A 137,034-nucleotide genomic window follows, 5' to 3' on the forward strand; every position below is an offset into this window, starting at 1 on the left:
TGTTGCTCCACTTCAGTCTTCTTTCTTCTCTTATGCGTCTGCGCTGCTTACTGCAGGACCACATGACTCTTCTTCCCGTCTGTCGCGCGTGCATCCACTTTCTCTGCTATTCCACAGGCTGTCAACTTATTGAGCGGCTGCATGTCATAAAAATACATTGTATCGGCCACAGTAAAGCACTGGTGAGGACCTGCTATATTGACCCCTAATAAAATGTCTAAATTACTAAAAATAAATGGATGCATGCATATATTCATGTATACTAATATATAGAGATGTATCTATACATATATACATGTATATTTGACTGGATATATACATGTACATGGTTGTATCAACTATACAAGTAGTACTGTGTCCCTATATATCCAGCATAGGAGAAGTAGTACTGTCTCCCCATAAAAACCGAATTGGAATAGTAGTACTGTGTCCCCATATATATGGGATTGGAGTAGTAGTACTGTATCTCCATGTATACTGGATTGGAGTAGTACTGTGCCCGTATTTATACAGGATTGAAGTAGTAGTACTGTGTCCATACATATACCGGACTGGAGTAGTAGCACTGTTTCCCCGTAAATACCGGATTGGAGTACAAGTACTGTATCCCCATATATACCGGATTGGAGTAGTAGTACTGTGTCCCTATAGATACCGGATTGGAGAAGTAGTGCTGTGTCCCCATGTCTGCCTCCACCTAGACAACGAACAAGTCCTCCCCCTAGACAAGAAGCATGTCCTTCCCCCCTTGGCAAAGAGCATGTCCCCCTCCCCCTAGACAACCAGCATGTCCTCTCTGTCTTGGCAAAAGAGCATATCCACCTCCCTCTAGAAAATTAGCATGTCCTCTCCCCTTGGACAACGAGCATGTCCCCCCACCTTGGCAAAGAACATCTCCCCCTCCCCCCAGACAATGGGCATGTTCTCTCCCTCTTGGCAAAGAGCATGTCCACCTCCCCTAGAAAATAAGGCCTTTTTTATGTGTGTGTGTTCGTTTTTTTTGCCTTCCAGGACCGTGCCTGCTGTGGACTACTTCTGATTTGAAAGATTACATTGATGACCAGCATTGTTTTTACAAATAAAACGAGGGTCCGCATTTTAAAAATAAAATAAAATTTACTATTAAAAGTGTGTTTTTCTTTGCAACACTCTTTATAGTTTCCATAGTAGTGGTGCTCTCTAGTTACTCATTACCAACGTCTGGAGTCAGTGTTTGCCATCTTTTTTTTTTTGGCAGATTTACACTAACGCCAATACCATTACCCCATCAGCCACCACCACCAAGGGTGCCGGGAAGAGCAGGGTACAAACCAATACCTGACCGTCTATACATGGTCAGGTAGTAGGGTGGCTGCAGACTGTTATTGTTGCGCTGGAATAGCCAAGGGGGAGGACAAGGGGTAGGAAATGCTCGTTTTCTAGGGGAGGCACATATATATACAAATATATATGCTAGGCATAGGATGGAATAAAAACCGTTTCTTTCTAATCTTTGTTTTTTCACTAAAAGATTGCGCTGCTGTGTTTTCGTTTCATATATGTATATATATGATGAAGAAAAATGACAGCACTCCAAAGTTGTGAAGCAAAGTACCGGTTTATTCCAACATGTGCCAAACAGCTAAGTTTCATCTCCTTTCTTCATCCTGCATTGAGAGGGACCCATTGGGGCAGATTTACTTACCCGGTCCATTCGCGATCCAGCGGCGCGTTCTCTGCGCTGGATTCAGGTCCGAGCGGGATTCATTAAGGCAGTTCCTCCGCCGTCTACCAGCTGCTGCGCTGAAAAGCATCGGAACGCTCTGGAGTTCACTGAGGTAAGTGCAAGCTCCGCGACAGATTTTTTGTTTTCCGAATCCGTCGGGTTAACATTCAGCCACGCCTCCGATTTCCGTCGCGTGCATGCTAGCTCCGATGCGCCACAATCCGTTCGCGTGTGCCAAAATCCCTGGGCAATTCAGGGAGAATCGGCGCAAATCGGAAATATTCGGGTAACACGTCGAGAAACCGCGAATCGGGCCCTTAGTAAATGACCCCCATTGTCTTTGTCCTCGGACGTGCACCCAACCTATATCCTTTATTCAGAGTGCTGCTACAACCTAATATATATATACGTCCCAAACAAACACATATATACACACATATATCTATACACCATACATATATATATATACACATACATACACATATACAGTATAATATATATATATATATATATATATATATATATATATATCTTCCCTACTGAAAAGACTGTTAGAATTTGTATTGTGGCTAGAAATAAGCAGCTAAGTAACTTTAAGAATGAAGGTCTGTCCATCCAAAAACTGTCTCACATGAGGACCGCCCCAGGAAAGGAAGACCAAGAGTCACCTCTGCTGCGGAGGATAAGTTCATCCGAGTCACCAGCCTCAGAAATCGGAGGTCAACAGCTGCTCAGATTACAGACCAGGTCAATGCTACACAGAGTTTTAGCAGCAGACACATCTCTACAACAACGGTTAAGAGGAGACTGTGTGCAGCAGTGTTCATCGTAAAATAGCTGCTAGAAAACCACTGCTAAGGACAGGCAACAAGCACAAGAGACTTGTTTGGGCTAAATATCACAAGGAATGGACATTAGACCAGTGGAAATCTGTGCTTTGGTCTAATGAGTCTAAATTTGAGATCTTTGGTCCCAACCACTATGTCTTTGTGCGCCACAGAAAAGGTGAACAAACGAACTGTATGTGCCTGGTTCCAATCGTGAAGCATGGAGGAGGTGGTGTGGTGGTGTGGGGTGCTTTGCTAGTGAAACTGTTGGGGATTTATTTAAAATTGAAGGTATACTGAACCAGCATGGTTACCACTGCATCTTGTAGCCACATGCTTTTCCATCCAGTTTGCGTTTAGTTGCATTTATTTTTCAACAGGACAATGACCCCAAATACAGCTCCATCTGTGGATGGGCTTTTAGACCAAGAAGTAGAGTTAATGGGTGCTACGCCAGATGACCTGACCTCCACAGTCACCAGACCTAAACCCAAGTGTGGGGTGAGGGCCTAAAAATGCTAACCATTTCTGGGAACACCTTGGAAGACCATTTCATGTGACTACCTCTTTAAGCAAGAGTGTGCAAAGCAGTAATCAAAGCAAAAGATGGCTACTAGAACATAAGACATATTTTCAATCTTTTTTTACACCTCTTTATTAAGTATGTAATTCCACATGTGTTAATTCATAGTTTTAATGCCTTCAGTAGGAATTTACAATTTTTATAGTCATGAAAATTTAGAAAAGTCTCTGAATGAGAAAGTGTGGCCAAACTTTTGGTCTGTACTGTATATATATATATATATATACACAAATATGTATACATATTTATACATATACACACTATATACATATGTGTGCACAATGTTCAGGGTTGGCTGTCTTGCGCACTCCCACCATGTGATTTGCGTAGCCGCGCACAAAGATGGCATCCTCTGCTCCCTCCCACTTATGGAACCCTTGGACGATGTAGGACATTAGTGGGCCCCTCGATCAGGTCTCGGGTGCATGTTTTTAGCACCCGCTCTTGGGACAGAAAGGAATATTAGTTAATAGTGATGTATTGAAGGTTAGTTAGGGAAAAGAAGCTGAAGTTGGACAACCCCTTTAAAGGTGCACCAAAAAAGTGGTGCACTCTGTCGGAGCAGTGCAGAGAGTGCCATGAAGAACGGGCGCCAAAAATCCTGAATCAGGCACCCTCTGCACAATGCACAGGCAAACTGAACAAAGTGCAATTTGCACTGTTTTTAGTAAATGTTCCATTGTGTCTATTTTCAAATCAAAACTCAGAGCAGATAACATCAATTGACATAATTCTCACAATCTCTTACTCTTCCCTATATCTTTTGTAGTTTCAGCTTTGAACACAGCAAGTTTTCCTATTTGTGCCTGCATAGTGTTTTCCTTCCTGTTGCTCTACAACTTTTTATTGCCACATTCTGTTTTACAACCATACATACTGTTGACCTTTAACCTATGTTCTTTTTATTTTTCACCTTTCAACTGAAATCTGAGTGCCTACCATGTACAGCAAGGCATATTTTACATTATTCAGCAAAGATAACTGAACATATGTTTCTGAGCATAACAACTCCAGGGGAACTAATAATTGCTGATAGTATATTATCCTACACTCGTATGATGCTTTATCCCTCCCTAAAGTGACTCGGTATAATAAGTCATCAATTACAGCTACATTCTGCATTCCTTCTTCACATTATCTCATATGAATGCCTTAAAGGGACAGAAGGCAATGATTCAAAATGACGTACATTTAATAGTACAGTGGCAAATACTTATATACATCTAAAATTGTTAATAATAATTTGTTTTGATATCACAATATTGCATCATGGATAATCTTATTTCTAGTCTGGCTTGTTCAACTTGTTACTTTGCACAATTCTAGATTTTTAAGGTAACCCCTCCATTATTTCTAGTCCTATACACTGGTTCAGACAGATAGATCTATTCTTTTAAATGTTTAAATACAGTCATAATAAAATAAAAATGAGGCTGGTGGGGTAAACAGAGGAGAGGGAAAGATCTCCCTACGCCAACATCTTAGGACTGTACCTTTACACATAGGCCCACATTTATCAAATCAAAGTGCATGCTGTACTATGTGCAGTGTGCCTGTGGAGTGTGCAGGATGCGCCAGATTCAGGATTCGTGGGGCACGGACTTCATGCATCTGGTGCATCCTGCACTGATCCAACTTTCTTTTGTTGCTCCTTTAACATATTGGGGCAGATTTATCAAGTGTCTGAAAGTCAGAATATTTCTAGTCGCCCATGGCAACCAATTGCAGCTCAGCTTTCATTTTACCAGTGCTCATGAATATTTAAAAGGAGAGCTGTGATTGGTTGCCATGGGTAACTAGAAATATTCTGACTTTCAGACAGCTTGATAAATCTGCCCCATGGTGTGCAATACAATTCTGTCGGACACTGCATGATAAATGTGGCGCACAGTCCAACTGTGCATCAGAGCGCCCCCTTTCAGGGCAGAATTTTGTGTTGCGTCAGGTACAGTGCAAATGTGTCACAGACACTCAATAAATACATGTGCAAGCAGTTTTCACTGAAAAAAACACACAAAGGCTTTAATAAATGTGGACCATTGTATAATGACAACTAAACTTAGTTCAGATCTTTTTCACTCCAAACATTGGTATAGCATCTCCATATGGGATGATGCCCAGAATCCTTTGTGCAAAATGTGTCACAAGCAGGCCCTGTTTGCTGCCCTTTCAGCTGGTGGACATCATGGGGGGAGAGGTGCTGCACCTCCTGCCGATATCCATATAAAATGAGAGCCACAATTCCAGCAGTAATGGGACCTGCTCTTTATTTTGGCACAATGGGCCTAATGGGGGATCTGAGCTAGCTGCAGTTTGTGTGGCTATCTCACGATCCCCAAATACAGCTGTGTGCATAAAGCATAAGTTTTGCTCATTATACCAATTGTGACAGCCATACTGTAAATGTTGGATAGGCCCTAAGTTATAGGGAAATATAAAGCTTTATTTCTATACATTTAATTTTTTAAAATATGTTTATAAGAGCCCCAGTTCCCGGGGAAATGATCCTTTATGGGGCAAATTTTTTGATCATCCTGCTCATGTTATCATTACTAGAACAGGACAAAAATCATCACTGCAGACTAAGGAAATGTGACACCCCCTATCAAAAGACAGTGGGCAGTTGTAAAGAGTTAAAGGGGTTGCCCTCTTTAGCAAATAATTGATATGGTTGGTGTAAGGAAAAGTTATACAATTTTTCAATGTACTTTCTATATCCATTCCTCACAGTTTTTCTAGATCTATGGGTCCATTCACACGCGGTAGAGCAAGCTCTATCTTTTTGCGGTGTGCGGCCCGGAACGGTGCCACACATGTGTGGCACTGTATCTGCGCCGCGCCGCTATTGCCGTCTATGGGGACGTACATGCGGCTGCAAATTTGTGGCCGCATGTACGTCCCAGCAGACGGCCAGGTGAATGAGCCCTATGCTCGCTGTCTTTCTATAGAAAGCTCCTGTGTTTACTTACAGTGAATATAATCTGTCCCTTGTCATGTGATGGACATGCATGTGCATGAGCAGTTATTATCACAGGGAGTAGTAAGAGCCGTGCACCTGCTTGCCCATCACGAGACCATTGACTGATTTCTATCCACTGAAAGTAGACATAGAAGCTTTCTATAGTAAGGCAGCAAGCAGAGATCTAGAAAACTGTGAAGAATTGATACAGAAAGTACACTGGAAAATTTTATAACTTTTCCTTACACAAATCATATCAATTATTATACTAAAAGTGGACAACTCCTTTAACATATGGTTAACTATAAACTATAATCCTATAATCTTGATTAACTACATTGTCTTATCAGTGCTAAGGTGCAACTTTGCAAGATCAGTGAAAAGCTCAGATAAAACTTGTATAGATAACAAAAAAGGTTTAATAGATAAAATGCATGTTTTTCCACCTAACTTAAGCAGCTACTGTAAGACTTACCTTGGTGAACCATCACTTATACAGTGGGTTGCAAAAGTATTCCAACACCTTGAACTGTTCCTCATTTTGAAATTATACAGCCACAATATTATATTGATATTTTATGTGACAGAGCAACACATCGGGGCTTATTTACTAAGGGTGCCGTAGATCGCACTTTTGTCGGATTTTAGAAATTTTCGGGATTTGCGCTGCTGTGACAGGTATTTAACTGGGGATTGTGTCGCATGCAATCGGATTGTGGCGCAATTGTGCTGGCTTTCATGTGACAGAAATCAGGGGGCAAGCCATGGGACAATCAGACTGATTCGAACTGAGTGCGGGATTTAATATTCAAATTGTGTCGCACTTACATACACCAGGAAGAAGAAGGTGAACTCTGGCGGACTTGAGCGGGGAAGCGACACATGCATGATATCGGGTTCACGATCTTAGTGAATTGCAAAACACTGTGCATTGACATTGGACAATACACTTCGGGTGAACTCCGTCGGCCGGGTAAGTAAATGTGCCCTGCAGTATTTCTGCAGTGTAAAATTATTATACTTGCTTTTATAACTTTTATTTTAATGGCGAAAAATCTCTGTCAAGGTCGTTACAGTTTGAGAATTCAGCTTTCAGGTTATTGTGATGTATTTCCCCATTTTAAATACACCCTGCATGTGACCCTACTCTATGAATAGAACAGGGCTCAGGAATGAAAGACCACTATGCATGTATATGGCCCAATTTGGTAAAATTTACAATGAAGGGGCAACTATAGAGTCTCTGAGATGGAATCAAACGGGAATATCTCAATTGAAAAATCTCTGTCAAGGTCGTTAAAGTTTGAGAATTCAGCTTTCAGGTTATTGTGATGTATTTCCCCATTTTAAATACACCCTGCATGTGACCCTACTCTATGAATAGAACAGGGCTCAGGAATGGAAGACCACCATGCATGTATATGGCCCAATTTGGTAAAATTTACAATGAGGGGGCAACTATGGACTCTCTGAGATGGAATCAAATGGGAATTTCTCAATGCAAAAATATTTATTTGGACGCTAACTTTGCTTCCATAAATATCCTGTACAGTGAATGCCACAAAATTGAAACCTGTAATTCTTCTTATATACACCATTTCAATGCCGAATGTTTTGCCCTGGTTATGTTGGAGACAAATACGGCTTTTTAAAGTAATTCTTGTAAAGAACCATCCTTATAAGACGCTGTATTAGGTGCTAGGACAGGGATAGGTGAGTGTGCCAGGCAGACACACAGCACCGAGAGACGGCAGCTCGGGAGAATCGGAGTGCTGGAGGTGGAAAGCACAGCTTTACTTTTTTTTAAAATGCCCAGACCACCTCTAGAGCTTTTATCAAAATCATTCAACCCCTTAAATGTGGCAAAGTGAGTGCTTATAAATTAGGTGCTGTTGTGAATGATACAATTTTTTGTAAAAAAACATAGAAGTATATGAGTACAGGGGCAGAATACATATGGAATGAACACCTTTTAGTTTTTAATTTGCAAAAAATGTAGCCTAATACTTTTAAATGCACAAATATCAATATAAACATTTACATTTGTGAATGTAATGAGGAAACCTCAAGGATGTATGAATATTTTTGCAACCTACTGCAGGTTGGGGATCTGCATCTATAGCAACTTTTGGGATTTCTATCCACTGGATAGAAACTCTGGCTGCCTTTCCTGTTGCAGGTTGAACTGTCCCTTAATGAACTTTTATCTTGCATTGTGACAGTCTCCTACACCTCAGAAAGATGCCTGAGCTGACTAGAAAGTGTTTTTCTGTTATTGCATACCTGTGTATGATCAATGGCTTGTTTTTGAGTCTGAATCTGCTCTGTTTGCCTTGACCTATTGCCTGAATTATTGACAACATACAAATTATGTCTGTCCGACCTTTCTTCTGGATTATGACTCTGACTGTTACCTTAGTGTTTTGTACTGGCATCTCTCAATCACCTTAGGTAAAAAAAGTTAAAGGGCTTTGCCCATGAAGGAAAGTCCTCAAATGTTAATCTCCCAGTGATGTTTACACAATAATGTTTAACCCCATACATTACAATTTTTTAGTTTTATTTCTGTTTTAGCTCCTATTACTCAGTAATGGTCATTTTAATATTCCAAAAAGTGGAGGGAATTCTCTAAGCAGATGCTTCATGATTCCTCTTTGCTGTGAGGGAACAGGGTTTACCTAGACTTTTATTTTAAAGACAAAAAATGAGCAGCACTCCAGACGTCCAATGTGGAAAAATGTGGTCCTTTTTATTTCATGTGTAGCAGTAGAGACGTTTCGGCTTGTATTGATCTTTTTCAAGCCAAACAATCACTGTACAGAGCGGGTATATATACAAAATACAACGTTCTTGTGACTATAAAAATCCCACCCACCACTTTTATTTATCTACTGAGCAATATACAAGTATTTAACACACAGAAAAAGAGAGATGAGACATCAGAGTCATGAGATGGATATAAAACACAATGATATAATAAGCTCTGCTACCTTACTTAATCTATAAAACACACAGTTAGCTCTGTTTTTCTTGTAGGTAGCATGTAGAGTAAGTCTCTGCACACTGCTGCTTGTTGAGAGGAAGTGCCTGTGTCTTTGCTGGTGTTGTAATGCGGGGAGAGGGGCAGGAAGCAGAGAGCACTGGAGACTGAAAACATGAGAAGCTATTCATGAGAAGTCATCCGACCATAGTCAGAAGATTTACGGTCATATCCAGGGACAACCAAAATTGTTAAAACCAAGACTGATAGACAGGTTAGCATTATATCTGAGAAATGCTGTATTCTTTTGTTACTAACAGTGAATTAAATAATTTGTTGTTTTGTTATCCTGAGTATATTTAAGAATATTGTCTTTGTGGGACTACCTTCATGGTGAAAACTGATAGGGTCTCCTTTGAAAACATTCTTTTAGGTATCCAGTACCAACTCCAGCAGCGTGGCATGCGCGGCCCTGCTTCCTAGGGTGTGATGGCACTGCCTTCAGTAAATTTAAAGGGCCAGCGCGCCGTTAATTGGCGCTGGCCATTTTCACAAAATTACTTAAGCCTGCCTCTGCCTACACTCCCTGCCGGATCTTTGTCCATATACCTTAGAGAAAGCTCCCCTGCAAAGTTCCTGCATTCCTGTGTGTTCCTGCTAGTGAGTTCCCGTGTCCCATGTTCCTGCGTTCCTGTTCCCGTGTTTCTGCGTTTCAGTTCCCGTGCTCCTGTGTGTTCCTGCATTTCTGTTCCCATGTTCCTGTTCCCGTGCTCCTGTGTGTTCCTGTCTGTTCCTGTGTTCCCGTTCCCATCTGCCTGGACCTCCCATTGCTGACCACGGATTGGACTTGACCTTGCATCTCTGCTGCCTGCCCTTATCCTGTGCCTGAACCTGACCACGAACTTCCGCTAAGGTACCTAGACCTCAGCTACCACCGCAGGCTAGTCGCACCTGTGGAACAACTCCTCACAAGCCATAATGTCATTTGTGGCAAACTAAAAATATAACACACAACAAAATTCAAGTATAAGCTTTAATGGGCGGGGACACTCTAAGACACTACATAATTCCTCTGTGAGATGAGCTGAGTGCTGACAATCGGCTTAGATTTTCATAGTCCAGGTTTATCTACACTTTTATTTAGCTTTTGAACATTCTACTAGTATCTGCTACAAATAAAGATAGATGATGAGATCCATGAGATGGATATGACACACAATGACATGCCAGCTCTGATATATCTCAGCTACAACACACACAGTCAGCTCTGCTATGACTCCTTCCCCTGCTATAAAGATCTAATTTTATCTGTAGCTTGTCGAGTAAGTCTTTTCATGATGCTTCTTGCCATCAGGAAATGTCTGTGAGTATCTGTGTGTGAGCTCTTCGGCACAGCGGCTGAGTGAGTAGCACTTCTGCCTTGCAGCACTGGTGTCCTGGGTTCGAATCCCACCCAGGTCAACATCTGCAAAGAGTTTGTATGTTCTCTCCGTGTTTGCGTGGGTTTTCTCCAGGTATTCCGGTTTCCTCCCACACTCCAAAACATATTGTTAGGTTGTTTAAATTGTGAGCCCCATGGGGAGAGGGACCAATTTGACATGCTTTGTGCAGCGCTGCGTAATCTGTGCACTGTATAAAAAAAGGAATTATTATAATCCGGGAGAGAGGGGCTGGAGGCAGAGAGACACTGCATCGTGCAGATAAGAGAAGCTACTCATAAGAAGAATCTGGCATGCCCGACCCTAGACAGAAAATTTACGGTCGGATGTCAGGGCAACCAAAATTGTATACACCAGGACAGATAGAGACAGGTTGGAATTATAACAGTGAATTATAGAATGTGTTATTTTGTTATGAGTATCTTTAAGAATCTTGTCTTTGTGGGAATACCGCTTTAATGACATGAATACAGAAAGTTTGTGCACTAGGAGGACCTCCTTCACTCTTTTATCACTGCATTTATAGTTTGCATTCCTTATACACACATTAATCTTTACATTTTTTCACTTACTGTATGTATGTTGTTTCAATGGACAGCACACATCTGCATATATTTCTATGGGCTCATACACTTGGTGGTTTCCAAAGCCCTGTGTATGAGCCGACTGCCCGAGATGCCCATTATGAAGCAGTTGCTATTTCTGCCCTAGTTTATGGAGCTCACCTGCTGATGTCACATGGGCCACAAACAAGAGTACTTTCTGTTGTTGGTGGCTTGTGATATTAACATGTTCATGGGCATGAGGCTGAAGTTTCAATTTATAAAGTTATCCCCATAATCATATTTTAACGGAACATCTTTTAAAATGGATTCAATTAAATCCTGCATGCTTTCCAACGGAATTTAAAAAAATTGAAAAAAAAAATTGTTTCTATGTTATCTTTATGGATAAACGAAATTGTCAATGTCTTACATTGTGAATGGGAGTTACAAAAATCGGTTAGCTGAGTCAACTACTGTGTTTTTGTAACTTCAGGACTTAAATAAACAGAGTAGTGCACTGCGATATACTGTTTCTATAATTCTTATTCGCCTCCTTTGTGGTAGCTATGGAAATCGTATTGAACTGCTACATTTGTCTATTTTCATAACTCTGACCATGGGAATACCCCTTTACACCCAGAACTGATCTATCGCATAATAAATATGTTTATTGATTTCAAAATACGCTCCATATTGTTAGAGCTTTCTACATTGGTGTTTATTACAATTAATGTATGTTTCTGTTGGCAAAACCAAAGAATGCACTTTGCGAGGTATTTTTGAATTTTGGCGCAGGGTGGCATTTATATTGGTTATAACTTTGGAACTCTTTAACATATCCAGGTGATTTTGAGATTGTTTTCTCGAGACACATTGGGGTTCATTTACTAAGGGCCCGATTTGCTTTTTCCCGATGTGTTACCCGAATATTTCCGATTTGCGCTGATTTTCCCTGTATTGCCCCGGGATTTCGGCGCACGCGATCGGATTGTGGCGCATCGGTGCCGGCATGCAGGCGACGGAAATGGGGGGGCGTGGCCGAGCGAAAACCTGACGGATTCGGAAAAACCGCCGCATTTAAAACAATAAAAGTGTCACTTGGGACGCGCTTACCTTCACATGGTCCGGCTCGGTGAATTTCAGGGCATTCGGATGCAGCAGCGCTACCTGGTGGACGCGGAGGAACTACCTTGATGAATCCCGGCCGGACCCGAATCCACCGCAGAGAACGCGCCGCTGGATCGCGAACGGACCGGGTAAGTAAATCTGCCCCATTGTACTTCAGGATAGTGGTAAAATTTAAGTGATAGGTTTTGCGTTTAGAATAAAATGAAAATTTGGCAAAATTTCGGAAAAAATCTTCATTTTCAAAGTTTGAAATGTTTTACGTTCCAGACAGGCAGTTAAACTACCCCAAAAGCTAGATAACTAACATTTCCGGAATATCTGCTTTATGTGAGAATGATATTTTATCCGTCCTCTCCGTTTTCTAGGATGTTGGGATGTTATGAGGCTTAGAACTTAGAACTGCGATTTTTAAAGTTTTTGTAAAAATCGCCAAAACTCACATTTTGAGGGACAACTTAGGTTTCAAGGGACTTTGAAAGGCCTAAATAATACTAAAACCCCATAATTTACCCCACTATGTAAACTACACTCCTCACTGTATATAAAACAACTTCTATTAAGTGTATTAACTCTTTAAGTTTTTCAAAAGTGCGATTTTGAAACTTTTGACTGTTTTTGGAAAATACATTGATTTAGGCCAAAAATTACACTTTCATAATGACTAAAATGATGAAATGCTCTGCAAAGTTTGATGCCCAATTTCTCCCCATATGTGGTGGTAACCTGCTGTATGGACACACGGCCGGGCATAGGATGAAAGCAGCGCCATTCAGAGCAGATTTGTATTGTCAAAATGTACAGGCTATAAAACTTTAATTTTTTTTGGCAATGCGAACATATAAGGGCTTATTATTAGGGAGGTGAGGAGGTGTACAGCTAATTCATTTTAGGGGTCTATAGCTTATTCATGAGATTTTATTAACTATTTCAAGGGGAATACAAACAAAATTATCCATTTTAATTTATAGCACTTTTTTTTCCCCGCTCGCCATAACATAAAAATAATATTTTATCTTTATTCTCTGGTTCACTAAGATTACGGCGATACCTCATATAAATAGTTTTTCTTATCTTTGTTCAATTTTACTGAGTAAAACCAATATTGGAGAAAATCTCATTGTTTTTACTGTTTTCGCCAACTTTTTAGGGGCATTAATTTTGTATTTTTCTGTTGACAGGTCTAGTTGAAGGCTTAATTTTTGCAAAAAGAATTGTCCTTTTCAGTCGTATCATATAAGGGCACGTAACTTTTTTTGATCACTTTTTAGATAATTTTTGATTGAGGGTATTTGAATAAAGATTGTATATTATGGGAAGTTTTTTGTGTGTTTTTTTTACCTCGTTCACCGAGCGGGTTCAATATCGTTTTAGATTTATTGTACAGATTGATACGGACGCGCGATACCAAATATGTACTTTTTTGTGTGTTTTTTGTGTTTCATATACTTTATTTGTGTTTTATAAATAATTGGGCTGATTATGGGACTTTTATTTTATTTAATTATTAAAAAAATATTTTTACGCTTTGAACAAGCGTTTATCTGATGTCTTGTTCAAGCCCTTACAATGCGAAATACACATGTATTGCAGTGTACAGTGTACACATGCTCAGTTACATACAGCTGGGTCCTGCCAGGAGGCGGCAGCCTCGGGGCACTCGCCGGACCCCAGGGCATGCTTGACCGGGGAGTGTAACGGGTTAAACACCCAGGATCGGAGTTTTTCCTATCCCAGGTGTTAGTGCCGGGTCTGTGCTGTGCTGTCACATGCTGTATAATAAATGTCCCAATGCTGCATTGCTACCTGCCATTATTTTCAGAAAACAAACTGTGGAAGGAGAACTATGTTCTAAGCATATATTTTTGTCACTTTGGTCAAATCAGGCAGGCAAGGGTAATGAAAAATTCCAAAAACTAGAATTGTACAAAGGACTTCTACTGTGTTAGTTTTACAAAGATAATAAACATACAAATGCTTTGTACTTGCTACACATTAAGATTCTGTTTGTGGAACTACCTTTTCCTAAGACCCATTTGATAACGCCCTACTATGTTGTGTGTACATCCTTGTCAGTGTGTGGTCTCCATACAAAACAATACCGTTCACATCAAACAATAGGAATCAGCATGTTGATATTATGGTTGTTGTACAAAAACAAAATCCCTTGGAGTAGTTCACTTTCCCTCATGATGGTGATATATTGTTATACAAAGATTTATGTGCAGTATATATTTAGCCTTTTAGTATGTTGAAACATAACATTATTTCCGGGATTTAAATATTCCACTTTTGTGATTCATTTGTTATTGGGTTCAGACATTGGAATAAAACATGGTTAAGATAAGGGTTATTGGGATAAGACATAGTTTTTTGATGAGCCTGAAGAAGTTTTTAAATGGAGGGAGAAAATATGAAGTAATCATGGTGATATCCCTCCAGGTCCCATCATTTTAGGGTATTATTTGAAGATTGTGATATCTGGATACATGTGTCTATAGTAGCGAACGGTAATATACTCAGATAAGAGATTGGCTGGTATGGCAGCATGCATAATGATAATAATTCCTTTATTTATATAGCACACACAAAGTTTGCCAGATCAGTCCATGCCCCCATGGGACTCACAATCTAATCAACCTACCAGTATGTTTTGGAGTGTGGGAGGAAACCGAAGGACCCGGAGGAAATTCATGCAAACATGGAGAGAACATACAAACTCTTTGCAAATGTTGACCTGGATGGGTCTTGAACCCAGGACCCCAGCACTTCAAGGCTGTAGTGCTAACCACTGAGCCACCATGCTGTCCATATATTCTTGTATTGTGTTGAGGTTTTCACCCCCTCTTTCTCTCACCCTTAACACTTCCCCTTATCATTGGGGGTTTTTTTTATCGCTGACCATCGCCCTGCCAGGACCTTATTCTTATATATTAAAGAATAATATCATAAGGTCCTGGCAGGGTTGTTCATGGACAGTTAGAGATCACATGACCCTCCATCTGCAGACATTTTATGGTCAGGAATATCTGGCTGATGAGATAAAAGACAGGAGGCCTCACTATGTCATGAAAGTAGTGCAGAACTTTCAATAGATGTATATTGCTAAATTACCTGATTTCCTGCCCCACACACACATTACAAATACACGAAGGTAAAAAGACCAACCCCTGTATGAACCATTGTCCAGATATTGTTGCTGTGGAAGAAGCCCATTTAACAGTCGAAACAAAAGATACATTTAAACAGGTATGGTTTAGACGGAAATATCATTCATGTAATTTTTCATATTCATGTGGGGTTATGTTCATATTTCATAAGGATTTTGATTATAGGGAGATTGTGACCAAGGTTGATATGGAAGGTAGGTTTGTTTTGGTGTTGTGTACTATCCAAAGGGTGAAGTGAGTTATTGCAAATATTTACAGTTAACCACCATATTCATCACAAATACTTATATATTTATACACTTTTAATTAAAAGTCGCTGAAGCATCATTAAAGGGGAATTCTTATAAAGACAAGATTATCAAATATACTCAGGATAACAAAATAACACATTCTCTAATTCACTATTATTTACAAAAATCCTATAACAGAAAAATCCTATTTTTCTAAATCACATTTGCTTTTTTCTTGATGTTGTTTACAAACAATTTTAGAGTTCAATATTTTCAGAAAATGATATTGGGCACCAAGGAAGTGTCAGATCAAAGTAAAAGTATTTTATACATCCCCATTGACTTCTAGGGCTTACGGAACTGAAATACGGGAGAAAATAGGACATGCTCTATATTTTTATACGGCTAGTATACGGTGCGGTACGCTACAGTGTCAAAAACGGCAATATAAATGGTTGGACGTATTGTCCATTGAAATGAATGTGGCTGTATGTAACCCATAAAAAAAACGGTACGGATCCCCCATCATAAATATACATTGGGTGGTCATGAAGGGGAGTATGGAGAGGGCTCACAGATCGAGCCCTCTCCATATTTGGCAGGTGTCATCTGTATTACACAGCTGTCACCTGCTGGTAACTGCCGCAGTTGGTTATGGCTGTCACGGGTGGACCCGTGCCTCTCGCTCCCCACAGGCGCCGCGCCAGCGCGTCTCACCTCCCCCCGCTCCCGAGTCCTGGCCTCGCTCCATGTGCGCGTGGCCCCGTGCCTTAGGGCGCGTGCGTGGCAGCTTTAGAACATTTAAAGGGCCAGCGCGTCATTGACTGGTCATTTCCCATGTAGGCTATTTATATCTGCCTCTCCCATCTAACCCTGCCGGATCCATGTGCCTCACAGTCTGAGAGAAAGCTCTGTTAGGAATTGCCTGCGTTCCAGTGTCTCCTGCGTTCCTGACTCCCTCCGAGTTCCCGTGTACCAGTGTTCCACCGTGCTGCTGTCCTGTGTGCTGTGTTCCCGCACCCCTCTGCTTGGACCTCCTGTTGCTGACCCCGGATTGGACTCTGACGTTGCATCTCTGCCGCCTGCCCTGACCTTGTGCTTGGACTGTGACCTCGAGTTTGACTGCTGTTTCTGTACCTCAACCTTGGCCGCCACTGCAGACAAGTCACGCCTGAGGAACGACCTGGTGGTACCACGCCGCAGCTTGTCTAACCCGCCTTGCAGCGGGCTCTGGTGAAAACCCGGGTACCACTTAGACTCCGGTCCCAGGTAGTGGCTAGAGTCATCGTCTGCAGTGGTTTAGAGGATCCACACTCCGTAGCCTGACAATGGCACTGATTGTGTCAGTTAACCTTTTAGGTGCCGCATACATATGCTCAGCTGGGAGCCGCCATCTTCAATGTTCCCAAAGCTGTCATTAATGCAATATTACAGACTGTCTGAGACAGAATGTAATATAGAAACAGTAAATCTACTATATAATGAAATACAGTTGTATTGCAGTATATTGTATAAGTGATAAGACCCTCTAGGGTTCAAGTACCTTATGGGGGCTGAAAAATAGTTGAAAAAAATTCAAATCACCCTCATTTGCCTAGAACACATATAAAAAGAAATAAATAAGTCAAATCATACATATGATAGATATCGTTGTGTCTCAAAATGTCTGATCTATTAAAATATATAATCAATTATTACCGTCGATTAACCCATTTATAGAAAATAGCGCATATATGCTTGAATTGACACTTTTTTGCCATTTTGCCTCCAAATAAAATTTTTATAGAAAGTAATAAAAAAGTTTTACAGTTCCCGAAAACAATAACACCTTACACAGCTCCGAGCACTGAGGTATGTAAAAGTTCTGGGTGTCAGTATGACAACACAAGGCAATACAATGTTTATTAATTTTTTTATACGTATTAAGACATTGCTTAACTGTATAAATTTGGTATCTCTGCAATTGTACTGATCCATATGATCAGCAAAGGTGTCATTTAGAACGCACATTGAAAGCCGTAAAAATAAAGCCCATCAGAATATGGAGCAACTGTGGGTTTTTTTCCAATTCCACCACATTTGGAATTTCCCAGTATATGGCACAGAATATTCAATGGTGCCACTAGTAAGCACCATTCTCGCATATAACAAGCCCACATATAGCTTTGTAAACAAAAAAGTTAAGGCCAAATTTGGTATGGAGTGAAAAAGAATGAGGTATCCAGATGGTTGCATCATTGTCATCATGCTTTTAAAAATAATTATGAGTTTTTTTTAACAGCTCACTTACAAATGTGCCTCACATGGAAAAGGTGCAATATCAGGCCACTGGTGAGAGGCAAACTAGACCTGTTCTATAATTGCCACTTAGCAATGGTTTGCAAACTTCCAAAAAACAATTGCAACTGCAGATAGCTGCCGCACAGGTCTAGTTATTTACTAAGCCTCAAATATTTTGAAAGTCCAAACCAGTTGCTTTTTTGCAGTTTCTTCAGCTTACAACCAAACTTATCTTTTATTACTGAATCTAGATGGCAGAAAACAGCTATGAATAGTACAGACCTATTGAGGCACATTTACTTACCCGGTCCAGTCGCGATCCCGCGGTGCGTTGTCCGACGCTGATTCGGGTCTGCCGGGATTCACTAAGGTCCGTGTGCCCGATATCCAGCAGGTGTCGCTGCTACGCTGAGGTCCGACAGAGTTCTTTTTTTTCTGAATCCGTCGGATTGTCTGGCGGGCATGCCCCCCGATTTCTGGCGCGTGAAAGCCGGCGCCGATGTGACACAATCCGATCGTGTACGTCAAAATCCCGGGGGAATTCGGCGCAAATTGGAAACATTGGGGAAACCGGACGAAAGTGAGGCGTTCAGACCCTTAGTATATGAGCCCCATTGTGTAATGGGTCACAATGGAACAAAAAGAGAAAGGGTTCCCTGGTAATGGTTCCATTCCACATCCTTTCCCCCATTGCCTGAATTCTTCCCCAGAACTGCTGGAAGTGGGGGCAATTCCATGCTATAGGTCAGTCTGTAGAGAGTGGCATTTCGGATAGGTCACTAGAAGGTTAGGAAAGGAAAGAGATGGCGGGATTCTCTGTAGAATCCTAAAATGTGAATCCCTCTAACCCAGGTTTACTACCACTTTATAGAGAATCTACATTTTAGCAGCTGAATGGGTTCTAAATTGACAAAGAAAGTACGTGAAGAAGTATTTCCTTTTCTCATTTGAAAGATGGCTGCACACAAACCTCCTTGGTTCGTGGAGGACCAGCACATGATTCTCATAGCAAAAAACAACTTGCAGTGTTGCACACTTAGCCCTTAGGAGCTACCCACAGTTCGAGACCGGTCCAAAAGGGTCCCACATAAAAATCACTAAAAGAGGAAATAAATAGTTTTTTTACTTAACCGGAGCTCCAAATTATTTTCTATAAGTCTTTTTTGCTGGAATGTTTGATCTTCTCTTGCCGATGAACAGCACGGCACCACTGATTCTCCTGATGGCCTATTTTTCTCTGAAGGATCTGTGGAGCTGTGCTGTTCACCGGCAAGAGAAGATCGAACATTCCAGCAGAAAAGCACATGGTTCTGATTCCACATGCAGTTGGCCTAATATTGGATCCTGTGATTGTCTCTACAGAGGCTGCATACAGCTTGATCTTGCATCCTGACAAAATGCTGACACCGTATACAAACTTTCCCCAGATAAGAAAGCTTTTGAAGAGACAAACATTTAAAACATACTCCTGCACAAAAGCCATTATAGCAGCAGTTGATCCAGATCGGAGCAATTGACTCAGATCTTGAGCCAAACATGTCCTGAAACAAGAGAAATTGACAGCAGATAAGTAAAACTGCATGTGGATACAAGTGTTACATTGAATCCTGCAGATTGTTTGGGAACAAATGTTAACAGTTGGAAAGTTAATGAAACTTTGTAATAATTATACACAATGTGCTGTAATTCTGACCATGTCAAATAAACAAAAGACCAACTACAGGGCTACACAAAAAGGGGCAGCAGACTCCAACTTTACGTTTCCTTTTAGGTAAATGTCCAATTGTTTTTTACAGCAACTGAACAACAAATACATCAACTCTAAACATAGAAACAAATGAATAGCTGAAATGAACATCTTCAAATTTGTTCTAGGTATTAAGTTAAGGTTAAAAAAATTTCTCTTGACATTAGCTTGAAAATTTTAATCCATGTAAGTTTTTTATCCGCTAACTTTGCAGATCATTGGGGTAGCTGGGAGGAATGAGGGTTGTAACATTATATAATATATTTCTAAAACTGGTGGCAAAACAGCGATCTGAAAGTGTGGTTTATTAAGCATAAACAGTACCCACGAGGTGTTTCTGATTTTCACTTCATGCACTCCAAAAGCCACAACTTTTTTATTTTTACATTTACAGTAATGTTTTTGTTATTTCTAGTGCTACCTTTTAATATGGAAAGGAGGAAGAAGATTTGAAATTTAAAATGTGCTGTTTCTGTTGTATGGAATTTCTATTTTTATATTTTGGTAGATCGGGCATTGTGTGAAGTTGGGATAACTTACATGTTTTTGATCTTGAAGGTAGGCTGTTATAGTGATGGCTGTTCTAAAGTCATGGGAGATATTTATCTGCTCTAGCAATGATTGCAGGTTATAACGGCGGGTGTGATCAGCATGGCTAGCTCTCACCATAAAGGTTTATTGTCTGAAACCTGTACATGTACAGCATTTTGCATTAAAAAATGGTTAGGCCTGTGTAAAATTTAAGGAATTTGGGTAATTGCACTAAAAATGTCCAAGGGGTCGTCCACTTGACCTCATGTTTTTTGTAATGTGTGTAAGTGTGGAGGGGCAGGATATTAGGTAATTTACCGACAAACATCTCAGGGTTTTTTAAAATTTTGTTTAATTATTTTATTCAATTTTGAGTTCCTTCTGGAGATCTCAACCATCTCTATGATTATTCAGCATACGTGTTCTCTCATTTGGCAGATACTGAGAGCAGAGTTCATGTCACACCCCAATCATGAAGACCGGTCATGACTTTTACATATTGTTCAAGGCTTTTGAGTCCACATCGTTTCCTAACTGTATTGGTGTGCTTTATGGCAAGCACATTTAAGTGAAAAAGCCACCTCACAGTCCAAAAATTGTAAATACAAGCAATATGTTTTGATGCTACTGTTGGCTTTGGCCGACAGAAATTCAGGAAGCTCTGCAGATCCTGCTGTCTTTAGGGCTTCCTGAATGAGTGATCAGCTTTGCTCAAGCCAGCAAGCCCTTCCTCAGCCCTGATCACTGCCCGGCTCTTCATGTTCTCCCTTTCTTTTTGTAATTATCGTTCATGAAGTGCTTGGACTTTCTGACCATGTGCTGGAGCCATTCCCTTGTTGGCATTTGGATGACTAGATATGCGTTTACAACTATTACTTGGCTTGTTCCAGGTGGTATGTAGAGTTGCCTTTGGCATTCTGTGTAGCGAAAATAGGGTTTTCCACACTTGAATCCGAACAGTGTAAAGTTGTTGATTCAAGCCTTCAGAACTTTGTTAGGATTCATGATGGTGAATCTGATGGTGGAGATCTTGATGAAACTTTGCCTACCATATCCATCCCTCTGGACAATACCCATCATGGTAGACCAAGACCAGTCACGTTGTACATTTGTGAACAGTTTGCAACCTACTTTATGTCTCTTGAGGGTGTGCTTCCAGGCCAAGTGGATGTGCCATACAGCTGTTTATACATGGTGGCTCAGTGGTTAGTACTACAGCCTTGCAGCGCTGGGGTACTGGGTTCAAGTCTCATCCAGGTCAACATCTGCAAAGAGTATGTATGTTCTCTCCATGTTTGTGTGGGTTTCCTCCCACACTCCAAAAGCATACTGGTAGGTTGATTAGATTGTGAACATCATGGAGACAGGGATTGATCTGGCAAGCTCTATGTAGCGCTGAGTAATCTGTGTGCACTATATAAATAAAGGAATTATTATGGTCTAGTATTTAGCAACATTATTCCCCTTGAAATTGGTTAGTGTTGCGACTCGCAAAATAATGAGGTCCCTTGACTCGGGTTGGAAACTTACATAACTTTACTGAATTAATTATAACAAGATGAATTAATTATAACAAATTCTTCATATTTTTAATATCTCAAAAAATTGTTCATTAAAAGTAATGGGTTAAAATGATCTCTATTGTGTAAACATGACTAGGTGGTTAAAATTTGAGAAATTTCTTCCAAGGGCCAATCACTTTAACGGCATTCACTAAGACAATAAGATGGGCCAAAGGCAGAGGGAGCGGGAGGGCTAAGGTCTTGCCTATAGCGGGGTTTGGATCTCTGATGCTTATTTTGTCTAATGACTTGAGCCAATGGCTCCATTGCCAGATTAAAAATTAGTGGGAAAAGGGCCCCCCTTGACCTACACCATTGGCAATATTAAGGCACCCTGCCATTGATATAAGCTTTTGGGCTTGTTTACAGGAAAATCACTGATCTTATAAATTCATTTGAAAATCCAAATTTACACATTGAAATTTTGATGAAGTCCAAATCCTGGATACCTATAAAAGATTTAATAGTCGTCTAGTGGCATCTGGTATTATTTTGCCCCTATTAAACTTATTAAAGATGTTCCTTAAATACGGTGCCAGGATGTCTTTAAACTCCTGATAATATTCATTATTCCTTTGGGCCTAGAGCTTTCTTAGGTTTTAATCTATGTGTTACCGATTTTACTTCATATAAGGAAATATCAGCGGCTAAAAAAAAAAAAAAAATCCCAGACCTGATCTCCTTCTATATTCAGCCCACTGAATTTACATACGCAACTTAACACTAGCGCTGTGTTTACAAACGCAGCTCTAGTGTACAGGGGCGGGCCTTGATCCGATCCCATATACGTTTCTATGGAAACGCATGTGATCAGTAACCAGAACCCCGTGTCTTGCAATAAAACAAAACACCGGGTTCTGATTGCTTATCGCTCCAAAAATGATTATTTCATTTCTTTTACCCCAGAAACTGGCATCGAAGCAGTGTCCCGCATAAATTAAATAGTATTTACACTAAAAGAACATAAATACACAACACATTCTATCTGTACATATATATACATACAACTTACTACATATACATACATACTGTACATATACATACCACTTACTACATTAACATTCCACATTAATACACATTTCTAATCTATATATAAATCAGCCATATATATGAAATAAACCACTACTCCTCTAATCAATCATGACTTACCATTCTTCTTCAGAGGATCTTGCTGGTACATCAACAGGTGGTAGATGGAGGGGGTCACATGCATCACACGCAGCATCACACACAGCATCGCATACAGCAGGCAGCAGTATACACAGCATCACACACAGCATCACATACAGCAGGCAGCAACATACACAGCATCATATACAGCAGCATACAAAGCATCATACACACAGCATCATATACACAGAATATGCATGCACCATACACACAGCAGCATATACACAGCATATACACAGCATACACACAAAACATCATACACAGCAGGCAGCAGCATCTACATAGCATATACATGCAGCATACCTGTAGCTTACATTCAGCAACATCCACAGCAACATACACACACAGAATATGCATGCAACATACACACAGCAGCATATACATAGCATTATACACAGCATACATACAAAACATCATACACAGCAGGCAGCAGCATCCACACAGCATATACATGCAGAATACCTGTAGCTTACACTCAGCAACATGCACAGCAGCATGCACACAACATACACCCAGCAACATGCACAGCAGCATGCACACAACATACACCCAGCAACATGCACAGCAGCATGCACCCAGCATACACGCAGCAACATACCTGTAGCTTACACACAGCAGACAGCAGCACACATAGCTGCTGATGAAGTTCAGGAGCTCTGTCGGAGCTTCTGCAGCAGGAGCAGAGAGCTCAGCGGAGGATCCTTTCTGGCTGTCCGAGGCAGTGGTGGAGCAGCAGCAGCAAAGTGATAACACTCCAGCTGACTGCTGCTCTGCCGGTCAGAGAAGCCTCCGCACAGGCCTCTCCTTCATCAGCCCACCGGGAGCCTGTCTGCCCCTCCTCCTGCCGCTGCTGTTCAGGGACGCAGGCGGCATGACATCATCAAACGCCGCCTGCGTCCTCCATAGATCAGCGCTGCAGTGAGGATGGTGATATGAATCGTGGCAGCGGCAGGTCCATACTGCTTGTGGGTGATTCGGGCGAATGCCCAAATCACCAACAGCTGTTTTGCCGCCTTCCTCAGGGCTCCGCATCTGCTGCCTGAGGCGAGATTTTCATCCTGCCTCATGGCAGATGCGGCCCTGATGAGGTAGCTATGAGGTTATTATGAGGTAGTATGAGTAGTAGCTGAGGTGTGTGTTAAGAGGTTCAGTAGTAACTGTGGTTTGTATTATTAGGTTCTGCAGCTGCTAAGGTGTGTATTATGATGTTTTGCGGCAGCTCTGGTATGTATTACACTTCAACAGCAGCTGTAGTGCTTATTTTAATGTTCTAAAGCAGCTGCAGTGCCTACTTTAATACATACACAGCGGCAGCTGTGGTATGTATTACACTGTTCAGCAGCAGGTGCAGTGCTTATTTTAATGTTCTGCAACAGCTAAGCTGTGTATTATGTAGCTAGGTAGTAGCTGAAGTGTGTATTATGAGGTTCGACGGCAGCTTAGGTATGCATTATTATTTTCTTCAGCAAATGAGGTTTGTATTATGGGGATCGATAGAAGATGTGTATTGTGATGTTCTGTACCAGCTGAAGTGTGTTTTATGAGGTTCAGTAATAGCTGAACAATTAATAGAATGTGTGAACTATGATGTTCTGCAGCATGTGTGGTGTGTATTAAGATGTTCTGCAATAGCAAAGGTGTGTATCAGGAGGTTCTGCAGCAGCTGAGGTGTGTTTTATGAGGCTCGGTAGTATCTGATGTGTGTACTTTGATGTTCTACAACAACTGTGGGGTGTATTATGATGTTCTGCAGTAGCAAAAGTGTGTATTATGAGGTTCTCTAGCAGCTGAGGTATGTATTATGAGCTGAGATGTATATTATGATTTGCTGCAGCTGAGGTGTGTATTATGATGTTTTGCAGCAGCTGAGGTCTGTATTTATTGTTCTACAGTAGATGATGTGTGTATTATGAGGTTTGGAAGTATCTAAGATATGTAGTATGATGCTCTACAGCATCTGTATGTATTGTGATGTTCAGCAGCAGCTGTACTAGTATTATGAGTTTCTGCAGTAAATTGTTGTGATTTTATTAAGTCAATTTATGGGTAATACTATTATCTGGGATCTGAGAAGCCCTATTTTTTCAGGGGGGCAACATTTAGTTCATAAAGATCTAGCTCTCCCTGCATGTCACTCACCCTCTATCCCTGCCTGTCTCTCACTTACTCTCCCTTCCTGTTTCTCTGTCTTTCACTCACTTACTCTTCCGGTCTGTCAATGTTACTCTCCCTGTCTGTCTCTCACGCACACTCACTGGTTGTCTCTCTGTCACTCACTCTCCCTGCCTGTCTCTAATTCACTCTCCCTGTCTCTGTCACTCACACTCCCTATCTGTCTGTCACTAACACTCCCTGTCTGTTTGTCTCTCTGTCACTCACTCTTCCTGTCTGTCTCTCTGTCACTCACTCACTCTCCCTGTCTGTCTCTCTGTTACTTACTTTCCCTGTCTGTCTCTTACTCATACTCCCTGTCTCTCTGTCACTCACACTCCCTGTCTGTCTCTGTCACTCACTCTCCCTGCCTGTTTCTGTCAATGACTCTCCCTGCCTGTTTCTCTGTCACTCACACTCCCCGTATGTCTCTCTGTTACTTACTCTCCCTGTCTCTGTCACTCACATTTCCTGTCTTTCTCTCTGTCACTCACTCTCACACTCTCAATAACCCTGTCTGGTGGTTAATAAGTGGATTTTGGAAAGCACGGGGTGGAAATTTTGCCTCAAAACCTACTCTGTGACACTCCCCGGGTTACAGAGAGCAGCTGTGCAAAATTGTGAATGCGACGGTGCAAATTCCTTTAGTGGACATACATACATACCCAAACACAAACTCAGCTTTACATCATATTAGATATACAGGTGGTCCCCTACTTAAGGACACCCGACTTACAGACAACCCATAGTTACAGACGGACCCCTCTGCCCACTGTGACCTCTGGTGAAGCTCTCTGGATGCTTTACTATAGTCCCAGACTGCAATGATCAGCTGTAAGATGCCTGTAATGAAGCTTTATTGATAATTCTTGGTCCAATTACACCAAAATTTTGAAACTCCAATTGTCACTGGGGCAAAAGAAAAAAAATTGTCTAGAACTTCCATTATAAAATATACAGTTTCGACTTACATACAAATTCAACTTAAGAACAAACCTCCAGACCCTATCTTGTATGTAACCCGGGGACTGCCTGTACTATATATTGGGCCCATTAAAGGGAAATCTATATATACTATGCCCCATTTCAGAAAGATATATATATATATATATATATATATATATATATATACATATATACTCTTCCCTGATACAGATACTGTATATACTGTCCCATGTGACAAAATTGTCTATACTGTGTATATAATTGTCTATTTTCTATAGGGAGCTGGGAAGAGTCATAGTTCATGGGGGAGAAAGGGTGGCTGGGGGTGACATTGGGGAATAAGAAAAAAAGGAATACGGACAGGGAAAACCATATAAAGTGCATGTACACAAGTGCCAGATGCCTCACAAACAAAATGGAGGACCTGGAACTCTTGATGTTGGAGCACAAATATGATATAGTGGAAATCAGCGAGACATGGCTGGACAGTAGCTATGACTGGGCGGTTACTATAGATGGTTATAGTCTTTTTAGAAATTATCGTATAAATAAAAAAGGGGGAGAGGTTTGTTTACATTTGAAATCTTGCCTAAAGCCTGTCCTGTGGGATGACATCAGTAACGCAAATGTGGAGGGAGGGGAGGGAAAAAGAATAATAAAATATTACTAGGGGTTTGTTATAAGGCTCCAAATATAATGGAGGCAGCTGAGGAAATGCTGATAAGTCAAATGGATGTGGCTTCAAAGCAAGGTGAAGTACTTTTCATGGGGGACTTCTATTACCCAGATATTGACTGGGCGGCATAAACCTGAAGGTCCTTCAAAGGTAGCAGCTTTTTGTCGACAACAAAACCCTGTTGCAACTAGTCCTGGAGCTAATGAGAGGGGGGCACTGCTGGACCTTATCCTAACTGACAGACTTGACAGTGTACCAAAATTACATGTTGGGCAGGACCTGGGTAATAATATAATATCATTGATTTTGTATTACGCTTTACTAAGAGTGTTAGTGGAGAGGCAACCAACACTCAGGAGGGCAAATTTTCAGCAACCAAAGGAAGATCTTATAGGCATAAACTGTGAAAATGTTCTAAAAGACAAAAGCCCCCTCCCCAAAAAAATAAATCCTGTAAAAAGCAGATAAAGGCCACAAAAATAGAGACGGAGAGAAATATTGCCAGGGAGAGCAAAAAATAATTAAAAATTATCTTTCCAGTATATAAATGATAAGAAACGGAGAACATGGGCCCTCTGAGGAATAACATGGGGGTCATGGCCTTACAACCACTAGGATAGATAAATGACCTGGGACAGATGGCATACACCCCTGGGGTCTGCATGAACTATGTACTGTGATAGACAGACCGTTATTTTTAATATTTGAAGATTCCCTGAGGACTGAGTAAATGTGGTCCCAATATACAAAAAAGGATCAAAAACCGATCCTGGAAACTACAGACCAGTGAGTCTAACTTCTATTGTGGGGAAATATTTGAGGGTTTTGTTAGAGATGCTATCCTGGAGTATCTCACTGTACATAACCTTATAACCCAGTATCAGCATGGGTTTATGGGAGATTGGTCCTGTCTAGAGATCAGCGAACACACTCGTCCGAGTTTGATGCTCGTTCGAGCATTAGCGCACTTGAAACTGCTCGTTGCTCGGACGAGTATTTCGCCAGCTCGAGAAAATTGCATCTCCTGCCGTTGTGATTTTTGGCGGCCAGAAACAGAGCCAATCACAAGCCAGGAGACTCTGCACTCCACCCAGCACGACGTGGTACCCTTACAGGTCGATAGCCGTGGTTGGCTGGCCTGATCAGGTGACCCTGGAATAGACTAGCCCCTGCCCGCGCTTCTCTGTCTGGATGCCGTTAGGGAGAGAGCTGCTGCTGGTCAGGGAAAGCGTTAGGGTGTTCTATTAGAATAGTGTTAGGCAGGAGTGATTCTACAAGAACCCAACAGCCCTTCTTAGGGCTACAATAACGTTATATATTTTTATTTGCTTGTGGCTGGGCTTGCTGGCACTAGTAGTGCAGCTAGTACCATATTGTGAGGAATTTGCAGGGAGACTTGCGACCGTTGTGTTTAGCTCTTAGTGACACACATATCCATCTCAAACACCTAAGTGGGACAATTTATTAGGGGTTTGATTTGGATTAGGCACAGTCTGCTGATTTATTTTTTTTTACGTTTATTTTTTTTTTATAACTCAAAGTAATCTGGCAAAGCAGTGTGCTTTCAGTGTAGGCTAGAAAATAGCCATAGGAGAACCCCAACGGCTTACTTAGGCCTACAATAGCGTTATATTTTACTTTTTTTTTGTTTGCTTGTGGCTGGGCTTGCTGGCACTAGTAGTGCAGCTAGTACCATATTGTGAGTAATTTGCAGGGAGACTTGCGACCATTGTGTTTAGCTCTTAGTGACACACATATCCACCTCAAACACCGAAGTGGGACAATTTATTAGGGGTTTGATTTGAATTAGGCACTGTCTGCTGATTTATTTATTTTTTACGTTTATCCAGTTGTGTGCTGTCAGTGTAGATTAGAAACTAGCCATAGCAATAGGATAGCATCGTTTTGTTTAAAAAAAAAAAACACAAAAAAACAAAAAACAAAAAAAAATTACAGTTTACAATTTAATTTTGAAAATGTTTAACCCGAGGGCTAGGGGTAGAGGACGAGGGCATGGACGTGGGCGTCCAACTACTGCAGGGGTCAGAGGCCGTGGTCCTGGGTGGGGTGAGACACCACCTGCTGATGAGGGAGCAGGGGAACACCGCAGAGCTACACTCCCTAGGTTCATCATGTCTCAAGTTACTGGGAGTCGTGGTAGAGCACTGTTGAGGCCAGAACAGTGCGAAGAGGTGATGTCGTGGATTGCGGACAATTCTTCTAGCCATTTGTCCACCAGTCAGTCTTCCACGCAGTCACCGAAATCAGCACTCCTCCAGCTCCTCCACCTCAGCCTCCTTACCCCCAGTCTGCCCCCTCCCAGGAAAATTTGGCATTTGAACCGGCACACTCTGAGGAACTGTTTTCTGGACCCTTCCCAGAGTCACAAACCACTTGTCCGGTTTCTGCTGAGCTATTTTCCGATGCCCAGGTTTTCCACCGGTCGCAGTCTGTGGGTGATGATGACATTATTGACGTAGTGGAAGAAGTGTGTAAAGAGGTGTCGGACAATGAGGAGACACGGTTGTCAGACAGTGGTGAAGTTGTTGTCAGGGCAGGAAGTCCGAGGGGGGAGCAGACTGAGGGATCGGAGGATGATGAGGTGACAGCTGAACACAGTGCTTCTGAGACGGAGGCGAGTCCTATACCAGAACAGGTTGGAAGAGGTAGTGGTGGGGCCAGACGGAGAGGCAGGGCCAGAGCTGGTGCATCAGCGCCAAATGTTTCACGTAGTCAAGCTCCCGTGGCGAGGGCTAGATTTTCAGAAGTCTGGACGTTCTTTAAAGAAACACCGGATGACCGACGGACTGTGGTGTGAATCTGTGCCAAACCAGGATCAGCAGGGGTTCCACCACTACTAGTTTAAATACCACCAGTATGCGCAGGCATATGAATGCTAAACATCCCACTCAATGGCACCAAGCCCGTTTACCTACGGCCGGGCACACCACTGCTCCTTCCCCTGTGTCATCTGCTAGTCAGCCCCCTGCCCAGGACCCCGGCCCAAACACCTCCCGTGCGAAAACCCCATCTTCGCCTCCACGATCCTCCACAGCATCCAACAGCGTTCAGCTCTCCATACCCCAGACGCTGGAGCGCACAAGGAAGTATAGTGCAACCCACCCACACACCCAAACCCTCAACGTCCACATCTCAAACTGCTTAGCCTGGAGATGCTGCCCTATAGGCTGGTAGAGACCGAGGCCTTTCGAAACCTCATGGCGGCGGCCGCCCCTCGGTATTTGGTCCCCAGCCGCCACTACTTTTCACAATGTGCCATGCCAGCCCTGCACAAGCACGTGTCAGACAACATCATCCGTGCCCTTACCAACACCGTTTCTGACAAAGTCCACCTGACCACGGACACGTGGACGAGTGCTGCCGGGCAGGGCCACTATATATCTCTGACGGCAGAAAGATGGGGAGGGAGTACGTAGCTGACCATACCATCATCCTAAATGATCACACAGCTCCCTACAACTACTGGGTTTCAAAGCTGGACATGTGGCACGAACTGGCGCTGTACGCCTTGGAGGTTCTTGCCTGCCCTGCCGCTAGCGTGTTGTCCGAGCGGGTTTTCAGTGCAGCTGGTGGCATCATCACCGATAAGCGTACACGCCTGTCGACTGACAGTGCTGACAGGCTGACGCTTATCAAGATGAATAAAGCCTGGTTTTCTCAGGATTTCCATTCTCCACCAGGTGAAGGAAGCTCAACCTGAATAATTTATGCACTCCTCCTCCTCATTTTCCTCCTGCTCCTCCTCTTTGTACACTAAAGCAGAGGAAACTGGCTATTTTTTGCCAGGGCCAACTGGCTCTAGCTATAGTACTCTATGTATTTAATTTTTCTGGAGGGCCACCTACCCGGTCCTCTGTTTTAAACAATTTTTGGGAGTGCCACATACAGGCACTCAATCTATTTAATTTTTCTGGAGGACCACCTACCTGCTCCTCTGGTTTGAAAACTTTTTTGGACTGCCACAAACAGGCACTATCCAAATTAAATTGTCTCAATAGCTGCCTCCATACATCGTCCCCTTAGCAAACGAGCTGTGTCAGGCAGAATTTTGGGTTGTTTTCATGGCTTCCACATCAAACTTGTTAACTTTGTCACCACCCTGCTGTGTTATCCACAAAATATACTGGCAAACTTTTATAATTTACCGATATTATTTCAGCGCTTCTTGCGCATCTGTTTACATTCCCCTCACCCGCCATAACCCAAACTTATAAGAACAAGACTACACTTGATCTTATACAAAAGATTCTTAGAAGTGCTGTTTGGGGAGTAGCCGAGAGACAGGGACTTGGATAGGCGAAAGCTCGCCTGGCAGCGGAGAGCCAGCTCCATCCCAAGATCCAACTAACATAGTTTTAACTGCAGCACCTTTAATCTACTACTAGTTCACTGCCTCCATACATCGTCCCCTTATCAAACGAGCTGTGTCAGGCATAATTTTGGGTTGTTTTCATGGCTTCCACATCAAACTTGTTAACTTTGTCGCCACCCTGCTGTGATATCCACAAAATATACTGGCAAACTTTTATCATTTACCGATATTATTTCAGCGCTTCTTGCGCATCTGTTTACATTCCCTCACCCGCCATAACCCAAACTTATAAGAACAAGACTACACTTGATCTTATACAAAAGATTCTTAGAAGTGCTGTTTGGGGTGTAGCCGAGAGACAGGGGCTTGGATAGGCAAAAGCTCGCCTGGCAGCGGAGAGCCAGCTCCATCCCAAGATCCAACTAACATAGTTTTAACTGCAGCACCTTTAATCTACTACTACTTCACTGCCTCCATACATCGTCCCCTTATCAAACGAGCTGTGTCAGGCATAATTTTGGGTTGTTTTCATGGCTTCCACATCAAACTTGTTAACTTTGTCGCCACCCTGCTGTGATATCCACAAAATATACTGGCAAACTTTTATCATTTACCGATATTATTTCAGCGCCTCTTGCGCATCTGTTTACATTCCCTCACCCGCCATAACCCAAACTTATAAGAACACTACTACACTTGATCTTATACAAAAGGTTCTTACAAGTGCTGTTTGGGGTGTAGCCGAGAGACAGGGGCTTGGATAGGCAAAAGCTCGCCTGGCAGCGGAGCGCCAGCTCCATCCCAAGAACCAACTAACATAGTTTTAACTGCAGCACCTTTAATCTACTACTACTTCACTGCCTCCATACATCGTCCCCTTATCAAACGAGCTGTGTCAGGCCGAATTTTCAGGTGTTTCACCAGATACATAGTGGAACTCGGCACATCTGTCGCCGCCATGCTGGAGACCTGATGTTGCAATCATAGCAGCGCAATATGGATGCCCCATAATGTCGCTCTTAATCATGGAACCATTTCCAAAAAATAATTAAAAATAGAACCACTATGCTATTCCATTATTCCTAGGTGAAATATTCAAACGACCCGGCCTGCTTTGAAAATTATAATTCTTTCAAAGTAAACGCTTCTGGCCCCCAGGCCCATTTTGGGTGGGGAGGAGCCAAGAGACAGGGGCTTGGACAGGCGAAAGCTCGTCTGGCAGCGGACCGCCAGCTCCATCCCAAGATTAGGCAGCCTCAGAGGCATCCATGCATGCTGCCCCTGCTGTTTCCTGTCCATTTTGCCTCCACGATCCTCCACAGCGTCCACCAATGTCTCCATGCGCAACTTTCAACTCTCTATACCCCAGACGCTGGAGCACGAGAGGATATGCAGCACATCATCCCCTTATCAAACGAGCTGTGTCAGGCAGAATTTTCAGGTGTTTCACCAGATACATAGTGGAACTCGGCCGATCTGTCGCCGCCATGCTGGAGACCTGAAGTTGCAATCATAGCAATATGGATGCCCCATACTGTCGCTCTTAATCATGGAAGTCGTCTCCATGGCTGCCTCCACATGTCGTCCCCTTATCAAAAGAGCTGTGTCAGGCTCATTTTTCGGGTGTTTCACCAAATACATTATGGAACTTGGTCACTATGTCGCCACCATGCTGTGTTATCGACTAAATATACCGTCAACCTTTTGTTCACATAGGAAATCATTTCAGCGCTTCTTGCTCACCTCCTTTGGTTCCTCTCTGCCACCCATTGGTTTAAAGCCCGAGTCCATTTAGGGTATGTCGCCATGACACTCTCTAGCCTGCCGCTGCCGCTGCCACTGCCACTGCATGCCGTCCCCTATAGTGTCAGGGTCAATTATTGGATGTTTTAGATGCTATCTAGCTTCATTCTGTCACTCTGTCATGGCCATGCTGTTGCCCATAATTTTGGCATAATGGTGCGATTAAGCAGCCTCAGAGGCATCCATGCATGCTGCCCCTGCTGTTTCCTGTCCATTTCCGTGGTGTTTCCATAATTTTCTGAGGTTCCCAGGTGTTTGGCCAAGCTTCCCTGTGCAGAGCCTTGGTCCCCTTGAAAAATGCTCGAGTCTCCCATTGACTTCAATGGGGCTCGTTATTCGAGACGAGCACTCGAGCATCGGGAAAAGTTCGTCTCGAATAACGAGCACCCAAGCATTTTAGTGCTCGCTCATCTCTAGTCCTGTCAGACTAATCTGATTGGCTTCTATGAGGAAATAAGTTCGAGACTGGATCTGGGGGATGCAGTGGATGTTGTATATCTGGACTTTTCTAAGTTATTTGATACAGTGCCACATAAAAGGTTGGTACATAAAATGAGGCTGCTATGAGACTATGGGAAATCCGTTTATTTGCTTAAGCAATTGGCTTAGTGATAGAAAACAGAGGGTTGTCATTAATGGCACATTCTCAGATTGGGTTGACGTTACTAGTGGAGTGCCATAGGGGTCAGTATTGGGGCCACTACATATTTTTATTAATGACCTTGTAGTGGGTTTACACAGTCAAGTTTCAATATTTGCAGATTATACTAAGCTGTGTAAAGTAATAAATGCTAAGGTCGATAGTTTAGCATTACAGACAGATTTGTTGAAGCTTGAGCAGTGGGCAGAGTAATTATTGAGGTTTAATATAGATAAATGTAAAGTTATGCACTTGGGCCATGGAAACAAAAAGTATAATTATGTTCTAAACAGTCAATTACTTGGTAAAACTGGAGCACTAAATATGGAGCTGATTGCTATTTGTTCTGTTTGTGATTGGAGCAGGGGGGCAGGTGTGGCCCCCAGCATTGCAGTCAGGGATTGGCTGAATTACATTTCCTGGACGTTGAAAGAAACTGAGTGGCAGAGATCAGAGGGGGCTTGTAAAGAGTATCTAAGGTAACAAAGGATTGGTGAGGTGAGTGTCAGTATTCAGAAACTTTTCCTCTCTCATTGCAAATCTGCAACAGAGAATTGATTTAAATTGTATTTATATCTAATTACAATTTATATTATATAATTTATAATAATGTCTTTCTGTGCAGAAACACTGTGTGCTAAGTACATTGCAGATACATTGCTTTTCTTGCTTTTAATTGCTTTACTATTCCTGAAAATTTCTTATTTGATTTTGAATTTCCTGAGATGCTAAATTAATGTGATTCCTGCCAGTGGCATATACCCTATGCTTTACTGCTGCACAGGTATGAATGTGAGTATCTTTTGGTAGTAGTTCTGTTGTATTGTCTTTGATCAGATCACTGCTCTGTTAGCGGTAGCAGACGCTGCCTCTGAATGGCTATTATTGTGCTTGTGTTATTGGAGTATATGTATGTTAGAAGAAATCCAGTTGGTAGCAGTATACTTTGTACTTCACTCCCTCCCACTCCTATGATGTTAGCTTTTCATCTGGCAGACATCAGATCAGATATTTTTTTCTTCCAAGGGTAATCCTGCTTTTACCAGTGCAGACTGCTCAAATAATGCTCTTCTTCTATGTGCTACTATCCTGTACATAGAAAAATCTATAATGATGTTGATACTTTTGTATATCAGATGCATCTACTTATAAACATTGACATTTGGCTAAATCTCTTTGAAGAACATGAGTCAGTCATAAGGAAACAGCTATATAGTTGTCACTGTGTATAGCAGAGCCTGGATGACCTCAATGGTCAATCATAGCAGAGTTTTCCAGGAAAACTGAATTATTGCCTTCACACTTGTGTTGGTAGAAGGTAATTTTGACTGGACAGTGAGATATAGTAAGACTAAATGTAAACTGTAGTGCATTCCTGCAGTACACAGTACGCATAGCGCTGCACAGGAAATGCCTCTTAAAGGGGTTTGTCCTTGAAAGAAAGTTCTCAAATTTTAATCCCCTTACTTTACAGTTTTACTCAGTTTTTTTTCTGTTTTAGCTCCTATAACTCAGTGATTTTCAGTGTAAAATTCCAGAGTGTGGGTGGGGATTCTCTAAGCAGATACTTCATTATTCTGCTGTGAGGTGCTGTTTACTGGGTATGTGCTTAGATTATCAGGGTTCAAGGTTTATCTGCACTTTTATTTAGCTTCTGAACATTCTACTAGTATCTGACACATAGAAAAAGAGAGATGAGATGGATATAACACATATTAACACAATTAACTCTGCTGCCTTACCTATGACACACTTACAGAGTCAGCTCTGCTATATGCCTCCCTCCCCCTCCCTTGGATAAAGACCTAATCTTTTCTGTAGTTAGTAGAGTAAGTCTCTGCACACTACTGATTGCAGGCAGGAAGTAACTTTGTCTGAGCTGGTCTTGTAATGCAGGGGGGAGGGGCAGCAGGCAGAGAGCACTGCAATGCTCTGTTCATGAGTGGAATCTGACCATAGTCAGAAAATTTACAGTCGGATCCAGGGGCAACCACATTATCAACCTTTCTAGAGAAAGGTTGGAATTATATTTGCGAAATGCTGTACTTTTGTTAATAACAGTGAATTAGAGAATGTGTTATTTTGTGCTAATGTCTAGCACCATCTTGATACTCTTCCAGGTGTTGGAAGTAAACCGGCACATGAGTTTTCCAAAAAGTGGTAACCACACTGCGGTTTGGCAATGTGAAGCTTGCAGTTGTATACCAGGTGCAGGATAAAACAATTTGTCATATAGTCCTCTTATGGTGCCTTTGCATCACATGTTATCTACTTAATTCTATTGCTGTTTTGTATGACAAGAATTAGATGTTTACAAATGTCTTTCTGCCCTACAGTTCACACTGGCGGAGAAGACATAATGAATTCCCTCCATTGTGTGTATGACCGGTTACCTTTAAGTCAGAGGTCACTTGCTGATTGACCAGTAGTGGACATGAGATTGCAGGTTAATCGGCAATTGCTAATGGGCTTCTTAGCTCGCTCATGCCTTGGTTTGCAAGACAATTTAGCTCCTGATATTCATAACAAAATGCAGAAGTTTGTGGCTGATTAAGTGTATTTTCTTATTTTTCAGTAGTTGCCAGGAAAAAAGCTAACATGGCACCTGCAGTCGGGGGACCTGTGGGTTACACCCCACCTGAAGGAGGCTGGGGGTGGGCTGTGGTGGTTGGAGCTTTTGTGTCCATTGGTTTCTCTTACGCCTTTGCAAAATCCATCACAGTGTTCTTTAAAGATATAGAAGTGATATTTGGAGCAACAAGTAGTCAGGTCTCCTGGATTTCTTCTATTTTGTTGGCGGTGATGTATGCTGGAGGTAAGCCTTTATTAATAGCTGTGCTGTGAAAATATGTTTTTGTCTCTTCCTTTAAAGCTGTTTATTCTGGCCTATGTGAGGCCATGTTATAGTCTCTGATTGAATTTCACATTGTAATTGGAGACCTTCTGATTCCATAGGATATTGTAGAGCTCTCTATTGAGTTACATATATTATTTGATCTCTCTCATAGGATACCTGGTGGAGCACAATACATCCACGCCCATACAAGTCACTGCAGAGACTCAAATATGCATAAATATGCATAAAGCCATGGCCCGGATAAATGGTTCAGACTATTCTGCTGTTTATATGGATGTGCAATCCGTTATGAAAGCTTCAACTTCATGTTAAGCAAGCACAACTCTGCAGTATTTAGGGGCTGGTATTCATTATAAAATGAAAAAAAAAATGATAAATTTTGTTCTGAAAGGGTTAAAATATAAAACAATGTATGAATATGAATATATTCAGGACATGGACATGTAAAAATCAACTTAAATTTTTATGTTAAAAAAAATGCTCTGACTTAAATCCCCCTCCTCTCTTCTCCCTCTGCCTGCTTTAATATTGCAGAAGCACAGAGTATGTACTACCTGTGCTACCGCAGGGATACAGTAGACTGAGAAGGAGAGTGAAAAATAGGAAAATAAGAGCCAGAGCCCCAGAGATTGGAGAGGCTCTGGTAATGCCTTCACTGATGGATTCTCTGTGTTGCTCTACCCAGTATACACGGAGGAGCAGGGGACATGCACAGTGCACATACAGGATGTGTATGGTGACAGCCTGGCAGCTTCCATCACATGGAGGAGCAGGGAACATGCACAGTACATACAGGGTGTATATGGTGAAAGCCTGCTAGCTTCCATCACATGGAGGAGCAGGGGACATGTAATAAGTGGTAGAAATTGTTAGTACACCAGACTGCAGATGACAAGGTGGGGGAAGTGAGCAGCATAAGTGTCACGGGTGGTCCCGCGATCCATATCGCGGATCGCGGGGTCACCCGTGCCTGTCGCTCCCCGCCTGCGTGCCGCAAGCGCAACTTACGAGTCCCGGCTCCAGTCCTGGCCTCTTCAGTTCCGGCTGCCGCTGCTCTTCCGTCCTCGGCCGTGCGCGCATCCCCGGCTCCGGCCATTGGCACTGGCCATTTCAGGTAAACTATTTATTACTGCCTCTTCCTGTGATCCCTGCCGGATCTTTGTGCCCTGTGCCCTGGAGAAAGCTTTGTTTATGCTGTGTGCTCTTTATGTGATTTTTCCGTTGTGACCCTGGTTCTGCTTTTGACTTCGCTCCTTTGCCGCCTGCCTTGACCTATTGCTACGTCTCTGACTCCGATCCTCTGCTACCCGTCCTGACCTCCTGCCTGTCCCCGACTACGAGATTGCCTGCCGTTTCCGTCCCCCGACCTTGGCTGCCATTGCGGACAAGTCACGCCTGTGGAACGACCTGGTAGTACCACACCGCAGCAAGACCAACCTGCTTTGCAGCGGGCTCTGGTGAAAACCGGGTATCACTTAGACTCCGGTCCCAGGTTGTGGCTTGTGTCATCGTCCACAGTGGTCCAGAGGATACACAACCTCGAACCCTGACAATAAGGACAGGAGACAGAGAAACTTCTGTAGATTCACAGACTGGGATGGAGGGATTAATAGGGAACAGGGAGATCTTGTACCTTACTATACTGTGCAGGAGACATCTGCATACACATCCAGCTCTGCTGCAGTCACTGTTACATGACCTCATCCTCTGTGAGCAGGGAACAGCAGCTCCTCCCCACCTCCCAGGAATCCATAGTTTGTTTACACTTTGTTTCTCTGAGGATACCAGGGCTTGCTCAGAGTGGGATAACAAGGAAACTGCTGCATATAGGTAACAAAGATAATAGGAAAAGCTGTTTTGCATCCCAAGAGCTATTGATTTGTGGAAAACAAAAAAACCTTTACAGTTACTCTTTAACTGCTTCAAAATCTCTAATCTACCACTTAGGCCCCTTCCACACTTGCGTTGCATTTCACGTCAGAGTTTGATCAGGGTTTGGTCAGTGAAAAACGCACATTTTGCATCAGAGTGCAATTAGTTTTCAGTCAGAGTTTGTTCAGTGTCTCAGTTTTTCACGCACGTTTTTGATGCAATTTCAATGCGTTTTTCACGCGCAGAAAATGCGTGTGAAATGGACTCATGACTGAGCTCTATCTTTTCTATGGCAATTGCTGCGTGAAAAACGCATTGCACTTGCATTGCACTTGTGTCTTAGAGTGTCTTAGTGTCTTAGAGTGCAATGCATTTTTTATGCATCTCCATAGACTTGTATGGTGCGTTTTTCACGCGCGTGACTTGCAAAAGTGGAGCATGTCGAGATTTAAACACGCGTTAAAAAAAACGTGCGTGTGTGCGTAAAAAAAAAATGCAAGTCTGAAAAGACCCATTGGTTACAATAGGTCAGAGTGCAAAGCAAGTTCTGCGCGTCAAAAGCATGAGCAGAAAACGCGCGTGAAAAACGCAAGTGTGAAAGGGGCCTTACTTTCTAAGCACCACTACCTGGCGTAACCTCTTACCCTCTTAAATATATATTGGTTGATGACCTAGGCTGACATTGCATTGCTACAGCTGGGTAGTGTTCTTGTTAAATGTAGACTGGGACTATGCCAAGTCATGTTAAGGCCAGTCTGGTTGTCAGTATAAATGTGATAGCCCTTCACTTGCATTGTTCAAAGTCAAAGTTAGAGAGGGTAGTGCGTAAAATCATAGCACTAAGCCCCAGCAATACATATTTTCTATGTTCTAAAGTTGTCTTAAATAAATCTGAAGCAAACTTATACATTTTTATAGGTCCCATAAGCAGTGTGCTGGTGAATAAATATGGGAGCAGACCCATCATGATAGCTGGGGGTCTTCTTGCAGGCACTGGCTTAATTGGAGCCTCATTCTGTAATACTGTCAGCCAGCTGTATTTCTGTATTGGAGTTATTGGAGGTAAGTTTTTTTCTCCTTTTTATACTTTAAAAGAAAGATACTGTCTGCATACTTATAAAAAAATACAAAGGTCTGGTCTGTCCAGTAGCATAACTAGAGGGAGGGCCGATTCTAGCCTTTTTGCTGCCTGAGGCTAAAATTTAAATGCTACCCCCCCCCCTATACCCCGAACCCCTGCTATTCTTGGCCCCATGAATTTACAGACAAAGAAAAGTAGCTACATCCTGATCGGAAATGCTGAGAACATTCCCACACAGCGCCACCACATCACTGACAATACACATGGTGATGCTGTCTCACACTCCAATATCAGACGGTGACACAGATATTAGTGGTGTCTGGTACCTTAAAAGATATGAGCTGCTCCATCAGAAAAAGAGCAACTTTTCCCGGCCATGGTTTATCACTGCTGATACCGCCATTAGACGTCTTCAGGTCCATGCGGTCAATCTGCATACTGTGCCCTTAAAAATACCAGTCACTTTTAATATAATGTCAACTGGATAAGAATGTCCCACACGTGTGTTTTGAGCTTTAACATTAGTAATAATTATTAACAATGTAAAGCATGTTACTTCTTATAAAATTAATCTGTGTTTGCAATGTCTAGTTTTATAAATATATTGCGTCCTCTTGTTATTTTACCCCCCTTTATTAGTAAATTATTTTATTCTGCTCCCTAAAAAAGAATGGCTGCACCATTATACAAGCTCTTCTAACTCTTGTGTCACCCCCTCATCCTCATAGACTGTAAGCTCTTGTGTTCCACCCCTCATCCTCATAGCCTGTAAGCTCTTGTGTCACCCCCTCATCCTCATAGACTGTAAGCTCTTGTGTCCCCCCCTCATCCTCATAGACTGTAAGCTCTTGTGTCACCCACTCATCCTCATAGACTGTAAGCTCTTGTGTTACCCCCTCATCCTCATAGACTGTAAGCTCTTGTATCACCCCCTCATCCTCATAGACTGTAAGCTCTTGTGTTACCCCCTCATCCTCATAGACTGTAAGCTCTTGTGTTACCCCCTCATCCTCATAGACTTTAAGCTCTTGGGTCACCCCCTCATCCTCATAGACTGTAAGCTCTTGTGTCCCCCCTCATCCTCATAGACTGTAAGCTCTTGTGTCACCCTTCATCCTCATAGACTGTAAGCTTTTGTAAGCAGAGCCCTCACTGTTATTGTTCCATACTAATATTTGTACTATGTAATATAGTATTTTATTTGAATATGTCCACTATGAGTTGCAAAGCGCTACAGAATTTGAGAGCCCTATGTAAATAAATATTAATATTAATTTAAGTACAAGTCTCTACTAATTTGTATCCACACCCCTAATGTATTATACAGCCCCCTCTAGTTTATCCAACAGTGTTAATAAACCATCCCATAAAAATGTATACAGTACCCCATATACAGGCCCTATCAGTGTCGTAACTAAAGTCTTCTGGGCCCCGGGACAAATTTTCTAACAGGACCCCTTCCCTCTGTAGCCGTGCCCACCATTAATGCAACATAAAAACAAAAACTACCATCTATACTATAAGAAACAGAAATAATATATTTTCCGTAACAGGAGCAAATATTACCTATGTACAATGATCAGTATCACCTCATGGACTGTAAGATCTTCTGTTCCTTTCATTCTAATAGACTGTTAGCTCTTGTGTAATATTAAGGGAATTGACAATTTACCAGTGATAACGCTGTGTGAGGCACAAATAATACAGCTACAGCATGACTATTTCTATAAAATGACTTAATATTATATATGAGGCACAAATATAACAGCAGTATATCCAGAGACCAGTATACCCCAATACTGGAACACGAAAGCGGCTCCGAGCAGAGAATATAACTAAATCCACTGACCGCTGACGTCTTCATGGTCTTTCTTCTTTTCAGTCAGATCTACCAGGCTTCTTCCTGCCACATCTAATCTCTGTGGACTGTGCAAAACAGACATGATTAGCCCTAATGATGCCCCCTACAAAATAATCATGCCATATTAGTTTACCCAAGTTGCATACATTCAGTGCACCCACAGCCCTCTTGTTACTTTAGTGCCTACCTACCTTTTAAGCTAATGCAGAAACCCTGACTTTTGCTCATTATGCCCCTTTTCATTATGCCCCCCCCCCCCCAGCTCATTTATCATTCCCTCATTATGCCCCCAGGTCACTTGTCCTTCCCTCATTATGCCCCCTGGTCATTTATTCTTCCCTCATTATGTCCGCTGGTCATTATGGCCCTCTTGTCAAACATCCTTCTCTCATTATGCCCCTTGGTCATTATGCCCCCCAGTCATTTATCCTTCCCTCATTTTACCACTGCTCATTATAAGTATGTGCAAGTTTAAAAAATAAAAAATAAAACCTTCACACTGAGATCACTTACTTCCTGCATAGTGGCAGAACAGGGAACGTATTACTCCCCGCTCTGCCATGGACAATGGCAAAGGGGCCCGGAGCTGCACGGCAGCTAGTTAGCTGCAGGAGCACACAAACCCGGATCTATGTATCTGACTCCAGGGGCCCACAGCTGTTGTGGAAGCATGACAGCCATGGGCCCCTCCCTTCCAACGGGCCCAGTCGTTACCCCCCTGGGCCCTATGGTTTAAGTATATACAGCCCGGATTGTTTAATTAAGTACAACCCCCCTCAAGTAGAAATAGCTCACCTAGTTTGAATATATATACATAGCCCTGCATAGTTTTAGTATCTAGATCTTTAGTCTATATATACTGCCCCTGTCACATATAAATAACTATTTCTCCCATTACATATAAATATACAGTACATAGCCCCATCACATATACATATATATTGCCTCATCGCATATACGAGATATTGCCACATTACATATATATTTTCCCATCACATATACAGTGTATTGCCCTATGACATATATATTTCCCCATCACAAGTATATTGCCCCATCACATATACAGTATATTGCCCTATCACATATATACTTCCCCATCACAAATATATTGCCCCATCACATATACAGTATATTGCCACATTAAATACTGTATGTATTTCCCCCATCACATATATATTGCCGCCTACCCCGAGGTAAAAAATGTGGCCAGCAATAAAATTAAAAAATAAATACTTACCTTTCGGTCTCCCCCGCTGCTGCCATCTGCTCTATTCCAAGCCCTTCTATGGGCAATGTCTTCAGTGCAGACTCGCAGCAGGATAACATCATCTTGCCGGCATGTGTGATACAGAGCAAGGCAGACTGGGCTGGCTTTTGGCCTGATATAATCCAGTTACGGAAAAGGCTTATATTTAAGAGGCTGGTTGCAGAAATACCATGCTGACAGGGCTCTTTTTGACTCAGCTGAGTAAAAAGGGACTTTTAGCCTTTCGGGGTTGTAGGCGATTGTGGTGCCAGAATTGTGAGCCACTCTCACTTCCTGTGTGTCCCTGAACCCATGTGTTTAGGGGTTGTCTGTGAAAAACAATAACTAACTGACCTTGTCTACACCTATGGTGTACATCACAGTAGCGTTAAGGGTTTATACCTCCTATACAAATCCAAGACCATAAGGAATCTCGTTTTGGGTTGAGATTATTCTCCATAATGCTGAAAATCAGTGTACCCAGAACCTTTAGGCTACATTCACGCTGCTGTATCTGGGGCATATATACGAGCGACGTATATACGGCATATATACGTCCCCCATAGCCACTGCTCACCCCTATGGTGAGGGGCAGGAGTGAGAAGTGCTCACCCCTCTTCATCTCCCCTGTGCCAGCTCTTCAGATGTGGTGTCGTAGTAATATAAGTTTAACACTACCATGGGCCTGCACTGTAAAGTCTAGGGCTTTTAAACAATCTAATGTTTAAAGGGAACCTGTCACCGCATTTTTCACAAATCCAGCTAATTGCAGGTTTCCATAGAGCACTTGTGACTAACTGACACCTTTCTTTTAGTTAAAAATTGTTCCCCTCATATATTCAACTTTATAATTTTACCAGGAGCCAAGTATGTATATAGCGAGTCGAGGTGGACGTGGCTTCCTCAGGCTGAATCCAGCAACTCCTCCCCATGTTTTCTCTTCATTCAGCAGTAATGTTATGTGACCAGGGTAACATTGCAGGTCCTTTAGCCTCTTAACATTAGAAACTGTACATCAAGCATATATTTTATTAAATCTCAGCATATCATATCACATGAAATGACAGCAGCCTGCATGGATAGATATAGAAGTCCATGCAGGCATGTTGTGATTTTTTATGTGGTCAGATATGTGCATGGAGTACAGTTTGCTAATGTTAAGAGGCTAAAGGACCTGTGATGATATTACCCTGGTCACATGACATTATATCACACCCCTTGACTCTCTCTATGGATCCCTATATACCAGTAAGTTTATAACTCTGATTTTATGGGGATCAGAGGAAAACTATTTTTAGCTGAAAAAAGTGTGCCTCCCACTAACTGTATTTGTGAATAATGTGGTGACAGGCTCCCTTAAATGCATACAAATCATGATTTATCTAATGGACTATTTTCTGTCTGGGATTATTTTTTCAAAAAGTCCTAAAAAAGTATCAAATTGCATAAAAAGTCCCATCATATACTGGAGTAACTATGAGACTTTTAAAAAATAAGTATTAAATCTGGTTTTGAGCAGCATTGCAGTAGATCTATGTTTACGCCAGATTAATATAATGTCAGAAATAGCTCTGTGAGACTTTTTATCAGGGAAGAGTCCCAACAAAACTCAACACAAATTTTTGAGACTTTTTTTCACAAAAAAGCCAAGCAAAGCCAATGATAAATAACCCCCATGTCTCCATGTAGGCCAACCTCATAGGAAAAGATAACAGAGAGTATTGGCACACAGGAGATGCTACAGAATAGTGAGCTAATGTGTGTCATCAGCACTTACAGTAAATCTGGTGTCCAACACATGACACCTTTGTCTCTTATTTCTGCTACTTGCTGCCATTTCAGTTTCTTCCATCAAATTGTTAGCATCTTCTTAACAGAAACTTAATACTGTTCTGCTGCTCCCATAAAGATCACTATCAACCAACAGTAGCCAATATAGTAACAATGCCCCTAAGTAGCCACTATAGTCACTGTGCCCCCAAAAGTAGCCAATATAGTCACAGTACCCCACAGCAGCTAATATAGTTAGTGCCCCCACAGTAGCCAATAGTCACATTGTCACACAGTGCCCCCAAGTTGCAGTGTCCCCCCAACACAGTGGACCTGAGCCACAATGTCCATTTCCCTAATAGAAAAATTTCCACCATAGGTTAAAAAATACCATTTCTTTTCACACCATCTGGGTTGTGGCGAAGGTGACCTATAATGATGTGTTAGTCAGCACTGGATTCAGCTCTAGCATACAGCCAGTGTGATGGTGACCAGGGGATCAGAGAGCTGAAAGCTCCTATGCTCCAATGCAAATTTGTGGTAATATTGGGATACTGGGGCCACCCTTTCTTACCTTTGACTGGAATCCCACTATACTCCCCCTGATGGTGGCCTGGGCATCGCTGTTATACATCATTGTGTAGGGTGCATTGGGTCAAATGCAAAATGACACAATGACCCTGCAGCATAATGGCTGAAATAAACAACAAAATGGTTAATATCAATTTGTATAAAGTCATAGCAATGTTACTAGTGTCATTAACCTCTTCTCAGTCTTAAGTTTTCTTTTTTTTCTCTGCAGGATTTGGTTTGGCTTTTAACTTGAATCCAGCACTAACCATGATTGGCAGATATTTCTTTAAGAGGAGACCTATAGCTAATGGAATCGCCATGGCAGGAAGCCCTGTATTTTTGTCTACACTCGCTCCCCTGAATCAGTATTTTTATAGCATCTTTGGATGGAGAGGAAGTTTCCTTATCTTGGGTGGTCTTCTGCTGAATTGTTGTGTTGCAGGTTCCTTAATGCGTCCCATTGGACCAAAACCTGAGGACTTGAAAAAGAAAGTGGGCAAGGAGGTTTTAGAAGTAGCAGGATGTGCTCCAAAAGCAGATGGGGATGCTAACAAAGATTTAAGTGACGGCAAAGCAAGAACTAAGCCACCTTTCATTGAGACAATCAACAAATTTTTGGACTTTTCACTTTTTACTCATAGGGGATTTTTGATTTACCTTTCTGGCCACACCATTATGTTCTTTGGACTTTTTACACCTTTAGTCTTCCTCAGCAATTATGCAAAAAGCAAACATATTTCCAAAGAGAGTGCAGCCTTCTTGCTTTCTATCCTTGCTTTTGTAGATATGATTGCAAGACCGTCCATGGGGATGGTAGCAAATACTAAGTGGGTGAGACCAAAGGTGCAGTATTTCTTTGCTGTTGCTGTGCTTTTTAATGGTGTTTGCCACCTTTTGGCTCCTCTATCATCAGATTATGTTGGTTTTGCTGTATACGCTGCTTTCTTCGGATTTGCGTATGGTTGGCTTAGCTCTGTCCTCTTTGAAACTTTGATGGACTTGGTTGGTGCACAAAGATTTTCAAGTGCTGTCGGATTGGTGACTATTGTTGAATGTTGCCCTGTGCTCCTTGGACCACCTCTTTTAGGTAAGAATAATCAGAAAAAAATTTCAACTGAGCAATTTTATTGCAATTTTAGAATAGAATAGAATAGAATGCTTTATTGTCCCCATAGGGGAAATTGACTTTGTCACAACGACAACAACAACACCTCCATTCATGATCACAGTTATACATATACAAACAAATAAAATACAGCATACATATACAAGTAGATAATAAAAAGTTTTAAAAAACAGTAAAAAGGAAAGCACCATGGTTACGGATATTAATTACTTGCCCATGTTAACTAATGCAATTGCCCTAGGTATAAAGGAGTTTTTAAAACGATTCGTTCTACATTTAATATGCAGAAACCGTTCACTAAATGTGCTACGTTGACCCATCAGTATATTATGTAATGGGTTTTTCTCATTACATACAATGGACTTAAATTTGGAGAACATACGTACACACAAGACTGACTCCCAATCCTCTGTCTTAGTGCCAACAATTGAGTTCACCTTCCTAACCAATTTCTTAAATTTGTTTAAGTCAGTCGTGCGGGCATTGTTTCCCCAACATACCACCGCATAAAATAAAACACTTCCAATTACAGACTGGTAAAAGGACAACAACATCCTACGATCCACATCAAAAGACCTAAGTGATCTTAAAAAGTACAGTCTCCCAGACGCCTTTTTATACAATTTCTCTGAATTTATATGCCACAATAACTTATCATCCAGATAGACGCCCAAATACTTATAGTTGGTGACGCGTTCCACTGCGACACCCCTAATCTTTGTAGGCTCACCATCAGTATCGCGTTCTTTTCGGAAACTGATTACCATTTCCTTGGTCTTTGATAAGTTCAATTCTAAGCCATTTGTGTTGCACCACTCCGAGAACAAGTCAATGGTTGACCAATATTCAGACAAATCTCCCTCTTTTATGCACCCTATTATCGCAGTGTCATCCGAATACTTCTGCAAGAAACACTGACTTCTATTTTTTTGAAAGTCTGCAGTGTAGATGGTGAATAGAAACGGGGCAAGAACAGTCCCCCGTGGGGCTCCAATGTTACTCACAACCACATCCGACACCGTGTTTCCAATTTTCACCTTCTGCGGTCTTAATGTCAGATAATTAAAGATCCACTGAATTAGGCCAGAACCAATTTTACCCAATTTCTGACATAGAGGTTTCGGCATAATCCTATTAAAAGCACTCCCAAAGTCAAAGAACATTATCCTGATCTCAGACCCCGGCTCGTCCAGATGCATGTATACCCTGTGGAGCAGATAAAGAATCGCATCCTCCACACCCAGACGTGGTTGGTATGCGAATTGTAGAGGGAGTATGCGAATTGTAGAGGGGAGCGAAGCGACGTGCAGCCGGAACACCTGCGCACCGGAAGAAACGGGGTGTTTATTATTTTTTGTTGAAAGACAGCAATACAACAATTATCCACCCAGACAAAGCCCATCTTCCTCCTCACACAAAGGCATGCTTTAACAGCAAGTACCTAAAGAAATCATGACACCGCAGCTTCCAGAAATTGACCAGTCATCTGACAGAGCTGTTTCAAGTTCCCCTTTATTTTATTTATAAGTGTCATCAGAAGATTAGCAGAATGCAAATTATGCCTAAATATATCAGATGCCAAACCAAGCAAATCAGGAAACATCATAAAATATGCCACTTGCAGTCCATGAATATGTCTCTTGATGTCTATGAACTCAGCTCATCTCTTTTGGACTTCTATGAGTAGTCAGAGAACAAAGATAGTTGAGAAGCATTGACTGTGAGATCAGAATGATCAAGTGCCAGCTGCAAAATAGTATCATATTCCTTAAAATGTAAGACTTTAGCCAGGATAGGACAAGCTGGGTGTCCCAGAAGTATTGGGTATGAGGAGAAACAATGACCCCTTTCCATTGTATACAGAGGGGACAGGACCTCTTTGCCAAACTTCTGAAGGAGCCATTCCTCTATATACACTGTTGGATAATGCCCCCCCCTTCCCCACTTTTTACAGGAAACCTAACAGCCTAGCATTTTTCAGCCTGGTCAACTTCTCCTCAAGTTTTCAAATGGTTGCCTCAAAAAGTGGTCTAGCCACTCTGCAATCTCCCTCTGCTTTTTAGTAGGTGCTGTTGCCATTTTATAAGTCCAGCATGCGGGCGGACATGTTATTGTTTCTGCCTCTACATGGGATGGAGTGGAGTGAAGAGAAGAGATGTCAGAGGACATTCCGATCCCCAGGAGGACAGGCTGCATTGAGTTTAGCAGCAGGAGAAAACCAGGTTGACTTATGGGACCCCTGCAACATGCCTCCTACAGAATGCTCTGCTAGGCCATGCCCCCCATTTCAGTTCAGCTTAAGTTTCAGTGTCAGTTCTATTGTTTGCCCTTACAACAGACTTTATAATTTTACCCCTACTCTTTTAGATGGGAGTAAACATTGTTAACAAATTGGATTGCAACTGGCAAAATGCAGTGCCTTCCATCCATTCCTGATAGTAAATTGTAATGACTACAAGCAGAAACCTTGAGACCTTTGAATATACAATAAATATCTAGTTCATTTTAAAATTTGTAATGTTTTGTGTATGTTAGAACTACTAGCGACACATAATGGGACACATATTGACTGTGACAGTTAATGGACCAATTTAACTACACCACATTTATCAAAGTCTATGAAGCCAAATAATAAATCTGGTGGATTTTGTCTGTTCATCTGACTTTGCACCTCCTATGCTTTGTTCATACCAAAATAGTGTCCTAGTGAGTACTGTTAATAGATTTTTCCCAAGATCATGACTGACATGATGGTATTTTCTGTCTGTGTACACAGAAAAATCCTTGTAAGTCTACTTCTGCCTGCATGCTGCGGGAAGCAATGAGCAGTTGCATTGTGCCACTATGTGTAAAAGTATGCCGTTTCCAAAAAATGTATTGAAAGCAGACAACTTTTTTAATGAAGATTGAGTTTAGTCAGTCAGTCTTGTTAAGCCTTTATCCTATATTGTTTTTCTAGGTAAACTAAATGATATGTATGGAGACTACAAGTACACTTACCAGGCTTGTGGGATAGTGCTGATCATTTCTTCAATATACCTCATTATTGGAATGACCATCCATTACAGACTCCTAGCAAAAGAGCCAATAGCCGAAATGAAAATGAGATGCCAGAAGGCAAGTGGTGGAGAATCTGAACACAACTTCAGCAATGAACTCGCAATCCTTCCTCAGAATTGCTATGACGTGTTGCATGAGGAGGACAGCAACATATGAGGCTTATGTTTTCATTGGGTGGACACACATGACCCTGATCCTGCACAATAATCTTATTTTAACTTTTACCACTCCAAATGGAACGTTTTATATATATTTTTTTTAAATGACAAATGGGGATCTTGGGAAAAGTTAATTAACAGGTGTAAGAGACAAAACCTTATCTTACTCACTGTCTTTCAGTATCATACAGCAATATCTTAAAGGAGAAGTGTAAGTACTATTTATAGCAATATCTTACAGTAATACTACCAGTGTTAGTATTATTTGGAGCAATATCTTAAATGAGCAATTGTAGTACATTTTGCATTTACAGCATCATACAGTTATAGAACAATTTGCATCAATGTTACCTTACACAGTCTTAAAACTATTTGCATCAGTGTTACCCTATACTACCAGTTTCAGAAGTCATTGTTACCTTACATTACCAATGTTAGAACTATTATAACAGTGTTACCTTAAAGTACTTGTCTTTGTAGTATTTGCATCAGTGTTACCTTGCAGCACCAGTCTTTGTACTCTTTACATCATACAGTACTACAGAGTTAGTCAAAGTACTAATTTAATTCATATCCTCTTACAGTACTACATTGTAGTGCTATTACTTGTTTTACGTATATACTCGTATGGTGCTACATGTGTTTTATTTTGAAGAAAGCAAGAATTAGGGGGCAAGAATATGGCCATGGTGCTGCTGCTGGTGATGGGACTGGTGCAGCTGGGAGAGGACATGTCCCATCTCTGCCTTCTACAACTTCCTCTTGTGCAAGCACGCACCAGAGTGTGCAGCTGGTAGGGCCCAATCGGCCACACAAAGTTGAGGTATTTGTCAGTTATAGGGAAGTGCCTCAACTTCCATGGAATTATCTTTGCCACATTCAACGTCTGTTGAATGAGAGCCCTCTATCTCACCCCTTTCAAAAAAGCAAAACTGTCTCAGACAGACAAAAGTCATTGTGCAGTCTCTCATGCTGTATGATGACTCTCGTAGCTGGAATTATGTGGCCCATCCAACTGCCCCAAACATGGAGTTGCAAGATTCCCATGAACTTCTGTTGAGGATGAGGCTATGGATGGTGTACCATTAGAAGAAATGCATGATGATGAAACCAAACTGCTGTGGCTTTTTGTGATTTGTAGATGGAGAATGAGAGCAGAGGTGAGGGGTCAAAGGTTAAAGATGCCAGGGGTTATGACGAGGTCCTAGATTCTCAAGGGCCTAGACCCGACATGGATGGAATTTTTTTACCCAAAGTACAGAAGACAGAACAAGTGTCATTTGCATGCTTTGCCGCCAGTCTATAAAGCGCGACCAAAGGCTCAACAATCTGAACACCACCTAAGTACAAAACATGAACTGTGGTGGATAAGACACCAAAAAAGCCTGCAAGGCCACCTGTCATCCTGAAAAGTGAGGATATAACACTCCCTTTACCACTAATACCACCAGCAGCACCAATGTCACCATCACTAAGCCTGTCCACACCATTTATCCAGCTTTCTATCCCTCAAATAATGGATAGATCATTCTATATAGTTTAAAAAAGAAAAGTTTCAAAATTAAAATGTAGCTTTTAATGTGATTCCAAGCCGCCATTACTTATTTTGGCAGGACATCCCTGCCCTGCACCAATAGATTGTGGACAAAATCTGGTGTGCACCGCACAGTGCCATTAGTCCCAAGGTGTACTTCACAACTGACACTTGGATGAGTATACATGCCCAAGATCATTACATCTCCTTAACTGCCCATCTGGTTAATGTAGTGGCAGCTGGGTCCATGGCAGGCAACAGTTTGGCGCACATTCTGCCAGTACAGCTCTGATCAACATCAGCACTCTTATAGATGCCCCGATTACATAGGAAAACTGAAAAAAAAAAAAAACTATATGAAAATAAAAACTGTAAAACTGTCCCCCAGGGGTCTTTTATGACATCATGGGGGACATATAAAGTTAAAAAATACATACAGGAAAAATATTAATAAATATTCATAAAAATACATTTGCATTTCCCCATATAACAATATAAAATCCCACGCTTCACTACAAACAACATCGCCATAGTCACCCCATTTGCTGGAGACTATACATATTATATATCAAAACAAACAAAACAAAATATGGAATTCACTAACAATGTTTATTTTTAAGTTAATTTAAAAATTTAAATAAAATGTACTATAAATTCCAAAAAAGTTTTTTTTTCACTTTTAACCCCAAATAAAAGTAAGAATGAAATAAAAAAAATCTTTAAACTTTAATACATTTTAAATTGCTCTATGTGTCCCAAAAAAAACGGTGCAAAAAGTTTAAGGAAGCACGCAATAAAAAAACATTATGGCCCGTAAACCGCCCCCGCACGAAAATTTGCTAAAAATGCCACAGTCACAAGAGTCTTTTCAGGCCGTGTCACTAAGGGGTTAAAGGACATCTACCATCAGATATACTGATGGTAGACTCCAATAATGAATGTCCTTACTCATTGCAATGTCATCCTTTCAAAAGTGTCTTTAATAACTCATTGAACAGGAGTTTCTGCAGGAAAAATACATTTATAAAATGTGCAAATTAATCCGAGGCGCTCAGGTTTACGTCACCTGAGCGCCTCTTGCTCCAGGGGCTAATAATTAATGCATGCCCCTATTGATCTTAATACAGCCAGGTACTGTCTTCTCAGTGTTCAGACTGCTGGTGACGAAACTGGCTGTATGCAAGGAAAGGCTGTTAAATTTTCAGACTGCCGGCTGACGGCACTAGCAGTCTGAACGATGAGAAGGACCCGGATGTACTAAGATTAAAGTTTAAATTATTACCCCCCGGATCCAGGAGGCGCTCAGGTTACGTAATCCTTAGCACCATGTGTTCATTAGCGTGTCTTATAAAAGTCTTTCTAAGTCTATAAAAGTCTTTATAAGAATCACCTGTTCCAGTAGTTATTTAAAACACTTTTGAAAAGAAGACGTTGCAATAAGTACATTATAGCAGTCTACGGTAGTTAAACTCGAACTTTGACTAACCCACTAAATATTAATCATGATAGAGAATTAAACCCAAAATAATACTTTTTAATACTTCTGTTGTTGCTATGTGTATTTCCATTATTACTGTTTGCACTACACAAGATGGCTGCGACTCTTATCATAAAATCTTTCCACCATCTCCATCAACGTGTTTCAGACACATTTTCTTTATTTTATAGGCTATTTTACACATGTTAAAGGCATTTTTATCTTCTTTTACATTTTTAACCGTCCCATGTTATCATGACCTAGTTTTATCATGAGTGGCTTGTATCTTGTATTATGTATCTCTCCCATTGCCCTTCATGGTTTGAAATACATTCTGCATATATAATGCAACATTTGTGTTGAAGTGTTCGCATAGAAATTTTTTTTTTATAATGTTACCATGTTTTCATTAAATCATTGGGCATTAAATCTATTTAGAGGAAGGGTCACATATCTGATGTAGGAGAAGTCTGGTGTAGTTGAACGTAACATGCTGCATGTGATGGTTCTTTGTGACACAGGGGTTAATATGATGGGGATGAAGGAGGGATTAGCACTGATCGCGGGTGTTATCCCCCTGATCGCATCAAAAAGATGGTGGCAAATGGGTGTGATGTCATCAGGAGCAGCGATCCATTGCTATGACAGCCTCGGGTCTCCTGCCGACCCGAGGCTGTCTCGGTTTAACCCATTCTATACAATGGGGCTCATTTACTAAGAGTCCGTCGGACGCATTTCCGTCAGATTTTCCAAATTTTTCCGATTTGCCCTGAATTGCAACGGGTTTTTGGAGCATGTGATTGGATTTCAGCTTGCATGTGACAGAAATCGGCAACAGGCAAGATTTAATATTTAGAATTGTGTCGCAAGACACGCACTTACAAGCCCTGGGAAGAAGGTGAACTCCGGCGGACCTCGGTGGGGAAGCGACGGATGCAGGAACTCGGGCACACGATCTTCATAAATTGCGCCGGACTTCATCCTCGTCGGACCGTCCAAATCGGGGATTGCGACAGGACAAGGTAAGTAAATTTGCCCCTTTGTGCTAATTGCACATTGTAATGAATGAGGAAGAGAATCCCCATATACTGCCATACTACAGTATGGCAGTATATGATAGGATCAATCAGACCACCTAGGGTTAAAGTACCCTAGGGGTCTGAAAAATAGTAAAAATAAAAAAAGTAAAAAAAAAATTATAATTAAAAAACATAAAAATTCAAATCACTCCCGTTGCTCTAGAAGTCATATAAATATAAATAGACAGTAAAAATCATAAACACTTTAGGTATCACTGTGTCTGAAAATGCCCAATTTATCAAAATATAATAATGGTTTTGCACTTTTTTGCCATTTTTGAAAATATAAAAAATTCTATAAAAAGGTGATCAAACCGTCGTACAGTTTTAAAAATGATAGCATTGAAAATGTCATCAAAAGTTGCAAAAAATGACACCACCCACAGCTCCGCACACCAAAGTATGAAAAAATAATTAGCACCAGCAGATGGTAAAATCCAAAAAAACATTTGTACAGGAGGTTTTAATTTTTGTAAAAGTACGAAAATAGAATATAACCTATACAAATTTGGTGATGTGTTTTTCACCATTTTCACTGTATTTGGAATTTTTTTCTCGCTTCCCAGTACAAGGCAAGGCAATACTATCATTATGAAGTGCAATTTGTTTTGCAGAAAACAAGAAGAGTTATAGATGTTTGATGGTGGTGAGTGAAAAATGGGAATGAAAAAACAAAAAAGGGCCAAGTCGTTAAGGCGTTAAGGATGTATAAAGAAAGTTCACTGGTGAGCCCTTGTCATACAGACATGAGGTTTGCTGCATATTGCAGCAAACACCCACTCTTAACATCTGCGATTGGTGCTAGCATGAATGGCGGGAGTTTGATTGCCAACAACGGCTTTTAAAAATACAGTGGCTCGTGGGTCCCCTGACGTAATTGGAGAGGTGCTATCTGTTGCAAATGAAAACCTCGGGTCATACAATGTCTCGTTTTAGCCCATCTGTTACAATGTGTGATTTGCATATTGTAATAAATGATGTGGAAAATCCCCATATACTGCCATACTCAGGGGCATAATGATCATAGAGTAGAGTTAGCTCTTACACGCTGCACCCACATCAGCTCACAAAACACATGCGGATGAGCTCTGGCAGCCACAGGCACCTCTGTCACACTCAGCGTACCTGATTATTGCTGAGCAGGATGCTTCCTCTGCTGATAACAGAGGCTTCACCCACCAGCCCCGGGTGGTCTGTGCAGCTGCCTGTCAGGGGCCTGTAGTCCATGCTGTTCCCAGGAGCAATGGTCACCAAAGAAGAATGGAGGAAGTATACAGCGGCTTCCTGGGTGTCTAATGTGACACCAGCTGTTGGGTCAGGAGCTATGGATCTCCAACTTCACGGATGACAGCAGTGTGTCAGCTGGAGAGGTATGTAACTGTATCTCTGTGTCTTTGTACATATAAACCGTGAGTGTTTGTGCGAAGATGTGAAATATATGTTTGTACATTGTGTATGTTCAGTAATGTATGTACAGTATGTACAGGTATGTACAGTGTATATGTTCAGTAATGTTAGCATGTAGCTGGCTGCAGATAGGAGCAGTGTGGCCATAGCAGGCAGGGCTGGGAGGGAAGGGAAAATGATGGGAGGAGTAGTAGTGGGGGATTGGATTATTAACCTAGGTGACAGGTGGTTTTAAACAGGGGGGAGGAGCTAGAGCTGGTATATATATAAGCACTCAGGAAGGGAAGCCATCTTCTTGGCTCTAGAAAATAGTTGGAGTAGGATAGGGATAGTGAGTCCAGTATGGATGAGTTAAAAGCATTTATGGCTAGGATGAGGGAGCAGGTGGAGGCTAGGGGGCCCGATTGGGTGTGTGAGCAGATGCCGGTCCTGGGGCAAGAGGGGGATGCCTTAACTGGATGACCAGTGATTTGGAGGCATTCCAGGCCTCAGAACAGCTAAGCCCTTCGGGGGCCAATGGATTGTGGGACTGGTGGCCTGAGCATCAGGGAGCAGCAAGAAGAAGAGGCTGTTTGGTGGAGAAGGCCGTGCAACTGCAGGTGGGGGATCGAAGGCAGCACTCGGCTGGAGGTCCCAAGATGGCGGCGACACATGGTGCAGAGGAGAAGAGCCTCCAATAGTATACAGCAAGCCAGTCCCCAGTAGTATACAGCCATCTAGCGCCCAGTAGTATACAGCCAGACAGCCCCCTGTAGTATACAGCCAGCCCCATGTAGTATACAGCCAGCCCCCTGTAGTATTCAGCCAGCCGGCCCCATGTAGTATACAGCCAGCCAGCCCCCTGTAGTATACAGCCAGCCAGTCCCATGTAGTATACAGCCAGCCAGCCCCATGTAGTATACAGCCAGACAGCCACCTGTGGTATATAGCCAGCCAGCCCGCAGTTGGCAAAGCACATTAAAAAAAACAATTTACATATTCCCAATGCCAGGCGCAGCTTCCTGATGTTCCTGTCCTCACGGCTCCTCTTCTTTCTTCTCTTTGCTGTAACAGTCGGGAGAGACGGCTGGTGCACACTATGATGTCATCAGGGGTGACACCTAATACAACATAGAGAAGACAGAAGAAGAGTCGCCAGAAGCTGCGTCGAGCATCTCAAGCCGTGTCGAGCATCACCGGAGGGTGAGTATGTAAGTTAATTTTTTTATTGACTGGTGAGGTGAAGTTTTTCAGCACATTTTTCAGAAAAGGTATTTTATAGTCATGGGAATTATAGCTCTTCTTAGTAAGCTGGCTCATTAGGCTCCACTCACTAAGAAGAGTTAGCTCTTCTGGCTCCTGAATGGCTCCCTATTAAATATATAATAGGGCGCCGCAGGCCAGTCAGTAACCCCACTCCACTTTTAACCCCATTGCATCGGGTTAAAGGAGGCTTGGTGAGCCGGTTAAGGGCGGGGTTAAGCAAGCCATTGGCTCACTGATGGGAACCGGCTCCCATCGTTCACAAACAAGAGCCGGCTTGTTCGTGAATGACACATCACTAGTGTGAGAAAACCCATTGAGAAGAATAGTTCAGTAAGACATCAGTGAAAAATCAGTGAAGCCAGGAAGAGAAAACAAATCTGCATGTGTCCATAAGCCAGAATGGCTTCGGTTAATAATCACTGATGTGAAAAAAACACCCTTGTGAGTTCACCCTAAGAAGGCAGACCTGCCTGTCACTCTGACACTTCACATACTGAGAGCTATCTCACACACTATAAAGTTAATCAGTGACAGCAGGAATAGTAACTCACTGGTGAAGATCTACTACAACAGGATGAGAACTTCATCATGACGTCTCCTGGCTGTAACTCCTTCATGTAACCCTCAGAATAAATAAAAGTATGTACAAATTTATTATACATACTGGACCTCTCTGAGCTATACATATTACAAATCATTACTAGCAAATCGCTTATGTGTTTGTTGCGCTTTGCCCGATGCGTTAGCAATGCTTTTCAAAACACAAAGCAAACGTATAATCTGACCTCAGCCTCAATAATATACAGTGTCCTATAATTATTAATGATTATCAAATTATTTTATTTATAGCCCCTACCTGACTAATGAGTATATATAGCACCCCCACCCATACATACATCACACCACCTCCATTATATACAGCCCCTACATACATAGATCCCTCAGTTCCATTATATACAGCCCCCAATACAAAGACCACCCCAGTTCAATTATACACAGCACCCCGATACATAGGACCCCAATTCCATTATATACTGTTCTCATATGCAGCCTATATCCACCCCCTCATGTAAAATAAAAAAAAAAACATTCAGCTTTACGCCACAATCACCAAGTCAAATACAAATAGTGGATGTATGAATGTGGCTTTGGGGTGCACTCAGATGCTGTTGCAAAAAAATAAAAGGAAAAATACACACCGGAATGAGTGCTTTTTTATAACACAAATTAATTACTTGGAATCTTTCAATAATCCAAACTGCTCAAAAAGTAAGTGTTGTGGCATCCTTTACGCCTAAAGGAGAGATGGTTCTACCATTGACATAGGCTGTAATGCTAACCCCTGAGCCACCATGCTGCCTAGGCACAAGAAATGGAGATAGAGGCTGAAAATGGAGGTTTTCTCCCTGGGGCAACCCCGAAGTACATATGGGATCTCTGATGGTGGTGAATGGGGTGCCCATGATAGTAACCGCATTGTAAAGGGATCCTTCAGTGGCAGAGTTTGTAAAGCATTCAACTTACAGTTCGTTTATTGGAACTCGGCAACGGCCACAACAGCAGTAATTTCAACTGGGTTGAGATGGCTGGTTGGATGGTGTTCCACAGGAGGTGCTCACAACCGGGTAAAGGTAGCTCCAGGCTGGAGAGGATTGTTGGCTGCTTCAGCAGCAGGGTAAGACGGACTCCAGAAGGTGAAGGTCTGTTTGGGCCTGGTCTCCAGACAGGCCAAGTGTGTCAGATCCATGTACCACAGACACATGCGCCTTCAGGAAGCTCAGTAGAAGAAAACCTGAAACTTTCCAGCCACAAGGGGTTTTATAAACTCCCCTTGTGAGGTGGCAAGCTTGTTATCCAACCAGCACTCTCTTTACATTGCAACACTAACAGTACATCTGATTGGTCAACATTAATACATTTCTTCTCAGGCAGACAATTACCAGCTGCATCACCATTTCCAAACAATTGAGGCGCCACAAAGTTGATCAGGCCATAGAGAAAACCCTGTTAAATTTTGAGTTCACAACACTTCATTTCACCCTGCGTTGGCAGGGGTGTTGCATGTTCTTTGTTCATGTTCAAGAGCTGCCTGGATGCCTATTTGAAATAAAATATCACATGTTATGGAAAAAAAATCTTTTAAACTTATAGGTTGGACTTTATGGACCTGTGCCTTTTTCCATCCTTATGTACTACATTACTATGATACATCCTGATGCTGTTATCAGGGGTGGATAAAGACTGCCATGGGCCCTGTGCTGTATGAATATTATAGCCTCTACAAGTCTGGAATCACTTCCTACATATGGTAGTAAAACCAAGCTTCTTGGGGAATGGTGGATGTGATCCTTGTATTTCAGAACCTTTGGAACCACAGTAATAAATGTGGCGCAAACTCCAACTAAGCACTAACACGTCCCTTTAGGTGCACATTTTTTCTGTCTTGTCAGACACAGTGCACCCCTGACACAAAACTGGCGCAGACACTTTATAAATACATGTGCAAGCAGTTTGCACTTTCTTTTTAGTGCAAAGTCAGAGAGAAAACTGGTGCAAACGGTTTAAATTAGAATTAGATTACCTGTCAGCAACGACAAGTGCCCTGTCATCGCCTTTATTAAGTGGAGATTTATCATAAATGTCAGCAATCAAAACTGTTCCAGATTCTTGTGGCAACCTATCAGAGCTCAGTTGTATTTTTTCCTCAGAAGTTTATAAAAAGAAAGCTTATTGGTTGTCATGGCTTTTCTGATGATGGTGGATCCGCATCCATGTGTTATCAGGCAACCTCCTATTATGTGCAGCATAGGGGATTGGATACCTACACATTAACCCTTATGACTACATGTAAATATTTCTCCAACTTCTGAACCAACTGTAATAACCTTCAGAGCTCCGTGAAGCCGTTACAGATGACTGACCCTCCATATTCAGAGACCCCTAGCTCATGAACGCTCCAAGGTTGGGTATGGAGAGCAAGAGGATTTAGATAAAGAGAGTTAAAGCTCTGCTACAGGATGAAGTTTCTTGTTTTTTACTATACATCAAAAGTTGCTAGCAATGCGTTAGCACCTAAGCTCTGTTCAGGTGATTAAAAAAGGTAGGGAAGCACTACTTTTGCTCTACGCTAACTATTATTTGAATAAAGGTGAGCACCATTTCTAGCATTGTTTCCATTGCTTATATTTATTATACTTCACTTTAATCTGCACATTTCTTTGTTTCCTTAATGGGAGCCTGTTTCAAACTGCCAAAATGCTTCTTGAAGAAAGCCACTGTAGATGAAGCTCTTTCACCATTCATAGCATGGTGACAAGGCTGATGTGAGGAAATGCCCTGGAAACAGGACCACATTTGCCATGAGGCAGTATTAGGTCCCCTCCTCAGACGGCAGATTGCAGACCCTTTTTGTGGGTGGCAGATCGCTGAAAAATTAATTAGGCTCCAATGGAATTGACAGGCAGAATGGTGCAGCACAGCGTCTGTGCGCACCGCTCTGCAGGACACAGGCCGGCGTGCTTGACAACGTCATCATGCAGGTCGGCCTGTGTTACTGCAGACAGCATGTCTTCCGGCGGGAGCAGAGGATAAAGAGCTGTGGGGGAGCACTGGGGCTTGAGGCAACTACCAAGGTTTATTATTTCTGTGGGTTTCATGGCTGTATATTGTACTAGGAGAGGCTGTGTATTACTGGGGGAGGCTGTGTATTACTGGGAGGCTGTGCATACTGGGGGAGGCTGTGTATTACTAGGGGGCTGTGTATACTAGGTAAGCTGTGTATATGGGGGGGCTGTGTATACTGGGGAGGATGTGTATACTGGATGAGGCTGTGTATACTAGAATGGGCTGTGTATACCGAGGGGGGAAGGCTTGTTATACTGGGGGAGGCTGTATATACTGGAGGGGGCTGTGTATACTGGGGGAGACTGTTTACTAATGGTGAGGCTGTGTGCTGCTGGAAGAGTATTGTATATAATTTAATTTGGGAGTATGTATATGGGAGCTGTAAATAAATTAGCGGAACTGTATATAAATAAATTAGGTATGTATATCAGTTAGCTGCTTACTGTAGTTCAGGGGGCCTAGTATATATAATAAATTGTGGGTGCTCCAGATACTATAATTTATTCAGGGACTATATAAAGGATGTTTTATGTGGGGAATATTGTGTTCAGTCGTGTTGTGAGGATAATATATATTTAGGAACACGCTTCATTATACTGTAAGTGACTGTGCTTTTTTTAGCGGCGCCATGTGGAGTTGTGCTATATGGAGCTGGAGACATTTGACTGTGAATTCAGCAGAGATAATCCATGGCCGGGAGAAATTATAAAGTAGTCCTCTTCCTGATGAAGCGGATCATCACCTGTAAGGTACTAGATGCTAGATGTCACTAATGTCTATGTTATTGACTGACTACTAGTGTGTAAGGTAGCATCATCGGGAAGGGGAAGCAACATTTTCAACATTTTCGCCTCAGACAGCGAAAAGGCTAAATCCGGCCCTGCCTGGAAGTCCATGGATATTCCTGTATGTACTTGAGATAATTTTATGGTAATGGGCATCAAGGTCGCTTTTATCTCCTTATACTAGAAGATTTGCTATGGTAAAGGTACATTCACACTACAGCTATCTCTTTCCTATCACCTCATGTATTCTAAGTCACTTAGGGGTTAAATAAAAAAACAAGGTATTTTCTGTTGGCTTTAGGTTTTATTGGAAACTGTAACCCTGAAGGTGTGTCCACATGTTCTGGTTCTCAGATTCAGTTTTTGATGTCCAAACCAGGAGTGGAGTGAAAAAAGAGAATAAGCAGCATGGCCCATGTGTGAGGACGCACCCTGACGGAAAGCAGCATTTGCCTCTGTGTGAACAGAGCCTTAGAGGATGTCTCACTTTTGTGTTGTGACCTGTTTAAAGTATTCAAAGCTATACTGAGGTATGTATTGGTCTTATGTGTCCTCTTATTCTCCAAGACTGGTTTTGTTAAATGATGGGACTATTTACACCCTAGTGTGTGTAATCTGCTTCAGCAGTGACCCTCAGAAAAGCAGGAGTGTTTCTGAGGGAACATTTGTATCACATCCTCAGGTGAAACATGGTATATTAGAAAGGTAAGATTGTAATGATTCTTTTCATGGTCCAGGCATTGCATGTTCCCGTGATTAGTGTCACATTCCTCTATAATCCTTAAAGTATTCCTCTATAATGTCTTTTTTTGTATATGTAACCTATTTATCTATAAAGTGCTGCAAAATTTAAAAGCACTATATAAATAAAGATGATCTACATGTTTATGAGATGCGATGGTCTCATGCTCTTTACTGGTCTGTATAATGCAGTTATTTGGCTGTGAAATTTGCTGCACTTATGCTGAAATTGTAGCCCTGCTGGAGGAAATAGGAGCTGAGCTGTATTTACACCCTTTGACCACTAAATAGAATATGGAGTCAATTTCTACTTGTCCTGTTTATGATCTTAGAAGGGGAGGGGCCTTCAGGTGTGGCCCCCAGCACTGCAGTCAAAGATTGGCTGAAAGCAATTTAATAGGCATTGAAAGAGATCGGTGGCAGAGATTGGTGTGGGCTTGTAAAGTGTCTAGGGTAGCAAGGGACTGGTAAGGTGAGTGTCACCATCTTGAGATGATGTATTTAGAAAAAAAAATTATTTTCTTTTTTTGTAAGCCAAAAATTGCAACTATAGCTCTCTATAGAGTTACAATTAATTCTACTCTACTCTATCTAAAATTATATTATATCATCAATTGTTCTTATTACTAATGTTTTCCCAATACCTTATTTCTACTAGATATGTATATCGCTAACCTGTTCCACATACCCCCTGGATTTTGTATGCACACGTAACCTCACCATTAAAATATGTATACTCACCTCAAAATCTTCTATGTCTGCCAATCTCTAGAGGTTGCATTCCCACCACTGGAGCTGTCACTGTAACGCTTTAATGTAATGCTTTAGATATAGTCCCTAACTACTTTATCATGTGAACTGAGCTCTTTTAGATATACCCACGTTTTAATTATTGTATGCTTCCATTTTGAATGTAAATGTTGATTTTTATATATACTACATAACAGCAATGATTGATATGCACCCTTGATATGTATTATTTTATTCAATATGTCAAACCTTAGCCCTTCCTGTGAATCCTTTCCTGGGACTACCAAATGGGTGTTCCTTCACAGAATTTGCATTTTAATGTGTGTATATATAGATCCTTCTTGTCATTTGTATTTTATTGGCTCCTGGTGAAGGCTTCTGTGTGAAGTTGAAAAGCATTATGATTTTATACCAAAAAATTCTACTTCTATTAGCACCGCACCTTCAGTTTCCTTCAATGGCAACCTGCACTCTGGGCACATTTGGCACCTTTTACATGTATGTCTTCTATGATATGTGACATATACCTGTGAATAAGGTGAGCCTCTAACTTGCATTAGATTTTACGCTCTTGTTTCCCCCCTTAGGGTTTCTGTCCCCCTAAGCGGTCATGGAGCCTAAAAACACTATGTGATATTGAAATCCATACAAGACATTCAAGTAGATCTTCAAGTTACCTTCCAATCACTGGCACGGAGGGGCACATTTACTAAAAACAGTGTACAAAAACTATGAGGGACATTAATCATAGTGTGTCTTAGGTTCGCCTATTTTTGCGCCTGGTTTGTTCTTTTGGCTTGTGATTTATGATTGATCTAGTGTTACCTTAGTAAATGAGTTTTTGAATGTCCGATTCATTTGCGCCTAATTTTGCGACAAATTTGTCTCAAATTACCGTATTACCCTACAAAGTAGATTTCATTTGTGACTAATAATAAAACGAGATTGAAAAAAAGTGACAGAACATTCAGGGCTTTATTTTTGCACAAAAAGTAACTGCATGTACAATGTCCAGACTACATTGTATTATAAGTGGAGAGACTAAAAGTTACAAATATGTAAAAAAAAAAAAATGTTGCTCAAAGTAGTCTTTGCCTTTTTAATTATAAAGTCTAATAAATAGAGTCTCTTAACATTTTCAGATCTGCACATTAACATTGACAATAATCCCACTCGAGGAGACGGTTTTATAGAAAGTCATTACTTGACAAATTTTACATGTTAAAACTGCGCTGAAGAATTTTCTCCATGTTTCATAGAGAAAATTTTCAATTGGGAAGCAAACACTTTTCTTTCCAGTAACAAAAAGGGAGGTTTTTTTTCAAGTGCACCTGCTCAGAGAAGGTGTATTTATGCGACTTTTTTGGTGCAAAATTGTAATAGATGCAGTGCAAACATCTGCATAACACCAGGGCCGGATTAAGGGTGGTGGGGGCCCCTGGGCGCAAACTGGTGGGGACCCTTCCAACAATGTTTTTGGAATAGCCTGCCAGCCCCCTGTAGTATATAGCCAGCCCCTGTAGTATATAGCCAGCCCCCTGTAGTATACAGCCACCACCCCCCAGTAGAATACAGCCGCCAGCCCCCTGTAGTATACAGCTGCCAGTCCCATGTAGTATACAGCCACCAGACCCCTGCATCTGCGATCTCCCCCAGCAATGGCAGCTGTGTCTCACTGACACAGCTGACATCCTAGACCCCTATGAGCGATGCAGGTGGCCACGGGCCGCTGCCCATTGCACACAGAGATAGTCAGCAACTCAGCTGAATGGAGTTACTGACTGTCGGAAACTGGTGGGAGCCCCTTTAAAAGTGAAAGTGGTGGGGGCCCCAGGGCTCGAGCCCCAGGAGCCCCTCCTTTTATCCAGCCCTGCATAACAACCAGTCACTATGTCAGATAAGGTGCAGACACTCAAAGCCAGTGCCGAACTTTTGCTTGCACCCAAAAATGCCACGAATTTAATTACTACGACAAAAACAATCTAAAAAACTATGATCAATGTCCCCTCATGTTCCTTTGTAGTGTGCAAAGGGTGCCAGATTTATGATTTGTGGCGCCCATTCTTCATGAATATAGTGCCCCCTACACTGCTTCAACAGTGTGCACCAACTTTTTTTGGTGTACCTTTAACATGAAGCATGTGATAGACTTCTGTCGTAATTTGCATGTTAAATGTGGTACACGGTCTGACTGAGCACCAGAATGCCCCTTTCAGTGCATAAATTTGTTTTGCTTCTGGTATAGTGCAACCGTAACACAAAAGAGTTTGCTTAAATACATGTGCAAACAGTTTGCAAAAGAAAGAACGTGCAAAGTCAGACAGAAAACTGGCCCACTGCCTTTACTAAATCTGGGTCAGAGACTCAATATTGCACCTGGGTTCATGCCAACCTGAAATCCAGATCCCTGCATTCCTAAGCCATGCCCCATCGCCCTTTTTTGTGCAACAAATATTTCAGTGTTATTTCCCTGGCTTATCTTAATGATGTTTCACCGCCGGTACTAATAGTCTTGGTGTAACATCTTTTATATGTCTTGGTTTTCTATCAGTGCTTTATTTGTAACCTTGACTTTTGAAGGGGTCTTCCTTGCAAATATATTTTTTAAATATGTTATTCTCGATTAGCGAATAAAGGTATAATTTCCTAAGTACTGTATATACTCGAGTATAAGCCAACCCGAGTATAAGCCGAGACCCCTAATTTTACCATCAAAAACTGGGAAAACCTATTGACTCGAGTATAAGCCGAGGTAGGGAAATGCATTGGTCACAGATCCCCCCAGTATGTAGCCAGCCTGCCCCCAGTAGTATACAGCACAGCCCCCAGTAGTATACAGCACTGCCCCCAGTAGTATACAGCACAGCCCCCAGTAGTATACAGCACTGCCCCCAGTAGTATACAGCACAGCCCAGCCTGCCCCCAGGCTCACCCTCCGGTGGCCCTACGTGCAGCGCTGCTCCCCCGATGTCCTCTTCTGGCATCCACGCCCGTCTTCTTGTTTCTCTAACTTGTGTTGGGCGCGCCATTGTTCTCCCCCGGACGGCGCCTAGTATGACGAGCCGCTGCTGATGTCATACTAGGCGCCGCCTGGAAGAAAAACATGGCGGCGTCCGGCACGAAGTTAGAGAGGCAAGAAGACGGGCGCGGAAGCCAGAAGAGGACTTGCGCGGACATGGGGGGAGCAGCGCTGCACGTCGGGGCCACCGGAGGGTGAGTATATAAGTTTATTATTTTTTAAATATTTTTAAGTATATATATATATATATATATATATATATATATATATATATATATATTAAGTATTGACTCGTGTATAAGCCGAGGGGAAGTTTTTCAGCACATTTTTTGTGCTGAAAAACTCGGCTTATACACGAGTATATACGGTACTTTTACATTTTTTACACAACAGTATTTAACATCACAGAATAATTTTCGCCTGTGTGAATGCTGTAATGCGGACTCTTTGCTGCTCTCCAAGGGGTCCTGTCAGTATTAGGCTCTTTCACATTGACATTGGTGGTCAGCTTCAGTTGTGTATCCGTTGCGTTTTGTCTCTATTGTGTTCCCGTTTTCCTTCCGTTTTGTCTTCATGATATATCCATTTTGTCTCCGGGTCTGCAAAAAAACTGAAGGTTTAACATTGCTTTGAAAACATCACACTTGGTTTTTCAGCCTCCTCAGTAAAAAAATAGATGTTTCATTCATTTTTTTGCAGACCCCAGGTGTTGAATCTCGTAACAGAAAACAGAGCCCAAATGTCGGAAATACGACTTTTTCGCCATTTTGCAACTTATAAAACATTTTATATAAAGTTATCAAAAGGTCATACAGTCCCTAAAATGGCAATGAAAACATCAACTTATCCTGCAAAAAAATGACTACTCAAACACTAAATTATGAAAATGTTGCAAGCACTAGAAGAAGGTGAAATAAAGACATCTGTTTTTTTGTACACAAGGTTTTAAATTTTTTAGGTATTAAAACATAATAAAACATATATACATTTTGTATCTCTATAATTGCACTAACCCAAAGAATGAAGAACATGTGTCTTTTAGGATGTACAGTGAAAGCTGTAAAATCCAAGCTCAGAAGAAAATGGCGCACATGCATTTTTTTTTACCAATTTCACTAGATTTGAAATTTACATGGAAAAATAAAAAAGTTATAGGTTTTTGGGTGGGAAGTTAAAAATGGAACCGCGAAACTGATAAATGGCCTGGTCGTTAAAGGAAATCTACCATCAAAATCTATCATGATAAACCAGGGATATTTAATCATAGGCACAGAGACTGTGGTAATCTTTATATAGTCTGTTATCCATGGCCTCCCTTCTTCTCATGCTAATGAGTCGGACGGATTACTGTAGCCCATCTGTGATTTGGTTTTAGATGCTGTTATACTGTCTCCATGCTCCCTCAGAACTTGTGCAGTGAGCTCCTCTTGCTGTGATCTCAGTGCTGTGGGAGAAGGGGAGAGGGTGAGATAGTGTATCAGTCTGTAAAGCCAGACCACAGAGGGATTAGGGTAGCTCCTTGGGCTCATTAGCATAATTATAGAAGTTGATTTTGAGAAGGACTGAGGCCAATCTAAAACAAATACAAGAAGATTACCACAGTCAAAGTCAGGTGGATCTATGAGTAAGTGTCCCTGGTTTATCATGAGGGATTTTGATGGTAGATTTCCTTTGAGGTATTAAGGGAAATGCAGCCCATCCAGACGTTTCTCCTATTTATGCCCATCTCTCCAGATGAATATCATTGTGGAGTTTTGCTACTTGCTTTCCTAATACTGCATGTATTTTCTTTTTCAGAAGTTGCAAGAAAAAATCAAAAGAAAAGCTAAAAAACACATACCAGAAAGATGGCACCTGCAGTCGGAGGACCTATGGGTTACACCCCACCTGAAGGAGGCTGGGGGTGGGCTGTAGTGATTGGAGCATTTGTGTCCATTGGTTTCTCTTACGCCTTTCCAAAATCCATCACAGTGTTCTTTAAGGATATAGAAGTGATATTTGGAGCAACAAGTAGTGAGGTCTCCTGGATTTCTTCTATTATGTTGGCGGTAATGTATGCTGGAGGTAAGCCTTTATTAATAGCTGTGCTGTGAAACTGGCTGTGGTTTATTCTGCCCCATAAGAGGCCATGCTGTACTAAGGATGGGCAGTTCTCTAGTGAATGCTTCAGCTCCTTGTTTACCTGGAACAGCTCTGTAGTCTTAGCGGCTGTTCCTGGTATTTGTTACATATTTTTGTTAAATGGAGAAAAAAACTTTGCTCTAAGAAGATCTGAATGATAAAATATTAAGCAATGTATGAATATTAATGTATTTAAGATATGTTCTCCGTTTCCTTGATAGCATGGAAATAAGCTTTTACTCCCTCGCCCTAGTCAAAAGCTTCTTACTCAGCTAAAACAATTCCCTAAATTGTACTAAAGAGACGCAAACAGGTCAAAACAGCGCTGTCTACAATTGGGAATCTGTTCCTTCTGGAATAGATATACTGATTTGGCTCTAATCTCACATCATGTCATTAGGCTTCCTGAAAGTCATGGTTGATGACTGCCTTACAAGGTAGCAAAAGAGGCATGGTTTTACTTGTCCCATCTAGGTAATCTAATTTACAGATTTCTTAATTGGCAAACTCTCAGTAAGTAGAACTCTTACTCCCTGATCCTTGCTAACATATAATTTGACAAGTCTGACATTGAGTTTGCTATGCTTCTAAGAAGTCTCACTCAGTGTCAGCATTTGTATATTTTCAGCTTGTTTTCTAGGTGTTTATTCATTTACTAGGCCTGGTCAGATGACCAGCTGGTGATTCTACCCTTAAAATACCTTTTGTACATTCTACTCATAAATGTTATCTTTATACTTCCATAAATGTTACCGAGAGGTCTATTTAGCTCATTCCAAGCCTATAATATTCAGCCTTTAAATATAAATTTCCAGTTAACTAAAAGTATAGTATTTTTCCCATTGGTTTACCTACAAGCTTCCCCTGTAATTTTCCTGCCTGCTTCTCCAATGCTCACAGTACAATCCATGTGTGATCTACTGAGAGAAAGAGGTGAGTATACGTTTTTTAACATCTTTATAGCCCGTCCAAGCCTTATATAATTCTTTTTTTTTTTAAATAGTCCAGAAAAACCCTTTAAGCTCTAAGGCAGTGATGGCGAACCTTTTAGAGCCAGAGTGCCAAACTACAACCATAATCCACTCTCCTGTCGCAAAGTTCCAACATGACTGTTTAAGCAGTAACTTGTTCATCACTGCTGTATCACAGGTTTCAATCATATTGCTGTCCTGAGGACATCAATGCAATAGAAGATGGAGAAATTTGGAATGTACCTTTCTTCCAGGCAGCCAAGGATGTGTCGCTTTAAAATAGCACTGAGCATGGCACGTTCTCGCTGTCTTAGACCACAATAGAAAGCCTTGAGTCCTCTCTGGCAAACAAACTGTGCTGGGGTGAAGGTTTGGGTGCCCACAGAAAGGGCTCTGAGTGCCACCTCCGGCACCTTTGCTATAGGTTCGCCACCACTGCTCTAAGGTATATACAGCAGTTTAATGACCAGTACACAGGATATCTAACAAAGTAATGTGAGTTATTCAGAAATGGTAACTTATTGTCCTGATTTGGAAAATAGACTTCCATAGGTTCCACTGCAACATAGAGTCTCTAGCCGAGTAAGGATGCTGGATTATCCGTAGTGCGTCTGGGCGGTAGAGGCAGAAGTGCCACAGTGGTTAGCTGGGCCTGGACAATGTAAATGGCAATAACCTATGGCACCACCTTCACTCTGATCAGGAAGGACATAGGTTTGAATATCACCAAGTTACTCTTTGAATGCAGTAACTGTAGAGACGCAGATGTGCTCATCTTTCTGGAGCAAATTTATCATATGCTGGCACTAAGTGCAACAAGTATACGATGGTGCCTAAGCCCCCCAGCTAATCTATCAGGAGGCTTTGGCCCGTTGTGCAGCTGAGTCCCTGTCTGAGCGAAGCCTAGGGCTCCATGGGGTAATGGTGCTGGGTACGGGAGGAACTGGCCTCATCCATGTCGAGTAGGTATCTGGTAGGTAGACATGCAAGAAAGGAGGGAGATGCTGCAGATGTATGATAGTTCTCCCTGGGGCACTCCTACTGTAAGTGTAGGGATCCCTTGCAAGATGGTTAATGGGGTGCCCTTGATGTTAGCAGCTATAGGCAGGGATCACACGGAGACAAGGGATGTCAACCATAAAATTCATTTATTCCGGAAAACAGCAACAAAAACAGATAAAATTTCAACTGGTTCAAGTTTGCTGGTTGGATGGTATACTGCAGATGTTGCTCACAGCCTGGTGTATGTAGCTTCAGGCTGAAGATGGGGAGCTGTGATGCAGTGTTCAAAGGCAATCTCTGGTTTGGGCTCAGAGACCTGCAGAGGCCTGATAGCTGCAGGCCATGTGGTGAGCAGTTTTGTGTTTCAGCAGTCTCTGGACACTCCCTGGAGATACCTCAGGAGAAAGAAACCAGAACTTTCACCTCAAAGGTTTATATAACCTTTAAGATTGGTTAGCCCAGATGTGCTATCTAACCAGCACCTATGTACTATATAAGATTAATAAGACATCTTATTGGTCACAATAATTAACATTCCTCCTTAGGCTGATAGTAGTGATGTGTCGTTCGCGAACGAGCCAGCTCTGAACGAAGTGAGTGGCTCACCTCAGTGATCCAAAGGCTTACTTAACCACACCCCTAACCAGCTCACCATGCCCCCTTTAACCTGATACAATCGGTTAAAAGTGGCGGTGAGGTGATTGACTGGCCTGCGGCTCCCTATGGTATTATATATTATATAGGGAACTGTTCAGGAGCCAGAAGAGCCGGTTTTTCTTAGTGTGCGGAGCCTAATGAGCTAGCTCACTAAGAAGAGCCATAATTCCCATCACTACAAGCCCTGATAAAAGTGGCCCTCTGTTTCCTGTGTGTTACCTGCCCCTGCACTTCTTTGAACTATAGAAAAGGAGTGCAACAGGCTGTAGGTACTGCAGCCCACCTGCAGCACTTACCTTCTTCCAGCACTCCACCCCAGTCTCCACACTTTCACATCATCTTAATTAATTTCTCCCCAGCAGTGGTTTATTGTTAACCCTGCCCCACAAACAGTTATGTCATATTATCAATTTCTATTCCTTCCAATTCTCCCAATATTGCTACTCGAATTGTTGCTTTAAAGAGGACCTGTCACCTATAAAAACGGCACAAGGAGTTGCTTATTAAGATGTAGCAGCATTATCAGAAACCTCTGATGACGCTAGCAGACACTTCCGCTATGTAGACAAGAGGGGGCGGGATGGTCCGTGTAAGAGGCGGCAGCTCGGACCGCCCCACATGATTAGTTTCTACTGTACAGCGCGGCAGTGTCTGCTATCGTTATCAAAGCTTTCCAATAATGCTAGCAGTGTAACACTGTTGTAGCACTAGAAGCTGCTTACTTTAGTAAGCAGCTACTAGTGCCATTTTTACAGGTGACAGGTCCTCTTTAATTTCTAACTATATTAAGCCTGAAATATGTGCAAATACATTGTCCCAAAAGCTCCTAATTAATGAACAAGAACATATAATGTGGACAAAATTTGCCCCATCTCTTTTACACCTATAACAACTATCATTCTCCCTCAGCTTCATTCTATATAATGTTACTGGTTAATAATATGTCATGTGAATAATGTTATACTGTAGTCCATACAGTAGTCTATAGTCTCAACTTCGGTGAATTACCATCCAACACATTTTCCCATCTATCTTGAGACTTGTGTTTAATACAAGTTGTCACACCTTTTACCAAATATTGTATATCCATGAATTTATGTTCCTAACATTAGAACCATTTTTTATCAGTTCATCAGATACAATTCTCAAACCCATCCCTTTTCTTCTTTTGTGAGCACCTAGTGAATTTACTACCTAACTATATCTCAAAATACATAAAGCGCTACAGAAATTTATGGCACTATATGAGTAAACATTATTATTATTATTAAAATATCATCCTTATTCAAGTGATATCTGCTTTAAAAATATGTAAATAATCAAACATTACTTTCTTCATTCCGTAAATCAAAATTGTAATTGCACCATTAGTTCACATCCACATCCACATATTTTTAATATCACTAAAATCACTTTTAGCCCCTTCAGTTCTAAGCCATTTTATGGCTTTAGGACCAAGCTTAAAAATTTGCCTTGTGTCATTATAGGAGGTTATTAGAGATGAGCGAACACTAAAATGCTCGGGTACTCGTTATTCGAGACGAACTTTTCCCGATGCTCGAGTGCTCGTCTCGAATAACGAACCCCATTGAAGTCAATGGGAGACTCGAGCATTTTTCAAGGGGACCAAGGCTCTGCACAGGGAAGCTTGGCCAAACACCTGGGAACCTCAGAAAAGGATGGAAACACCACGGAAATGGACAGGAAACAGCAGGGGCAGCATGCATGGATGCCTCTGAGGCTGCTTAATCGCACCATTATGCCGAAATTATGGGCAACAGCATGGCCATGACAGAGTGACAGAATGAAGCTAGATAGCATGTAAAACATCCAATAATTGACCCTGACACTATAGGGGACGGCATGCAGAGGCAGAGGCAGCGGCAGCAGGCTAGAGAGTGGCATGGCGACATACCCTAATTGGACTCAGGCTTCAAACCAATGGGTGTCAGAGAGGAACCAAAGGAGGTGAGCAAGAAGCGCTCAAATAATATCGGTACATGATAAAAGTTTGCCAGTATATTTTGTGGATTACACAGCAGGGTGGCGACAAAGTTAACATGGAAGCCATGAAAACAACCCAAAATTCTGCCTGACACAGCTCGTTTGATAAGGGGACCATGTATGCTTACAGTTCATGCCAGTCGCTGCACTGGCTGCCAGTCTCCTTTCGAATACAGTTTAAAATAATAATAACCCTCATCCATAAAGCTCTGTATAATGCTGCACCCCCCTACCTCTCCTCTCTTATCTCAGTCTATCACCCAACCCGTGCTCTTAGATCCGCCAGTGATCTTAGATTAACCTCTACCCTAGTGCGGACCTCCCACTCGCGTCTCCAAGACTTCTCTAGAGCTGCACCAATTCTATGGAATGCTCTGCCCTGGACTATCAGACTAATACCTAACCTCCAAAGTTTCAAACGTGCTCTTAAAACCCATTTCTTTAGGCAAGCCTATAACACTCATTAACTGCATGAAGTTTTAACTCTTCTACTAACCCGTCCTGTGTCGTCCTCCCATCTGTTATCCAGCAACCAACAGGCACCAGACTTCTCTGCAGTCCCATTCACCCTGGACCTGGTATATAAGATGACGGCTGAGTGGTTCAAGCGACAGCAATTCCATTTATTATATTTTTTTCTATTCCCTAAGAAGAATGGCTTGACCATTAAATATTCTTTTACCTCGTGTTACCCCATCATCTTCATAAACCGTAAGCTCTGGCGAGCAGGGACCTCACTCCTGTTGTTCCATACAAATGTTGTGCTCTGTTACATTACATTTGTATTTGTTTCCTATGATTTGTAAAGCGCTACAGAATATGATGACGCTATATAAATAAAGATTATTATTATTATTATTATGGAGGCAGTGAACTAGTAGTAGATTAAAGGTGCTGCAACTATGTTAGTTGGATCTTGGGATGGAGCTGGCGCTCTGCAGCCAGGCGAGCTTTTGCCAATCCAAGCCCCTGTCTCTAGGCTACTCCCCAAACAGCACTTCTAAGAACCTTTTGTATAAGATCAAGTGTAGTAGCGTTCTTATAAGTTTAGGATATGGCGGGTGAGGGGAATGTAAACAGATGCGCAAGAAGCGCTGAAATAATATCCCTAAATGGTAAAAGTTTGCAAGTATATTTTGTGGATTACACAGCAGGGTGGCGACAAAGTTAACAACTTTGATGTGGAATGCCCTGTAATAGCTCTTGGGCGGTGTGCCTTTTATCGCCTAGGCTCAGCAGTTTCAGCACCGCCTGCTGTCGCTTTGCGACGGCACTGCTGCTGTGCCTAGAGCTACCGACTGATGGCGCCATGCCCACGGATGGTAATTCGGAGGAGGAGGAGGTGGAGGAGGGGTGGGAGGAGGTATAGTAGGCCTTTGATACCTGGACCGAGGTAGGCCCCGCAATTCTCTGCGTCGGCAGTATATGACCAGCCCCAGGGTCAGACTCGGTCCCAGCCTGCACCAAGTTAAGTGTAGTAGCGTTCTTATAAGTTTGGGATATGGCGGGTGAGGGGAATGTAAACAGATGCGCAAGAAGCGCATGATGCGCATGGAGCTGGCGCTCCGCTGCCAGGCGAGCTTTCGCCAATTCAAGCCCCTGTCTCTAGGCTACTCCCCAAACAGCACTTCTAAGAACCTTTTGTATAAGATCAAGTGTAGTAGCGTTCTTATAAGTTTAGGATATGCCGGGTGAGGGGAATGTAAACAGATGCGCAAGAAGCGCATGATGCGCATGGAGCTGGCGCTCCGCTGCCAGGCGAGCTTTCGCCAATTCAAGCCCCTGTCTCTAGGCTACTCCCCAAACAGCACTTCTAAGAACCTTTTGTATAAGATCAAGTGTAGTAGCGTTCTTATAAGTTTAGGATATGCCGGGTGAGGGGAATGTAAACAGATGCGCAAGAAGCGCATGATGCGCATGGAGCTGGCGCTCCGCTGCCAGGCGAGCTTTCGCCAATTCAAGCCCCTGTCTCTAGGCTACTCCCCAAACAGCACTTCTAAGAACCTTTTGTATAAGATCAAGTGTAGTAGCGTTCTTATAAGTTTAGGATATGCCGGGTGAGGGGAATGTAAACAGATGCGCAAGAAGCGCTGAAATAATATCCCTAAATGGTAAAAGTTTGCCAGTATATTTTGTGGATAACACAGCAGGGTGGCGACAAAGTTAACAACTTTGATGTGGAATCCATGAAAACAACCCAAATTTCTGCCTGACACACCTCGTTTGATAAAGGGACGATGTATGGAGGCAGCTATATGGACGACTTTTGGAGGTAGCAATGGAGACAACGTGTGGAGGCTGCTATGGAGACAATTTAATTTGGATAGTGCCTGTATGTGGCAGTCCCAAACATTTTTCAAACCAGAGGAGCAGGTAGGTGGCCCTCCAGTAAAATGGAATAGATTGAGTGCCTGTATGTGGCAGTCCCAAAAATGTTTCAAACCAGAGGAGCAGGTAGGTGGCCCTGCAGTAAAATGGAATAGATTGAGTGCCTGTATGTGGCAGTCCCAAAAATTTTTCAAACCAGAGGAGCAGGTAGGTGGCCCTCCAGTAAAATGGAATAGATTGAGTGCCTGTATGTGGCAGTCCCAAAAATGTTTCAAACCAGAGGAGCAGGTAGGTGGCCCTGCAGTAAAATGGAATAGATTGAGTGCCTGTATGTGGCACTCACAAAAATTGTTTCAAACAGAGGACCGGGTAGGTGGCCCTCCAGAAAAATTAAATGCATGAAGTACTATAGCAAGAGCCAGTGGGCCCTGTCAAAAAATAGCCATTTTCCTCTGCTTTACTGTACAAAGAGGAGGAGAAGGAGGAAAATGAGGAGGAGGAGGAGTGGATCAATTATTCAGGTTGAGCTTCCTTCACCTGGTGGAGATTGGAAATTCTGAGAAATCCAGCCTTTATTCATTTTAATAAGCGTCAGCCTGTCAGCGCTGTCAGTCGACAGGCGTGTACGCTTATCGGTGATGATGCCACCAGCTGCACTGAAAACCCGCTCGGACAAGACGCTAGCGGCAGGGCAGGCAAGAACCTCCAAGGCGTACAGCGCCAGTTCGTGCCACATGTCCAGCTTTGAAACCCAGTAGTTGTAGGGAGCTGTGTGATCATTTAGGACGATGGTATGGTCAGCTACGTACTCCCTCACCATCTTTCTGTAAAGATCAGCCCTACTCTGCCGAGACTGGGGACAGGTGACAGTGTCTTGCTGGGGTGACATAAAGCTGGCAAAAGCCTTGTAAAGCGTACCCTTGCCAGTGCTGGACAAGCTGCCTGCTCGCCTACTCTCCCTCGCTACTTGTCCCGCAGAACTACGCACTCTGCCGCTAGCGCTGTCAGAAGGGAAATACTGTTTCAGCTTGTGCACCAGGGCCTGCTGGTATTCATGCATTCTCACACTCCTTTCCTCTGCAGGGATGAGAGTGGAAAGATTTTGCTTGTACCGTGGGTCCAGGAGAGTGAACACCCAGTAATCGGTGCTGGAATAAATTCTTTGAACGCGAGGGTCACGGGATAGGCAGCCTAGCATGAAATCTGCCATATGCGCCAGAGTACCAACGCGTAAGAATTCACTCCCCTCACTGGCCTGACTGTCCATTTCCTCCTCCTCCAACTCCTCCAACTCCTCTTCTTCTGCCCATACACGCTGAACAGTAAAGGACTCAACAATGGTCCCCTCTTGTGTCTCACCAACATTCTCCTCCTCTTCCTCCTCATCCTCCTCCACCTCCACCTCCTCCGATATGCGCTGAGAAACAGACCTGAGGGTGCTTTGGCTATCAACAAGGGAATATTCTTCCCCTGTCTCTTGTGACGAGCGCAAAGCTTCCGACTTCATGCTGACCAGAGAGTTTTTCAACAGGCCAAGCAGCGGGATGGTGAGGCTGATGATGGCGGCATCGCCACTGACCATCTGTGTTGACTCCTCAAAGTTACTCAGCACCTGACAGATATCAGACATCCACGTCCACTCCTCATTGTAGACTTGAGGAAGCTGACTGACCTGACTACCAGTTCTGGTGGAAGTTGACATCTGGCAGTCTACAATCGCTCTGCGCTGCTGGTAAACTCTGGATAACATGGTCAGTGTTGAATTCCACCTCGTGGGCACGTCGCACAACAGTCGGTGAGCGGGCAGTTGGAGGCGGCGCTGCGCTGCCCTGAGAGTGGCAGCATCTGGGCTGGACTTCCTGAAATGCGCACAGATGCGGCGCACCTTCGTGAGCAAATCAGACAGATTGGGGTATGTCTTGAGGAAACGCTGAACTATCAGATTTAACACATGGGCCAGGCATGGCACATGTGTCAGTCTGCCGAGTTGCAGAGCCGCCACCAGGTTACGGCCGTTGTCACACACAACCATTCCCGGCTTGAGGTTCAGCGGTGCCAGCCACAGATCAGTCTGCGCCGTGATGCCCTGTAATAGCTCTTGGGCGGTGTGCCTTTTGTCGCCTAGGCTCAGCAGTTTGAGCACCGCCTGCTGTCGCTTAGCGACGGCACTGCTGCTGTGCCTAGAGCTACCGACTGATGGCGCCATGCCCACGGATGGTAGTTCGGAGGAGGAGGTGGAGGAGGGGTGGGAGGAGGAGGAGGCATAGTAGGCCTGAAACACCTGGACCGAGGTAGGCCCCGCAATCCTCGGCGTCGGCAGTATATGAGCAGCCCCAGTGTCAGACTCGGTCCCAGCCTCCACCAAGTTAACCCAATGTGCCGTCAGCGATATATAGTGGCCCTGCCCGGCAGCACTCGTCCACGTGTCCGTGGTCAGGTGGACCTTGTCAGAAACGGCGTTGGTCAGGGCACGGATGATGTTGTCTGACACGTGCTGGTGCAGGGCTGGGACGGCACATCGGGAAAAGTAGTGGCGGCTGGGGACCGAATACCGAGGGGCGGCCGCCGCCATGAGGTTGCGAAAGGCCTCGGTCTCTACTAGCCTATAGGGCAGCATCTCCAGGCTAAGCAATCTGGAGATGTGCACATTAAGGGCTTGGGCGTGCGGGTGGGTTGCACTATATTTGCGTTTCCGCTCCAGCGTCTGGGGTATGGAGAGCTGAACGCTGGTGGATGCTGTGGAGGATCGTGGAGGCGACGATGGGGTTTTTGTGGCAGGGTCCTGGGCAGGGGGCTGACTAGCAGCTGACACAGGGGAAGGAGCAGTGGTGTGCACGGCCGGAGGTGAACGGGCTTGTTGCCACTGAGTGGGGTGTTTAGCATTCATATGCCTGCGCATACTGGTGGTAGTTAAGCTAGTAGTGGTGGAACCCCTGCTGAGCCTGGTTTGGCAAATGTTGCACACCACAGTCCGTCGGTCATCCGGTGTTTCCTTAAAGAACCTCCAGACTTCTGAAGATCTAGCCCTCGCCGCAGGAGCCCTCGCCACGGGAGCTTCACTAGTTGACACATTTGGCGCTGATGCACCAGCTCTGGCCCTGCCTCTCCGTCTGGCCCCACCACTGCCTCTTCCAACCTGTTCTGGTCGAGGACTCTCCTCCGTCTCAGAAGCACTGTGTTCACCCGGCCTCTCAACCCAGCTTGGGTCTGTCACCTCATCATCCTCCGATCCCTCAGTCTGCTCCCCCCTCGGACTTCCTGCCCTGACAACAACTTCCCCACTGTCTGACAACCGTGTCTCCTCATCGTCGGACACCTCTTTACACACTTCCACTACGTCAAGAAGGTCATCATCACCCACAGACTGTGACTGTTGGAAAACCTGGGCATCGGAAAATTGCTCAGCAGCAACCGGACAAGTGGTTTGTGACTGTGGGAAGGGTCCAGAAAACAGTTCCTCAGAGTATGCCGGTTCAAATGCCAAATTTTCCTGGGAGGGGGCAGACTGGGGGGGAGGAGGCTGAGGTGCAGGAGCTGGAGGAGTGGCGATTTCGGTGACATGGGTGGACTGCGTGGAAGACTGACTGGTGGTGGACAAATTGCTCGAAGCATTGTCAGCAATCCACGACATCACCTGTTCGCACTGTTCTGGCCTCAACAGTGCTCTACCACGAGTCCCAGTAACTTCAGACATGAACCTAGGGAGTGTAGCTCTGCGGCGTTCCCCTGCTCCCTCATCAGCAGGTGGTGTCTCACCCCGCCCAGGACCACGGCCTCTGACCCCTGCAGTAGTTGGACGCCCACGTCCCCGCCCTCGTCCTCTACCCCTAGCCCTCGGGTTAAACATTTTTAAAATGAGAGTTATAACTTTATTTTTTTTTTTACTTTTTTTTGTTTTTTTTTGTGTTTTTTTTTTTTTTTGTGTTTTTTGTTTTTTTTTTGAGTTTTTAAAACCAAACAATGCTATCCTATTGCTATGGCTATTTTCTAGCCAAGTATCAAAGCACACTACTATGCCAGATGAGATGACACTGAGTTAGTGCCTAATTGAAATCCAACCCCTACTAAATTTTCCCACTTCGGTCTTTGCTATGGATATGTGCGTCACTAAGCGCAGAACACAGCGGTCGCAAGTCTCACTACAAATTGCTCAGAATTGGCTAGTACATGCACTGCAGAAAGTACAGCCACCAGCAGATCAACCAGAAATCAAATATATAGAACGCTACTGTATGCGTAAGTAAGCTCTTTGTATTCTCCTATGGCTATTTTCTAGCCAAGTATCAAAGCACACTACTATGCCAGATGAGATGACACTGAGTTAGTGCCTAATTGAAATCCAACCCCTACTAAATTTTCCCACTTCGGTCTTTGCTATGGATATGTGCGTCACTAAGCGCAGAACACAGCGGTCGCAAGTCTCACTACAAATTGCTCAGAATTGGCTAGTACATGCACTGCAGAAAGTACAGCCACCAGCAGATCAACCAGAAATCAAATATATAGAACGCTACTGTATGCGTAAGTAAGCTCTTTGTATTCTCCTATGGCTATTTTCTAGCCAAGTATCAAAGCACACTACTATGCCAGATGAGATGACACTGAGTTAGTGCCTAATTGAAATCCAACCCCTACTAAATTTTCCCACTTCGGTCTTTGCTATGGATATGTGCGTCACTAAGCGCAGAACACAGCGGTCGCAAGTCTCACTACAAATTGCTCAGAATTGGCTAGTACATGCACTGCAGAAAGTACAGCCACCAGCAGATCAACCAGAAATCAAATATATAGAACACTACTGTATGCGTAAGTAAGCTCTTTGTATTCTCCTATGGCTATTTTCTAGCCAAGTATCAAAGCACACTACTATGCCAGATGAGATGACACTGAGTTAGTGCCTAATTGAAATCCAACCCCTACTAAATTTTCCCACTTCGGTCTTTGCTATGGATATGTGTGCCACTAAGAGCTAAACACAACGGTAGCAAGTCCCCCTGCTAATTCCTCACAAAATGGTACTAGATGCAAATTAAAATAAAAAAAGTAGAACGTTATTGTAGCCCTAAGAAGGGCTGTTGGGTTCTTTGAGAATCACTCCTGCCTAACAGTAAGCTAATAGAACACCCTAACGCTTTCCCTGACCAGCAGCAGCTCTCTCCCTAGCGGCATCCAGACACAGAATGATCCGAGCAGCGCGGGCAGCGGCTAGTCTATCCCAGGGTCACCTGATCTGGCCAGCCAACCACTGCTATCGACGTGTAAGGGTACCACGTCATGCTGGGTGGAGTGCAGAGTCTCCTGGCTTGTGATTGGCTCTGTTTCTGGCCGCCAAAAAGCAAAACGGCGGGAGCTGCCATTTTCTCGAGCGGGCGAAGTATTCGTCCGAGCAACGAGCAGTTTCGAGTACCCTAATGCTCGACCGAGCATCAAGCTCGGACGAGCATGTTCGCTCATCTCTAGAGGTTATACATTTGTAATGCTTTAACATATCCAGGATATTTTGAGAACGTTTTCTCATCACATATTGTACTTAAAAGAAATAGAAAAAAATTGATAATATCCTTTGTGTTTAGTTATTAAAAAAAATGAAGTTCAAAATTTTCAGCTTTTTGGGCAGATAGTCAGAGCACCCAAGTAACTTTATAACTAACATTTCCCAAATGTCTGCTTTTTATGCATCCTCTCTTTTTTCTATGTTGTTAGTAGTTTCAGAATTTTAGTGCAACTTTTCTGATCTTTATGAAAATTGCCAAAACCTTTATTTAGAGGCACCTGCTCAGTTTTAAGTGACTTTGAGAGGCCTAAATAGCAGTAAAACCCCATAAATTAGAAATGACACCCCTCAATGTGTGAAAAATCAACTTTAAGATGCTTGTCATTTACAAGCTGTAATTTTTTCAGACAGTACATTAATTTTGGACAAAAATTAAACCGTCACAAAGTATTACATTACGAAAAACTCCACAAAGTTTGATACCCAAGTTCTCCCGAGTATGATGCATTGGCAAACTGCTGTATAGGCATACAGCCGGGCATAGAAGGGAAGGAGCGACATTCAGAGCAGATCTGCATTGTCACAATTTACAGGCTATAAAATGTTAAAATTTTTGTAATTTGGATATATAGGGGATTATCTTTTTGCTTCAAGTAGTGAAGCTCCCATGGCGAGGGCTAGATGTTCTCAAGTCTGGAGGTTCTTTAAAGAAACAGAAGATGACCGACGGACTGTGGAGTGCAACCTATGCCACACCAGGATCAGCAGAGTTTCCACCACTACTAGCTTAACCACCACCAGTATGCGCAGGCATATGAATGCTAAACACCCCACTCATAAGAACCAAGGCCGTTCACCTCCAGCCGGGCCCACCACTGCTCCTTCCCCTGTGTCATTTGCTGCCTCTGCTAGTCAGCCCCCTGCCCAAAACCCCGGCACAAACACCTCCCACTCGAAAACCACACCTTCGCCTCCACGATCCTCCACAGCGTTTACCAATGTCTCCATGCACAGCGTTCAGCTGTCCATACCCCAGACACTGGAGCGCAAGAGGAAATACAGTTCCACCCACCCACACGCTCAAGCCCTCAACGTCCACATCTCCAAATTACTGAGCCTGGAGATGCTGCCCTATAGGCTGGTAGAGACCGGGGCCATTCGCAACCTCATGGCAGCAACTGCCTCTCAGTATTCGGTCCCCATACGCCACTACTTTTCCCGATGTGCCATCCCAGCCCTGCAGCAGCACGTGTCAGACAACATCATCCGTGCCCTGACCAACGCCGTTTCTGACAATGTCCACCTAACCGCGGACACGTGGACGAGTGTTGCCGGGCAGGGCCACTATATATTGCTGGCGGCATATTGGGTTAACTTGGTGGAGGCTGAGACCGAGTCTGACCCTGGGGCCGCTCTTATACTGCCGACGCCGAGGATTGCGGGACCTACCTTGGTCACGGTCTCTCAGGCCTACTATGTCTCCTCCTCCTCCCACCCCTCCTCCGAATTACCATTTGTGGGCATAGCGTCATCAATCGATAGCTCTAGGCACAGCAGCAGCGCCGTCGGCGGTGCTCAAACTGCTGAGCCTAGGCAATAAAAGGCACACCGCCCAAGAGCTATTACAGGGTATCATGGCGCAGACCGATCTGTGGCTGGCACCGCTGAACCTGAAGCCAGGCATGGTTGTGTGTGACAACGGCCATAACCAGGTGGAAGCTCTGCAACTCGGCAGACTGACACATGTGCCATGCCTGGCCCATGTGTTCAATCTCATAGTTCAGCGGTTCCTCAGGACACACCCCAATCTGTCTGATTTGCTCACGAAGGTTCGCCGCATCTGTGCGCATTTCAGAAAGTCGACCACTCTCAGGGCAGCACAGCGCCGCATCCAACTGCCCGCTCACCGACTGTTATGCGATGTGCCCATGAGGTAGAATTCCACATTAACCATGTTATCCAGAGTTTACCAGCAGCGCAGAGCGATTGTAGACTGCCAGATGTCAAATTCCACCAGAACTGGTAGTCAGGTCAGTCAGCTTCCTCAAGTCTACAATGAGGAGTGGATGTGGATGTCTGATATCTGTCAGGTGCTGAGTAACTTTGAGGAGTCAACACAGATGGTCAGTGGCGATGCCACAATCATCAGCCTCACCATCCCGCTGCTTGGCCTGTTGAAAAACTCTGTGGTCAGCATGAAGTCGGAAGCTTTGCGCTCGTCACAAGAGACGGGGAAGAAGATTCCCTTGTTGATAGCCAGAGCACCCTCCGGTCTGTTTCTCAGCGCGTATTGGAGGAGGATGAGTAGGAAGAGTAGGAGAATGTCGGCCAGACAGAAGAGGGGACCATTGCTCAGTGTTTAACTATTCAGCGTGTATTGGCAGAAGAAGAGGAGTTGTAGGAGTTGGAGGAAATGGAGAGTCCAGTGAGGGGAGTGAATTCTTGCGCGTTGGTACTCTGGCGCATATGGCAGATTTCATGCTAGGCTACCTTTCCCGTGACCCTCACGTTCAAAGAATTTTTTCCAGCACCGATTACTGGGTATTCACTCTCCTGGACCCACGGTACAAGCAAAGTCTTTCCACTCTCATCCCTGTAGAAGAAAGGAGTGTGATAATGCATGAATGCCAGCAGGCCCTGGTGCACAAGCTGAAACAGTCTTTCCCATCTGACACCGCTAGCGGCCGGGGGCATACTTCTGCGGGACAGGTAGCGAGGGAGAGTAGGCGAGCAGGCAGCTTGTCCAGCACTGGCAGGGGTACGCTTTACAAGGCCTTTGCCAGTTTTATGTCACCCCAGCAAGACACTGTCACCTGTCCCCAGTCTCGGCAGAGTAGCACTGATCTTTACAGAAAGATTGTGAGGGAGTACGTAGCTGACCATACTATCGTCCTAAATGATCACACAGCTCCCTACAACTCCTGGGTTTCAAAGCTGGACATATGGCCCCAACTGGCGCTGTACGCTTTGGAGGTTCTTGCCTGCCTTGCCACTAGCGTGTTGTCAGAGCGGGTTTTCAGTGCAGCTAGTGGCATCATCACCAATAAGCGTACACGCCTGTCGACTGACAGTGCTGACAGGCTGACGCTTATCAAGATGAATAAAGCCTGGATTTCTCAGGATTTCCATTCTCCACCAGGTGAAAGAAGCTCAACCTAAATAATGTATGCTCTCCTCCTCCTCATTTTCCTCCTTCTCCTCCTCTTTGTACACTAAAGCAGAGGAAACTGGCTATTTTTTGCCAGGGCCAACTGGCTCTAGCTATAGTATTCTATGTATTTAATTTTTCTGGAGGGCCACCTACCCGGTCCTCTGTTTTAAACAATTTTTGGGAGTGCCACATACAGGCACTCAATCTATTTAATTTTTCTGGAGGGCCACCTACCCGGTCCTTTGTTTTAAACAATTTTTGGGAGTGCCACATACAGGTACTCTATGTATTTAATTTTTATGGAGGGCCACCTACCCGCTCCTCTGTTTTGAAAACCTTTTTGGACTGCCACATACAGGCACTCAATCTATTTAATTTTTCTGGAGGGCCACCTACCCGCTCCTCTGTTTTGAAAACTTTTTTGGACTGCCACATACAGGCACTATCCAAATTTAATTATCTCCATAGCTGCCTCCACACGTCATCTTTATAGCAGCCTTCACATGTCGTCTTTATAGCAGCCTCCACACGTTGTCTCCATTGCTACCTGCACACGTTGTCTCCATTGCTGCCTCCAAAAGTCGTCCACATAGCTGCCTCCATACATCGTCCCCTTAGCAAACGAGCTGTGTCCGGCAAAATTTTGGGTTGTTTTAACGGCTTCCACATCAAACTGGTTAACTTTGTCACCACCCTGCTGTGTTATCCACAAAATACACCGCCAAACTTTTATCTATGAAGGATTTTATATCAGTGCATCTCTTTACATTCCCCTCCCCCGCAATAACCAGGCCAAATACTTATAAGAACAGTACTTGATCTTACACAAAAGGTTTTTAGAAATGCTGTTTGTAGCCGGAGTACACTCTGGTTATGTCGCCTGGACAATCGCCAGTCTGAGGCTGCGGCCGCTGCCTCCACATGTCGTCCACATAGCTGCCTCCCCTTAGCAAACGAGCTGTGTCAGGCAGAATTTTCGGGTGTTTCACCAGATACGTAATGGAACTCGGCCCATCTGTCGCCACCATGCTGGAGACCTGAAGTTTCAATCATAGTGGCGCAATATGGATGCCCCATACCGTCGCTCTTAATCATGGAACCAAATTGCTATTCCATTATTCCTAGATTAAGTATTCAAAGGCATCCATGCATGCTGCCCCTGCTGTTTCCTGTCCATTTCCGTGGTGTTTCCATCCTTTTCTGAGGTTCCCAGGTTTTTGGCCAAGCTTTCCTGTGCAGAGCCTTGGTCCCCTTGAAAAACGCTCGAGTCTCCCATTGACTTCAATGTGGTTCGTTATTCGAAACGAGCACTCGAGCATCGGAAAAAATTTGACTCGAGTAACGAGCATTCAAGCATTTTAGTGCTCGCTCGTCTCTAGTTATCACGATTACGGCAATACCCCATTTATATAGCTTTTTAATGGTTAACTTGTTTTGCAGAATATAAAACTCATTTTGTGAGAAATTTGTTTGTTTTTACATCACCATTTATTAATGGGCATAACATTTTTTTAGTTAGTTTTAGAGCTTATTTTTTGTGAGACAAGCAGTACTGTTTCTTGGTATCATGTTGGTGTAAATGGCCTGAGTGCTCGCAGAAAGGACTCTGAGTGACACCTCTGGCACCCGTACCATAGGTTCCCCACCACTGATTTATATGGTTAAACAGGCGCGATTGCGATAGTAGCGATCCCGGCTGTTACTGACAGGATCCTGCGGTGATCACAGAGGCTCATCTTCTGAGCCTGAATAATCGCCATGACTTCAAGGTGTGGGAACTACCTGCATACTATGACGTAAAGTTACATCAAGGTGCTGGAAGGGGTTAATACATTCAATACATAAAGCTTTCCAGATAAGCCACAAAATATAGTGTAACACAGATTACTGCTGGGCCCCAGCGCCTAAACAACTCAATAGCCTATCCTCTATGTAGCGTATTGACTCACTCACCACTAGCATCCCAGGGAAATAATATCATAAGCGACCTGAGTTTTTCACCTATGGGATATAGATATCATCCATGCGCATGCAAACAATAAAGTGCTGGTGCATCGGCAAGTTCCAGGGAGAGAAAAATGAAATAAAACAGCTGATCACAGCGTCCGTGTATTGCGAATAATAAGAGTAACCCAAATCTTTACCTCTATATGGCAATATAGTCTATTTGGTTGTTGGCCGGACCTCTGTTAGCTGAAGGGAACATCTGTACGTCTCGGTCTCCTATTTAGGTTTAGGGGTAGTAAAATAATAAAATTCAGACAAGCTTCGAGGAGTATTCACAGGTAGTATGTTGCTTGGGATAGGCCGATCCACTCTGCTAGACAAGTTTCAGAGGCTTCGTCTCCTTCCTCAGTAGCAAAGGCTAGCCAGCTCTTGGTGTCTCTATTTATATGCAACTTGTTAAAGGATGATAAATCATGAAATGGACTGTCGGTATATACAATTTGTTAGAGTATATAAGAATAATAAATAAAACGTAAAACACATAATAGATTATCTGAATTGTTCTGAAACCAGATTTCTTGCTTGCTGTCCATTCAATACCAAAGGTATCAAAAAGAGTGTATGTACACTCCCCAAATAAAATAATGCATATAATGTACAAGTAGATATACAGTATACTATATATAAATTATATAAAACACTGTGTTACGATAAACAAATATTACAAGAAAGCCAGCTCACTATCCTGGTTCGCTCTGCAATCCTCCAGGTGCACGGAAAAAGTCCACAAAAGTCGCAAATCCAAGAAAAATCCAGCACGATCACGGAAAATGCATAAAAACTTGGTTTTCCTAGCATTATATTTCATAGTATAAAATCCATGTCACAATTCAAGCAGCATGTGGACAACAAAAAAGCAGACCTACGCGATTAGTCTTACAACTTAGTCATGGTCTTATTATACAGAAACACACACCAACTACCCAGTGCAAATTAACATATAAAACGTCTAAAATATTGGAAAACGGATAATACGTTATTACATTTTTCTGTACTCACAATATTAGCCTTTTTGATACATGTCATGCATATAGTTTATCTATAATAATCTGTTACAATTACCATACATGTATGTCCTAGTCATGTATTGTACATGATTTGTGCAAATATAATCCTTTCCTCGTAATCTATACTACTATATTTAACTATGTGTATGTAGAAGCAAGGAGTTCATACATATATACCAAAAGAAAGTTATATTATTCAAGAATACCACAAGATCAGATCTCTTCTTAAATTCATGCATAATGGCTGCCTGCTGTCTGTCTGAAATAAAGATCCAGAAGGTTTCCCTATTCTTGTGGTCAGGGCCGGATGTAGACAAAGTGGCAAAACTAAAAGTGGAACCCCAAAATAAAACTATTTTATGACCAGTCACAGTCAGTAAAATGCTCCTTTTAGCATGGCAAAACAAACTGTAATATGGGAGAATTTTATAGGAGATAGATGATAGGGAGATTGATGGGCAGCACGGTGGTTCAGTGGTTAGCACTACAGCTTTGCAGCAAAGCGTTTGTATGTCTCTGTGTTTGTGTGGGTTTCCTCTGGGTCCTTCAGTTTCTTCCCACACTCTAAAAACTTACTGATAGGTTGAATAGATTGTGAGCCCCATGGGGACAGGGACTGATGTGACAAGCTCTGTGCAGCGCTGCGTAATCTGTGTGCGCTATATAAATAAAGAATTATTAATTATAATTATTATGATAGAAGATAAATATGATATAGATTTCTAGATGCCGAACTGTAAAGTAGATTATATATACAGTAGATAGATATGAGAGAGGATTGATAGAGAAAAAAACTAGATATATAAATGGTCAGATTATATGAGATTTTGTTGTGTTATTGGCCAGAGCAAAAAGAATTACAGCAAATAGAATTAAAGTAAACCGCAGCAAACCATATATTTTCTGAAAGCAAGACACTTGCCCCATTTTCAAAATTGCATTAAAGGGAACCTACCACCACGAATCTACCTATAAAGGTAGATCGGGTGGTAGGTGGATCAATAGGACGTGAGGATAGCCTTTTTAAGGGTTAATCCTCTCGTCCCCACACTTTTTTGTTAACTTTTATTAAAAATTTATGCAAATTTACTTATGCGGCTACTGGGGCGTGGAGTAGCCACATCTGAGGTTACACGAGGCGGCTACTCCACGCCCCGGTAGCCTCTTTTTCCCTCCTACTCACCCATCTTCGGCGCGCAGCTCCGCGTAGCTGCGCGCCCTCGCCCGGTGATCCTGCCGTCAGCGCATGCACAGAAGAGCAGGCCCGCGCCTGTTTCGGAGCAGTGACCACGCAGGCGCGGGCCTGCTCTTCTGCGCATGCGCAGACGGCAGGATCGCCTGACGAGGGCGCGCAGCTACGCGTAGCTGATGGGTGAGTAGGAGGGGAAAAGAGGCTACCGGGGCGTGGAGTAGCCGCCTCGTGTAACCTCAGATGCGGCTACTCCAGCCCCAGTAGCCGCTTAAGTAAATTTGCATAAATGTCTAATAAAAGTTAACAAAAAAGTGTGGGGACGTGAGGATTAGCCCTTAAAAGGGCTATCCTCACGTCCCATTGATCCACCTACCACCCAATCTACCTTTATAGGTAGATTTGTGGTGGTAGGTTCCCTTTAAAGAGTTTATAGACATAGAAAATATTTACCTTCACATTTCCTAAATGTAATAGATGGACTTGTGTAGAGTTCACAAATGCCTCATATTGATATGTTCACATAAATTGATATGTTCACATTATAATATCACTAAAACTGAAATAACTAAATATCTGCTTTTCAGCTAGAAATTTTAAGACAGTCACAACCTGCAAAATATATCAATAAAACAGATTAAAAGGTAAAGGCACCTGTAAAACCTATTTAATTTTGAAAGCAGACAACCAGGCGATGCATTTGGCAATCAACATTTGACCACCCTCATGTAACTTTGTGACAAACACAAATTATTAAACAAAAAGTGCATGATAATGACTTGATAATGTACATTTTTACATAAAACTCACATCGAAGTGGAGGTTTACGCACAAATAGGGATCTAAAAATAATAACACAAAGTGAGCATATTTATATATACCACAATACACAACATCAAAAATTTACACTCCCAAAAATGCTAAAACAAAAACCGTGACATATTTGGTTGCTATCCACAAATGTGTTTAAAAATATATCACACACAAAATAAAAAGCTCCTATTCTGTGAAAAACTATTTTTCTTCCATGTAAACAAGAATAACTTTTAAATTCATACATACTACCACCTTCATGCAGCTTTGCAGCACACAGCAATACAATGCAAAAATTGCATGAAAATTAAACATTTCCTCTAAAATATGTACAAATCCAGAATACGGAATATAAAGAAAACATATTTTCCTAAAACAGCAAGATGTGAGGAGATCATACATACCACATGTGCCTATTCACCAAAATATGCAGCAAAGGGAACGTTAAATCCACAGGGGACACCAAACTACAGTAGGTGTAAATAATGGAAGATGGTGTGAAATAAAAGCTTTATTCCAGAACATGTGTGTGTTTTTGGTGTTACATATAACTTTATGGACATGTTGTGGGTTGTGGTGTTAATATGTAGTGACATTAGGTCAAGAGGAACGAATGTGCATCGTATCAGTCAATTTTCGCAAAAAAAAACAATCACGAAATAAAAGGCAATAAGAGAGAAACTGTGTTCTTAGATAGTTCTGGATAGGAGAGGGTTAAAAACAGGAATATTAGTTGATATTATTCCTTATCAAAATGTAGTAACATATAAGTCAATATTTCCATTATCTTTGAGGTGTAGCAGCTCAAACCGGTTAAGGACCTGGCCCTTTCCTGTTTTTTCATGTCCATTTTTCACTCCCCACCTCCAAAAATCTATAACTTTTTTATTTTTACACGTAAAGAGCTGTGTGACGGCTTGTTTTCTGCGTAACAAATTGCACTTCATAGTGATGGTATTAAATATTCCATGCCACGTACTCGGAAGCGGGAAAAAAATTCAAAATGCTGTGAAAATGGTGAAAAAACGCATTTGCGCCATTTTCTTGTGGGCTTGGATATTAGGTCTTTCACTGAGCACCCCAAATGACATGTCTACTTTATTCTTTGGGTCGGTATGATTAAGGGGATACCAAATTTGTATAGGTTTTATAATGTTTTCATACATTTACAAAAATTAAAACCTCCTGTACAAAAATAATTTTTTTTATTTTGCCAACTTCTGGCGCTAATAACTTTTTTATACTTTGGTGTACGGAGCTGTGAGTGGTGTCATTTTTTGCGAAATTTGATAATATTTTCAAATATATTATTTTTAGGACTGTACGACCTTTTGATCACTTTTTATAGATTTTTTTTATATTTTTCAAAATGGCAAAAAAGTGCCATTTTCGACTTCGGCAATATTTTCCGTTACGGGGCTAAACGCATTGAAAAACCGTTATCATATTTTGATAGATCGGGCATTTTCGGACGCGTCGATACCTAATGTGTTTATGATTTTTACTGTTTATTTATATTTATGTCAGTTCTAGGGAAAGGGGGTAATTTGAAATTTTAGGTTTTTTTATTATAATTTTTTTTTAACTTTTTTTTATTTTTCTTTTTACTATTTTTCAGACTCCCTAGGGTACTTTAACCCTAGGTTGTCTGATCGATCCTATCATATACTGCCATACTACAGTATGGCAGTATATGGGGATTTTCCTCCTCATTCATTACAATGTGCTATCAGCACATTGTAATAAAGGGGTTAAAAAGAAATAACCTCGGGTCTTCGGAATACCCGAGGCTACCATGGAGACGGATCGTCGCTCCCTGTGACGACATCAGGTAAGATGGAGGCGCCCATTCAATATGCAGCAAAGCCTTACCGGCTATGGAGAGGGCTCAGTCCGTGAGCCCTCTCCATGCAGCGCGACCCGACCACGGTTGCGAACCGGTTAACTATTAAAATGCCGTCGGGAGTGATTTTTAGATATAATGGATGGATCTAAATCCATGGCATCTAGAAACACAATTTTAGATTCATTTGAAAGGAGAGAGTCTCCTCTTTCAGGGGGCCCTGGGCAAATGCCCACTTTGACTACCCATAGTGCTGGTCCTGCTTGTGGTCTCCTCCCCTAATAGGTCGATATACCTTCTCAATATGTTTCCAAGAGAATGATGTTACATCTTTCTTATGAACATCCCGAAAGTGTTTAGACACAGCTGAGATGTCATTTGCTGTGCTGAAAATATCAGATAAATGGCGTCTAATGCGAGTTTTTAACGGGCATCCTTATCTGATCCAACAGGTGATTTGCACTGGGTTTAAAAAGTTGGTGTATAATGTATAATGGGACAGTCGTTAGACGAAACGCATAGGTCTGCTTTGTGTTGTCCACATGCTACTTAAATTGTGACATGGATTTTATACTATAAAATAAAGACAAACAAGTTTTTATGCATCTTCTGTGATCGTGCTGGATTTTTCTTGGATTTACTGTGTTCCGATAGGAACATTATCCAAAATCATGGTGATATGGTATCATATGAAACTATAAATCATACAGAGTTGTTTTATACAAAGACTACCATAGATTATACAAATATTCTTCGACAATTACATGAATTTATAATATTGCTCATATTGCGTGATAAGGAGTGGGTTTTTAGACCTGATTAAATATTCAATATATGTTTTCCTATCCTCTGTTTCAAACTTCTGAATGTACATTCCACCATTTCACTATCCCTTTTCTTCTTTTGTGAGCACCTAGTGCTCTTTACTACCTAACTATATGTTAAAATACCATGCTTCTTAAAGTGATGTCTTCAAATACTTGAATAATCAAGCATTACCTTTTTCAATAACTTGTGACACATAATTTATTCTATGCCTTTTATAAAAAGAAAAATCTGTAACCATTAAAAGTTCAGGAATCTGATAGCTGTCCCATAACAGGGTCTCAATCAGAAATTATTCCTAGTAATTTTTTAAATACCATCCACCCTTTAAAAAATAATTTGGAAATTTCCCACTTGTTAAATTCATCAGTATCCAAAATCCCACTCTCTAAAACTTTAAACATTGTTTCCATCTTCCCCATTTAATCTATCTTGATAAAGATTACAACATAGTAACCAAAAAATTAAAGGGGTATTCTCGTCAGTGCATTCACATTCAGTTTGATTAATCTGCCATTAATAAACATTTCTTCAATTAGATGTTATTAAAAAAAAATATTCCTGTGTGAAGATCATTTTCCATAGATGTAGGGATTTGGTCCCTTAGAAACGAGATAGCTTCCTCGGATACGGCCACCTCTGCTGAAGCGATTGCACAAATAAACAAAAAGGTTTTGTATATGAAATATCTGAGAATTACTACATGTCCCACAGCCGTCCTGTGGTAATAAACGCCGAATCCAGGTGGTCAGGCAGGGCTCAATAGTACATGTCTGGCCGCTGCTGCCAAAATGTGACGTGGTCGTAACCGAGGAAGCTATCTCATTTCGAAGGGACAACATGGCTATGTTTATGAGAAATTATCTTCACACAGGAACATTTTTTTTAATAACATCCAATTGAAGAAATGTTTATATATGGAAGATTAATGAAACTGAATGTGAATGCCGAGACGAGAATACCCCTTTAAGGTAACCCAAGACCACCATTGTTTAGAGCAGTGATGGCAAACCTTTTAGAGGCCGAGTGCCCAAACTACAACAAAGACCCGCTTATTTATCACAAAGTGCCAACACAGAAATGTAATTTGTGATTTATACTCCCTTCTCTGTCACAGTTTTCATTGATACCAGCACCTGAGGCACCAATAAAGCAGAAAATAGTCCCAGGTAGAGCTGTCACTTTAAAATAGCTCTGTGCACAGCAAGTCCTGGGCTATCTGGGACTGCAGGAAGATACCTGAAAAACGCATTGAAAAACCGTTATCATATTTTGATAGATCGGGCATTTTCGGACGCGTCGATACCTAATGTGTTTATGATTTTTACTGTTTATTTATATTTATGTCAGTTCTAGGGAAAGGGGGTGATTTGAAATTTTAGGTTTTTTTATTATAATTTTTTTTTAACTTTTTTTTATTTTTCTTTTTACTATTTTTCAGACTCCCTAGGGTACTTTAACCCTAGGTTGTCTGATCGATCCTATCATATATTGTCATACTATTGTATACTACAATACCTAAAATCTTAAAAAAGTTAGGTATTGCTGCAATCAAAAATGCAAATGCAATATCCAAAATATAATAACTGTTTTTCACTGCGTTTAACGCCTTAACGGAAAATAGCACCCCAGTCGAAAATGCCACTTTTTTGGCATTTTGAAAAACATATAAAATTTTTTAAAAAGTGATTAAAAGGCTGTACAGTCTTAAAAATGGTAGCATTGGTAACAAAATGTCATAAAAAGTTGCAAAAAATGACACCACCCACAGCTCCGTACACCAAAGTATGAAAAATGTATTAGCTCCAGAAGATGGCAAAATGAAAAAAAAAAATTTTTGCACAGGAAGTTTTAATTTTTGTAAATGTATGAAAACATTATAAAACCTATATAATTTTGTTATTCCCTGATTGCACCGACCAAAAGAATAAAGTAGACATGTAATTTGGGGCGCCGTAAAATCCAAGCCCACAAGAAAACGGCGCAAATGCTTTTTTTCACCATTTTCACTGCATTTAGAATTTTTTTCCCGCTTCCCAGTACATGACATGGAAAATTAAATACCATCACTATGAAGTGCAATTTGTTACGCAGAAAACAAGCCATCATTACATGTAAAAATAAAAAAGCTAGAGATTTTTGAAGGTAGGGAGTGAAAAATGGAAGTGAAAAAAACAAAAAAGGGCCAGGTGTTTAAGGGGTTAAAGTATGATTCCTCAATCCACACTGGACTAGCTGATACCACAAATAAAATCTGTGGTAATAGGATTATTTTAAAGGTATGTATGAAAATACCCACAACAAAGCTTACATACAAAATCAAATACCATAAAGCACTTAATGGAATAGATGCAGTATAAAATATCACCAAAGTCTATGTTGCAGGGAAAGGCTACCACCTGCATTGTTCAGTCACAAGTAGAGTGTCCTGAGCTTCAGTAACACATATTTTACATGTTCTAGAGGTGTGCTAAATAAATGTCAAGTAATGTAAAGTATGTAACACATTTTTTATTTTTTAGGTCCCATAAGCAGTGTGCTGGTGAATAAATATGGGAGCAGACCAATCATGATAGCTGGGGGTCTTCTTGCAGGCACTGGCTTAATTGCAGCTTCATTCTGTAATACTGTCAGCCAGCTGTATTTCTGTATTGGAGTTATTGGAGGTAAGCTATTTTACTCCTGTATATACTTTAAATCCCTTTAGGATGCAGCAAGTTTAGGCTCAGCCCTTTGTTTTGAAATCTGTGCAGACTTATCTAAGGGATTTTAAGTGATTGTTCTCTCGTGACACATTGTAGTTTATGTTAGTAATCGGATAGGTTTTTTGGGGGTAAAAATCTAACAATTTAGGGAAATTTTTTTTTTTAAATTCATTTTTCAAAATTTAAAATTTTCTACTTTTTAGTCAAAAAGTCATAGCACAATTTTTGTAGAAAACTTGAAATTCCATAGATTAATTTTCGGGTGCCATGTCATGTTAGCAGAGAATTTTGAACCCCGAGATGCTGGCCAAAATTTAATACAAAGGGAATGGTGCAAAAGTATTTTGACCAACTCATGCCACCGGAGACAAACACTGCAAAAATCATTATGTGTGTTCTCCTGGATACAGCAATACACCATATGTGGCAATTATTTACAGTCTGGGCACACGGCAGGGCTCATAAAGGAAAAACTGGCATTTGGGGAACAGACATTTTACATGTTTGTTTGGCACCATGAAGCATTTGTAGATGCCCTTAAGGACCAGTACAGTAGAAACCCCTAAAAACTGACCCTATTTTGTAAAATACACCCCTCAATGAATTAATCTAGGGGTGTAGTGAGCATTTTAACCCCAAAGGTGGACTTCAAAGATAATTTATAATGGATAGTGTATAGTAAAATATATCCATTATGGCATCCTGTGCTCATATCATGACACTGGAGACAAACACCCCAAAAATTATTATGTGGGTTATCCCAGGTATGACAATACCCAAAATGTGGCAATAATCTACAGGCTGGGCACAAGGCAGGACTCAAAAAAGAAGGTGCATCATGCGGCATGATGTATAAGCTGTAAGGAGAACATCCGAGTAAATCATCCAGTAAATTTAAAAAAATGACATATCCAGCTAGGTGTTACATATCCTAAACATTCCCTTACGCATAAGCCAGATTTATCAGGGAATGAGTCACACTGGTAAATACCGCTTATACTCCTTTTGGAGCACATCCTGCACCTTTTTTCATTACTAGCCCTACTTGCAATTTGGGAAACTTCTCCTGGAAAGTTTTGCCCTGGTACTATACCTGTGGCCTTGCTTCCAGAAGTACATTGCCCCCTTTCTTGTCTCCAAAAATCAAATGCTTAATTACCACCACTTGAAATTCCAGGGAAGTTCCCTCTGGCTTCCACATTGATGTAACACGTATGCATTATACAGTGCCATCTACATGATGTGCTTGGCCGGCTTCTTGAACCACACCCTCGATTTCCACATGGCGTTATAAGGCTGAAGCACCTGGTCCAATAAGTCAAACCCCCCCATGTACTTATTATAATCCAATATGCAGTCAGGTTTGAGGATTTCTGTACTGGTACCTCGTGCTGGTGTGCCCATGTATGCCCTTGTACTTAACACACAATACAGAGTCGCTGCTTAGTGGTCGACTCTCTTGCCTTTTATCCCCAAGCAGCTACTTTGGGAGACCTCTTTGTTTTTTTTCTACAGTACTGCATGGTGCAGTATTTCTGGAAGCAAAGCTCTTGAACAGTGTAATGCTGTTATAAAAATTGTATAGGCAGAGTTGGTAGCCCGTGTCCAGTACGGGAGCACCAAATTCCAAACTACTTATCTAGCAATTCCCAGGAGGATGGCACTCAGGGCTTCCCTTCATACATCTTCATGTCATGTCCTCTTATTAAACAGGTAGTGGCAGAATTGAAGTCTCCCTTTAAAATGTACCAGGGACTTGTCAATAAATTTGGCACTAAAATGGTCTATGATGGGCCTCACCTTAAATAAACGATCATATCTGGGGTTATTTCTGGGTGGGCACTGTGTATTATCAACATATAAAAATGTATGGAAGGATTTAAAGTGCATCCTGTCTTCGCCATCTGGATGTGGTACAAAATATCTGTTCTCCAATCGTCTCTGATTGTGGGCTTTTACCAGTCCTATAAGCAATAGTATGCCCCAATATCTCTCCATCTCCACCTGTGGCAATGTGCTTAAAAGAAGGGGGATTTGGGGCAATATGTTGTGCAGCGTAGAGATTTGTCTGGGATATTATCATACCAATTAGGTCCTCACTGAAAAAATCTTTAAAAAGTCTAATGGTCTGAGCCTTGCCGTGTCCAGGACTGGCCGTAACCACTGAGCACACTAGGGGTATATTTACTAGTGGTCACCCATGTGGGATCAGAAGCCCCATGCACTTCTTTGGCAGAAGCCTCAGCCACTTTTTCGGCAGAAGCCCCAGGCACTATTTTGGCAGAGCCCTAGGTACTTCTTCATCATTAGTCCTAAGGCGCCTTCTCTGGGTTCTTCTGGGTCAGTATGGGATGATGAGGATGACCAATAAAATGGCCACTCATCCATATTGGCAGATTCTGTATCGGAGGCAAGAAAACTGTACAACTCCAATACGGTATGTTTTTTGGGCCATAATTTTCTCTGTATCTATATAGCATTTGGTGAAATCAATATAAAACTTAACTTTTATTCTGTAATGAATTAATATTTTGATCAGACCAAGGTGCTCCAACACATAACAGACAAACAAAAATATACATATATAGTCAAATGGTGGCAGCCCACTTTGTAGTAGTCAGAGAACTTTTAAAAAGCTGGTTGATGACTTGAGAAGTCGTTTTAGGGAAAGGGGTTACCCAGATGAGATCCTCAAATCAGCCTACCAACTCGCAAAAGGGAAAGATAGGAGCACCCTCTTAGCACCAAAAGAAAAGGTGACAGCGGTAGATGTTAATATCCGCTTCATCATGACATTTGATAATGGCGCAAATCAGGCGAGGAAGATACTACAGAAACATTGGGGTATCCTCCTCCTAGACCCAGATTTTAAATACATCCTACATACCCGACCACAGATTACCTTCAAAAAGGGAAGATCTCTGAGAGGGTACCTGGCTTGACAGGGAGATTAGGTGCTGCTACTGGTGTGGCGGCTGCATCGCATGTGAATACCTGACAACCGGGAAGGAGTTTAGAGGCAATAATACAGGCACCATATACAAGATAAATCACCACATAAACTGTAAAACTACAGGGGTGATCTACAAGATCACTTGTGATTGTGGCATCGAGTATATTGGGAAAACCTTTAGAGAGCTGAGGAGGAGAATAGGAGAGCACATGAGGGACGTCATAAATGACAATGACACACTGGTGGCAAAACACGTGAACTCACAGCAAAATGGAAACCCCAAATGCCTGAGATTCATGGGCATTGATTTAACAAAAACCCCCTACAGAGGAGGAAACTGGGACCAAAAAATCCTTCAAAATGAATGTAAATGGATTTTCAGGCTGAACACAACATTCCCATCCGGCCTGAAAGAAAAGCTAAATTTTAGCTGTTTTCTATAATAAATCCTGACACAAATAATCCCAGGGTTTCCCCCACATACTACCCTTGTTTAAAGTAATAATCTTAATTGATTTTGAGTATGACAAATTGGCTATTTAAACATACCCTGACTTAGTGAGAAACACTGCTGTGTCTGTCCAGTTCCGTTAAAAGCAACTCTGCTCCATGAAATGGGTCAAGTGACCATCGGGTCACGCAAAGCAAATGTCGCTATGGAAATGCTCCTTGCTCCCCCGGAAGTGATGCATTACTGTGAGCATGCGCACTAGCGGGACACCGGAACTTCCGGTTGGACCGAATAGGAGCAGCGCTGCTCAAACAGGTAGGAAAACGCGCGGCAAACAGGGGAGGGGTTTAGCAATAAATAGGCCGCTTGCGCGGCCATTGGGTGCTCCGCAGCGAACAAAGCGGTGTCAGTCATGGTTCATACCGATAAGGGGGTAAGATAAACAATGCCCCCGCTTTATTCTGACCTAATCTTTTGACCAAGATATTGGGCCACATAGGATACCTCCTGGCGTCTATACCTCTGCGAAGCCCCTGATGAGTACCCCCCATAGGGACGAAACGTGTAGGGCGAGCTTAGTGCCTTAATAGGGTCAGATTGGGACTGCCCATGTAAGAGCGGGAGCAAATAATCTGGGATGTTAGGTCACAACAGGGTATAACTAGGGTCTCCGCTCATCAGTGTGACCCCATGCACCCATACCAGGGGACCCATACCGTTTGGACCTGCGACATCCCACGGGCAATGGTAAGATCGTTCCAACTACTTGATCTTCCAGCACTTATGGCTGACTCTGATTTAATCATCTGTAAACAGGCGAACCACAAAAACTTCAGCATTGTAGATGACAATTGTCTAATGAAACTGTGATGACTTTATATCCTGTGTGCAGTTGTTGTCAGAACCATTGCCTGTTGTGTCATGTCAAGAGTGACATGCATCAGGATCAACTATAACGGTTTTACCAGTGATGCATGATATGCTGACCAATGACATAGGTCCAGTATAACTTATGTCTTTCTCTTTGACATGTTGAGTGTGACAAAGTGGGCTGTCACCATTTGACTATATATGTATATTTTTGTCTGTTATGTGTTGGAGCACCTTGGTCTGATCAAAATATTAATTCATTACAGAATAAAAGTTAAGTGTTATATTGATTTCACCAAATGCTATATAGATATCTTGATTTTCTTGGTTGAAGGCCCCAGTCTTTACGTAAGACGTGGGACCATCTATTCATGCTTTTGTGAGCCATAATTTTCTCTGAGAAAACACTGTGTGCAATACTACCTCCTCCAAACACAAGATGCATAACTACCTCCTCCAAACTTGGCGTGCACAACTACCTCCTCCAAACACGGTGTGAATTACTACTGCCTCCAAACACAGTGTGAACAACTACCTCCTCCAAACATGGCGTGCAAAACTACCTCTTCCAAACATGGCGTGCAAAACTACCTCCTCCAAACACGGCGTGCACAACTACCTCCTCACAACACGTCGTGCACTACTCCTTCCTCCAAAGACAGTGAGAAGTGCTACCTCCTCTAAACATTGTGTGCACTACTACCTCCTCCAAATGCACGTGCACTACTACCTCCTCCAAATATGCGTGCATTACTTCCTCCTTCAAACATTGTGTGCAGTGCTCTTACTCTCCTCCTACTTCTACTACTACTACTCCTAAGTGTGTCATCAAATTAAAGTATTTTCTGCATTTCATTTGTGCTGGAGCCTGGTCATTCTCAGGATCTTGGAGGTGATTTGGCCCTATTAACTGAATACACCTTTAAGATTTCAAAATATATTTTTATAAAATTTTATTCATTAAAAAAATTCAAGATTTTCAAAAGTGTCGTTGACTAGATAGATTTCTAAATTTATTATCTCAAAAAGTTATCCGCTTTTATCAAATATGGCCTCTATCAGATATATCCTGGATGTGTAGGCATCACTATACAGAGCTGTAAAAAATTAAGTAGTGTCTTGAAAAACATTAGCCGTCTGCAAAACACATATTGCTGCAATTTTACCTTAAATAAATTGTCACAATAACAGCTGTAAACATAATATCCACCTGAATAAAGAGAATTGTTGTGGCACCTCCAAAATCTCTAAGTCTTTATTAAAAATGCATTGAAAACACATACAGATCATGTATGGTGGGTGAAAAACAGAAACCTATATGTTTCAACTTATTAAAGCCTTTCTCATACTGATAAGACCACTGCTGCACTATGGCAGCAGTGGTCATATCCAAGGATGCTATAGTTTCATCCTTGAGACAAAATGGCTACATTATGAGAATTTCATCAAAAAAGGAAGGGATAAGCCAGCACATCCAAAGTTGAGAATTATTTTTAACTTAACTGTGGATGTGCAGACTTACCCCCTTTCTTTTTTGCTTAATGTTGGCTTCTGCTGTCTGCACTACAGATTCAGGGTGCATTCACATAGCCGTAATGGTGGCCGTGATCTGGTCACATGATTTGCAACCAGATCACGACCCTCGCAGACCTCTATGGCTCCTGATCACTATGTGGTGAGTACATGTTGCATCACTGCACCGTGACCGAGTCTGGCAGTCTGCCGATGGAGTGTCCCTCCTCCTCATGGCCCTGTGCCCGCCCAGGATCCAGTCTGAGAGAACTCACAGCTGTGGAAATGATTTCCAAGCTGTGCACTGATCACAGGTGAGCTGTTTACAATGAATCATGGGAGATTATATTAACACAGGTCCATTTTTTCTAAATAACATTGAATTGAAATAAAAGGTTTGTATATGGAAGATGAATTGAATTAAATGTGAATGCCCAAATGGGAATACCCATTTAAGTTTTTATTTTCTCTGCAGGACTTGGTTTGGCTTTTAACTTGAATCCAGCACTAACCATGATTGGCAAATATTTCTTTAAGAGGAGACCAATAGCTAATGGAATCGCAATGGCAGGAAGCCCTGTATTTTTGTCTACACTCGCTCCCCTGAATCAGTATTTTTATAACATCTTTGGATGGAGAGGAAGCTTCCTTATCTTGGGTGGTCTTCTGCTGAATTGTTGTGTAGCAGGCTCCTTAATGCGTCCCATTGGACCAAAACCTGAGGACATGAAAAAGAAAGCAACTAAGGAAGTCTTGGAAGAAGCAGGAAAATGTGCCTCAAAAGAAGATGGTGATGCTAACAAGGATCTAATTGACGGCAAAGCCAAAACGAAGCCAACCTGCTTTCAGACAATGAACACATTTTTGGACTTTTCTCTATTTACACATCGTGGATTTTTGATTTACCTTTCTGGCCACACCATTATGTTATTTGGACTCTTTGCCCCTTTAGTTTTCCTCAGCAATTATGCAAAAAGCAAGAATATTTCCAATGAGAGTGCAGCCTTCTTGCTTTCTATCCTTGCTTTTGTAGATATGATTGCCAGACCATCCATGGGGATAGTAGCAAATACCAAGTGGGTGAGACCAAAGGTGCAGTATTTCTTTGCTGCTGCTGTGCTTTACGATGGTGTGTGCCAACTTTTGGCTCCTCTATCATCAGATTATGTTGGTTTTGCTGTATACGCTGCTTTCTTTGGATTTGCATATGGTTGGCTTAGCTCTGTCCTCTTTGAAACTTTGATGGATTTGGTTGGTGCACAGAGATTTTCAAGTGCTGTTGGATTGGTGACAATTGTCGAATGTTGCCCTGTGCTCCTTGGACCACCACTTTTAGGTAAGCTTTATCAGAAAACATGACTTTCGGGTAAGGCTATATTCACACTGCCGTTGCCCGCCCGTACCGTACCGTAGCGGGCAACGGCAGTGTACGGGGAGAGGAGGAGGAGGTGAGCGCAGCTCACCCCCGCCCCTCTCCATAGGAATTAATGGCGCATGGCGCCGTACTACGGATAAAGATAGGACAGGTCCTATCTTTTTCCGGGTACGGAACGGTGTGCGGCACGGTGCGGCACGGTGTGCGGCACCGTACCGCTCCCGTAGGGTGCCGTGCGCCCATTGCTGCCTATGGGGGACGTATATCGGCCGTATATACGTCGGCCGTATATATACGTCCCCCATACGTCAGTGTGAATATAGCCTTAAAAGGACTGCTATGTTTATACACTTTTTAATTTACCATATTTAGTTCAGTCTTAGTGTCAATCCTGGTGGCTGTATTCTTTTAGAGGAGAGTATACATTGGGAACAACTTCAGCTCTCTTTCATTCACGACCTGTACAGTAAAAATCCTCCATAACTGTTTCAGCATAGACTTTTATACACTAAGTGTAAATTGGAATGACTGCAACCAGAGGCCATGAATTTCAAACAGGGAATTGATACTGAAACTTTAATAGAAAGTTCTATAACCTTTTAATATACAATGAATAGATAATTTTAAAACTTGTAACATTTGTACTAGTAGTATCCAATGGGGCAGATTTATCATATATGTCTGAAAGTTTGAGAGACTGATTTAACTTTACCAGATTTTTCAATATTCATCAAACTAAATAATAAGTCTGGTGGATTTTTGTCTGTTCATCTAACTTTGCGCCTCCTATAATTTGCTTGGTTGACACCAACGTCCTACTCATGGGTACTCTTAATAGATATGTCCCATGTTCACGACTGACATGATGGTAATTTTCCTAATCCTTGGCAGTAGTGTACCATCTGATTCTATTTCCATACTACAGTAAGCACTAAGCAGTAATATTATGCCACTATGTGTAAGTATATGCCATTTCGGAATGTTGAGCTGAAATTGGACAACCTAGAGTGGAGTTAGTCTTGTAAAGCTTTTATCTTATTTTGTTTTCTAGGTAAACTTCATGATATGTATGGGGATTACAAATACACTTTCCAGGCTTGTGGGGTAGTGCTGATTATTTCTTCATTATACCTCTTTATTGGAATGACCATCCATTACAGACTCCTAGCAAAAGAGCAAAAAGCGGAAGAGAAAAAGAAAAGCCAGGAGGCAAATGGTGGAGAAGCTGAATGCAAAACCAACAATGAACCCATTGCTCAGAGTTCCAATGAAATGGTGAAAGAGGTGGAAAGCAACGTATGAGGCTACTTTTTTCATTGGGTGGATACAGTCAACACATGACACTGATCCCACAAAAGATTTCTCATTTTAGGTTAGAATTTATTTTTAAGCCTTATTCAAAACTCTTTTTTATTTAGCATTGATATGAGAAACATTTCATCAGACAAAAACTAAACATTGAAATTTTAATTACGTTTTCTGGAACATTAACCTGTGCCTTATTAATGATTTTCACAAACAATTTGGTCCTCCGAAAGAAACATTTTATAAACTTTTTATAAATATATATTTGTTGGATGTTCGACCTGGAAGGAATGAATTATCAGAAGCAAAAGACAAAACCTTTAGCTAACCCACCCTGCAATCCTTGGATTCTGTCTTCCATGGACTTCCACTAGATAAGATGCTGCTACAATACATCAATCACTGGAAATAATCTTCGGAGCATTAACTGGCAGTTCTCTGAAAGGATCATGACAGATATTTAAAAGCTTCTAAAATATTTTTGTAATGTTTCTATTGCTCCTGGCCAGATTCATGGCGTGGCTGGGAATTTTAAATTGGTGGGTGAGCAGCACTCACATGTTGATGTCGTAAGGCCCGCTAACAATGGGAAATGCATGGTTTGTGGCCCCATAAACAGCACATGGTCATCCGCATTAAACCATAATAGGAAGATGCATGAAAAGGTTTAAAAAAGTGGAAAAATGGTAATAAAAATGTTTATTTTGATATTTAAAGGAAACCTACCATTTGATTTGGAGCTTTATAAAGCAAACATACCTTGAGAATGCTGTAGCTACACTGATGCAGGTTAATCCCTGTGCTGAGTGGTTTTGCTGATAAAACAGATATAACATTACGATAATGAATCTGTCTCGCTTATGTGGCTCCTTCAGCGCTTGTTTAGCATGTGACTGCAGGAGATGATGATGTAATTTGGCTTGTGCCTGGAGCCAGAATAATCAATTGCAGCACCATCCCCCAGCTGCTGTGTATGAGTGATCCAGCTCAGGTTGATTAGTACTTGACTAGTCATGCTTGACTAACCTCCATTTGTAATTTCAAGCTTGTGTAATGTGTAAGCCAGCCTGTCCCAGCTTTCCCAAGGTCCTGAATGGTATAATTGTTTTATCAGGAAAACCACTCAGCACAGGGATTAACCAAGATATGATCCTGCATCAGTGTAGCTAAAGCATTCTCAAGGTATGTTTGCTTCATAATGCATCAAATCAAATGGTAGGTTTCCTTTAAAGGGTAGGTTTAAAATCTAATTGATAGTTAAGTTAATTGCAACACTTGTTTCGTCATTTGTATGACTATTTGTCCATGTGGACTTTTTACGTAAGGTACACTGGTCGTAAGTTAAAGGGGTATTCTCGTCTGGGCACTCACATTCAGTTTCACTAATCTTCCATGTATAAACATTTCTTCAATTAGATGTTATTAAAAAAAATGTTCCTGTGTGAAGATAATTTCTCATAAATGTAGTCATTTTGTCCCTTAGAAACGAGATGGCTTCCTCGGATACGACCACGTCACACTGTGGCAGCGGTGGCCAGACTTGCGCTATAGAGTCCTGCCTGACCACCTGGATTAAGCAATCATTACCACAGGACGGCTGTGGGATTTGCAGTAACTCCTGGACATTTCATATACAAAACCTTTTTGTTTATTTGTGCAATCTCTCAGGCAGAGGTGGCCATATCCACGGAAGCTATCTCGTTTCTAAGGGACAAAATGACTACATTTATGAGAAATTATCTTCACACAGGAACATTTTTTTAATAACATCTAATTGAAGAAATGTTTATATATGGCAGATTAATGAAACTGAATGTGAATGCCCAGACGAGAATACCCCTTTAATTGTGAGGATAGATGAACAGTTAAGAAACATCAAGAAGAGTTTAGAAACACACCGTTTGTCAGTTTACCTGTGAAAAAAATAATAGCACATAATAGAAACCCTTACACTAGAGATTATATATTTTACTATTTTTTAATATTATGTAATGCCCTATAATAATAATAATAAATAATACTATTATTTGTTTCTATTTGTAGCACAGCAGGCACACGTCGGTGGAAGGGAGAGGAGTAGGGTTGAGCGCACAGCACCGTAATATGGGGAAAGATAGGATATGTCCTATCTTTTCCCCAGGTACAGAATAGTACGGTGCCGTATGTGTGTGGCACCATGCCGCTCTATGCGCCAATTGCTGGCCTATGGGGGACATATATACGTCCCCTAATGGTTATGTGAATGTAGCATAAGTCTGCACGTAATAGAAACCCTTAAACTAGAAATATATATTTTACAATATTTTTTATATTATGTAATGCCCCTTAGGGTAATTGAAAGGGAATTGCCACAAAAAGAAATTTTGTAACTCTTAGTCACCTGTTGAGGCCAATACTTTTAACCTATTAATTTTTTCAAAGTAGTTTTTTGTGGCGTTTGCGCCAATCCTTGCATCAGCTCAGTGTAAGATTCAGATCTGTGGGAATGAACTAGATGAGCCAGACTAGATGATTGACAGTGTGCACAGCAGACACTTCCTGAACTTGTAAACTTCCTGCTCTGACATGCTATGTCACATATAACCACACAGACTCCCACAAAAGACCCCTCAATCCCCAATTCCCTAAAACCAAATCCATGGCTCCCACAAGCTCTGCCTTAGTCCCCCCTGGCCCAACCCAAAGCATACACATATCCCTGGTGCAACATCTGTGCTAAAGCCAATAGCCAGTCAGGAAATGGAGGTAGGAAAGCTGTGTGTTATTTAATAATAATAATAATTAATTATTTTGTCTATAATTAACCAGGGCCTATAGTCATCACATTGAAACTAGGTCAAAGGAGGGGGGTTGCAGGGGGCAAACCCGCAGAAAAGCCATGTCAGAGGGGATGGCATGTTCATGTGAGGGAATACGACCTGACAGGAGACCTGTGTGACCATATTCAGGATACATTTATGGTCATATCCATAGGTTAACACAAGGGAACACACATACCCACATATATTAAAACTGTAGCACTGTGCACTAGTTTTGTTTGCACCTATTTTGTGCAATTTGCGCCACACAATTTAATAGTGTCTCATGCTCTTAGTTGGTCGGCTCAGTTTTCAGGATGTGCACACAGTTGCACCTATTTTTTCTTGGTGCACCTTGCTTTATATGGTTGCAGTGCAATTGTGGTGCATCTCAGTAAAAAATGTGGCACAGACTAGGAATACACACCACCACAACCATTTAGGTGCACATTTTAAAAAGTGTCAGACAAAATGCAGCTGTGAAACAATTGTGGCTCATATGACATATTAAATACATGTGCAAGCTCCCAAGACACTTTTTTCATGCAAAAAGATTTTATTTCCCCTGGATAACTCCTTACTATAAGGTAACAATATGATGGAACACATACCCCATTTGCAGCTTTTACACTTTCTTTTGTTTTTACTCCAAATGTTTATGTAATATGTGTCGTAATGTGTGCTATACTTCACTGTACCAATGCAGTTCTCAAAATTGTCTTGTGTGAGCCAAATGAAAGCTTATTTTTTCTCATTTGCATGTAATAAAACTAATTTCTGTGGAAATGTTCATGTAATATATAGTTAATCCACTTTAAAAATATGTATCTAAAGTTGATGTTCTCTCCTTCTCCCTCCTGGTTTACTTACTATTCTTTGGAAGATATGTATCATTATTTCTGCTAGGCAAATTGTCTCATTTTTGCGACTTTTGTTGTATTTGCGACTTTTTACTCTGTCGTTTTTCATGTACGGCTTGGCTGCACCTTGTGCAGCGCCCTATGTATCATTATTTTCAAGATGTTCTGTGCGACTTCTCACTTATGTATCACTTTTTTGGCTTATTAGGCTTTTAGACTGCACCTTGTCCAGGAGAGGTGCAAAGGAAGGATTTTTTTCATGGACCCTATTTTAACATGTAACATGCTTTAAATGTTTAAAATTTTCCAATGTAACCTGTTTTTTGAAAATTCAGGAATTTTAGCATTTATATATTTTTAATTTATTGGATACTTCTAAGGCTGCAGTCACACTTTGCTTTTTGATAGCATTTTGAAACCTATTACAACAGCTGAGGAGAGGTGATTAAACAAATCACCTCTCCACAGCTATTGTAATAGGTTTCAAAACGCAATCAAAATGCAATGTGTGACTGCAGCCTCATGTGTCGTCATCTCCCGGGGGTGTGAAATTAACAGTAGTGTCCGCTCCTGCATATAACCCCCTCACATGGTTTGTGTCCATGTGGATTTGAGACATTTGCAACAAAAAGTCTCAAAAGGAAGCCACAATCAGTGCCTGCTAGTGTAGGAAAAACCAAACAGGTATCACAAGTAAAAAGACAGGATCATACATAAGGTGCAAAAAAGAGCTGCCAAATGTCTCAAAAATTCACCACAGAGAGACAAAACTATGATACATGTGCCCCTGTATGTCTTTGTAAGTAACGTTACCAGACATGACATGACCTATATTTGATAACATTTTATGTGAAAGAGCAAGAGTTATTAATACTGCAAACCCAAGAAATGTTCTCATCAAACTTCCTGTTTTGTTTAGCTCACTTACCGCTCATTTTAGGCAATATGAGATTTCAACATAATTTTAGTTAATGACTTCACAAAAAAATTTTTTTTTTAATATAAACTAAAAATACAACACACAACTAAAATCAAGTAAAAGTCAAAGACTGACATGAATACTGAAGTTTTGCTCACTAGGACCTCTTACACACTTGTGCATATATGGAATGTATTCTTAATATCCAGAATATTCTGTACATTTTTATAGTAAGACCTCATACACAAAAACATTTATTAGGGAAATGTGCTAGATGTTGTTTCAATGGACAGTACACATCCCCGTGTATTTTTATGGGTTCATACACATGGCCATTTCCACAGTCCTGTGTATAAGATAACTGCTTGAGCCACAAATTATAAAGTGGGTCCCATTTTTTATGACTCAGACAGTCTTTTCTCCTGTCAATGGTGCATAAGTGGACATGGACCTCACATGCTGATTATACATGGGCCACATACAGTCTGTTGTTTGTGACCCGCAGTATGCACATAAGACCTAAGTAAAGTTATCCTCAATATCATATTTTTAAAGGAACGTCTTAAAACTGGATTCAATTAAATGCTGCATGCTTGCCAATGGAGTCTGAAGAATGGATATGTTTTGTCTCTATGTTACCCAGTTGCCTTACATTTCTTTGCACTCTGCTAGATAGTATCAGCCTTTGCATTGTTTATAGACACTTTATATGCAACAACCCTGCCGATGCATAGGGTGGGTAGTTGTTGCGAACAGCACTCTCTCCATGTTAGGAGCTACCTAGGGAAACTGAGTTTCCAATAGTGGACCGATTTTGCAAGCTCCATGCAGCGCTGCATAATCTGTGTGCGCTATATAAATAAAGAATTATTATGGAATACTTTAAAATTGCAGCTGCGACCACTGCCTTGGAGGGCAACGGTTAACATATCTATTTAACCAATGATATGCTGTGCTCATTACTGTAAAGCAAGCTGGAGCAGCCATTTGCAACTGAAATGTAAACAGTCCTTTCTCCACCAGAGAAAAAACCAAACACTATTCTACGCTGTTTGTCTAATTTCCATAGAGGAGAACTGAAGTTTTGGTAATTGGGTAGCCGAATCAACTATGCTGATTCGATAACTCTGACAGTTATAGTAGTTGATAGCGCTATCTTATTTCTTATTCACTATTATGGGAGTATAGAACTTCTGTGTTTGCCATTTCAGTAACTTTGACCATGGGGAATACCCCTTTACACCCTGAACTGATTTATACATGTTTATTAAATATTATCCAAATAACACTTTCTTTACTTTTTGAGATTTCTGCATTGGTATGTCATTTGTCTTTATTATCGTCTGTTTTAGTATACATATTGGGGGACATTTACCTTGTGAACCGCTAGGCATTGCAATTATTATCACCTTTACACCAGGAGAGTGTGAAGGGGGGTGCGGCCAGCGGTGGGCTGAGTTGACGGGGGGGCAGGTACAAGCAGGGGCATTGCTAGGGTGGTAAAAATTCAGGGCACGGGTCCCAATAAATATGTATAGCACTTTCAGTAACTCCCACTCCTGTACATAACCCCTCACATTTGGTTCTGCCCATAACAACTTTACTGATGGTATATACAGCTACAGAAAACACAGGAGAAATCCCTACTTCTTACATCCAGTGACTGCAGGTGACGTATTCTCTATTTTCTCCATTAGGCCCAGCATCACCACGTCTCCTCTTTATCCATGTTTCCTTTCTGTGGAGTTCATCACACAGACATCTTATGTTCTTCATTGCCCCTACATCTTGGTTATCTCAGGGTGCATTCACACGTTGCAGTTAAAACTGCATCGTAATCAGTTTTAAGGTGGTTTTAATTCACTTGTTGAGATCATGTCTTTCAGCTGTTACATTAACAAAACTGCTCCTAAAAGCATATCACGACTGATTAGAATGCAGGTTTAACTGCGATGTGTTATCCTGCTGCTACCTCTATCACTCTCCCCAAAATAGTGTAAGGCTGTGTTCACACGTTTACCTTGCATTTAAACAATACCAGACACCAGGTGCTCATTACCGATCACATCTGTTGGTAACTCATATGAGATCAACCCGAGACCCGCCCTGGTGCCACATCTGAACATGCCCCAAGAAATGTCCTCACATAGTGCCCAGTAATGTCCCTCACAGCTCCCCAGTAATGTCCCCCACACAGCCCCCCAGTAATGTCCCCCACACAGCCCTCCAGTAATGTGCCTACACAGTTACCCCCCAGTAATGTCCCCCACACAGCCCAACAGTAATGTGCCTACACAGTTACCCCTTATATTCTCCCCCTTCCCTTAGCCCCTATCATGTTTCCCCCTCACCTCACTGGTACAGCTCTGTGCACTAGATTACTCTGCAGGTCATATCATAATGACATCATTACAGGTCCTGCAGCCTCTGGGTAGTAATATTCTCCCTTAGGCTACAGGACCTGGAGGGGAAAGAAAATGCTAAATGCTCACTTTCTTATCACAATCTATGTTCTGAGGATACAGGACACTTCAACCCCCTCCTAAACTTTTGCTTATGCCTGCTCAGGACCACATAAGAATCTTAAAGCTATATCGGGCAAAGAAAAAAAAACTAAGATAAATGTCCTTCCAATTGCACAACACAACGGGGCATATTTATTAAGAATGTAGGAAACTGCACTAAAAGTGCTCTGTCCATGTATAATGATTGGTTGACCATATTCATTAAAGGGGTATTCCGGGAATATGAACGTCTGACACAAAAACCCATGATGATATAAATAAATGAATGCAACAATACTCAATGTCATTAGTCACAAAAAGGAGCTTAAATAATTTGATTTTATGATTTACAAAATTTATGGCCTCTCTAAAGTAGGTGGAGTTATCACTAAGATGGCCGCCACTGGAAACTACAAGTTCAATTATCCAATTAGTTCTCAGTAACTCCTCCTCCGTCTTATGCTCTGCTCCCAGTGATGATCTAACAGGTTTTCTTGCTCTCTTACCATAGTAATGATGTGTAACTGCCATCACCACAACACTGGCCATACTGGATGCACTGCAACCAACCGACTACAGCCTAACATAGTGGTGGTCACATGACCCTGCCCAGGCAGGTACAGGACATGTGATGTGGACATGTGACCAGCGGCCATCTTCTTTTCTGCGACGGACCGCGCAGCGAAAATTAACGGACTGATTAAAGGGCCAGTAGCATTTTAATTCTTCATCACTGAGTATGTCACCAGCATTTTCTGCTAAGGGGAGCAACATTTTAAATAACAACTAATTACACATTAGCTTATATTTTGAGTGCCCACTTGTATATGAATTATGCTGATTCCTGGAATACCCCTTTAAGCAACGTGCGCCAGAAGTCATGAATCTGTCACTTCCCTGCACTGGCCAGGAAGAGTTCACCAACTTTTTTGTGGTGCACCTTTAACTTAGGGCGTGCGACAGACTTTGTATGTTAAATCTGGCACATGGGCCAACTGAGAGACAGAACTCCCCCTAATTTGTGTTGCATGTTTCCTTGTGCAGCTGCACCACAAAACGGTTGCGTGAGACACATTTGTGGTGCAGACACTTCGTAAATACCTGTGCAAGCAGTTTATACCTAAAAGAACGGGCAAAGTCACTAGTAAATGTGCGCCATCAGCTTCTGCAATGCTACATAGCTAACTGGCAATATATATTTTTTAATAATCGCTTTATTGACACATGCATAAAACAAAACAGCATTGCAAATCAAGGAACATTAGTTGAGGTACATTAGAGATAATAACATATATAATTATGTAAATATTTGCCAATTATGAAGAATTCTCCTTGAAAGCAACAACCTTAAAAACCCCCATCCCCACTTTCACATATAACAATAACCATTCTGGCCGGGTGGAGTCAGGGGAGCAATATCGTTGAAGAAAAAGTGGTAAAGTAGTAACTAGGGCTAGGCTACACGGCACGGTACCTTTTTACACCTGCGGATTGAGAAATCCCCTCTGTCAACAATGCGCAGGAGCACAGGAAGGATGTCCGTCACTCAGTAACAGTTATATTGTATCAAAATATAATAATCATGTTACATTAAGTATTACACTCATTGAAAATGGGTGAGAGATTCTCTGAGACTGCGGACATTAAAAAGGGTATGTGTGGAAGAGCACCTGGAGCCCTACATTTTCTGAAACTTATCCGGGCAGCCGCAGTGTTTTTAGACTATATTCTCATATGGTAAAATTAAGTTAACCAGTCATCCTCGCAGGTAATTCCCACTAGGCATAAGCCTGGCGAGGTAGGGATCGGTTTATTCAGGATGTCAGACAGCAGAGAAACTACTCCTCTTAAGAATCCAGCCCATATAAGGTTGATGAAATCAGCTCGGTCTGCCGGGAATCTGTGGCATCTAGAGTCAGGCAATCTATGCATACGGAACAATCTGACCAGAGTTATATAGCATTGGTGGATAATAAACAACTGAATCAAATTATTATTGGCTGCCGGTGATACCTAGGTGTTAGACTCCTGGGCCAGCCACCAATCTTTATCAGATAGCGAGGGAATGAGAGCCTCCCAGTGAGCGCGGACTGGCAGAGGGGGACCCCCCGAACAGCTCAGAAAGGAGGTGGGTATTAATAACAGACACCAGACCTCTAGGATCCTGAGAGCGCAGAACCCCAATAAGTGTGAAAGAGGAGAAAGCCCTCTCTACCAGAGGGAACTGAGCCAAAACAGTGTGCCTTAGCTGTAGACAACAATAGATTTCCCTATCAGGGACATCGAAAGAGGATCTAATTGCTTCCACAGAGAGAGCCTCTCCATCCTCCCCAAGAAGTTGAGAAATGCTCACTAGGCCTTTGGCAGCCCAGTATTAGCCATTCTGCAAAACTGCAAAGTGAAGCAACCCTCGGTGGGACCACAGGGGGACCTGGATGAGGGTTCCCAGTGGAGCTGACAGTTTCCTAGCATGAGACCAGACCTGCCTGGCCAGCCTATACAAAGAGAGAAGATGGTTAGGCTTATAATCAACAAGATCCACAGGGAATATAGGCAAGGAGGCATCCAGTGTCTGGCATCTGTCCTGGTAACACCCAACCACGTGTCCGTTCATTCCGTTCCAGCATTTCCGGTGCACCTCTGCTCCTTCCTGCTGTCATCTCAGGTTGTGACTGTTTCATGCATCCATTGCCTTGGCCGCCCGCCACTGCGGGTCCCATACTAACCCCCGCGGTCGTCCAGTGGGTCCACAGACTCTGCCCTCAGAGACTCTTCCCGCTTGTCCCCCGGCCATGGGCCCCACCAAGGCCATGGTCCCCGCCAAGGTCATAAAATCTGCCAAGGTTTTGATGCCTTCTAAAGCCATGGACTTTGCTAAGGACTCACATTTGATGATTTTTCTGGAGCACTTGCCCAGCAGTCCGGGCAGCTCTTTTTTCAGGAAAAACAATAAAACAGAGTTGCCTCCGTGCTTCTACAGCTGCACAGCTGCATTCCATACCACAGGGATGCGTCTGGAAATACACAGGGAGGCTTTCACTTCAATGGGAAGACTTGAAGATCCGGCCAGGAGTGAAGGAAACCACCGGGTTATTTGGGAAACCCGGAAGTGACCAGCGCCAATGGAAAGGACACTGGCCCTTTAAGTTCAGGGAAGTGAGCGTGCGCGCCCTAGGCGCGGGAGCACGCAGCCTGCACGCTGGGACCCGGAGCACAGACAGGAGCTGGGAAAGGTAAGTGAGGGCAGGGGGATGGGGACTGGCAGGCAGCGGAGCACGGGTGTAGCCGTGATCCGAGACATGGATCGCGGAAGCACCCGTGACAATAAAAGAGGAGAACAAAGAGTCCAGCTGAGCGAAAAACCGTCAAAAAACAAGGAGCGACAGGCTCTACCTAATCAAGAAAAGTCCCTGAATCCAAAATACAAGATAAACCAAAAAAAGACAAAAGAGGATGCGTATAATGGACAATAAATACAGGTAATGCGTTTATATATATATATATATATATATATATATATAAAATATGCAATAAATATAGACATACAGAACAAGGATAAAAACATCTAAAAACCACACCATTAGGTGTATGCATCCAAATAGGGACAAGAGGCATGCATAGGCCCTTAACACCTTCTGACCTGCCTAAGAAATGACCAGTTAACTGCAAAAAATTTAACCAATGTAGCTGAAGGTACAAAACTCTAAATAATATGGTACATAAAATATTCAAATCACGCCAGCAACCAAATGAGCAAATTTGTAGATACCATACCCATAGTGAAACAAAGTGGAGAATGGTCAAAAAGGAGCAAAGCATGGGCAGGAGAGAGGGGATGCAGACAACCCCACGCATTTAGTCACATGCTTGTGACTTCTTCAGGGGTGAACAAGGTATAGCTTAACATGTCCCATATATTTATATGGCCCCCAGGTGGGTCCACCCACTGAAGAGATCACCTGCAGCTGCGGCAGCATGTTCAATAGGTAGCGCTAATAAAAAACATCTGAGCATCATCATCATAAGAAGCTGGAAGTACATAGGCCACGTGGCCCCGAATTACAGAGTAAACTAAGAACCAAGGTCGGCGTTAGTACAGGTCCAGTGCGCAGAACCGGAAGTAGCCGTGACATACCTGAGGTTGAAGGCAGTGCTCACAGTACACTGTGCAATGTCAGAAGTAACCCGATCGGGAATTAGCCGATGCTCATTGGTATAAGCACATCCAATACACAGGACCAGAAGTGTGACGCGGCGAAGTCACATGAAAAGTCACATGATGCAAATAAGTAAATAAATAGATACGTAAATGTATGCACCACTAGTATTAAGTGCTTGTGCCGATGCCCCCTCGGGCGTAAATGTAAGCAATCATAGTATCATAGTATATAAGGCTGGAAGGAGACGCAAGTCCATCAAGTCCAACCTTTAAGAATTAAATAAATGTTTTATCCCCATAACCCATGATATTTTTTCTCTCCAGAAAGTCATGCAGGCCTCTCTTGAACATGTACATAGAGTCTGCCATAACAACCTCCTGCGGCAGAGAACAACCTCCTGCGGCAGAGGAGGTTGTTAATCATGCCTATTAATAACCGAGAGGTAAGTAAATAGTCCTATGAAGTATTAAAATGAATTCACGTGAAAAAAAGGAAAAATTATATTATATTATTAAGCCATCCACATCCCAATATAATTATTACAAGAGTAATAAAGTTAATTAAAACCTCTGAGTAAACCTAATTGCATCAAGACAAAATAAAATGACTGTATAAATGAGAAATAAGTTGCTAATACAGTCGCACCAAAAAGAACTAAAGAGCAGGTTATGTGGGTGGGGACCCCACAAACTACATAAAATTCACACAATAACAATGTAAACAATACAATATATCTATATATATATATATATATATATATATATATATATATATATATATATTAATATATCAGACACGTGAGAAAAAGTCAATGGTCTTGTCCAGTCCAGTCCATGCTTATAATCAACAAGCTCCAATACGGGCCGCAGGGAAAATAGGCGGAGGAATTGGGCAAGGAGGCATCCAGCGTCTGGCATCTGTCTTGTTGACACCCAACTATGAGCTGCCCTGCCAGGTAATACAGAAAGGGGTCAGGGAGAGCAGCCCCTGCCTGTGTATTAGGTTGTTGCAAAGTGCATATACGGATCTTCACACGGTCGCTCCCCCAAATAAAAGAGGAGAACAAAGTGTCCAGCTGAGCGAAAAACCATCAACTGGCAATAATTTAAAAAAACAAATTTGCGGTTACCTATGTTCTAAGCATACATTGGGGCGGATTTATTAAGCTGTCTGAAAGTCAGAATATTTCTAGTTGCCCATGGCAACAAATCACAGCCCCCTTAAAAAATATACATGAGCACTGGTAAAATGAAAGCTGAGCTGTGACTGGTTTCCGTGGGCAACTAGAAATATTCTGACTTTCAGACAGCTTGATAAATCTGCCCCATTGTTGTCATTTTGGTCAAAACAGGAGAGAAGTGTAACATAGAGTAAGTACAACTGCAGAAATTGGAATTGAACAAAGGACTTCTGCAGAAATAAAAAAACACATATTTTGTACTTGCTACGTATTGGGATTCTGTTTGTGGACCTGCCTTTTCCTACTATGCTGTGTGTACATCCTAGGCAGCGTGTGGTCTTTATACAAAACAATGTCATTCACGTCAAACAATGCAAATTTTCGACATGTTTATATTATGATTGTCCTCGGAGTAGTTCACTTTCCCTGATAAAGGTGATATCTTTCCATTGTTTTTGTGTAATAGATATCGTGCCTTTTAGCATGTTGAAACTTAATATTATTTCCAGGCATTTAGGTATTCCAATTGTGCAATTCAATTGTTATAGGGTAATTTTTTTCTGTAAACTATGCACAGGAACTATGACTTGGAACCCAACAAGAATGTGAGCCCAACAAGAAAGTACATTTGAAATTTCATTCTAAAAATATAAAGGTAGTACTGAGAATTTATCAAGCCGATGCTGATATCCCCTTACTCCTGTGTAGCGTAATTCTAATAATTTACTGGAGTCAATTTTATTCACCTTGCTATTGCTCTCTACCAGTTTTACTATCTTTCATGCCAGCATTCTGACATAAAAGTTCTCTAAAATGAACTCCAAGGGGGCGTAGCCTGGCTATGGAGGAGACAGGATGCACATAGCACCAGCTCCTGCTCCATACCAGGCCATGACCGTGTATATTCAACTAAAGCCAGCATCTACAAGCCCAGCTCATGGGACCCAAATGCAGGAAGGCGGTGAAGACGACTTTGACTTACGAAGCTACCACCCTAGGCATCAGCATGTAACTCTCCCCCAAGGTGGCAGCCTCTTCTCCACAGCGGGACTGCAAATTGGCAGCGCCAAGTGTCCCAACTACTCCATACGCACAGCTACAGGCTCTTGCCATGGATCGTGTAGACCCAATACTACCCGGAGCATTGCCACATGTGCTACAGGCAAGGGCCGACATTCACCATCTGCCCTGTGCGCCTCCGAAAACTGCTGGGGCACAGGAACACCAAAAATGGCCGACACCCGTGGGAAGGCCGCACCTTCGGTATGAGGAGCAGCCGTTCCTTCCTGAGCTCCGCATGCACCATGGATCTCTATGAAGAGGGGCAAGGTTGAGCAGCGCTCACCCCCTCCTCCTCTCCCGTGCACTGACATGTGCCCACTGTGCTACGGTAGGGCGGGCACACGTTCTTGCGAATTCCCCCTCATAGTGTTGAGAAAGGAGGTTCAACAGGTTACAGATTGAGGTACGGTGGGTGCAGCCGCACATACTGCCTTGACTGAGCGGGTGAACTCTCAGGCATCCACGCTCTATACTCATACCTACCAGCTTCAATACCTGGCAGACCAGCAACATTCGGATACGGGGTCTCCCATAAACTGTTAAATCCTCCCAATTGCATGAGGTCCTGAGTACAGTGTTCAACTCTGTCTTGGATATCTTTTTCTCCAAGGTTGGAGTGGGCTTTTTTCTTGAACGCTGAAAGAATGGCGCTTGCTGGTCCAGTAAAAATGATTTATTTCATTGAGTGAAAAATAAAGTAAAATAAGTAAAATAGAACAATGCGTTTCGCATTCCTCTGGTTCATAAACAGATGATCTTGGTGCCGTTAATTTTCTCTGTCTTGGGTCTGCCTGGGGGCTCCCGGGTGGAATTGGACCGGGTCCGTTGTGCTCTTCAGGCTTGCCCGAACTCCTACTTGCTGTCTGTTCATATTAAATAGTCTTTAACCTTCCATTCGTTTTTTCCCTTCCCTATCCTCCCCTTCTTTCATCAAGTGAAAGCCAGGATGCTTACACCGTATGGCGACGCTTAGATTTGGGTCCTTAAATGCGAGGGGTCTCAATGCCCCACAAAAATACTCACAGGTTTGCTATAGCTTGCATAAGCAAAAGGTTAATGTATTGTTTCTACAGGAAACCCACTTCAAAGAGGGCCAAGTCCTAGTGCTCTGGGACCAGTATTATGATACCTTAAAGGAAACCTACCATTTCAAATGGTAGGTTTAAGCTGTAAACACCGAGCACCAGCTCAGGGTGAGCTGGTGCCGGTGCTTAGTTTCGTTAGTGTTAAAACCGCGGTATCGCGGTTTTAACACTTTTTAAACTTTATAGGCAGAAGCCGCTTCGGCGCTGCGCGCGACCGTGCGCGCGCAACGCCTGCGGAATTTCCTATGTAGGCGCGCGCACGATCGTGCGCACGCAGCGCCGAAGCAGTTTATGCTATAAAGTTTAAAAAGTGTTAAAACCGCGATACCGCGGTTTTAACACTAACGAAGCTAAGCACCGGCACCAGCTCACCCTGAGCTGGTGCTCGGTGTTTACAGCTTAAACCTACCATTTGAAATGGTAGGTTTCCTTTAATCTCAATCTCAGTCTCAATCGCCATTCATAGGATGTACGTATCGATCCTGGACGTAGATACATATTCCGTAAGGTAAAATCTTTTGGACAGGTATTTACACTAGCTTCCTGGTACCTGCCCAACCAAGCCCGATCCTGGCCTGTGGGGGTTTATGGCTGAGCTGTCTGACTTTATGGAAGGCACCCTGTTAGTTGGGGGAAACTTCAACTTCCCCTTAGAACCCTTGGTGATCGTCAGTGAAAAAGAAAAAAAGCCACAGTGCTCTTAAGTGGAATCCTGTGACCACGATTGAGGATGTCATACACTCTGACCATGCCCCAGTGTTCCTTGCCATTGATCTCCCACACATGCATCAGCCTACATGGTCCTGAAGACTTAATGACAATCTGCTTAAGGACTCATTAAGTGTGGTGGATCTCAAACAGACGGTTGACAATTTTATATCCACTCATGCGGCAGACACCCAACCACTGCCTAGATAGTGGGAAACCCTTAAATGGGCTATGAAGGGGACCTTGATCAAACATGGGGCGCGGTTAAAGAGAGAAAATGGGGATTAATTGACTTTACTGGTTCAGAGACTGTGTGACCTGGAAACCCTCCATAAACATTCCCTATCCCCCGCTACACAAGCTGACCTCCTGATAACCAGAGACTCCATACACAAGATTCTAGTCCAAAAATATCCCTGTCAATAGCAAAAGTCATTCTAATAAATGTGGATGCCTGGCCACTTACATCCCTAAACTGTGAAACGCACATGGAAACGACACCTACCACCCTGCATACATACAAGCCGAATTCCACACTTATTATTCTACACTTTATAACATCTGGGGTCAGTTTGTGGAAATGGAAACTGGCGATAGTGAGGTCTCTGATACTATTAAAAAATCCCCTGATGGGAAGAGCCCTGGTCCGGATGGCTTTACCCCCACATTTTATAAATTGCTGAACTCCTCACTTGCCGCTTTTATGGCCAAGGTTTTCAGTTCCATGTTTCCGGATACATCTTTACCCAGCCGGGCTTTGGAAGCACATATCACCGTCATTCCCAAGCCTGGGAAAAACCTGCACAAGCCATCAAGTTACCGCCTCATATTGCTGTTAAGTATTGACATCAAATTGTACTCTAAGATCCTTGCAGACCGCCTAGCCACCCATATTCCATCAGTAGTATGCAACGACCAGGTGGTATTTGTCCGGGGTCAGGAGGTGAGGGACAGCTTAAACAAGACATTCTTGCTGATGTCCTTAGCTAGGGCTTGTACCATCCCTTCCTGACTTTTATCTATAGACGAAGAGAAGGCTTTGATAGGGTCCATTGGGGTTTTATGACAGCGGTGCTGCGACAGATTGGGATTGGCCCCTTCTTTCTGGGTAAGATACTCACCTTATACTCCTATCCAATGGCATGGGTGCGTTTTAATGGTTCTTTTCGATACAAAATGGTACTAGACAGGGCTGCCCCTTATCTCCATTGTTATATGTCATTGTAATGGAACACCTTTCAAATGCTATATGAAACAACCTGAACATCCATGGAATTCAGGATGGGGGACATACATGTAAAACCACACTTTATGCAGACAAGCTGCTCTTATACATTTTTCGCCCTCGCATATCATTCCCATCCCTTATCCAGAAATTTGAGCGCTATGGCCACTTAAGCAACTATAATAAGTCTGAGTCCATGAATATTTCTCTGTCTTCCACTGAAGTGGTACACATACAGGATCACTTTCCTTTCCATTGGAAAACCAGGGCAGTCAAATACCTGGGTGTGATGGTTCCAAAAGACTTATCAGAGTTGTATTCCCTAAATTACAAAACCTTAAAAGACTTAAAAGACCTATTCACATACCAAAAGAAGCAATTATAATGTCTGGGGCAATGAACAGTCTAAAAATGGATATATTGCAACGTTTTCTATATGTCTTCCAGGGAGTCCCTATCCTACCCGCATCCTTCTTTATCCGCTCACTCCGCACAGAAATGTTACGTTTTGTGTGGGGCACATCTAAACCTCATTTTTGATCTGTCCAAAGCTTGCAGGGCTACTTGGACTGCCGAACTTGAATCTGTAACAAAAGGCTTCAATGCTACTCTGTTTCCTGGACTGGCATTACCACGCTTTTTTTAGGCAGTGGGTAGCCATAGAGCAGAGATGCACCCCGACTCCATTAAAGCTACTGCCCTGGTTGCTATCATTGCCGACTCCAGGAGCCTCACTCTCTACCGACTTCCTGCGAGACTCCTTGTTGATCTAGGAGGTCTCCTTCAACACAAGGTTTTATCAAGACCTCTTAGCCCCCTCACTCCACTATTTTGCAACCCAGATTTTCCACCAGCACTGTACAGAGACACATTTCTAGGATACAGAGCATGTGATGATCCCCGAACGCATGAAGTATTGGGAGTGCAGAGCTCCTACCAGGGTGGAAGCCACATATCCTGGTTGGAACACTCACAATTGAGGTCCTTCCTTAAAACCCCATGGTCAGAAGCATCCACTCTCACAGCATTTGAGGGTATGTTCCGGCTCACTGCTCCCCGGAACATGTGATTTCACAGATTTATAATTTTCTGGTCCAGGAGTGCCCTTCACAGTGGGTTGGGAAAGAGATTAAGACACCATAATTACTCCTCAGGAGTGGGATAAGGCCTCTTTGTACACACATAAACTCTCTATTGCGTGTTCTGGCCAGGTCCTGTTGACGTGGTACCGGGTACCTTCCCTATTGGACAGGATCTCTCCGTCAGTTCCAGACACATGTTGTTGTTGTGAGGGCTCCTGCTTCATGCTGCACATGTGGTGGAGTTTCCCCAAACTCAAACCCTTTTGGGACCAGATCTTCAAAGCATATCACTCTGTTGTGGGCTCCCCAGCTGACAGCTCCCCTGAAGTGGCATTATTGTCTAACCTCCCAAGCTCTATTGGCCTGCAAAAATGGAATCTAATGAGATTTTGCCTGATACACAGCATTGGCGATCTCCTGTGGCTCCTTCAATTCTTGTGTGGGCACAGGAGATGATGTTGTTTTACCGCATGGAGGAGCTGTCGGCTGAGACATATTGTACCAGAGAAAAATTTCTAAAGGTCCGGCGTCCATGGCTCCTGTTCAGAGACTCCCCATCTTTTAGGGATTTGATTGCTTCACAAGGCGCCCCATGAGTGTGCAATGAGGAGTGGAGTCTGGTTTCGTAAAATATTAGGTAGCACATTAGTTTTTAGGTGTACCAACATAGCTTTTGTCTCCTTGTCAATTCCCTTTATAATATTCCCACCCTTTTTATTTTTATTTCCTCAAGTTCGAGGACAAGTGAACCGTAAGGACCCCTACAAACCTAAGACCCAATAGCTGCTGGGATGGAAGCGCGTAAAATGACAGCATCCTGTTTATCTGCTCAACACCAAATACTTAGTCCCAAGATCAGAGATATCTACCCCAAAATGAGTTGTATATGGGTAATTCAGGGGTTTCATCCATTGGGTAACCTTTGTTAACTCCCTATGGTCTGTAAGGGCTCTGTCAGTAAGATCTTCGTTACTTATGTTCCTGGTGGTCCTGCAAGACTAATGCTTCTGTAATCATAAGCCAGATGTCATTTCATGCAGAGTTTTATTCTGCGCACAGTCATTCATTATCATTACTATCGGCTTGTTCAAACGTGTTGTGTTTATATATATATGTTATGTATATTTTAATAAACTTGATTGAACCATAAAATGGACTCGTCATTTATTAGAAGTACACTCAGCCTTTTCCTGACCGTACTCACGCCCCTCTCAGGAAGTGGAAAGGTTAACAAAAAACTTCTTGCTCCCCAGTGTATGAACATTGGCTATATATGTATATATATGTGCAAATGGTCTAAACATTGAATAAATGCAATATTAGGCCGCAAGCAGTGGGTCGGTTGTTTGTGGCCCATGTGTCATCAGCGTGTGTTATGTGATCCCAATGACAGTAGAAAAGGATGGCTGAGACGTGCTTTCTGTTGAAATGGCTGGCCCACTTCCAAAAACATTTGTGAGCTTGAAGCCTTAATCTGATGTGTGTGGGTACCTTTTATTTATGTCTGGAATGCAGCTAGCTGAAGAACAAATCTACTTATTTACTAAGCTCGACATTTTCTAAAACTCCAAACCTTGCCAGTTTCTTCAGCTTAGAAGTGAACTAAGCTTTTATTTTGTAAATTTAGGTTACAGAAACTACTGATATGAAATGCATTATTAACTCTGAATAATGGTGAAATTTTATTTAAAGCTGAATGTAATTTATGACTGATTTTGGACTATTTCTCAGATTATCATAAAATAGAACTGACAGACAGGCTTAGCAACTTTGCCCCTAAGTGATTACACACCAAAGTTTTTCTTTCTTTGTTATGTAAAGTTCAATATTTTAACAGCTGAATTGATACTAAATTGAGCAGGATATGAGGTTGGCTTTCCTGATCTTAGAGTTTACAGAACTATCAGCCTGTGATCACAGAACATGTGATTCATGTGTCACAAGAAGACCACACTGGAGGATTGGGAATCTTGCATATCTATGATGCAAGGAATACCTGCTTCCCCCTCTAAACAGCATTGTATTTGATTACAGTGTTGGCGATGCTGTTTAGAAAGGGAAGCAGGGATTTCTCGCATAATGGGGGTCATTTACTAAGTTCCCGATTCGCGGTTTCCCGACGTGTTACCCGAATATTTCCGATTTGCGCCGATTTTTCCTAAATTGCCCCGGGATTTTGGCGCGCGCGATTGGATTGTGGCGCATTGGCGCCGGTATGCAAGCGACGGAAATGGGGGGGGGGCGTGGCCGTAAAAAAACCTGACGGATTCTGAAAAAAACGCAGCATTTAAAAAAAAAACACGCGCTTACCTTCACCCACGATAGGACGGTGAACTTCAGTGCATTCCGATGGTCTTCAGGAGCGACACCTGGTGGATGTCGGAGGAACTGCCTTAGTGAATCACAGCAGGACCCGTATCCACCGCAGAGAACGCGGCGCTAGATCGCGAATGGACCGGGTAAGTAAATCTGCCCCAATAGATCAATTTGGTGCAAGGAGTCCTGTCCCCAGTAGTATGTCAGCCTGTGACACAGGATTCTGCATAGTGTGTGATAATGGGCTGATCAGGATGTGCCCTTAGACCGGCTAGATAAAAACATGCTCAGTCCGTGGAAACGTACGAGCACAAAACACTGTTTTCATGGACAGAGCATGTTTTTGGGCATCCAGCATAAGATTGGATCCTGTGCTTGGCTCTATAGTAGATAGAGGGCTCATACGGCTTGAAATTCCATCCTGAAATAACTGTTAACACTACACGCACAATTTCCCCATATAAGAAAGCTTTTGAGGAGAATAAGAAGAAGAGACAGAAATGTACAATATACTGTATATCTCTGTACAAAAGCCAATACGGCAGCAGCTGATCCAGATTTAGGCAATTTATGGAGATCTTGAGTTCTTAAGTGTTTAATTTAATCAAGCCGATTGTTTGGGAACAAATGTTAACAGTTGGAAAGTGAAAAGGAGCCTGTCACCACATATATAGCTGATGGCAGGTTCCCATAGAGCCCTATTAAAGGGGGTTTCCCATGAAAGAAGATGATCAAATCTCAATCCCCTAGTGAAGTGTACACAATTAAGACAATTTTTAACCCCTTACTTTGCAGTTTTACTCAGTTTTATTGCAGTTTTAGCTCCTATCACTCAGTGATGGTCAGTGTAAAATTCCAGAGTTTGGGCAGGTTTATATACAAATCCAGGATCAGGCGCACACACAGTTAAATCTCAGCCGAGATACAGCATCCACCCTACAGATATGATCCCTGCATACAAGACTAGGTAAGCTAAACAATTATCATAAGATTGCCAGGCACAATGCATCCACCAAAAATCCTGAGTCATCAGTGTATCTTGTATGAAACCATTATACGCCTTGGGGACCTACTAAACAAGTACCCATCTAACGCCCTAAGTATCTACTAGATATCTATTCTATTCCCAGTGTATATAAGCTATTTATTGACTAGCATCCTATGAATTGATTATGCATTTATATACTTACTTATTCATTTATTTATTTATAATTTTTTTTGTTTTATGTACATATGCCTGGCTCAGGCACATATCTCCTCCTAAATCATTTTTTGATATTTATCGACCAACTAAAGAAGAATTATCTATTTATTTCATTATCTTTTATTTATGTATTTATCTATGTACAGTATTTATATACGTCTATAACCATTCACTCATTAATTTTTAGACACCTTTATACATATTTATACAAATTTTTATACATACTTTTATATATCCACATAATTTAAGTACTCTATGCTCCTATGTATTGATACAACAATTCCCTCTCTTGGCACATAGGGCACATACTCCATCAAGCCTGTTACATGTGTCTATATGTATACATGTTTTTTAATCACATACATTCATCAGTGTATCAATCCATTTTATCTCATACATTTATTTTAAATTTATTATTAATTTAATTTTGTATTGTTCTAGACCTGATGAAGCACTTTGCATAGTTTAAAACATGTTTTTAAAAATCTTCCCTCCAGATGTCTCTTTTTCTCACATAGGGAGTTACAACCAGTAACCTACACTCCAGTCCAGGTTTATATACACTTTCATTTACCTTCTGAATATTGTACTAGTATCTGACACATAGAAAGAGAGATGAGACAGATCAGAGATAATGAGATCCATGAGATGCATATTGCACACTGTCGGAACTGCTACATATCTGTTCTCACACCATGAGATCTCCTGTGCCCCCCCCCCCCCTGGATACAGAACTTATTTTCCTGTAGCTTACAGCTTTTCTCTCCTCATGATGTGAGGTGTTTGCCGACAGAGAGTGTCTGTGAGCTCTGTCCTGGAAGCCAGGAGCAGAGAACAGAGAAGACCTCAATCACAAGATACAGGGTAGGAAACCAGGGGCAACTGAAAGTGTGTACACCAGGACTGATAGAGACAGGTTGAAATTATATCTGTGAAATGCTGGATTTTTGTTAATAACATTGAATTACAGAATGTGTTATTTTGTTATCCTGAGTATATTTAAGAAACTGGTCTGCATGGTATTACTCCTTTAAATGACACCCTTTTTTGAGCTAACAATTGTTTCCCTCAGATCCCCATATAATCAACTTTATAACTATACCTGGTATCCAGGGATATCTATAGGGAGTCGTGGCCTCCTCAGGCTGAATTCAGCAGCTCAATCCCATGCTTTCTCAGCATGCAGCAGTATTGTCATGTGACCTGGGTGATGTCATCACAGGTCCATTAGCCTCCACACATTAGAAAACTGTACACCATGCATATATCTCATGAAATCATAGCGGCTATGTGGGCAGTCAGCGGACCCCTGTTACTACTGGGCTGTGATGGGCCTCGAGAATGGCATTAATGCATTTTTTTCCGCTGTCTATCTCGGGCCCCTGGGAAACACGGGCTCTGTTGCAGCTGCTACGGCTGCTACAGCTGTTGTTACGCCACTGCTGGTTTATCATGCTTGATTTTGGTGGTAGATTCGCTTTAAATAACTCCCTTTTTTATAAATCTCCTACATGGTTTTGTTGGTGTTATCTGTTCTAACTGCAATATATCTTCATTAATAGCTCTTAAAGGGAACCTGTCACCAGGAGAGCCATTTTTAGCACTCCCCCAGTCCCCACAGAGCATAGTACATACACTGCCAAAGTGTTTTTGTATTAAAAATTGGTTTTACAGAAAAAAAGATATGTTATATTGTACCTTTCATTAGCATCTGCTGTGTGACTAGGCAGTTGCCTTTTGGGAGGGTCTGGAAAGGAGCAGTTCCCCCCACCCTTGGGGAACAGCTTCTCCATGTGACCTTTTCAAATATATGAAAACACCCATCACTGGGATTAGCGACGCCCCCTGCTCCTCTACAGCCAATCCCGAGTGAGGGGAGTTTTTCATATATTTGAAAAGGTCACATGTTTCCCAAGGGTGGGGGGGAACTGCTCCTTTCCAGCCCCTCCTAATTGGCAACTGCCTAGTCACACAGCAGATGCTAATGAAAGGTACAATATAACATATCTTTTTTTCTGTAAAACCTATTTTTTATACAAAAACAGTGCTTAAAATGGGTCTCCTGGTGACAGGTTTCCTTTAACAGATAAATCTTACAAGCTCATCCTCTAATTTCCTTCAGAACCACAGGGTCACAGACCTTTAAACAATATGACAGAACAAAAAACATCCTGAGGATTGTGTAAAAAAACACTAGTATTGTTGCCAACCAGCATGGGGTATAAGCCAGAAAAAAGGATATGTGCACCAAATTGCTTTAACTTAGTGTAACAGTTAGAAAATGAAAATTTAAATTAGAGCTGCTGTAGATTTATTACAGTCTAATAATGGTTAATAAATCTGGTGCATCAATACACTGTATAGCAGAGATAAAACATGAAGCTGCTGGGCTCCAGTAGTCCCACAATACAACTTATAATACTCATGGGTACTTTAACCCCTTAACGCCTTTTTTTGTTTTTTCATTTCTATTTTTCACTCTTCACCATCAAAAATGTAACTTTTTTTTGCAATATGCTTTGCTGCAATATGCTATGGAGAGGGTTCAGCCTGTGAGCCCTCTCCATGCATCGGGACCCGACGCTCACCGTACTATTATGGCGCGCATCGGTAAGGGGTTAAAGGAAACCCTACCGTGAGGAATCTACCATCAGAAGTAGATCTGATGGTAGATTATTTCTGCCTGCTTCTGCCCTAAACTGTTATTTAATAATCCTGGATCCTAACTTAACTAGCAGAGCCAACTGGGCATGGAGTAGCCCTAGCGCCCACTGCCTGGCCAGGCTAATACACGCCTCAGTAGCCTCTGCAGTTTATTTACATATTACTAAAATAAAGTTTTTTAGAATCTTAGGTTAGGTTCCAGGATTATTAAATTACAGATTAGGGCCAAGCCAAGCAGGAGGAATCTACCATCAGGACTACTTCTGATAGAATCCTCATAGTAGGTTTCCTTTAAGACTCCTGACAATAAGTGCAACTTTACCAACCTCACATCTTAAAATTACGCCCCTACTGACAAAAGTTTTACAACACCATTTGTTTATCAAAAGTTGATGACATTTTTTGTTTAATTGTTTTGCACCATGGTTCTGGTTAAAGCCTTTAAAAAGTGTATTTCACACATAATGGGGGTCATTTACTAAGGGCCCGATTTGCGTTTTCCCGACGTGTTACCCGAATATTTCCGATTTGCGTTGATTCTCCGTGAGTTGCCCCGGGAATTTGGCGCACGCAATCGGATTGTGGCGCATCGGCGCTGGCATGCACACGACAGAAATCGGGGGGCGTGGCCGAACGAAAACCCCACGGATTCGAAAAAACCGCCGCATTTAAAACAAAAAAATCGGTCGCAGAGCTTGCACTTACCTTCACTCAGCCCGAGCCGGTGAACTCCAGCGCGTTCCGATGCTTTTCAGCGCAGCACGGCGGAGGAACTACCTTAATAAATCCCGGCCGGACCCGAATCCAGCGCAGAGAACGCGCCGCTGGATCGCGAATGGACCGGGTGAGTAAATCTGACCCATTGTGGTCCAAGGCATAGGTTTCCATTTTAAAAAAATGATACCAGACTCATAGTACATTATCATTAGTAAACGTACCATATAATGTCCTAAATTACTTATATACAAAGTGCAGCAATTTGATACACTGTAAATACTTTGTGAGCCATATGTCTACATTCTTCATCTTAAAGGGGTTTACTTACGAAAGAAAATTCTCAAATCTCAATCCCCTAGTGATGTTTACACAATAAAGATCATTGCAATCCCTTACTTTACAATTTTACTCAGTGTTATTGTTGTTTTAGCTCCTTTCACTCCCTTGGCTGGACAGTGCAAAATTCCAGGTTGTGGGCGGGGACTCTCTAAGCAGACACATTGGGGCACATTTACTTACCCGGTCCATTCGCGTTCCAGCGGCGGCTTCTCTGACGAGCGTTTGGGTCTTCCGGCGATTCATGAAGGTCCTGCGCCCGATGTCCACCAGGTGGCGCTGCTGCGCCAAAGTCCGCCGAGGTGCCCCGGAGTTCATCGTCTTCATCGTGGTGCATGTGAGTATGGCCCGTGCGACCATTTTTTTTTTTAAATGCGGCGGTTTTTCCCAATCCGTCAGGTTACCGTTCAGCCACGCCCCCCGATTTCCGTCGCGTGCATGCCAGCGCCGATGCGCCACAAACCGATCGCGTGTGCCAAAATCCTGGGGCAATTCAGGGAAAATCGCCGCAAATCGGAAACATTCGGGTAACACGTCGGGAAAACGCGAATCGGGCCCTTAGTAAATGACCCCCATTATGATCCATCTAGTTCTGTGAGCTGACAATGTGGTTAGATTATCAGGGTACAATGTGTATATACACTTTCATCTGGCTTCTGACATTGTACTAACACACTGACACAGAAAGAGAGATGAGACAGATGAAAGATGATGAGATGCCTATTACACAGAGGCATGACAGACAGAGGCTGAAAGACTTTTACACTGTCAGCTCTGCTACATATCAGTTCTCACAGATCAGTGCCTGCTTCCCTCGTCCCCCATATCACTTATCTGCTTGGAGTTTTTAATTTGCAGCTTCTCTTTCCTCATGATGTGGTGCTGGCAGGAAGTGAATCAGTGAGTGTCAGTGTGAGCTCTGTGCTGCACTGCAGGGGGGGGGGGCTACAGGCACACATCAGAGAGACAGAATCTCTCTGTCACACAGCAATCCAAGATGGTGGCCACCCCACCCTAAGTCAGAAGTTACTAGGTCGTGCCTAGGGGCAACTGAAATAGCAACTGAGCATAACTATCCCAGGTGAGAAGTGACTATTTCATTGCCACCAACACAGGTTTCCCTGCGAGCACTTTTCATTACCTTGCTATAGTTGTTACAGGATGCAGAATTTGTCTGTTTCTGTGGGCCACACATTCTGTAAATGTAAAGCAGGCATATGCATGAATACTGCGCTATTTATCTTGCTCCTTTCTGTGGATGTAAAAACCTTTTATTATTTAGAAATGGTTACTGTGGTTATATAGCAGCAACCTCTTGTACACAAAGCATATATACCGTATATACTCGTGTATAAGCCGAGTTTTTCAGCACAAAAAATGTGCTGAAAAACATCCCCTCGGCTTTTACACGAGTCACAGTATTAAAAAATACTTAAAAAATAATAAACTTATATACTCACCCTCCGGTGGCCCGGATCTGCAGCGCTGTTCCCCCGATGTCCGCGCGGGTCCTCTTCTGGCTTCCGCGCCCATCTTCCGTCTTCTGTACATCGCACTGGGTGCCGCCATTGCTTTCTCCCGGGTGCCGCTGCTGACGTCATACAAGGCACCGCCCGGGAGAGGGCAAGGCCGGCGCCCAGCGCGATGTACTGAAGACGGGCGCGGAAGCCAGAAGAGGACCCGCGTGGACATCAGGGGAGCAGCGCTCCACCTGAGGGTGAGTATATAAGTTTATTTTTTTTTTTAATGCTGGGCTGGCTGTATCCTATTGGGGGCAGGCTGGACAGTGCTGTATACTACTGGAGGCAGGCTGGGCAGTGCTGTATACTACTGGGGGCAGGCTGGGCAGTGCTGTATACTACTGGGGGCTGGCTGGGCAGTGCTGTATACTACTGGGGGCAGGCTGGGCAGTGCTGTACACTACTGGGGGCAGGCTGGGCAGTGCTGTATACTACTGGGGGCAGGCTGGGGAGTGCTGTACACTACTGGGGGCTGGCTGGGCAGTGCTGTATACTACTGGGGGCAGGCTGGGCTGTGCTGTATACTACTGGGGGCAAACTGGGCAGTGCTGTATACTACTGTGGGCAGGCTGGGCAGTGCTGTATACTACTGGGGGCAGGCTGGGGTGGCTGTATACTACTGGGGGCAGGCTGGGATGGCTATATACTACTGGGGCAGGCTGGGTGGCTGTATACTACTGGGGGCAGGCTGTATACTATAGGGGGCTGGGGGCTATAGTACTCCTTAGGAAAAGGAAAAAAAGAATTTAGTTAAGAAATAGTTCATGTTAGATGACACGTTCACTTACTATGGGGCGTTTGTCAAAAAAAATTGGCGTTGTGCATCTGTTGACTTACTACTAGTACAAAGCATTCATGCTGCTAATACATTAAAGAAGTGCCAGCAAATGTCAGGAACTCAGCAGGAGGTTACTGACTACTGATATAATCTGTACAGTATAGGTGTGGAACAGGTTATTTTCACTAGGATTTTACCGATTATAGAGGTTTGATGCTCTTATTAAAGACTGATATATAATATATATATATATATATATATATATATATATATATATATATATAAAAATATATATATATATATATATATATATATATATATATATATATATATATGTATATATATATATGCTAAAGCTCAAAAGTTTGGAGTCACTTCCTTATTTTTGAAAGAAAAGCACATTTTCTTTCAAGGAAGCTAGCATTAAATGAATCATAAATAGACTCTATACATTGTTAATGTGGTATATGGCTATTCTAGCTGCAAATGTCTGGTTTTTTAAAAGCAATATATAAATAAATGTATATAGACCCATTTCCAACAACCACTACTCCAGTGGTTTAATGGTACAAAGGTAGCACAGAATGTTGGAAACTGTACTAAAAGTTCTCTGCTTGTGTATAATGCTCGGTGCCCCAGGTTCATTAAGAACGTGCACCTTTAACATAAGGCGAGCAACAAATTTTGCATGTTAAATCAGGTGCATGTCCGATTGAGTGCCGGAACGCCCCCTAATTTGTGTTGCATGGTGGCTTGGTCACATGCAACACATTTGTGGTGCAGACATTTCCTAAATACATGTGCAAGCAGTTTACACCTAAAAGAATGTGCATAGTCTGTCAGAAAACTGGTGCAAAACCCTTAGTAAATGTGAGCCATTGTGTTTTTGTTAATTTTGTAGGAAGGTAAAATGATGTTTAGAAAACCATTCAAGTATGCTAGCACAGCTGAAAACAGTTTGGCTGATTAGAGAAGCTATAAAACTGCCCTTCCTTTGAGCTGGTTGAGAATCAGGAGCATCACAGCTGTTTGTTTTATGAAACTCTCACAATGGCCAGAAAAAAAAGAACTTTCATGTGGAACTCGACAGTCTATTCTTGTACTTAGAAATAAAGGCCATATTATGGGACACATTGCTAAAAAACAGAAGATTTCCTACAACAGTGTGTACTTCTTCCTTCAGAAAAGAGCACAAACAGGATCAAACCAGAGTAGAAAGAGACGTGGGAGACAAATACAATAGAGTCTCTGGTTTGAGAAACCGACACCTCATGGGCCCTCAACTGGCAGCCTTCTTAAATAGTACCTGGCAAATGCCAGTGTTAACCTCTACAGTGAAGAGGCAACTCCAGGATGCTGGCCTTTAGGGCAGAGAGGCTATGAAAAAGCCATATATGAGACTGGCTAATAAAAGGAAAAGATTCTAAGTTTAAGGTGTTTGAATCACACAATAGAACATTTGTGAGACACAGAACAACTGAAAAGATGCTGAAAGATGCTATCTGTCAAGCATGGTGGAGATAATGGGGCAGATTTACTTACCCGGCCCATTCGCGATCCAGCGGCGCATTCTCTGTGGTGGATTTGGGTCTTCCGGCGATTCACTAAGGCAGTTCCTCCGACGTCCACCAGGTGTCGCTGCTGCGCTGAAGGGCATCGGAACGCACTGGAGTTTACCGAGCCATCCTGGGTGCCACTTTTTTTTTTTAAAAATGTGGCGGTTTCTCTGAATCCGTCGGGTTATCGTTCGGCCACGCCCCCGATTTCCGTCGCGTGCATGCTGGCGCCCATGCGCCACAATCCGATCGCGTGCGCCAAAAACCCGGGCCAATACAGGGAAAAATCGGCACAAATCCAAAATATTCGGGTAACACGTCGTGAAAAAGCAAATCGGGCCCTTTGTAAATGACCCCCAATGTGATTGTCTTGGGTTGCTTTGATGCTGTGTGTAAAAAAAACAGAAAAATAGAATTCTTGAGTGGCTACTAACCTTAATATGGATTCTTTTTCATAATATATGACTTCATGGTATCACTAGATGTGTCATATTTCTCATATTTTTCTCAGGATTATGAATAAGGAAGGCTATTACTCCATTTTGCAACGCCAGCCATACCCTTTGGACAATGTTGATTGAAGCCAATTTCATCCTACAACAGAAAAATTACCCAGAGCACACCTCCACATTATGCATGAACTATTTAGGGAAGAAGCAGACAGCTGGTATTATATCAAATCAAGTTAGCCACTGATCCTTATTTAAAAGTAGCATAGCTGATTGCATTCAATTGATCTGGGCCGGCTTTTACTTTTATCTTATCCTTATACCTTAAGAAAAGTCAACTTTATGTTATGCCTTCATTTTGCACCCTGCTGAAGAAAGATGTTTATTTTCATTAGTGACTTTGTTTAACAGCTTAAAGGAAACCTACCACTTCTGAAGGTAGGTATGAGATACAAACACCGGGCACCAGCTCAGGGTGAGCTGGTGCCGGTGCTTAGTCTCGTTAGTGTTAAAACCGCGGTATCGCGGTTTTAACACTTTTGAAACTTTCTAGCAGAAACTGCTTCGGCGCTTCGTGCACACGATCGTGCGCGCGCCTACATTGGAAACGCCGCAGGCGTTGCGCGTGCACGGTCGCGCGCAGCGCCGAAGCAGTTTCTGCTAGAAAGTTTCAAAAGTGTTAAAACCGCGATACCGCGGTTTTAACACTAACGAGACTAAGCACCGGCACCAGCTCACCCTGAGCTGGTGCCCGGTGTTTGTATCTCATACCTACCTTCAGAAGTGGTAGGTTTCCTTTAAAGACGCAAGATGATATAGATTGTCTTTTTCAGTGGGTACTACGCACAAAAGGACAAACAAAGGAATTCATCCAAAGTGCATTGTTCCGACGATCATGGACTCTGGCCCGATTCACTAAGATTTTGCGCCCGATATCCTGGATGGGTCACCTCCCCGCTCAGGTCCACCAGAGTTCACCTTCTTCTACCTGGTGCATGTAAGTGCATTGTCTTGTGACACAAATTGAAAGTTAAATCCTGCGCTCAGTCCGAATACGTCGGATTGTCTGATGGACTGCCATGCCCATTTCTGTTGCATGGAAGCCAGTGCAGCTGGGCCAAAATTCTATGGGGTGCGACACCGTCCACTGCTAAATACCTGTCCCAGTGGTGCAAATCCCAAAAACCATGAACAATCCGACGAAAGTGCGATCCGCGTCCCTTACTAAAAAACTAAAAAAAAATACAAAAAAATATAGTTTCTAGTTTTATAGTTATAGTATCAGTTTAGTACTATAGGGGTACGTTATTACCTATACTTACACCTACACTCATACTTTGGGGGAGATTTATTATTAGTCCTATGTAGCTTCTTGGCACATAATTGTTGCAAATTTGTGCCCAAACATAGTTTTTGAGGGGTTTTTTAGCGGGTCCATGTGGGTCCATTGCTACTGCAGGGGGAAGTCTTTGCTCAATTTTGAAGTTTTTGCTAAATTTTATGTTTAAGGTATCTGAGAATTTCCTGTGCAAAAACATCGCAAAAAGGCAGATATTGAGCAGATGTTAAACATACGTGCAACTGGTGCAGTCTATTCGCATAGAGCACACACAGCTGAAGACATTTAACACTGCACATACACCGGACTATAAATCTGACTGGTGGAAACCTGCCAGTCTAACACATAGACAACTGCTCAATATCTTGCCTAATGATAAATCTCCCCCTTTCCTGCACTGTCAATTTTGGTGGATTCTTTTGTTGCAGAATAAAAATAAAAATGTACTCTTGCTGTAAAAATTATATACATATAAGCATGGCTAATCTGCGGATGAGGCCTATACCTACATGTGTTCAGATACAGACACTGCAAGTGATGAAGAACACTTTCTAATGTCTCCTCTAGTGACAGTGATGAACCCCCACAAAGACGCAGTAGACAGAGTGAAGAGCAGTCAAGTGACCCTAGTTGGAAACCCCCAAATATGTTTTCTCCCCAAATTCCAGCATTTAGTTCCAACCCAGGAATAAATATTAATACAGATGGGTACAAGGAACTTGATTTTTTTAAAATCTTTTTTTACAGAGGAATTTGTAGACCTAATGGTTACACAGACAAATCTGTATGCAGAACAGTTTTTTGCCAGTCACCCCACATCTTATTATGCTAGAAGCCAGAGTTGGCACCCCAATAATTCCACAAATTTGTCCACCTGAATGCCCCCCTGTCCTAACCCCAACTGGTAAAATTGTGTGGGATCTTTTATTCTCCCTGTTGGGTAAAGGCTATAACTTTTACATAGATAATTTCTATACAAATGTCCCTCTCTTTCTGTGCCTCCTTGAAAAAGGAATAGTGGCCACCGGAACAATAAGGAGAAATCAAAGAGGCCTCCTAAAAAACTCTGGACCTTAAATTGAGACGGGGTTAAAGCAAGCCCTTGTGTCAGAGTAACATCATGCTGACAAAATGTAAGGAGAAGAGAGATGTTTGTCCTCACATCTATCCATGCAGATTACAGCACCACTGTCTCTGTTAGAGGAACCAATGCCACAGTCCTCAAGCCAGTTTGCATACAGGAGTACAGCCAACACATGGGAGGGGTTGATCTAGCCCAGTGATCCCCAACCTTTTTCTGCCCAGGGACCAGCTGTAAACATACATTTTCTCCAGGGACCAGTTCGGTGGGGGGTTGCGGTCTGATGTCATAGTTTCATAGCTAAAAATGTATATTTGAATGCTCCACCATAACTCCCTGTGTGCTTAGCTTACATTGTTCCATTTCCTGAAGAAGCACCCCAACTTGTATTGTCCTTTTTCCTGTAGCATGCTCCCCTCCCATGTCCCCTTTACTGCATTATGTCTTCCCTCCATGTCTCCTTTCCTTTGCTTCCCTCACTATATGCTTCCAATGTCCCCTTTCCCAGCCGAACTCATCATGACGCTTGTCGTCAATAGAGCAGTGCATTATTTGGTGGTTTTTTTTTTTGTTTTACAGGGGTCAGGCGCGGCCCAGTACCAGGTGTTCCAAGGCCCGGTCTTGGGCCGCGTACCGGTGGTTGGGGAACTCTGATCTAGCCGATCAAATGCTACAGCCATATAATGCGATTCGCAAGTCCCGCACTTGGTACAAAAAGGTTGCAGTGCATTTAGTGCAAACTGCATTGTATAATGCACTGTAAGACCGGGCAACAAGTAACCTACTTGGCATACCAAGAACAAGTAATTAAGCAATTACTGTTCCAAGAGTGTGAAGAGGGTGCAAGCACATCTCATGCCAGTTATGCCAGCAGAATTATGCCGGGACGGGACATTTCCCATCTGAGATCCCCCCCACAGAAAAGAAAAGACGGCCATACAAAAAATGCTGTGTGTACTGGGTTATCAATACAACACTTTCCCAGATAAGCCAGGGTTGTGCATCAAAGACTGTTTCTGCACTTACCATACTTCCCTGGAACATGAATTTTATTGTTATTTTGCCATTTTTGTTATTTTTATATGATCCTGGATTTCATTTTACTAGCCCCAAAAACTTTCAATATACCCCTAGATGAATAATAAAGAAAAAAGTGTTCTTCACAGCATATGCAAATAGATTTTGCCTGGATTTCAATTTACTGGCTTCCAAAACTTTCATTATATACCTTGATAAATACTGAAGTAAAAAGTGTTCTTCACAACAAATGCAAATAGATTTTGCCTGGATTTCATTTTACTAGCCCCAAAAACTTTCATTATACCCCTAGATGAATAATTTCTGCTTTCTGGGTGTCGTTTTCAATAAGGTTCACTTATGGTGAAGTCCCTATTGCTTAATCCTGGAAGCCTTGAAGGGCGTAGTTTCCAAAACGGGGTCACATGTTGGGGTTTTTAACTTCCCATTCCCCAGAGTCTTTGTAAATTAATGATGGTGGCATAAAACTGTTTCCGCAAAATTTACCAACTTATAGCCAAATGGTGCTCGCTCTGTTCTGTGCCCTGTTATGTGCCCCAAAAGCAGGTTACACCCACATTTGAGGTATTTCCATGCTCGGGAGGAATTGTGCAACAAATTGGGATGTGTGTTTTTTCCAACAACCCATTGTAAATTTGTAAATTTTAAGCCTAAATTTAATTTCTATTTTGCTTTAATTCCTGTGAAAAATTAGACATTTTAACTTAGAAAATAAATTTAAAAAAATGTAAACATTTTAAATTAGAAAAATTGCTGATTTTTTGCTACATTTCTCCTTCAACTAACATTTACCACTGACAAAACACTTTCTCAAAATCACATAGATATGGACATGACTGTTTTGGTGACCTTTGTGATGAAGCATAACCCCCACAATATATATATGTAAATTGAGTGGTGTTGTTTGGGAGAACCACTATCTGTCATATAGGCAAATGAAAGGTGCATGGTAGTATGCGTGGTCTATGTTGGCTTAGCTCGCATAGACACCTTTGCCATGTCCGTACTGGGCCTGCTTATCATGGAGTAGGGGTAGGCTGGTAGTCCTGGGTTTTCGTATAGCCCACAGGTGCAGGTCACAGGACTCATTAGAGCCTGATTTAGGATGCAGGCCAGAAGCAGTAGGTGATGCCCTAACTGGAGAGCTGAATGCTGGACTGTATTCATACAACAAAGGTAACTGAGTTCCTCCTAAAATACTGCTGGTCAACAGCGGGTGCCTGGCAGCCAGGTGCAGGTATAGAAAGGGACCTGCTATTGTATTAAACAGTGCTCGAGACAAGTAGGATTTGGCTTCCTGCACTACTACCTGGCGTCTGGCAGAGCGATTGCCCACAATACATATATATATATATATATATATATATATATATATATATATATATATATGTAGTCAGGGTAGTCACAAGGATAAACAACAAAAAAGAAACTTTCCAGCACTCCAGGAATGTTCTAAAAAGTGGAAAAAACTTTTATTCAAGCTGAAAATTGGTGTACAAAGTAGGCGGACCTACACGTTTTGAGCAATTACATCCTGCTCTTAGTCATGGGTAGTATCAACATATCTACAATATCTGTACAATATCTACAGCTCAGGGTTCAGTCAAATGAGCAATAACATAAAAGTTTTAGAACATTGATTTTTCTCGTGTCAAAGGCATCTATCTAGGGATATGTAAGGCAGCAAGTAAACAGCCATTTGTTGTAGTAGCAGAATGATCAGAATGTTCTACCAGAAGTGTCCTGTGTTGACCCCTGTCCATTGCTGAAAGCAACTATATGGCTTAAGCTTTAGAGTTTGACATAAAAATACACCAATGGGTTGTTTAATTACTTCACTTTCCTTGGAAGTAATATTCAATTATGTGTCACTTTGTCATTATTGTCAAATCTGTAGAAAATGATTTGTTTCTTCATAGTCTCAATCTTTTTATGTCTAGTTTTGTCGTAAAAAACTGGAGCAAAGTAGCTGGTACAACGTTTTATGTAAATTTTCTCTTTGACCCAATAAAAAAATCTCCACATTAGCGCTTTACCACTGTGTGCCTCATTTGTCACTATGATAGCTTTTTGAGACCTTTACACATATTGCAGTCTGAAAAGTTGCAAACTATAGGATCTGAAATTATTTAAAAACTGAACATAATGTGGGTCCAACTGTTCAAATTTAAAAAGCAAACAACATGCCAATTTAGGGAACTATATGATACCTAGCTTGAATAGTGAGTTTTTTAGGGACAAAACATGCAGCTTTTTAAAATTGTTGGTAATCTACCAACATTTTAGTGGAGACAAGTTGCAGCCAAAAATAAAGGTGGGAAAAACCGAATGACACATTTGTCACTAATCATGCATCTGTTTAACACCTTTAAGAAAACCTACTAATCAGAAATGTTCCTATTTAAGGGAACCAGTATATATTTTCACAAATACAGGTAGTGACAGGTTCCTATAGAGCCCTATTAACTACACCCTTCTTTTAGCTAATATTGTTTTCCTTACATCCCCCATAAATCAACTTTATAGTATATTCCCAGGCATCAGTAGGGGGCGTGTCCTACTCAACCGACCCCTCCCTTCTACTCCTCTCCATGTCCCATGCCTCTTTTCAGCATGTCATATGACCAGGATGACATCATCACAGGTCCTTTAGCCTCCTAACATTAGCAGACAGTACACCAAGCACATATATGATCATGTGAAATCACAGAATGCCTCATGGACTTCTACTCCTCCCCATCCTCCATGCACTTCTAGTCCACCCCATCCTCCATGGAGGCATGCTGTGATTTCATAATCAGATACATACATACATGAGTGGACCTTAGATGATGTCATCCTGGTAACATGATTTTAAGTGCCCAATGATGTAACAGAGCTCTCTCTATGTTCCATAAAACAGAATATCTTAGAGCATCATATCATAGAACATGAATTTGACACAAATTGAAGTAAAAGAGAAGAAAAGAGACAAGTTCTTATGAGAAAAAGTGGAATTGATCAAGACAAGATTTTTAACTGAAACACCGCAACCATGATGAGGAAACGCTTCAGAGGACAACAAGGTCGCAAATCTACATCCACTGAGTTCTGGACCATGGAGTCAGACTCAAGTACATCTGAAGATCAGCATGGAGGAGGAGATGAAGGTGGGACTGACTAGCGCAGTCCTGAGATGAGGGATAATATGTCCACAAGGGGATT

The 137,034-nt window shown here is 42.2% G+C and overlaps 2 protein-coding genes across 2 annotated transcripts; both read left to right on the forward strand.

Moving 5' to 3' along the window:
* Positions 1-33,852: 33,852 nt before the first annotated feature.
* Positions 33,853-52,380, forward strand: LOC140119031 (monocarboxylate transporter 1-like). Its single transcript, XM_072137620.1, has 5 exons — positions 33,853-33,899; positions 35,977-36,216; positions 39,049-39,192; positions 44,891-45,748; positions 48,747-52,380. Exons 2-5 carry the CDS (start codon positions 36,000-36,002, stop codon positions 49,001-49,003), a joined length of 1,476 nt encoding a protein of 491 aa, XP_071993721.1. The 5' UTR covers positions 33,853-33,899; positions 35,977-35,999; the 3' UTR covers positions 49,004-52,380.
* A 14,098-nt stretch (positions 52,381-66,478) lies between these two features.
* Positions 66,479-101,914, forward strand: LOC140116681 (monocarboxylate transporter 1-like). Its single transcript, XM_072133134.1, has 4 exons — positions 66,479-66,730; positions 92,601-92,744; positions 99,045-99,905; positions 100,996-101,914. The coding sequence occupies exons 1-4, from the start codon at positions 66,514-66,516 to the stop codon at positions 101,244-101,246; spliced, it is 1,473 nt and encodes a 490-aa protein (XP_071989235.1). The 5' UTR covers positions 66,479-66,513; the 3' UTR covers positions 101,247-101,914.
* Positions 101,915-137,034: the final 35,120 nt, after the last annotated feature.

Source organism: Engystomops pustulosus, chromosome 2 (assembly GCF_040894005.1).
Source record: "Engystomops pustulosus chromosome 2, aEngPut4.maternal, whole genome shotgun sequence".
Classification (NCBI taxonomy): domain Eukaryota; kingdom Metazoa; phylum Chordata; class Amphibia; order Anura; family Leptodactylidae; genus Engystomops; species Engystomops pustulosus.

Excerpts from the sequence above, each read along its gene's own strand:
- LOC140119031 (XM_072137620.1), top strand. The coding sequence starts at position 36,000 with ATGGCACCTGCAGTCGGGGGACCTGTGGGTTACACCCCACCTGAAGGA. Across the intron at positions 39,193-44,890 it reads CTGTATTGGAGTTATTGGAG|GATTTGGTTTGGCTTTTAAC; the intron begins GTAAGTTTTTTT and ends TTTTCTCTGCAG. Across the intron at positions 45,749-48,746 it reads CCTTGGACCACCTCTTTTAG|GTAAACTAAATGATATGTAT; the intron begins GTAAGAATAATC and ends TTGTTTTTCTAG.
- LOC140116681 (XM_072133134.1), top strand. The coding sequence starts at position 66,514 with ATGGCACCTGCAGTCGGAGGACCTATGGGTTACACCCCACCTGAAGGA. Across the intron at positions 66,731-92,600 it reads GGCGGTAATGTATGCTGGAG|GTCCCATAAGCAGTGTGCTG; the intron begins GTAAGCCTTTAT and ends TTTATTTTTTAG. Across the intron at positions 99,906-100,995 it reads CCTTGGACCACCACTTTTAG|GTAAACTTCATGATATGTAT; the intron begins GTAAGCTTTATC and ends TTTGTTTTCTAG.